Below are 126,016 nucleotides of genomic sequence, written 5' to 3' on the forward strand. Positions count from 1 at the left end.
TTTGGAAACACTAATTTACTTATCTTGATGAACATGAACAACATTTGACAGTAGTAGGAAGTACCTGGAGGAAGCTCGCACCCACATGAAAAAGATGATTAAAAGACATATTTACATTTTTTTTTTTTTTTAATTTGTATTGAATGTTTTTCCTGCAGTGGAACAAAGCAGTGGAACTTGCCAGGACACACAATATGAAGGAGATTAAATCTCTCCTTTCAAAATATGCGTCACATCTTTTGGAGAAAAATAAAACTTTGGAGGCAGTGGAGCTGTATCGAAAAGCTCACCATTTTCTTGATGCAGCCAAACTCATGTTTAAGGTAAGTCAACATTCTTATTCATGTAAACCAGCTTTATAGATTAATTTTAAACACATATATAATTTTTATTTTGCTGTATGTTTTCATTAACAAGTTAGGTCCTACATTTAATATGGACTTAAATTAGAAAGTCCTTAAAAAGTTAAATGTACCATGCCTTTACTCACACTTTGCCTCAAGTTTGCCAAAGTGTATTAACTCTTTACGCCTTGAAAGCCTACTAGGAGCATCCCTTAACGATATTTCCTGAATGGTTCCTGTCATATTTCAGGCTTTTTTCTAAAACAAAATGACTGGGTTTGCATGAGATGTCAGTGAGGGTGGTCTCTGTTTGTGCTGCTACGTTTGGGGAAAAAAAAGAGAAACTAAAGGTTGTCAGATCACGTTTTTATTGAGGTCATCAAATATGATCTTTTTGGGAAAAGAGTTAACAAATAAAGATTCTGGTTCGTTCCATGAAAGATCAGTCAGTGCTTTGCAAATTATGTTGACACAGAACAAATCACATCTGGAAGATAAGCCTTGTATAAACTTGAAATAAAGCAAATAAATAATACTTGTTGATGTAATACATTTGCAAAAGTTCTGAAAACATGTTTTCACTTTGTCACTTTACGTAACTGAGTGTAGGTTGCTGAGAAAGAAAAATACATTTGTGAAAGTGTAGCTTATGTTTGCAGATAGCAGATGAGGAGGCAAAGAAAAGGACACGACCTCTGAGGGTGAAGAAGCTCTACGTGCTGGCAGCACATCTAGTGGAAAATTACCACAAGCAGGTGAAGACGTCACAGCAGAGCAAAGGCAAAGGAAAGAAGACGGAGGTAAACCATGTACACACGTACTATTCCAAATCTTTCCAGTGCATTAGACATTTTTCTGCAGTAACTGTTTGAATAAATTATTTGTGATGTGTTTCAGAGAAAAGAGTCATTCTTGTGCTTATGTGGAAAGACGTCATCTGTTTATGTACAGAGGTTTGTGTTCATATCATTGTGTGTATCTTTGTCTGTAATTAGGCGACGCATGCACTTGCTAGCCTGCTGGAGGAAGATGCAACATCTGCAGACAATCGCATTGTGGACAATGCCTGGCGAGGAGCGGAGGCATATCACTTCTTCCTGCTCGCTCAGAGGCAGCTGTACGATGGCTACTTGGAGAATGCCATGCGCACAGGTGCCAAATCACTCCTGTAGTACTTATTATATTACTTATATTATATAATCATACTTTATATTCTAATATATACACATTGATTTACCTTTTTTTGTTTTTCTCTCTAAAATGTGAGAATTTTTTGCTTCTCTGTTTAAAAAACTGATGCAAAAAACTTGGTTTTGTACTTTAAGTTGAATACAAAAAACCAACAAGAAACCTTTCTGCTGTTCTGTTTCTGCTGCTTTAATCTGCTGAATTCTTAAACTGTACAAAATTGAGAGACAGTGAAAATATTTTTTTCTTGACTACACAAGCATTTTTGCACGTTTTGTACTGTTCTTTGTGTCCACCAGTGTGGCCCAAAATTATTAAGCAAAATTATTTGCTTATTTAATAATGGTCATAATTGAGAAACTCTCATTTAGTGTAACATATTTCAGAACTGCTTATTAGGCTAAAATGTTGCCCTGTTAATCTAAATCTCATTATAGCCAATGGGGTGTTGCCAGGAGATTCCCAGTTGGCATGAGGAACAGCCATCAAAAGCAGCAATATTATAAAAAACAGGAATGAGTTTACAGAACTCACCTTCTCTCTGTCACCCTTACCCATAGACCTTTATGCTCTCGCCACAGTGTCCCTAAAGATGCACAAAGGCTTGCCCTTCTCTCTCTAAGCAAGACATGAAGTGTCTACCGTACATGCTTCTCTACACACAATGCAATGGACTGTCAAAGGAAAGGTGTAAGCAACAGGGAGAAAGTAAGGAAAGAGATGCAGCTGAAAAATAAGTGCCACCTAACAATGGATTTTTCACAAACGTGCATAGCAAAGGGCAGATGGTGGAGAGACTAAGGGGAGAACTCTTCAGTCATAAGCACAAGTTAAAAATGGGTTGTTGTTTTTTGGGTTTTTTTATATTGCTGTGGCATATGTTCAATTTCATGCGTTTATGTCGTTTTTTGATTCTTTTTTGAAACACTGTCTTTTGTGAGAAGCAAATAATTTTCCTGGTCACGTGTGCTGGCCTTTCATAGATCTTGACATGGAGCTGAATGGTCGTATGTCTACAGTGTAAACATTCTTTGCATAGATAAGCATATTTTTACCAGATATGCAAAAAGTTCTTTTGGTTAACCGTAATCCTTCTTCTAAATTTAACATTAATCATCAGCTGCAGTGAAGCCACTTAGCCTCGATTTATGAAGGAACGATCGCAGATCAGTGCCTTGGGAAATGATCAATTTTGTTTTTTCATTTACATATCTTTTGGTCTTTGGCAGTTTTGTAATTTCACTTGTCCTATACTCAGCATAAGCCTGACTTTTCACTATTTATTATTAATTGATTTTGTTGTTTTTTTTGTTGTTTTTTTTTTTTAAGCTCTTCACCTGCGTGAGTATGAGGACGTGATCCCTCCTGTGGACATCTATTCTCTGCTTGCTGTCTGCTCTGCAGCCAACCGCGCCTTTGGCACCTGCTCACAGGCCTTCATTAAGCTGGAATCCCTGGAGAGTCTTGATCCTGAACAGCGGCAGGCCTATGAGGATCTGGCCTTGGAGATCTTTACGAAGCACAGCCCAAAGGACAGTCGCATGATCGAGTGGAACGCATCATCAGAGGGGTGAGATTTATCGCTAATTAACTTCAAACTCTATCATCAAACTGAGAGCAGCGTCATCTCCCAAAGTTGTAAAAATTATGTCTAGATGTAAACTTTTTATTTTATTTTACTGTTATGTTGATTTTGGCGATGATAGTTGAAAGACATGGTGGAGTATAAAGTTTGTAGCTGGTTAGTTGATTAGCAAGCTTCATCTCTAAGCAGTGCAGTGCAATGAACAGATACAGTTACCTTGTAATTACTGCAAAGTAACCAACAAGGGAAGTCTGTGAGGACTAGTGGTCATTAGAGGAACTGCAGCTATTAGCCCCAAATGTTGTGTTGTGATTCATCTCCTTAGGTTTATGAAATAAACTAAATCTAGAACTACAAAACGAGAAAACAGCCACGACTCAAAACCAGAACCGAAGTTAAACACATTTAAAATGGAGCACCGAATGCAGGAATCAGTGGCCTCTGCAAAACTTCTGGTCTTTCCTTTGTAGCCCTTTTACTGGTGCATTGTTTTGATGACAGTATGACCTGAAGCAGCTTTCTGTCTTTTGTTTTTTTTCTCCTTATTTTGTCAGGATGGAGGAAAGATTTCGCACTTGCATCGTAACTGGTCTGCCTGTCCAGGAGTACAGTTGTTGGATTTGCAGTGTATGCAAACACTGCGCTCATGATCAAGAAATCAGCAAATATAACTGCTGCCCGCTGTGCCACACTCCTATACTGTAAAAGGAGAACAAAAGATGAGAAAATATAAGTTATTTTCATAGAAAACAGAGAAATGTTAAATCATTTTAACTACTTTCAGGCTTAAAGTTTAAAGTTAAAGTTCCTGAACAGGCAGCTACAGAGGAGCTACCAAAACAAGATTCACCCTAATCTTTGACTTTTACTATAAGCAGTGTAAAATACTTAGGTTCTTTGTATCTATTTTCACGTAAATAAATAATTCTGTTAATAAAACAGCTTAAAATGTTTCTGTGTTCAACCTGGAGGAGACGCCAATGCTGAACCATGTTGAAGAGATTATCTCTTGGCTGGGCCGGTGTCCTCACAGAAGAGCAGGAGAAGGTGGCCGGGGAATGGGAAGTGTGGGCATCTCCTGTGTTAAACTGCTGACTTCATGACCTGGACGAGCTGGAAAAGAGAGAGACAAGGTTAGCACTAAGACCTTTTACAGAAGACATTTCTAACATAAATTGGAGCAGAAAACGTACAAAGTGGTGCAAAAAAAAAAAAAAAAAAAAGTCACTAGAATGCAAGAAATGAAGTGTCTCAGTACTCCTCAGGACTAAGTGCATCCAGCCACATGAAATCTCTCTTTGTGTGGTCGCCAGTGCACAGCTTCTGTTATCCATTTTATTTTTAGTACATGGAAGAAGGAAGACATTTTTGAGGTCTGTAATTTCACATAAAAAGAAAAACTACAGATCAAGAGGAGAGGGATAAATTTTTAAGAAATAAAACTCAAAATGTGTGAGTTTAGGCTCAGATGTTAAAATAAAAATATACAAGAATAAACGATGAAATTTTGGGGTTTCATTTTGCAAGGCTGATTGAATCTCCTCAGCCTGCACATGTCTGTGGATGTATATTGAATATATGGAGGTTATAATTTCCTTCATATAGCCTTCTTTAATTTGATTACATTTCTTTCTGATTTCTTGAATATGTATGACTTCATAATAGTAGAAAATTTTATGTTTTTCTCTTATTATCGTTTTTACTAATTTTGACTTTAAACTCATAAGCTTTGAGGGGTTTTTTGTCATAATTTTACGGCTTTGTCATGAATATTACTCCTTCTCAAGATGTCATTATATCATTATTTATTTCTGTATTTTATTAATAATGTTTGTAATGCAGCATTAGAAAATTGAGAAGCTTTTGAACTTTAAAAAAAAAAAATCATCCACATTAATGATGTGAAATGCCTCCATCACTGTTGACTGTACGCAGACTAGTTCTTTTGTTTCATATCTTATTCTGCCCCCTGCTGGTAGGAAACTGCATCAGTGAGCTGTGTAGGTAATTACACTATATTGCCACAAGTATTTGTTCATCTGGCTTCACGTGCATATGAACTTGAGTGACATGTCATTCTTAATCCATATTATTGACTATGATGTCGGCCGGCCCACCCACCCTTTGCAGCTAAAACACCATCAGCTCTACTGGGTATTTTGGGATACACAATACTGATGGGTTCACTTGCAGAAGTTAAGACATTTTATTACACTGCGAAATATAAAGGTGCTAACTAGTGCAAAAAATAGTGATGCTATAAAAGAATGATTTTCATTTCAATATAAATAAAATAGCCGTGACAGACTGGCGGCCTGACCAGGCTGTACCCTGCCTCTCGCTCTATTGCAGCTGGGAAGACTCCAGTAAGTAAAGCTGCCTTTTGTCTGTTTTGGGAATGTTTTCTTTGTAGCACATGCCTAAGCCAAGCTGTATTTTACCCATGTGTGGGCACCGGACCAACACAAAGGAAAAACAACCATCCTCACTTTCATCTTCTTGCTTGCTTCTTTAGTTAGGTTAAAATTATTACCTAAAATGTTGCAGCCACAGTACTAATAGTGAGATATTATTTCTCCCTTATTAGTTTGTCTTCGCCCTTTTAACCTAGAACTGAATTTAAAATCCTTCTTCTCAGATATAAAATCCTGAATGGCCAGGCTTTATAGTAAAGACCTCATAGAATCATATTATCCCAACAGAGCACCTCACTGGGATACAGGCTTATTCGTGGATCACAGAGTTTCTAAAAGTAGAATCAGAGGCAGATCCTTCAGCTTTCAGGCCCGTCTTTTGCATGCAGGAGACAGACGCTCTCAACTTTAAAGATCAGATTTCAAACTTTCCTTTTTGGTTACGGCTGGATCAGATGATGCTGATCACCAGGTGTCAATTCATTTCTCATTAAAAAGGAGTTTTTCCTCTTCACCAGCACCAATTGCTACTCACAGCGGATTATCCAATTGTTGGGGTTCTCGTGGTGCACTTGGATCAAAGCACAGGGAGCTGATTTATACGCTGGGTTAAATGCTGAGAAGGAGTTTCCCTCCAAGGATCATTAAAGATATCCTTGTTCATTTTCCACATGTCATCAAGGCTTCTGTTCACTATTTACTCATTTTCAAGCTGCCCTATCATTAGATGCTACAAACATTGAATTAAAATTTTATGCAGGAATCATTCTTTAATGACTGCATTTGTGTTTGTATCTTACCTATACTGATAACTTTGTATGTGACAAATATTCTAAAATCTAATATAATTATGGTTTTCAGTCATTCCAACAGATTGTTTCTTGGCTTTTGTTTTAGTAGTGATGTATTATCTGAAACCGCACCCACTTCTGAAATGTACCAACTGTCCATCCATACAGAGATCAGTTCAATGGAGTATTTGGGCTTCAAATAGACCAGGGAGCACAAGTTTTGTCCATTGTCTGCCCTGCTTGCTCAGTTATAACACTATATGCCCTTCAGGATATCTCTAGATCTTGCTCCTGATAGTAAATGGTATATGGACTGGTTTGCTTTCCTACTTTACTTGAGCACTCAAAGCACTTTGAGTGTTCTGGCCATGGATTACTGCAAAACTGGAGATTGCATAAAATTATACTCACATTACAGCCTATAAAGCTTAAAACATACACATATTGCATATACAGTATATACAAAAATGTTCCTTTATTTTTTCCATACCTGGACCAATTCGTGTAAAAACAGGGGTGTCTACTCCACCTCTCTTCTTACTGTTAGTGTGTTAGTTTTATCCACTTTTATTTTTATTTCACGTCATTTGCTACATTTATTTTCTGTTCAGTATCCCATCATCTTTTTCAGCACTAATGTAATCGCAGAAAAATTGTACACAGCACGGCGAAGACTGATTACAAAGCTCAGTCTTTACAGAGTGATAAAATATTTACGCGGATCGATTTGACACACCTTAAAGGACCTGGTGCGACCTGGACGCAGTTTACACATCAAAGTGCCAGCCATCCTGTGTGAAGTTGCGTCTCCACCTTTCTCACCGCAGAGCGCCTTGAACGGCACACTCCCCACTGAACAAAGTCAGAACAGCCGCAGGGCACACCGACACATCGGCACATGAGCAGGTAAGCTGCTGGGCTTATTTCTCGCAGATTTGGGGGTCAACGAGATGTCTGAACAGGAAATATGATCTTACTGGGTGTTTAATGATCTTTTTTAGGGTTTTGGAGTTGAGTTCAAGCGGTGTTAATGCAGAATATTTACTTATAAAAACAGTACTTTGTTGTTTCGCTGTCATCTTTTCAGTCTAAAATAGTTTGATTCACCGCGTGCGTAACACAAGTCCGCACACACGGACTTGTGTTATGCACAAGAGCTGCACTCCTCCATGAAAGCCGGTATTGATTACCGCTTGGATGAAAAACGCTGCCCACTGACATGGGTGTGTAAAAGTACATAAGTGGTTGGAAACACAAGTACTACAATTTGAGAAAAAGTGTTACATTTCATTATTTTATGCGGCGTATCCTATACATGCTTATAGTGCGCGCGTATGGTCTTTACACGGAACGTATAAATGTCTAATGTATAAACGTATAAATGCTATGAAATTACCAGCCTGTTCTCACTTCTGGCGTATCATACCGACGGAAATTACACCAAAAGGTCACACAAAAATAAGGACGGAGGATGTATTTGCATAAGGATGGGTTTGGGTGATTTGTTTTTAAATTTTTGAATTAAAAATTCATCATTAAAATTAAATTCCTTTTTTCGTGTAATTATAATAAATTTAAAAGGATGTGCACTTTCAAAGAGTAGTATGTGACGTGACAATTTCTCGAGTGAAGTTCTGAAAACGAAAACGAAAAACACTGAATAATCATGAATATGCGTAAATGTATAATTCTGACAAATGATAGTCACAATCAGCTCAAGTTCTTGCCGTTTATTTATTTTTTCATATGCTGCTAAAAAATGTTTTAATTTATGTGCTGTTTTCCTTTCACAACACATCTCTTTTAGAGCAGAGTGAACGCATTTATTTTACTAGCCTACACTTTTGTTGGGCAGTTATTACATATGGAATTAAAATTATACATCAACTACAGTAAAACATAAGGTTTCTGAAAACTCACAATTCTAAAGAAATGTTATTAATCTAGATATTAAACAAGAACGTTTCGTGACGATACGCCACTTATTAGTATTAAAGTGCAATGCAAATACTGGCCAGCAGGGGGAAACAATCAAATACTTGTGGCTGTAAAGAAGTCAATGAGAACCTGAGTTCCCTCATTCCAACATTTTCGAGATGACCTTACTTCCCATTTCAGATAATACTAAATCACACATGAAGTTCATTATGTAAATTAAGGTCATTGTTTAAATCAGGCAGGAGAATAAACCACTGTATCCTCATTGGTTAATCACTCACATGTCAATAGATAATGAACATGCCATACCTCTCACTTTCTCAGATTTACTCCTCAGTTGTGGCTACTAAAAACCCATATATACAAAAATAAGTTCTTTATTAAATAATTTAAATATCTGGATAAAAACAAGTGGTAAAAACTGTGAGTGACATAATGATTTAAACAGATGACTTCGTGTTTAGAATAGATTAAAAACAAAAAACAAAAAATTAATATATCATGTGTGCACATGCTAATTTCACTACAACACTGCAGGACTTTCAAAATTTTTAAAAGTCCTGCAGTGTTGTAGTGAAAATTCTCCAAAGTCCACCATTGTTAGGTCCATCATATTATATCCAAACGCAGCATTTTCACTGTCTGGAACCAAAAGGAAACAAGTTTACACCACCTTTAACAAGAAGAAAAAAACATCTAGTTGATCTCTATGGTCTCAATCTTCGATGCTTCTATATCACTAGTAAAGTCTTCATATCTGGGTTGACAGATTAATAAAACCCATTTGAAGTGGGTTAAAGCCACAGCAGGTGTGTAATAACCTAGGTCTTGCAGCCTGGTATCCACACTGGCCTGAAAATCTTTAGATTGTAGAAAGAAAAAAAGCACGACGAGCAAACATAACACCTCGGAGGGGACAGGGGACCCCACCTTCTTTACCAAACTCAATTTTAGATTATGTGTTTTAACATTAGGTTTCCACTCTCACAGGTATCACAGGAAGACGTGACTGGGTCATTTAAGAGCTTCTGACCGGAATTAAAACATAGAGCCTTTTCCTAACGGTTAAACACAATCTTTAACACAAAGCGCTCCATGGACTCAATCAAATCATGGACTCATTATTTTCCTATGACCTACCTCTTTAGCAGGGGGCTATAAAACCCAATCTGTCGTTGTAAACATCACCCACAGGGAAACAAGCCAACCCTGCCTACAAGGGGGGATACTTAGACCTAGTTTCCACCGATTACACCAATCAGTGTCTCCATAAAACTTTTTTAAAAGGTCCTCAACCCTTTTTAAATCCCCCTCGTTTGTTCTTTAATATATTTCTTTTTCTTATTCTCTGTTCATTTTAACTTCTTGTGCATTCTTCTGGGATCCAGTCAAAATAGCTTTGGTTCTGTTGGAGTTTTATTTGGAATAATGTTCTCACATATAACACTGACTTATTCTCAAAACATTGCAAGGGAATTAGTTACTTAAGGCTTAAAATTTAATTAAACTCCTCCGCAGCAGGCAGCTCTGATGATTTCAGGTCCTTCTGCACATTATTGCATAAAAAATAAGTGTATTTTAACTTTTTAAATCGAACTCTATCCTGACTATGAAAGCTAACATTAGAAAAATATTTAAAACTATTGATCTTGATTAAGGGTTCCACACATATATGTGTACAGTTGACGTGGTTCGACCGTGTGAACAGGATGCCTCCTGGGCACCTATGACACCTGCAGAACTGTGAAGGGGGAGCTTTTGGCATTGAGATCCTGGGATCGATGGATGGATTTAAAATTGATTTAAAAGCCAGTAATGAAATATAAAGTACAATGGCAGTCAGGGCGTTCATAAAGAGCAGGACACTGTAATTCAATAAAGATAAAAAGAACTAAAAAAGACTAAAGCAAGCGTTAGTACGAGGTGTTCTCATTTCTGTGTTTGTTTGCAGGCACTGACTCCTTTGCAGGCACTGACTCCAGGGACTGTGAGGAGCTTCATCATGACATATGGCAAGATCCTTCACCAGCCTGAGGGTTGCTTCATTAATGTCAACGTTGGAGGTTTCAAGCAGCGAATGGACCTCACCGTCCTGAAACGATTCCCGCAGACACGGCTGGCTCGTCTTCTGTGCTGCAGATCCAAAGAAGCTATCCTGGAGCTCTGTGATGATTTCAGTCCCTCTGAAATGGAATACTACTTTGACCGCAACCCAAGTTTTTTCTGTTACGTTCTCAACTTTTATCTTACAGGGAAAATCCACCTGGTCGACGGGCTATGTGTGGTCTCATTCTTCCAAGAAATTGAATATTGGGGAATCAAGGAGCGTCACCTGGACTTCTGCTGCAGCACCAAGTTCCACGACCTGATGGATCTTGCTGAGGATGGAATCTGGGATCAGAGGAGCGACGAGGTGCAGCTCAACAGCTCTGGCTCTTCTATTACTGATCTGTCTGTTTTGGAGGATGATGAACAAATGTTTGAAGGCTCCTGGTGTGCAAATGTCCGCCGGAGTGTTTGGATTCGACTTGAGAATCCAGGTTTCTCCACATCAGCCAAAGTTATGGCTGTAGCATCCCTCGCTGTAGTCATCACCTCCATCGTGGCCATGTGTGTTCACAGCATGCCGGATTTCCATCAGGTGGATCCTGCTGAAAAAAAAATAGAAAATCCAGTGCTGACGTTTTTTGAGAGCCTGTGCGTCGTGTTTTTCTCTGCAGAGTTTATTCTTCGCTTGGTTGTTTCACCATCAGCCAGGAAGTTCATGTGCAGCCCTCTCAACATTATCGATCTATTGTCAGTCATGCCCTTCTATATCACTATCCTGTGTGACCTAATGAACGAGGGTGAGAGCACAGACCTGGAGAACGTTGGCAAAGTTGTGCAGATCTTGAGGCTGATGAGAGTGTTTCGTGTTTTAAAACTGGCTCGTCACTCAGCTGGCCTTCGCTCTCTTGGTGCCACCTTACGGCACAGCTCCCGTGAAGTGGGGCTGCTGGTGCTTTTCCTGTCTGTGGGCATTTCCGTGTTTTCCTCCCTCATTTACTGTGTGGAGAAAGACTCTCAAGAGTCTGAGTTGCAGACTATCCCTATTGGCTGGTGGTGGGCCACCATTAGCATGACGACAGTCGGCTATGGAGACACTTTACCTGTTACTTTGGCTGGGAAGCTCATAGGAACTCTGTGCATCATCTGCGGGCTGCTGATCGTGGCTCTGCCCATTACTAACATCTTTAACAAGTTCTCCAAGTTCTATCAGAAGCAAAGACACTTAGAGCTCAAGCCAAGCAATAACTGCACCAGCATGCACAACTAAAGAACAGCATCTAAAGAAGTCTTACCCCTACAGTCTCATTCATGATTTAACTTTACAAGAGATTACATCGGCAGGTTTAAGATTTCTTCATCGTCTTCCATGAGCAAGATAAAAGGGTTAAATAAATAGACTGCATGAAAGTTCTGAGTCATGGTCTTGTTTTTTGTAGTTTTGAATTATTTAAATGTTTCTGTGCTCTGTAAAAGGTCACGGGATAGCTAAATATTAAACACAAAACACAGGAGGACGTTAGTGTAAATTTCAAAGATACGCAGTTTAGCATTACTGAGGACAAAGAAGACACTGTAGTTTTTACAAATGGCAGTTAGTGGGCTTTTTTACAGAGAACTGACACAGTGTTGCATACTAAAATTACCAACCCCAGTCTTTGAACACAGCTGCCACTTTGTCACAGCTTCAGGATTACCAGCAATTAGCCAGATAGAAGATAACAAATACCAGCTTTAAGGTTTCCAGTTCCATGTGACAGTAGTGTATGAATGAAAAGCTAAAATAAATGTAGATTGTCATCAGATCCTCGCCAACTGTTTTGAGACTGTATTGGAAAAATTAATGTCGTGTCCTATTAGAAATTAATTAAAACAGGAAATGGGTTAATGTCTGCATAAGTGGGAACAAACATGTAGACGGAAACAAAGCCATCAAAACAAAAACAAAAAAAACTGAGTTAATGCAAATATTGAGTAATGTTGAGTAAATCTCCTTCTTCATAACAACTAATCCTTTTAAATTGCATTAAGGTTTAAAGTTTGCAGGGTTAGCTGTAGCTGCTAGCAGTGATCTCAGCTTTTTTTAGTCTATAGACTGGAACTCTTGACTGTGTTTGTGCTATTGGTACATTTTGGAATAATAACATGACCTGCTGAGCAGTTGATTGTCTAAAAGGTCTATGTTCTAGCTTTGATGAATGCAGCTGTAGTATTTATTTAGTCTGTTACTTAGCATTTAATAGCAAATATCTCAGTGTGGGCAATGAACTACTACAGTCTACAGATGCAACTTGGAAACCAAATCTAGTTTAGTACACTTCTCTTTTGACCAGATATGGTCACCTCTTCTGGCTCTTCTTCTTCATTTTTTAAGGGGTCACTACAGCAGATCATCAGCCCTATCCCTCCTCTGAACATGTCCAAACCATTTTAGCCTTGCCTCTCTAACTTTGCGTCCAAACTTAACATCTTTCGCTCTGCAACCTCCAGCTCAGCCTCCCATCTTTTTGTCAGTTCAACTGTCTCCAAAGCATACATTACAACAGGTCTCTCTACAACCTTGTATACCCATCTTTTCACTCTTGCTTTTATCGTTCAAAATTACTTGTTATCATCACTACTGTCTCTAAAAAAACAAAACAAAAAAACAACAACAACAAGATGGCGACGGCCACCAAGCCAAAGTTGAGGCTTCAAAATAGAGTCTACAAACAAGTGAATGACATTTCAGAGGCTGTGTTCATTGTTCAGACCCAATCTGTGATTTTTACCAACAAGTGTGAAATATAGCACAGAATTCTAGTAATGTCCTTTGTCTTTACCCATTGCTATCATGCTGCCGCAGACCTGTTATTGATCTGTGCCTCATTTCCCCTTGTCTTGCTTGTATCTTGCTTTCAAATGCAGTTAATTGCTTAATCCAGTGAGATGCCTCTTGTTGTTTGCTGGGTTATCAGTGTAATGAGCTCTTAATCAATGTCCCTGGGCTAAGAGTCAATAAAAAGAACTTGGAGGGTGCTGAATTAACAGTACATGCTATGATGAGTATTGATAGCCTGTAAACGGAGACAGTATAATGACTGTGCCGAGGTTTATTATCATTAGCAGGATTTATATTACGTCCACACAGCTCAAAGTTGACTGTGTGTGAGAGCAAACATTGAATCGTGTTGCAATTTAATGCTCCTCCTCTCGCCGCAGTCACCTTCATCATCAGTATGTATGTGTGTCCTAATCTTCCACAGATAAGATCAATGAAAACAGGCCAAACGTCCTAGCTGCCCTCCAAATGCTGCCAATACTATACAGATGACTGATTTAAATACAAATCACTGAGTGCCTGTGGTGAAGTGGTGCTCTGTAGTCAGATTAGTCTCACAGACTGCTGAAAACAGTCATACTGCAGCCGTCAGCTGTCAGAGAATTGCTCAGCAGCCTGTGACTTCAGCACTTAAATAAATGTTTGCATCAGCACTCAGGAGCACGGTCACCTTTTCTGCTTGATTTCTTTCTCCTGCGCCTTTCCTTTCCGCTAAAAGTCACGCAGTATTGCAATCTAATTCACTTCACTGCGTAGGTTGTTCTAACTGGAAACCACCGTCAGCAATATCTGTGGTTACCTCAGTAATAAAGGTCAGCTGGGAACAGGAACAGAGGGGTGCTTTTGTCCTGTCATGCTATTCAAACTCTGAAAGTCAATACATGCTGGGAGACTGATCACACAATGATGCAAAGATGCAAAGACAGACAAAGCCAACACTTAATACGCATGAATACAAATACAGTTTGTATTTGTTTAACTGTTTTGAGTAATTACAGTGAATTTACACAAAGTGTTCAGTAAGCACAGCTTTGAAATAGCTGCAGAAAGGTGCAGAAAAAGGGCAGAAAGGACAAAGATGCAAGCAAGAGAAGACAAAGTTTATGGCATGCAGCCCGAGCCTAGAGCACCAATAACTATAAGCTTTATTAATAGGAAAGCTTTATGCCTTCTTCTACCTATTCTGTAGTGCTGTGCAAAAATCTTGAGTCACCCCTCATTTTGTTAAAACTTTGCTGGAAAAATTGAAAATGGGTGCAGTGATCTGTTGGAAAATGTACAAACATATATGGAAATACAGCTTATAAGGCAAAAACAGAGTTTAAATGGTTCTAATGAGCTTGAGAAGACAGTATTTGACTACTTCCAAAAGAAGATGAAGGCTTTTCACTACTTTGGCAAAATATAATTCCTATAGATAGAGGAACAAACAAAGTACTAAAGGTCTTAATTTCTTTTTTCAGCATCACTTAAACAGATTATTTCTAGTTTGAAAATATTTTAGTGTAATGAGCTCTTTAAAGTCTGAAAAGAGGCAGTCATATAAACATGTTTTATTTAAAAATTAAAGGGGAAAGGTGACTCCAAAGTTCCCTTAAAATAGACTGCCTTTCCACAGAAATCTAAAAAGCATGAAAACATTTCTGTCTATAAATTTCTGAACTGACAGTGTTTAGATGTCTAAAAGTAGTCACAACATTTCAGTATCTCCATATCTATGTTTATTATCTCTGTTGTTAGGTTTTTAGATCTTTGCTACTTTCTAATTTACCTTCACAAGATTTAAATCCATCCCATTTAATCTCCCTCTTAATCACTGCTAACTCAGCACATTCACGCCAAAGAAGGATGTGCTGTACTCTTGAAATGAAAGAGCAGAGGATAAAAGGACACACTTTCTTTGGCTGAAGATACTGTTTTGAATTTGCTGTGAGCTGTAATCCAATCTTGGCGTGGGACTTGATTTAATCCAAATACATATGATAGCAGCAGGAAAGACAGAAACCAGATAAAATGGGCTGCCACATGTTCAAAAAATATGCATCAGAACGACGAGTCTTTTTCAGACACATCTGACTTGCACAATTGAGTCTGTCACAAATTAAGTTGTAGCTTTCTTTGCAGACAAAACAAATTAATTTGCAATGATTAAATTACACAGTGTCTCTGCCAACTCCCTGACTCAGCCCAAACTCAGTGTTTGATTTCAACAAAAGTGCCCGTGCTTGGATTTCAGCTATTGATATTTGAAGGGTCCACAAATACAATCATGTGCACTCTGACGTATGAGCACTGCGAGGATTAAGCAACAATCTGATGCTGCCGGATGTGAAGTACTGCGAAAAATTCCATTGTCTCAGAAACTAGGATCAGATTTTCTTTACCACATGAAAATTGATTTTTAGTTTTTTTTTAGCTCTGCCTGGAAAGATGAAAAAGAAGCAGAATGACATTGAAATATAGACAATATATAAAGTAATGAGAAAAGGAGCTAAAAAAAAAAGTGACACACAACAACAATTGGCTTGTATTTAGGAGAGCAGAGACTGGTGAAAGAGGGGACGGTCACATCTATTTCTGGACTATTTATTTATTTAAATATTCCGATCCAATTAATATATTTTTTCCTCAAATATTTACAATGCAAATAAAATGCATTTTGCATATTATTCAAATACAGTTGGTAAAAATATCCCTTTTATAAAAAGGGAACTGAATCAGGCAGGTGATCTCTGACACTTGGCCTCTATCTATGTCACCACTGGAGAGATGAACATGGTTATTTCTTAAAGCATATAGTTAGGGCTGGACCAGGTGAGCCTGAATCCTCCCTTAGTTATGCGGCAATAGGCATAGGCTCCTGGGGGAATCCCATGATGCATTGAGTTTTTCCTTTTCAGTCACCTTTTTCACTCACTATATGTTAATAGACCTGTCTGCACTGAATCATATTTGTTATTAATCTCTGTCTCTCTTCCACAGCATGTCTTTTATCCCGTCTTCCTTCTCTCACCTCAACCAGTCGCAGCAGATGGCCCCGCCCCTCCCTGGGCCTGGTTCTGCCGGAGGTTTCTTCCTGTTAAAAGGGAGTTTTTCCTTCCCACTGTTGCCAAAGTGCTTGCTCGGGGCTTGGGTCCTGGTTGGTGTGTTGCCGGGGTTGTGGGCGGGTGGGTGTAAGGGGGCCCAGTCCTGGCGCAGGGTGCCGCCGGTGCATCGAGCCACCTGGGGGGGCTCTTCAACTGGTGGGGGAGATTGTTACATCTTGCAGGAGCTCTCCTCTCTTCAGGAGCTCACTCTGCAGGAGGGGGAGATACAGGAGAGGTGGAGGAAGATCTCAGCCTGGGTGTCTATTGTCTTGTGTAGTCTGGAAGATGAGTGGATGACGGGGTCGGTGCAGTTTTCTCTGAGGTGGGGTCAGGTGGGCTGTCCCGGGCTCCGTGGAGCTGGGCGGCGCTGCTGTACTGGGCCCCGGTCCGGATGGGTCTGGGCCCCCTTTCCCTGGCGGGTTGCAGAGTATGAGGGTGCCTACTGGGATCAGCGAGGGAGCTGGCCCCAGGGAAGGGTCACTTGCCCCTCCCTTCCTTCCCTCCCCATCACGTAGACATTGAGGGCTATCAGGAGGGGCTATGCGCTTACCTGCTGCTCTCTGGCAGGTAGCTCCATGCCCTCCTGGGTTTTAAAGGCACCTTAGAACACACATGCATCAACACTACATATGAGCAGGCAGAGGGAGGTTTGGAGTCTTCACACACACCCGTTCTCTGCGGCCTGCTGGAGCAGGGGGGCTAGGAGGAGAAGTTGGCCGTCCGACTGGGGTCTGGAATGTGGGGCCTCCCTGCTGCTGCAGAGTCGGGGCGGTCTGCTTCTCCCCACCCCAGAGAAAAGGGTAACACCACCTGGGTCTGGGTGCAGTTTCCCCCTCCAGGGGCAAGGGTACCTAGATCTGTGTGTGCCTGTATGTCTGTGTCCATATGTCAGGTTGGGTATCAGACGCCACCTCTCTGGGGACATCTCAGGTCCTCCAAGGTATGGAGGCCTATCTCCCCCACCACTTCCCCTGCCAGTGGCAGACGCCCTCAGACATCGGTGCGTTGGTGGTTCTTTGTGTCCGGGGATGGGCGTCCAGGTACACACCGGCTCACTCCTTGGTGGCTGCTTATCGGGGCCTGGAGCCTGGGGTTCGCTTGGGCCACTTCGGGGGTGGGGTGCCCTTGGCCTCTCGGCCTGGGGCTCGGTCACTCTGGCGCAGCTGGCTGCCGGCAGAGCTCACGGGCACGTCACTGCAACCCCCCCTGGCTCCTGCTCCGCGGCTGCTGAGTGACCCCTCATCTGGGACTCTCCTCAGCTCTTTCTGGGGTAGTGGTGCAGCTGCCCCTCTGTTGGTCTTCCTTGGTCTCTTGTGTTCTGAGGGCCTCTGGATGTCTGGAGTTTTGATCTCCTCCATACCTGCTTCATGCCCTGGAGGACGGGGCTGTGGCTCCCCACACCCTCTAGCAGATCATTACATGAAGGAACCTTTTAAAAACAAGCGCGTTCATGCTCACAGGTGTACACACGGGTGCTCACACACACAAACTACACCCTTTTTGGCTCCTACCTCAAAGCACACTGTGCGCTGTTGACCTTACATGCTGCACAATAATGTTTAATATTTAGTATTTACTGTTATATTCAGATAGATCATCATGATGTTGTTTATTCTATTGCTCTCATTTTCTTCTGCTTGTTTTCTTTTTTTCATTCTCAACAGGTGATCCAGGTGATTGATATATGTATTTTTTGTCTGCTTATTTTGTTGGTTTTTGTTTTTTGCCCATTATCCCCGTCCCTCTTCTCCGCTGTTTTTCTTTCCCTCTTTCTTTCTCCCTTTTCTTTTCCTCATTCAAGTCTGTCCCGTATCTAGCAAGTGAAAATAAAAAATAAAATAAACAATAAAAGGTGAATCAAATAGACCATTACGGCAAGGCTGGGAGGGTCCATTTGGCAAAGTAAATCCGTTGGGCATCTTTCTTTGCCTTTAGACAATAATTCTGATGGCAAAAGAACCAAACAGGACAGGCAAAAAAACCCCAAAAAAACCCCAAAAACAAAGTGCTTGCTCGTAGGGGGTCATTTGATTGTTGGGTTTTTCTCTGTATGGATTATTGTAGGGCCTACCGTACAATATAAAGCACTTTGAGGTGACTGTTGTTCTGATTTGGCGCTATATAAATTGAATTTCATTAAATATATTCAATAATTTGGTGTTTTGATTGGGATTCTAATTGTGGTCACTTTACGTATGTTTATACATACATTGTGACTTTGGAGAACTGTTACTTCGTTAACAGCAAATGCCAACTATAGGTGTTGTTGGGTTATAAGAACACAGTTTATGGTACAGCTGTGCCAAACATCGTATTGAACTGACAACACTTAGAAATGAAGCTACAAAGCAAAGATGCCTCATTTTGTTAAATGCCTGTTTCCTCAAGTCCTCTTGTAGGATATCTTCCTCACCTCCTCTGCTTCCATCTCTGCAGGAGGCTCTGAAATGCAAGGAGAGGGGTCAAAAAGAGGTATCAAGGATGTGCAATCTGTAAAATAAAAAAAGGCAATGTGCGTGTGTCATTCAGTCACAGCATGCTGAGCTTGCATGAAAGGGAGAAGGTATAGCAGGTGTCCTTGTTACTTAACTTTGCACTAGTCCCCGAACTCAGTGAATGAACCATTCATGGACATTGTAAACACCGTGCCCTGTGAATCGAGACATTGTCACCCTGGACCACTCCCTAGATGGAAATTAATTCCTGGATGGAAATGCATGATTAAAGTGGAACAAATACCCAGAAGTACTTTTCAATGTTTTGCATGAACTCTTTCTGTAAGGGACAAAATGCTAAAGAAGAAAAAGGCCTCGGACAAAATACCATTTTTTTTCTTTTATCAGCTTAATGACATAGATAGATGCTTTTTTAAAATCAGGGAAAAAAACAACTAAAACCAAGTGTTCTCATTTACAACCATTTAAGCACATTATAAATGTTATAAAATAAATGTACAATATGCTCTCTGAGTACAGCTTGCTAATACTGGTTGGACCTCTTTTGCTTTCAGAACTGCCTCAATACAGCAAAAAATATTTACAATGCAAATAAAATGCATTTTGCATATTATTCAAATACAGTTGGTAAAAATATCCCTTTATAAAAAGGGAACTGAATCAGCCAGGTGATCTCTGACACTTGGCCTCTATCTATGTCACCACTGGAGAGATGAACATGGTTATTTCTTAAAGCATATAGTTAGGGCTGGACCAGGTGAGCCTGAATCCTCCCTTACTACCTCAATACTTAATTGCACAAATTCACCAAGGAAATATTCCCCAGAGAACTTGGCAGCATCATGTAACTTTTGCAGATGTGTCAACATGATGTGAATTTCCTGTTCAACAATATCCCAAAGATGTCCTATTGTATTTATATGTGGTGACTGCGGAGGTGACTTAAACTCTTTTTTTTGTTGCTGTTCTTGTCATGTTCGAGTTTACTTTCCAAAACCATAAATATACCATTCATTTAAATGCACATGATTTATTTTATTAAATGCTAATTGCTGTTTCTTCCTTTAGTTTTTTAAACCAGTTCTTTGCGTTCATAATATTTGACTGATTAATGATTATTATTGAATGATTTTTTGATTTGATTTGATATACCTTTATTAGTCCCACAAGGGGAAATTTCATGTTAAGGCGCCATTTTACCCTCCGACCATACATACATTACACAAAAACATCACATGGGGAAGACAGGTCAGAGAGGTATAACAATGTTGTCAACTGAAAACAATCCTTGTTTATTGGGCTTTTTGTACTGGGTATTAGACATTGCCTGTAACATTTTCTTGTCCCAGACACTATTACAGGTAGTGACGGTGTCTGATGAGATCTTAATTTTTTCTTCAGAAAGTCATTTAATGTTTTGTTGTTTTTTTGTTTTGTTTTTTTAATTTATTTAAGAATTAAGGGATATAAGAAAAGGCTAGATTATCTCTCACTGAGTGTGATTTTTGACTGAGTATGGTTGTTTTTTTTGATAATTATTGTCCCTGGTGGTGATAGTTATTTCATTGCTGAGAGTTTAAATGAAGTGCAGTTATTGTTTATGGAGAACAGTTTGTCACTTACCTCAGTGAAACAGTTTGAGGATTCTGTATGGGTTAGTGGGTGGGTGAGGTGGTCCATGAATAAAGTACTTACTAATGTTAGCTTTTCAGAACAACTTTTAAATTTAACCTCCTTATTCTAACTGGTGCTTTCATTGCAAAACTGGTTTTCTGTAAGAATTGAATTGAATTGAATTGATATACCTTTATTAGTCCCACAAGGGGAAATTTCATAAGGCTGCCGACCTATTGCACACAATGGCAGCGCCATCTTACCCTCCGACCATACATACATTACACAAAACATCACATGGGGAAGACAGGTCAGAGAGGTATAACAATGGAAAATGCACCACATGAGGAAAGATAAGGAGAAAAAAAAATAACTCCCCCCAGACTGAGCTCCAACAGGGAGATCAGTTTGAGAACAGAAAAAAACACCTCTGCACATAGCACATGAAAAAAACTCTTAATACACCAAAGAAACACATGACAAGCAACAGGGGTGGGTAAAGGGTGAGAGACAGCCGAATTAGACAGTACATCCGGGCCTGCGTACGCTGGTCTCCTTGATCCACCGTCAACATCGAAAGGGAATAAGCGTCAAAGGCGTTTGGAAAGGGAGGGGGGATGAGTGTGTGCATATCAGTGTATATGTATGTGTGTGCGTGTCCATAGTTCAGCTGAGACAGTGTCCTTCGCCCTGCTAGGCTAAGTAAACAGTCTTCCAGCCAACCCAGGTGGCCTTGCATGGAATGGGAAGGAACAGTCTAAACACAGTCGTTATCAGGGTGTTGTTGTTCAGCTCCAGCCTTGAGACCGCAGCTGGCGCCGAAGGGGTCTCCGCATAAAGTGATGGTGGTTTTTACTTTAGTGCGAACAGCTCATATGAATTTCAAAGCAGTTCTACAGTCCAACACTGGTCTCTCAATCTCCCGTTGGAGAGCCACGAGCTTCGCCATACTTGCGTTCTGTGATGTTGTCATTTCTTGTGCTCAAGGAGCCAATTCTGAGAACTCACGGCAGTGTGCCTCCCCGAGATGTCATCCAATTTGCGCCGAGAGATGTTATTCCGAGCTAGCCCTTCGAGATGTATCCAGTCTGCAGTCAGAGATCTTATTCTGAGTATTCACAGCAGCCATAGCCTCTCCAAGATCTTATCCGTGCTGCACTCAATGAGCCCATTTTGAGAAACTCACGCCTCTCCCATCGTTCCAATCCCAGCGGGCAGCCTTGTGGGGGTTTGAACAGCCGGTTCCGCTTTCTTAATTCTTCGATAAGTCAGGGCCAAGCCAGCTCCGATCAGCCAGAACCCTGTTACCATGGTTCCAAATAGGTAGATATCTTCAGCACTCAGGCTCACCCTCTTTTTGCAGGTATTTTTCTTTTTGCAGCATTTTTCTTTTTGCAGCGTTTTTTTTTTTGCAAGTGTTTTTCTTTTTGCAGGTATTTTTCTTTTTGCAGCATTTTTCTTTTTGCAGCGTTTTTCTTTTTGCAAGTGTTTTCTGAAGTTGCAGTCCGTTTGGCCTCTCAGGGCCACCGTATTTATGCCTATTTCTACTCCTGTTTGAATATGTTATGTATTATCATTTAGAAAAACTTGGAAAAAATGTTTTTAATTTATTTTAACATGTTGAAACTAAAACCTAGACATCATTGTCTGTGACAAATTCAAATCATCTTGGTCTTTTCGTGTTTGGAAGATTAAAGAGGAACTCATTTGGATTGCGTTACAAAGACAATCTGATGATGCAAATGATAAACGAGTAGAAGTTTTTTATATAGCTGCTGTACAGGAACCTGGTCATACTGAAAAGAGAAGATAGACACATGTAAATGTTCTACCTGTGCGTATCCATGATGTTTTTAATGTGGTTATTTGTCATGAGTGTGTTTCACTCCTCTTTAGGACAGAATAGTTTTCTCCGTGCATACTCTCCTGGGAATATCATCATTGGTGGACTTTTCCCCATTCATTTAAAAACTAATAGGACTAACACTTCTGCACCTCTCTCCTGTAGTGAGTAAGTACAGGCTGAGTTCATCAACTCATTAGTGTCAAATAGATGGTTTGTGAATTTAATCTGTCTTCTGTCAATCTTGCAGCTATGGTTTAAAAACATTCCTGCACAGTCAAGTGATGATATACGCCATCAGCAAAATCAACCTACCTAACATCACGATAGGATACGACATCTATGACACTTGTGGAGATGTCAGCCTCGCCTTGAGAGCGACTCTCCAGCTGCTGAAGAATCAGTCAGACCCAGAAAGCTGTTTAGTGCCAGCAGATGCTCAGTCCAAGTTACCTGAACCCGAAACCAAGGTGGTGATCGGGGAAAGGTACTCAGAAGTATCGATAGCTGTTGCACGACTTGTTGCTCTGTCTTCAGTTGCCCAGGTTTGTTTTCTCTTTTTCTGTCCTACAAAGCTCAGTTAGAAATATAAGAATCTAAATTTGATGAAAATCAATAATATCAGCAAATACATAATCTGTCTTTAGATTTCCATGCTTATGTGTTGAAAAATCTTTAATGAACTGTTTTCATATATGCTCTATGTCTGTTTAACAGATTAGTTATGCATCCACAAGTGAGCTGCTGAGCAGCAAGTTCAAGTTTCCCACTTTTCTGCGAACCGTGCCTAGTGACAAATATCAGACAAGAGGTATTATTGAGCTGGTGAAGCTATTCCATTGGAAAACAGTGATTATTGTGGGAAGTGATGATGAGTATGGGAAATATGGCAGTGATAGCCTTCAAGACAACTTCAACAACAAGAGGATCTGCATTGAATTTGTTCACATCTTGTCCGCTCATTTTACGACAAACAATAATAGCATTGAGCTGAATGAACTACTGAAAAAAATTCAAAACTCTTCTGCTGAGGCCATCATCATCTTCACAAAGGTGAGTAATGCAGAAATCATCCTGGAAGCAGCTATTAAACACAAAGTCAACAGAACGTGGATTGCAAGTGATGCATGGTCCAGCTCTTCAAAGATCTCTGCAATGTCAGGCATCGAACTGGCAGGAGAAGTTTTTGGGTTCATATTTAAGCAGAAAGAGGTGCCTGGCTTTAAAGACCATGTCATGTCGATGTTTAATGGAACTAATAACACAATTCTTAGAGATTACCAGATGCAGCATCTACTTTCTATAAATCAGTCTGAAGAAGAAAGAAAGCAATATCTGGCTTCTTACATCGACCAGGATGAATCTTATGGTGTCTATATAGCAGTTCGAGTCATTGCTGAAGGGCTCAGACGCTTGCTGAAGTGTAACGACCATCGGTGTGAACGAAGATCCAGTTTCACAGCCTTAGAGGTACAATAAAAATAACTTGCCAATTATTAATTATTTGTCTTTAACAAATATTTTCAGTTACATAAGAAGTTTGCGAAATTTTGTCTGTCTTTAAAATATGAAACTTAAGCCAGAAATTGATATTCTTGGGGAAAAATCAACCATAATATTGCCAGGAAATCATTTATGCTGAATGGTACAAACAACATACGTTTTCTTTCAGCGAAACTGCACATATTTCAGCAGCATGGCACTTTACTAAAAACACCCAGGTGCTAAGCTGTCTTGCCTGCAGTCCAAATGTTCAATCATTTAAACCAGGGGTGTCAAACATACGGCCCGCGAGCCAGATACAATTATATCCGGCCTGCGAGATAACTTCATTATCATTATTATTCATTATTATTCTGTTACTTAAATATAGACATGTGTGGTCCCTACAAAAATGTCAAAATCTCAGCTGAAAGTCCAAACAAACCATTTCAATAACCTCCAAACAGCTAACAGTTTAAAAACAACAACAACAATTATTAATATTAACTTCTTAAATTTTACATGATTTGCAAATTTTCCAATTTTTTCTTTTACACAATGTTGCCCTTTTTCTGGGCAGAGAGGATGTTACACATTCCATAGCACCCACTGCTAAACTATCGACATTTGTCTTGTTTATTGGTAAATATGTAAGTTTTTCTTAGAAAAGGTTAAACATTAAAATTTCAAATATATTGCAGTTTGTGATGATTTTATTTCATAAAAATGTCTTTCTTCCTTTATGATGTTTTGGTTTTTTCACAGCTTCTATCGGAAATCCAGAAAGTAAACTTTACTGAGAACAACACACAAATATACTTCAATAGTGATGGAGATCCCAGTTTGGGATATGATATCGTATACTGGAACAGGTCTGATTGCAAAAAGGGTATGATAATACAAACTATTGGAGAATACAGTCCAGATGGAAAAATTACAGTCCCAACAGACCTTTTCAGACACCTCATAAATGACATGGTGAGATGAGTTTTTAACATTCATTTATGTCCCATTAAGGTTTATGAATCATGTACTCATGCTACTGTTTCTTTTGCAGGTCTCTGTTTACAATTGCTCAAAAAAATGTAAAGCAGGACAAGGATTTACATTAAAAGGAAAGTGTTGCGGAGTTTGTGCTCCGTGTGCAAGTGGAGAGATTTCTGATGGAAATCGTAAGTCTTTTATTCCAAATCTAAATTACACTGCTCAAAAAAATAAAGGTAACGCAGATCTGAATGAATGAAATATTCAAAAACTTTGTTCTTTACATAGTTGAATGCGCGTACAACAAAATCACACAAAAATTATCAATAGAAATCAAATGTAGCAACCCATGGAGGTCTGGATTTGGAGTCACACACAGGGTCCTGGGTCTCCTGACCTAGTGTTTTCAGTTCTTTGGGATTTTTGTGTTATGTCTGGTTCATTTGTGATTTATTTTATGCTTCCTGGGTTTTGATCCCCTCTTGCTTCTCTGTGCCCTCCAGCATTTGGTGAATGTAACGATTACTTTAGTGTTCTGTGTTTAAGTCTTCTCTGTCTGTTTGTTCCCCCCTGTGTTGTTGCCTTCTGTGTCTCCCTCTGTGTGACTGTCTATATCATGATGTGCGTTATTGTGCTTTGCTCCCACCCCTTGTGTTCTGTGTTTTCGTCTATCGTATATTTCTTCATTCTCTCTCTCTCTCTCTGTACTTCCTGTGTTACGTTTAAGGTCCATGTCTTGGTGTCAGCGTTTTCAGTTTTGTGTCCTCCCCGTCCTGTCAAGTGTAATTGTCCTCAGCTGTGTTCCTTGTGTGCTTCCACTTCCCTCATTACCCTCTGTGTATTTATGTCAGAGTCCCCCTCTGTTCCGTGTTGCGTCGTCCCTCATGCTATGTGATCCTTTGTGTGCCACTCTGTGGAACATTAGATTATATTTTCCCAGTCTAGTTTAGTTCATCATTAGTTGTATCATTTTCCTGCGTCTGCAATAAACTGCCCTTTTGAGTTGATTCCCGTGTTGCGAGTCCTGCATTTCGAGTCCTGAGTCCAGATGTAATTTTATTGCCTATCTTGTGTTCCTAAATGTGCAAAGTGCATTATGCATTCATTATACTTGCCTGTTTAATATTAATTTATGATTGCAGCTTTTTTTTCTTTCCAAATGATTATAGGATAGGAAAATATTGTCTTCTTTACTTGTGCTACTTGTGTTTTTGTTTCCTTCTGCAGATTCAACATGCAAGCATTGTGAAGACGGGGCATATTCTCGTCCTGAAGAGAATACATGTTTGAAAAAAAGTGATGACTATCTCGATTGGGTAGATCCCTTCTCAATCATTCTCAGCTCCCTTGCAGCCGTTGGGATCATTGCTACCGTTGTGTTTGCTGTTCTGTTTGCAGTATATCTTAAAACTCCCATTGTGAAAGCAGTTGGAGGTTATTTGTGTTTTCTGGAGCTTTTTGCATTGCTGGCTGGCTTCTGTCTTACATTCACCTTCATAGGCAAGCCTACTGAGAAGATTCACTGTGTAGGTGTTCCTCTCTTCGGCATAGCCTTTACTCTCTGCATCTCTTGCATTCTGGCAAACTTGCTTCAGATCTTCTTGGGCTTCAAGTTTGACCTTAAGGCAGAGTCTTGGATAAAGAAGCTGAATAAGCCATTGGTGGTGGTGACCATCATCTCTGGGATTCAGTTAGGCCTATCTGTCTCATGGCTGACCAAAGAACCACCACATCCTGTCAATCAATCTTTAGATTACACTATCCTATACAACTGTAAGATTGAGCCCCATAGATACTTTATAGCCATGTTAGTCTACAACGCTTTCTTGGGCCTTATTTGTTTCGTGTTTGCATTCAAAGGTAGACAGCTGCCAGATTTGTACAAAAATGCTTCTTTGATCACCATCAGTATGCTGCTGTTTGTAGTCATCTGGATCATCTTCCTCCCCATTTATTTGACCTTGACAGGGAAATACCAACCAGCAGTACAAAGTGCAGCTATCCTCACTTCCTGCTTCAGCATCCTTGGTTGTCATTTGGCCCCAAAATGTTATATTATGTTGTTCAGGAAAGAGCTTAATCATGAGCGCGCCATTGCTGAATACATTAGGAAGTTTTATGAGCAAAAGGGTATTTCTGTGGTCCACTCGCAGTGTCACACTTAAATTGTTCTGCAAAGGAATGACTCTTCCTGTGACGACGTTTTAATCAATATGTCTTTCTAGCAATTTAATATGTGATTTTGCCATAGGCTGTATATAAAGGATGAATGCAGCCACTGCAACATTACCTATTGGTTAGTGAATTCCTGTTGTGAAGCCTCCAGCTGAGTTAGGGACCACGTTGGGAAGGCAGTGTCTCTTTGGCTCATTGGCACCCTTCTGATTAATCCCTTTTTTAAATGTAATTTACAAAATGAGCTATTATTGTGTTCAGCAAGTCTAATTTAACCCTAACCCCCTAACTCAGGGGTCGGCAACCCGCGGCTCCGGAGCCGCATGCGGCTCTTTAGTCTTTATTTTGCAGCTCCGGGTGGTTTGGGAAATTAAATTAGAAGTATTTAGCTGAAGTGTATTTTATTTGTGTTTAGTTCTTTTTTTAACTTGTAGTTCTTAATTGGAAGATTATTGTGATTTTGAAATATAAAAATAAAATTACATCTTATTATTTTTTTCATCGCTCAAAATAAGCGTCACACTCGCGGAAGCCGGAACGCCTGCAATCAAACCTGCAACTCCTATTCCAATACAGACACTACAGGTGGGAATCAAACTTGCGATCCTCTGCTCCAAAGACGTGTAGTCTAACCACTACTCTAGTCTCTACACTACAACACTCTCTTGTCTGTGTGTTTTTGTCAATTTTGCCTTCCCTCTTTCTCAGCTGTTTGGAGGCAGGCTAGGCGTACCTTTATCACACATCTTTTCTAATTTTAATGTAACATATGCCATTTTATTTAGGCAGATCTTATTTCATACACTCTCCCTGTTACAATATATATATATATGTATATATGAATAAACAGAAATAAAAGCAGGAACAAAAGCAGCTGGACAGTGTAGTGGTAAGACTACATGCCTTTGAAATAGGAGTTGCAGGTTTGATTCTCACTGGCAGTGTTTCTATCCAGTAAAGGTCCTCGCTAACCAAGCTTAATGCAGAGAGAGAACTCTAACAAGGTCCACGTCAGGTGTTGCGGAACCAGAGACGAAAATACCGAGCTGCTACGTGAATAGGATGATGGAATTTTCATCCATAAGTGTGTGTGTATGCAATGAGGACTCCAGATGCCTCTGTGATGACTTTATGTTTCTGTGAGTCTTGGTAACACACGCCCTTTCTTTAGCATTAAATAACTCGTCAAAAACAACCATATCAGAATGATTAATATAAGAGCAAACCTCACACTTTGCCCCCCAAAATTTGTACCTGTCATCTGTTTCAGTGAGAGGTGATCATCAGTCTTTCTGGCCGTCATTTTATACAACACATTCTGCTCTGCTCTGAAATAACTCAAGAAATGGGTTGAATATTGGTTCAAACACGCAGTTTATGCAGAATGTTTTTACAATTTAAATCCAGCACCAGTAACCAAAGCTGAAACTAAGAACGAAGATCAATCAGGGTAAAAACCAAACATTCATCAGCATCAGCGGTTAAACATGGACCATTTGTTACCTTGAATAATTTCACTTTTTCATAATGAGAGGCACAAACTGGGGTTTGCAGAGTGCTTTGGAAAATGTTTTGGTTGTAGTTTAGTTGCAGTCCAATAGGCTCTCGTAATCTGGCTCCAGTTAAGGAAGATTTAGGCAGGCTGTGACCTGTGCATAAATAAAGTAACATACAAATAACCATTTCCTGGATGGAGCCACTTTATTTCTTCATCACTGGAGCCAAATACTTTCCTCAGGATGATGTAGATGCACAGAGAGTATTCATAAAGCTCACAATTTAGACTCATAAGAACAATGTTTATTCAGATTTTGAATTAAAGGAAACATGAACTATTTTCACTCAACGGAAAAATAAAGGTGGTACTTTCACAATTGCTTCACCTTTCAAACTAAAAAATAAAATAAAATTATGTGTATTTTGTGCAATTCCCCCAGGAAAAGATACCTTTGATGTCAATTAAATCCAGCCTGGGAAAGCTTTCAAATAAAAAGTTCAATATTTGCTGAGCTAAACAACAGCTGTATCTTACCTTCATTGGAAAGTCAATACATCTTTATCTGAGCATCATCTTCCTCTTGAGTCATTTAAAACAGAAATTCTCTCAGCAAAGTGGGGCACAGACTTTTTCAGCCATGTATTTGTACAATCAGCTGCACAGCCACTCATATTATTTGTCAGATAATTGGGTTAAATGCTTCAGAGGGCACAAACAGCAAAAACATGGCCTGGAGGTCTAATGAAGTGAAGGCCAGCAGATAGAGCAACCTGAGCTAGCCCCCACCTGTCTCAGTTGAGGCCACATCCCTGAAAAGGGAAAAATTGGCCTGTGCTAGGCTGCTAGGCTAGCAGTAAATTAATGTTATCCCATCAGAGCAAGCAATGCAGCAGGGCTTGTCAAGTAAACAAGAAAATCAACTAAAACCTACCAAAGTGAAAATTATCTCTCTAGCCTGTTGTAAGCTTCTTGCCTGTTTGCATCCATCTTTTCGAATACTGCCATCTTGTGGCCTCTGTGGATAACAAAGCACATGTGCTCTCAGAACATTGAAAGCAGAGTAAGCTGCCGCCTCTCAACTCTCACATGAACTCCAGACCTGCATTCACCTCTTCCCTCTGAAACCCCTCACACCCCCGACATACAAAAATCTGAACATCGCCCTTTCACTGACTGCTCCACCCCATTTGCACACCACAAACTCTCCAAGGACTCTGACTCTGTTGGACACTGTTGTTTATGTAAGATTGTATTGTCTTGTATTGTGTTGTAGGGGAGACCGGGGACAGTTGTAATTATTTTTGACATTTCTGTCTGTAGCTTGGAGCTCTTTTAAGGTAGTGGATTCATAATGTAATGGATAGTATTTACATGTCTCTGCATGGTATGGTCTCAAAAACAAAGAGTGAAATATTACAATTAACTCATAGTCTGGGTTAGTTGTAACATATCCTGGGGTGAAATGTAACAATGAAATAAGGGTACTGACAAAATCTTAAAATGTAATCTTTTTTATTCAACACCTGAATGCACCTAGAACTATTTACGTAGCTATGTGTGTGTGTGTGTTACGACCCCCTCTGCTAGGCGACAGTTGGGGGGGGAACATACACAAGCCCTCTCACGAAATCAGAGTAAATAAGGGGCAAATAATTAATACACAAAGAAAAGAACAGGCAAGAATAAAAGCTAAAGGTTAACTAAGGTGAGCCAGCAAACACAAGACTCTAATAAAACTAAGGTCAGCTATATATAAGAGCTTACAGAGCTCAAATGCTAGGCAGCCGAGGAGGACACCACATGTTCACATCAGAGCAGCAGTTCCCCATAGTGCGAAGGATCTTCAGCCATTTATACTCCCAGGTGCAGACAATCAGCCAGTCAGTTGGTCTGGGAGTGTCATGGGATCTCCAGGCAGCCAATTGTCCGTGTGGTCTGACACACTTCATTCTGCATAAAAGAAGGCTGGCACGATCTCCCAGTAACTAATCACTCACGAGTCATAGCACACTTGGATTTGCATGAGAAGAAGAAAAAGCAGTCTCACTCCCTCCAAGGCCCAGGGCCGTAACAGTGTGTGAGAGAGAAAGCAGAAATCTAGCTTTTGAACCCCCCAAAAAAGGCAAATTATGGAATTTCCAACTGAATATTTCATTAATTTTGGTTGGTCTTCCTTGAGCTTGGCCTCATTGGCTCAGTGGGCATTGTAACCTACAACTCTTGCACCAACTTTTGAACATAACAATGAAGCTGAAAAAATGTGATTGATTACATTGAGAAGAATTACTTTTTTTCATGGCTTACCTTGGTGTGGTTTGCAAAGTGCTTCAGAAAGATCAGGAAATTGGTTTCTTGCACCCATCCTGATTTATTTCCACTACCAATACTTCCTACTGGCCCATCTCTGACAAAGTGGTCTGACAAAGGAGAATTTTTTTTGAGCAAAGAAAATCTTAATTTGAGCAAACAAAATTAATTGCCGCGTGCAAGAAATGTATTTCAGTGTTTGCGATTATCCATATACACACACACACAATAGCAGCCCCTCTCGCTCAGTTGTTGGCATTTGCTCTTGCTCAGATCTCTGCTCTGTGTGCTGACAGACATCTGCGAACCTGCTCTCAGTGTGTCGCTCTCGCTCTAAACATCTCTGCTCCCTGCAAGCTCAACTCTTATTATACACCATTAAAAATGTGCCACAAAAAACAACCAAGCAGACTTGGATGCAAAAATTCTGATTGGTTGTTTTGGTCTAGCTACTACTGCATTCCAGAAACACTGTCCAAAATGTAGCTAAATCCAGTGGAGTGGTTTGGTTTAAACCTGATTGAAACCCATTTTACATCATCTTTCAAGTTTACATAGTTTGCAAGTTAGCTAGTGTCAGTTATCAGGCTAATATTAATGTACAAATTTATTTTATGTTACTTACATGTGATATCCTTAAACTAAGTAACCACAGAGGGAACTGGGGCCTGCGCCATACAAACTGGCACTACTCTCAAACAGCTTTGGCCCCCTGGTGCATAAATCCCTGCTACATTTCATTCATAATGTTGCCAATCCAAGCCCATTATGTACTAATTATTTTGTTCTTGTTTGTTTGTTTGTTTTTTGCTAATACAACCTTCATCTCCGTAATCAACCACAATTGCTGAATATTGCCACAAGGGGGTGTCTAGTTCTAGTCACCAGGGTCTGGAGCCCACGTTTAAACATTTAATCAACAATACCCCATGTTATAAACTGTGAATCCTTACCTGATTGTTCATTTATCACATATTAAACACATTATCTAAACAAAGCGCCCCTTCCCATTGTGACTAAACCAAAACATCATGACATGTAACCTTAAACCTTAATTTGGTTTCTTTAATATAGGGAAAGATGCAACAACCACCACTTTTTAAAAAATAATTTCTGAAAAGTCAGTCATTTATTTTATGTAGAAAATTTTTATTTTTATTATTATTATTTCTTTTTGCATTTCAAAATTACCTTTCGGTTCACCTTCCATCTGATCATCTTTTTGATTTGTAGCTGGATTTTGGTGAAATTCTGTTGCTTCAAAATCATCTCTGCGTATCTCAGCAGCACTGACGAGGCTTATAAAAAAACAAAATGCAAGTCAGGATGTCTTTCAAATATACCTGAAAACTGTCAAGTCATTTTATTTATAAGTACATTTAAAAACAATCAATGTCAATATCATGGTGTGAATTTACCTGATTCAAAAACTGAATTTTAACTACAAATGTGTTAACGTTGATAACTTTATAGTCCAGAACTGTTTTTTTTGTTCTTTCTGTTATTATTAATATTACTATTCACAAAAACAAACAAAACACAACTTTTATGTTTTCATTGTTCGATGTGTTTTGTTTTGTCTTAAACCAAATTGCCTATGTTTTGTGAGCTTCTATTTATTTTGTCTATTGATTGTGCTTTTCTCCAATTAAATGAATTACTAGATTAGCTTTGTGTGAAGTTGTAATTTGCAATCTTTCTTTTTGTTCTGTTTTATTTTGTTTCATTTTTTGGTGTGTTTTTCAATGTAAGGTATTGTTCTATTGCCATTTGTTATATAAATGTTCAATTGAATTGCCTCAAAAAAAAAGGTATTATATTTGCTACATTTTGTTACATTAATAAATTTTACTATCAAGTTGAAAGCGATCACAGTTAAGGAAGAGGAAAAATTTGCAACAAGTTAGAAAGACTGTCTGACAATGGTGAGAATGGTGGTGGTCATAACCTTTTATAACAGCTGTTGCCCATTAACCAAGAAAAACAATGAATGCACACATATTGTATCTCCAATGATCTGCAAGGACATTGGTGTGGTTATTTGTCATGAATGTGTTTCATTCATGTGGCTCTAAAAACAGGAAACCTCCAAAATTTCTGCTTTTGTATTTTATTTCTGCTTCTATTTTGCTAAACTTTTTATATAGCAACACCTGGCTTCTACTTAATCTGTTAATTGAAGCGGAAGCAGTAAAAGTGTATTTACATTTTCTTTTTCTTTTTTTTGAGCTCTATTATAAAGCTTTTTTTCAAAGGACTACAATCCTTACTGACCAGGATTTCTACAGAGCAGCATAACTCATTCAGAGACAGATAACCGTACATAACCCCTCAAATTGAAAGAAAGAAAGAAAAAAACAACCCATAACTTTTATATTTAAGAAGTTTAGATATTAAAGTCACTGTCCACAGCAGCCCAGCAGTGGTTGATTGTGATAAGCACACGTTAAGCAGGATCCACCCATCCATGAATGAACCAATCTACAGTAGCTGTCATAGGGAGAGAGGCGGGGTACATCCTGGATAGGTCGCCAGTCACTGGCTTCCTGCATCTTGAGTTAATAAATAATTAAATCAGATAGGCAGTTTAATAATCATATCAATCAAGTGGATTTTACTTGCCCTGCAGTCTGGCATTCCTTCCAGCTTCCATGATGACACGAACTCAGGAAATCAGAAAGTAATATCACCTGATTCTCTCACCTGCACTCTACATGCTTCCCTATTTTCTTTTCATTCGTTTTTGTCACAGTACTTTTCTTTAGCATTTAGCAATAATGTTAAAACTATAGAATGGGAAGCGAGCATCAATTTAGTTAAGTTTTTACATGACAGGAAATCTCAAAGGGAAAATGACTGAAAATATGCACAGACTGATTCTCCTGGAACACAATCTGTTATTCACTTAAAATACAACATCTGTACTTGAGGGGAAAAAAGAGCTTTGCGATAACTTGAAAAGGGAGTAAGATGAAAGTGAGAACAAATAATTTAAAAGGTATTAATTGCTTCACAAGTAATGTTTGACAAAATGGAAATTTAGCTATTCTTTTCAACATTTTCAACAGTTGATCTTTATATGATGTGTTCTCAAAGTTATCTGGTTATTTCATATTTCATGCCTTTGAAAAGAAACTGAATGCTAATTTTGTGATATAATGCTGCATGAGAATATATTTAAAGCTGTAAAAAATGCTAGTTTAGATTAATAGAGCACCTATGCCTGTAGCAGGAAAGCCTGTGGCATTCGTGCTCACTCATAGGTCAACTTTTTTCTATTTTTTTGCAATGCATTCTATTGACTTTCCATGCAAGTTTAATCTTTTTTTTTACTGTACTTAAATCTTTTGAAGCATTTTGAATTGCCTTGTGTCTCAAAGGTGCCAAAACCTTGCAATGCCTAGTTTAACTCCACTGACTTTACACATCAGACTCTTGTGAATTGTTATTACCAATGTGAAAAAAGCTTTTTGCAGTTCCAGTGCAGCTGTGCTAAATCTCATATCCAAGGACCATGCCTTTTCCCTAGAACTTTTAGTAAAACGGCTATCAAGGCTATCTTTTTCACTCTCTTTATTTTTTATCTTTATATGTCTTTAACTTCTAGTCAATGACAGCATTAATTTAAGCAAAAGCTTTTTTAAAAAATATTAAAAAAAATACGACATAAGAAAGACAACTTTGTGCACCACTAAAAACAAGACAGACAATCTTAGACTTTAGTTTTAAATCAATGGGTTGTTTTCATTTGGTCAAGATCACATTTTTGTGTCAGAGAAATCAGAGAAAAGATGCTGCAGTGAGCTCTAGCAGTTCTGCTGAATGGATTTTATTTGGACAGCTGGCGTCCCATTTCTTCCTGTTTCTAGCTAAGCTTTAATAGCTTCTTGTACGTAGTCTTCATAAAGAGAACTCTTGACAAGACATCCAAATTTAAATGAATATATTCACTTTTAAATGACACTGTGCTAAAATTCCTTTTCAGGATACAATGATTGGAGGGAATTCTGTGGATTGCAGCGCATTAAGACATTGGATGATTTGTCACTGGCCGTGGGAGACTCCAGGGTTACTAAGAGAATACTTGACATATACAAACATCCTGACAACATCGATGTATATCCAGGAGGACTTGTTGAAAGGCTTTTGCCTGGCTCAAGAACTGGTCCTCTCTTTGCTTGCCTGATTGGAAGGCAGATGAAAGTGCTCCGTGATGGTGACAGGTACATAAGATTTGTCTAGGTTGAACAGTCAAATGAAATCAAGGCTTCAGTGAAACTTGTGTATTTTTCATTTTCAGGTTTTGGTGGGAAGCTGATGGTGTGTTTACCCAGCAACAGAAGGAGGAACTTTTAAAATTTTCTCTATCCCATCTGATCTGTGATAATAGCGACATAGGAGAAGTTCCTCTTGATCCTTTCAGATTGGGGAAGTATCCATCTCATTATGTCTCCTGTGATCAGATACCCTCAATGAATTTGGAAGCTTGGAAAGAAGAAATGGGCGAAGGTCAGCCTGTGAAATTTTTGGCAAATCTTTCGCCTATTATTTAAAAAATCATTGCCTTAAATTGGTTTCCTTTTTTCTGCCACATATTAACGAGAAAATTTTACCCAATTCCAGACTTAAAACGGTGTGGCCTTCCTAAACAGATCAACAATGGAGATTATATCTTGTCCTCTACATCTCGAAAACATTAAAGGGTGCCGCTGTCATAGTTTGCATGGGCAATCGATGGTGTAATCAACCTCCACAATGTAACAGGTATGTAAACTATTCATGAACTATCTACTTGATGTTTACCTGCAGTACTTTGTAGGGATTCACATTGAAATATACTTTATAATGAAGATCCACCTTTGTAGGATTTGGTTGAGCACCACAGACATTCCCCATTTTGCAGGGTGTATATGCTTGTGCAGAACTACTGTCTGAGTGGAGCTTTACTGCCATCTGCTGGTACTAAAGGAGAGTGAAGTGTTTTAGCAGGGTTTCTTCATAATTTGAGCCATTTGCTAAAGATCACTGACTCAATACGCTTGTAAGCCTATACACACTTATTATTATGTTAAAAGTATAATCAGGTAATTACAAATAACAGGTGTTTAAAAATGACCTTGCGAACACTGCCTCTTTCAGGCTGTCACAGTAAACAAAATGTTTTCTCATTTTTTGTGAATCCGGTCATTGTTTTGTTTTTTTGTCTGTTTTTAAAAAAAGAAACAAACAAAAAAACGTTCCTTCATGTTTTCAGGTATTTGTGGGAACACTATAAGAGAATTCCTCACCACTAATCAAAACTTGACAAGCACGTTGCACTCACTAAAGAATTTTTCTGTTCTGAAATCTTGTCTGTGCAGTTCGTAATTCTAGGAAGACAATTAAAATATTTGTATGTTTTTTCTATGAACACATTCGTTTAATGCTGGGAAAATGTTTGTTTGTCAGAAGATGTTCTTACTATAAAATATGCAATAAGATACCATTACGAGAACTCCGTCAACATTAAACCTCAATGATCAAAAGGATTAATTTGATTGGAGGTTTACACTGAAGAAACAAAGCTGTGAAAAGTTTTATTATTCTTTCTGTAACTCTCTTCATCGTGACCTCATCCAACACGCACAGAAAAGAAATAAAAAAATCTGTCTTCTACATTTATAGAAAGTAACCAATATTGAAATTTTGACTGATATCTGGTTAAAATGTAGTAAGTTCAACTAAATATGTTGCACCAGAAAAACACCCACAGTCTAAGCAAAAGACAAAGACGTCCTGTATAATATAAACATTTACTATATATTTTATTTTTTTCTTTTATGTATCAAAAAGCCTGTTGAGGGGAGATTGATGAACATTTAAGAATTTAGCTTTAGTTTATCCTTCACATGATCAAGAATTATTAACTATGACTTCAGGCATATGTATTTAAGTTTTGTTTTGTTTTAATCAAGTATTTCTTACAGTTATTTTTTAAAAAGAGTTGGCCCATTCACATGGCAAGAACAAGGGCGCTGATGTTTTTGTTTTTTCTAATATTACTAGTATTAAACTACATTTAAGTCCCCAACGATAAGGATTGTATGAATGAATGTTATTTTGTCTGGTTATTTTTTATGGTATGATTTGTGTTTCTAACTTCTTTTTGATACAAATAATTTTAGATTATGTGTCATGAATCAACAAAACAGCACAGGCATGAGTAACAACAATAGAATGTCCATGTATAAAATATATTGGACATTTTAGTAATTGCAATAGGAAGAAAGAGGGGAAGTAGCTGCCATGTGCTACTAATCCATTGATTTTTGATCATCAGCAAGTGTGACCACTTCTGCAAAACCTGAAGCTGTGGCAGTTTGGAGTTCAGGCGGGTGTTAATGTCTCTCCGGAGTGGACGTTCCAGCAAATTCACCCAAAGATCAGACAATTCGCACAGAAACTGCAAAAAAACAAAACAAAAGACAGCGCTATATCTCAGACTCTACAGGTCTCTGAATGTCAAATGTTAAAATGGCAGCACAAGAAGGAAAAACACTGAACAAGCACAGCTCGTTTGGGAGGGTTGTTATGTGATAAACATGGCAGCACTGCTTAGGTTTGTAAAGCAACATTTGATAAAACCACAAGACTTGTAGAGTAATCTTTTTTTTACAGATGAGACCAAATTGAAGATGTTTGGTCATAATACACAGCACCACATTTGGAGAAAGCCAAACACCATGCCAACTGTCAGCACAGTGGTGGAGAAGTAATGATTTGGACCTGGGCATCACCTCGCAGTCATTGAGTTCACCAAAATCCCTCTGCATATAAAAGTAGCACAAGGTGACACTTTTTTGTTGTGCCATTCGCTTAGCTAGTTTCACCAATGTATAATTCACAGCAATTTTCTTGGCACTTAACACCAACATCTCTTCCATGGCTGCTGTGTCTGTTGGGATGGTGTTAGTTCTGTGTGGCAATGTCCTGATAACACAATGAGCTTGCATCAAGACGTTAGGTTAACTGCCCTTTCTAAATTGCCCATATGTGCAGATTCGAGTGTGCGTCTCTGTCTCTCTATTATGGCCTTGTGACTAACTGGCAACCTGCCCAGTGCGTACTCCACCTATCACATTGCGTTACATGTGATGCCTTTCAGACTCTCCCACAACTTCAAGAATAAGTGGTCACGAAAGTGGGAATAAAATAATTGGCACATAATTTGCCCTTTTCAGGTAATGAAGTTACAGGCAAGTCTTACTGATAACAATACAGGAGCTTTCTATATTCAGTTACCTTGCAGCCTCTATGAAATATTCTTAGCTTCGTCTACACCTCACACCTGATATCTGAGGGATCTCATGGTCAGTGAACAGTTATATAATTTCAATATTTGTTGCTGTTATAACCATTGTATCCTTCTTGGAGCTCTATTTTATTATTCTGTAAACAACTTTGTAACTATATTTTGAAAAACTTTACACAAAGCTTTTTAGTATATTAAGTTGTAGATCTCAAAGCCCACTAGTACGGAAGAGGATTAGGGCCACTGGGAAAAAAAAAAGAATTCTGACTTTTTTCTCAGAATTCTGACTTTAATCTCAGAATTCTGAGATTAAAGTCAGAATTCTGACTTTAATCTCAGAATTCTGACTTTTTTCTCAGAATTCTGAGATTAAAGTCAAAATTCTTTAATCTCAGAATTTTGAGGTGGGCACCTGCAGACTTCCAGCTTCAGTGACAGCGATGTGTCCAGTTTGGCAGGTGGAGAACTAATTCACTACATTTCTACGAACAGTGCCTAGTGATGAATATCAGACGAGGGGATTATGGTTGAGCTGGTGAAGACATTTGGTGAAGTGAAGTGATGATGAGTACGGGAAGTATGGTAGTGATAGCCTTGTGAAAACTTTCAGCAAAACCAATATCTGCATTGAATTTGTTCACATCTTGTCTGCTGATTTTAATATAAATGGTGCTAAGACCCAAACTGAGCTGACTGAACTACTGGAAAAAATTGAAAACTCCTCCGCTGAAGCCATCATCCTCTTCACAAAGGAGATTAATGTTGAAATCATCCTGAAAGGAGCGATTAAACATAAATTCAACAGAACTTGGATTGCAAGTGATACATGGTCTAGCTCTCCAAAGATCTTTGCAATTCCAGACATCCAACTTGCTGGACAAGTTTTTGGGTTCATATTTAAGCAGAATGAGGTGCCTGGCTTTAAAGACTACGTCATGTCGATTTTTAATGGAACTCAAAAAAACGCCTTTGACGCAGCATCCACTTTGTTCAAATCAGTCTGAAGAAGTAAAAGTAAATAATTGCTCGCTAAACTATCAGCTGGAATCTAATCAATGTCTGGGAACAAGCTTCTTGGCTAATTGCATTGACAAGGAAGAATCTTACAATATCTATTTAGCTGTTCAAGTCATTGGTGAGGGGCTCAGACACTTGCTTAAGTGTGACGACCATCATTGTGAACGTAGCTCCAAATTCACAGCATCAGAGGTACAGGAAAGATGTTTTTTAATTGTTTTGTTGTTGTTGTTGTTGTTGTTTTGCTGTTGATTAATTTAAGACATTTACCAAGTTTTTTATGTCAAAGTATAATACTTGGACCAGGAGTTGATGACCTTGGCTTAAAATATAATATAACTGTGGAAATGCCAACAGTTTACAAAAGTGACAGCTTGCCCTGTTTTTGTGTGTAATGTTTTAATAATTTCTCATTTTATGGGTAATGTCTTCATGGTGTAGGATTGCGCAAGTCATCACTTCCAACACGGAAACAGTCCAACACATACCCCCTTAAAAGTTCTCTTTATTCTTTGTATTTTGTACAGTTTAAACAAGTGTCTTGGTTGATTTATGTTCGTATTGTTTCCACAGCTTCTCTCAGAAATCCAGAAAGTAAACTTTACTGTGGGAACCACACGTATCTTTTTTAATAGTGATGGAGATCCCAGTTTGGGATACGATATTGTATACTGGAATATGTCTGAATTCAACAAGGGTGTACAAATACAAACTATTGGAGAATACCTTCCGAATGGAAAAATTACAAAAGTCCCAGAGTCTCTTGTACACTTGATAAATCAGACGGTGAGATGAAATTTCAACATTCATTTATTACCCATAATAATTTATGAGCATCATGTATGTGTACTGTTTCCTCCATAGGGCTCAGCATATAACTGTGCGAAAACATGTGATCCAGGACAAGAACTAACGAAGAGAAAAATCTGTTGTAAAGTTTGCGTTTCATGTGCTGATGGCACGTTTTCCCCTGGAAACGGTAAGTCTTTTATTACAAATATTGATAAAGTTCAATTATACAGGCAAAAATTGATTGTATGCACTTCAGCAGCTCATTCTGATAGTAATGTAGCAAATAAATATTATTTAGTGACAGCTGAAGAGTTTATTTCCATATTAAGTTTTAGATAAGAAAGTTTTTGCTGAAAAAATTCAAATATGAAAGCTAATTCAAACAGAAAATTAGTATTTCAACTTAATGTGGGCAAGTTATACGAAATAGTTTATTCTGGCAATGGCAACTTTATTTAGATTTAACACTTCTTTACATCTAAACTTAATGCATTTAACAGAAGACAAAAATATAAAAAAAAAAACATGTAAGTTTACAATCCCTTAAGGTGGCAAAAACAACAAAATATAATTAAAAAAACAAACAAAACAAAACATACCAAAATAAAAAACACTTAATAAGTGTGGATAAAAAGGTCTGTTTTCAAATCTATTGACAGATGATCAAAAGGCAGCTTGTTCCAAAGAAAGGATAACAATAACTTAAAACAACTTTAGCATACTTAGATGTATTTCTGCGAACACTTAAATCTCATAAAATAAATGACAAAGATTAAATAATACATATTAAACTAAAAAATTTGACATCATGTTAAGGTAGATACACTTTACAAAATCTGACTGAAAACCTTGTAATGCACCTGTTTTACACTTACAGTCATGTGAAAAAGAGATGCTTCTTGTTTGATTTTCTGGAGTTGTTTTTTGACTGTCACTGACATGGAGCTCGGGAATTTAAAAAGTTTATATACTAAAAATGTAATAACTGTTGTACTTATTAGATGAACACATATTAGATGCATATACTCTTGTCTGTCTTCTCTCCCAAAATATCCAAAGCCAGTTTTGCATTAATTTGCAAATATCCTCTGATCTCTCATGCTGCTGCTCTGTGATAATGTAGTTTGGCCCTTCCACACGTAAAAGCACATTTTTCGTAATGCAGGGGTTTTCCCCCTCGCTCCTTATTAAATGATTTTAATCTTTACATTGAGTCATAAAATATTTTCCTCTTCCCTTATGCTATTTATGTTTGTATTTCCTCTGCAGGTTCAGCATGCAAGAGCTGCACTGACAACCAATATTCAATTGCTGAACAGAGGGATCAGTGTTTCAACAAAACGGATGAATTTCTCCTCTGGACCGATCCCTTCTCAGTCATTCTCAGCTCCCTTGCAGTCGTCGGGATCATTACTACCGTTGTGTTTGCTGTTGTTTGCAGTATATCTTAAAACTCCCATTGTAAAGGCAGTTGGAGGTTATTTGTGTTTTCTGGAGCTTTTTTCCTTGGTGGCTGGCTTCTGTCTTACATTCACCTTCATAGGCAAACCTACTGAGAAGATTCACTGTGTAGGTGTGCCTCTCTTTGGTGTATCCTTCACCCTTTGTATCTCTTGCATTCTAGCTATCTTGCTTCAGATCTTGGTAGCTTTCAACTTTAACCTTAACGTAGGGTCTTGGATAAAGAAGCTGAATAAGCCGCTGTTGGTAGTTACTATTGTCTCTGGGATCCAGCTGGCCCTGTCTGTCTCATGGCTGATCGTAAATCCACCAATTCCTAAAGAGATGCCAGGGAAAGAGACCATTCTGCAGCAGTGTGAGACACAATCCCTTGAATACTTTATAGCAATGTTAGCCTACAACGCTTTCTTGGGCTTTATTTGTTTGGTGTTCGCATTCAAAGGTAAACAGTTGCCGGATTTGTACAAAAATGCATCTTTAATCACCATCAGTATGCTGCTGTTTGTGGTCATCTGGATTATCTTCCTCCCAATTTATCTGACCTTAACAGGGAAGTACAAACCTGCCGTACAAAGTGCAGCCATCCTCACTTCATGCTTCAGCGTTCTCGGCTGTCACTTGGCTCCCAAGTGTTATATTATGTTGTTCAGGAAAGAGCTTAATCATGAGAGCGCCATCACTGAGTACATTAGGAAGCATTATGAACGGAAGGGCATATCTGTGGTGCAGTCATAGACTCACACTTTCATGTAGGAGTTATAAATAATACTGATCTGCAAAAGAATCTGTCCTCCTATGATGAAATCATGGCTTTCTTGGTTGGATGGAAATAAAGTATTTCATCTCATTCACATACACAGGGGAGTTTTCACTGTGTAGGCCAATAAAATGCTGCAGAACTAAAGAAAAAACTCAAACAGTTGTTTTTTTATACTTGTTGTTAGATATATAGTCATATACATCTAGTAGAAAAACTTTAGGTTTGGTAACTTTGGGTGAAGAAATCATAGCTCTTAAAATCTGCTAACATGGATGAGTTTTTATAGTTGCCATTTTATAGGCTAAATGTATAGTTTTCCTATTTTCCTTAAAAATCCAAAATAAATTCAAAATTTGTGCACTTAATTCTTGTTTTCTACAATCATTAAAGATGTATGCTGTGCAATCGCAAGGAACTGTTTAAAGAAATAATGAAAAGTACATTGCCATGATGTTCAAATATTTATATAAACACACGTGTGTTTATGTAAATATATATTTGTTAGACCACCACCCAATGTAAGTTCTCTAGCATATTGAGACTATCTCTCCACACGGTTACATATTCCATATGTACAGGTACGATCCCCATTGGTCATGGCGTGTGCATATTTCTCTAAGACACTCCGCACGCCCCACAGCTCACGCATAAAACAGCTGCGCAACACGTAAAAATGGCCAACTTCCTGAAAAAGACAATGTTGACTCATACTGTTAAACTGGTGGGTGGGTGGGGGCAGTGGAGTTTCAGGGGATCATCCTCTATCACTACTCCTATTAACTGCATGCGAAGTTAAAGTAAAACTCTTCCTCCCCCTCAGCCACTAAATGGTTTTTCATTTATATTTGTGCAAAAGGAGAAGAAAACGACAAACACACACTAAGGTGGTCATTTATTTATTTAAAAAAATACAAAACTTCAGTTTCCATAGGAAAGCGTTATGAATATGCATTCCCATCTCTGTCATATCCATTTCAAATGTATAGTTAAAACACTGCTTCTGCTCATTAATACGATAACTGGAAAACAAATTCAATTTAACAAAAAAAAAAAAAAAAAAGAAAAAAAAAGGAGAGGAGAGGGGCAGTCTGCTTTGAGTCCCTGTGCTCAAGTGTTAATCTTTAAGATTGATGTTGACTTTTGGGTAGTCTCTGAAATCTGTTGTGTATATACATTATATATGCTGTTTCAACATGCAGAGTATGATTCATGCATATATCATGCAATGTGAGACACATTCAAAATTTATACAGGAAATACAGGTTATAGTCAAAATCTACAGAGAAGCTTTGATAGAACAAGCACTAAATAACTGCTGACAAATAAATAAGCTTTGTCATCTTGAGGATTAACACTCTTGGGGGGGGGGGGGGGGGGGGGGGTTATGTTCTTTACAGAAGTCGAGATCATGGAAAACTTAAATAATATAGCAGCCACTTTTGAGGAATTTAAAACCACACACCATTGCCTCTGTGCAAGTTACCAGCTGAGGATGTTACTTCAGCTGTAGACAGAACAGCAGTTTAACAAAAGGGTGCACATTCCCTGACTTCTTATAAATATAATAAATAAATGAGAACTTGATATTGAATACTAAAAATCCAGATTGCATTTGAGTACTACAGAAAGAAGGGCTACCAGAGGGCTCACTTAAGATAAAGGAGACAGTAATTCATTTCCCCCCAGTTAACCCACAAAAAGATATATTTAATAAAACATAATTACCACACAAAACAGTGCACCAAATCGAAGCCTCTGGATCTTTAATAAACCTGCCTTCTTACACTGTGCTGTCAAGTCTGCTCAAAAATTTGTTTCCAAATCAGGTTCCAGTGCTGCAAGTCCATACAAATTCCCTCCCTATACTATTCCAGTTTAAATAGGTTCATTGTGAACTACAGTACTCAAGCGCTTACAGACTCTGCTGGGAAACCTACAGCAGAAAATTCAAGTACAGAGCTTTGCACTGTACCTGGAACCAACAGAGACACAGAGTGTGATTCAGCCTCATTTCATTCAGGGTTGATCTCGAGCTTCCATAAAGAACTGAAATGTCTGCGACACATCCCTCTCATTCTGTCAAGTAACTGGCCTGGAAAAGTTCACATACAGTGCTTAAAAAGTTTAGAGCACCATCCAGTGGAAGGTTTATGCCACAGCTGCCCTAATTAACACTAGTGCAAGTGCCACAGATCATTTGTTTCTATAATGTTTCATATACCAGTATGTGTAATCTGTTTAATCAAAATATTTAATGCCAAGAGGTAATTATTGCCATCATGAAGCAGAAGGAAGAAAAAAAAAAAAAAAAAAAAAGCTATATTGTTAAAATGACAAATGTCAGTCATTCACTTGAATTCCTGAACGGAAAGGTTTCAGTGGTTAAATATTAGGTTTGATTACCTCGGACTCAGACGGGCACAGTGGAATCTGCCTGATAAATGTGACAGAGTTAAGATCTGTACTTGGTTTTTATGACTAGTGGTGTGATAAATTTGTTAAGCACTGTACATTTTAGGTAACAGGGAAGAAAAAAAAAAAAAAAAAAAAAAAAGAAAATAAAAATCCTTATACACAGAACCCTTGTCCATAAACTGACGCTAAATGTGACAAACATACTGCATATTTAAATCACATGGGCCTGGCAAGGCTCAGCAGGCAGATCCAAGCTGCTCTCTCTGCCACAACAGGCAGGCACTTCAAACAGGTATGACTCTTCTGCAGGTGCTGGGATGCCCTGTGAACAGATCTGCTGCACAAGTTGCCTGAAAGACAATAATAAATGTTACATTAAAGCTGCAAAATTTCCTCTTATGAATCATTTAGCCACACTTTGAGTCCCTGTGATACCGACTCACCAGGTAGGACGTGACATGACATAGTGAATGTCGGGTCTCTGGAAGCCGTTGAAGGTGGAGGAGGCTGCCACTGTGTAGGCGCCCATGTTCTCAAACACCAACCAGTCGCCCACCTGCATGTCAGGCAGGCTACACTGCTCGACAATGCGGTCCAGACCGTCACATGTTGGGCCCCAGATGCTGCAGGGGTACATCACTTCATCTGGCTTTGGCTTCTAAAACAGGAATATACATGTGTTACACAGGTTTCACCTTTTTTATATTTAAAGATTAACTAATGCCTTTTTATATACCTTATGCAGGGTTGGCAGACAGTGAGCGTGGTCATAAAGAATGCAATTGAAAGATCCATACACTCCATCGTTGACATAGTACATCAGAGTCCTGTCACTGGTCCCTTCATCTTCCTCTGTGGAGGCAAAATTCATTTCATCACATCAGTATAACCAGTAAGAAACTGATTTAAAAAAAAAAAAAAAAAAAGGATGATGCTAGTAGAAAGCATAATCTTTACCATCAGAGGCAAACTCCTCATCCATGATGACTTTCTTGGCAATGATGTTCACAACCAGTGTGTAAGCAGAGGCCACATAGAAGCGCCCAGGCTCGGCAATTATGTTAACACCACAGTCAACAGGAAAATACTTATCCAGGGCTGGGTTGATTACTCCTGTTATCTAAGAGAAGTATCCACATCTACATGTTAAACTTTTGCATTTTCTGAATATGACATTTAAAACAGTTCAAATGCATAAATGTGACCCATACCATTTATTATAATAAAGCAGTTACCTCTTCAAATTTAAGCTCTGTATTGTCTGACCCAGGAAAACCACCTCCAATGTCCAGGAGATCCATGTTGAAGCCCAACTCAGCCTAGAGTTCACAACAGACAGGGTTAAGTTGGCTTTATAAAAATCCACATAATTGCAGCTGTGTGTGCATTTCAGTCAAAACCTACCCCTGTATCAAACACACAGCGTGCATCTGCAATAGCCTGAGTATAGGTTTCCGGGTCGGTGCAGCCACTGCCAACATGGAAGCTGACACCAATCACGTCAAGCCCCAGCTCTTTGGCACGCTCCAAGAGACCTCGACAAGCTTTGAGAGGGGCCCCAAACTTTACGCTCAGACGGCAAACTGCCTTCGAGTCATCTGTGGCAATACGGAGAACCAACCTGAACACAAAGAGTTAAGAGGTGAGAAATAAATAAACAAAGACAAAGACTCTTTGTTGGAGACAGAAAAAGTCTTACTTGGCATTGTCATGGCAGCGCGCCACCTTCATGAGTTCCACCTCACTATCAAAGGTCATCATCTGGACCCCGTGGGCAGATGCATATTTTATCTGAGAAACCTGCTTGCAGGGGTTAGCATAGATTATTCTGCTTGGATCCACTCCCAGAGACTGAACCAGCTGAATCTCCGTCTAGAGGGCAGCAAAGTCAACAATGAGACAGTGCCAACTTAAAAATACAAGCTGCCAATGCAATTTCAGCTAATCTTCAGGAGTGCTTTGTACTGCATTGTTGTGAGATCATCTAATGCTATGAAAGCAGTTTCAAAGCCTACCTTGCTTGCACAGTCAAAGCCTGTTCCGAGGGTCGCCAGTGTCATCACCACAGCCCGGCTGTCGTTGCATTTGACAGCATAGAAAGGTCTAACACGAGGCAAAGCCCGAGCCCAGCGTAGGTGTTTCTTTACCACGTCCCCCAAGTCGCAGACATAAAAGGCATCCCTGTCATCCTGTAACAGGTGGGGAAAAAAAAAAAAAAAAAAAAAAATTCAATACATGATGAATTACACAATAAACTAGACTGTACTTTTAATATTAGTGTATCAGTGCCAGCACAGGATGCTTACCGTCATGGACGACTCATTGATCTTCTGCTCAACAATGTCACGAGCAGAGAAACCCTCATCGAGGAAAGACAAGTCAAAGTCAGTGGGCGTGGCAGTGTTCATGGTTGCAAGAAGTCCTTTAGAATGGTCACTGGTGAACTGGAAAAAAGAAACTATACTCAGATTACATGCCACTTTGAGAACATCCTGTCCTCTATGTTTTCAGTTACTAAAGTCCCCTTCATATTCCACAGATGAGTAATAAGATAAGATAACCTTTATTAGTCCAACGCGTGGGAAATTTGTTTTGTTACAGCAGTGGACAGTGCAAAGTTACATAAAAAAAAATTAGATTAGAAAAAAAAAAATTTCAAAGCACCAAGTGAACAGGTGTTTTTGATACAATATTATCTGAAAGTCATGCCCAGATGACAATGCAGTGTTAAATCAAGTTTCAAACAACCAGATGCAGAACACTTACTTGGATATGAAAGAAATGGAATTTGGTGTTGTTGTCACTCAGCTGCAGAGAAGCCAAGGTGGCTCACCAGTGAAGTTAAACCCTTTCAAATAAGACTCAAGGCCAGGGCCTGCTGAGTAGCCAGTGTGTGATTTCCTTGAGTGAAGATTCTGCAAACAGGAGCAGTTGACAGTTTAACAAAAAGCCCATTAATGAAATGATGACACTTCGGTTTAACACATGATTACCAGTTATTCTATTAAAACTAGCATTTCTGAGACTTCAGGCATGTTTAAAATACACGCACTTAACTTTAGTCTCTAATGGCACTGGGTTTCATAACTCAGGATATTGCACAGGAAAAAGTCATTCAAAGAAAAGAGTGTTCCGCCTACTCAAGAATTTACCCAATTACAAAAACGTCCCTGCTCCAAGTTACATGAAGAGCACGAAAAGTAGCCAATCAGCGACTAACATTTAACGCCGACGTCACTATACCGGTTCCGCTTAGCCACATTCGTGCCATGAGGCAATTTTTGGTTACCATTAACTAACGCGCTTTGTTACACGAATAACAGGCAAGACAGTTTAACTTTACTCACCTAAAGTCTCGCAACCAAACAAAGGACCCAAAAAAAGACATCCATCACAAGCAAACCTCTCGGAGGGTACTTTTATTGTTCAGGCACACACACAAAAAGGATAATGCTAACAAGCTAACCACCCCATCTGTTTCGCCGGCCACGTAGTGCTTATTTGTTAACACTCTACGATCCACAGCAACACAGTTTGGAATTAAACCAACATTTCAATTACTAATTATTAACATAGGAATACATAACATGTCAAAACTGTTCATGTGTTCGCGACAACTAAAAAAACCCTGCCATTTAATCTAAGCTAAAGAGTATTTAGTCAAAGAAAAAAAAAGACTTCCATTGAAGGATAATTCACCAAAAGACCCTTACTTACCTTAAAAAGCATTTACAAAGAGTTTGTCCATTAGACCCAAAAGCTGGGATAAGAAAAGAAATAAAGCAGTTCCCCTTTACGACGAAGATCGTTGCCAGAAGCGCAACCTCTCAAACGCAGATGGAACTGAGTGTAAGCCGGTACGAGAGCCCGGCAGTATTTATAGAGCGCGCGTTACCGCGGCAACGCAGCCAGCTGGAACCGGCCTCGCATCCACATAGGAACCGGTTTAGTCTTGTCCCCTTCATCCACATGGTGGGAAAGACAAACTTGGTTTATGACACACACATCATTAACAAAGGTAACTAAAGCTTTTGTAATAGTGTGCATATATACTATATATTAAATAACCTCTCCATGAGACATTAAAAACAAAACACCCAACCATGGAAAACTATAGATGTAAATGAATTCTTACATAGATTTAGACACAAGACACAATAGATTTGAATTAAACCTCAAATTTAAATTTACTGGCTTGTTCCATATAAAATATGTCAAATCTGGGGAAAAACTGATCAAACACACACATTTCAACTAATCAAACACACACATCCACACATGTGCAATAACACTAAGTGCAATACTCTTTTCTGGCATCGTTGTATTTTTTACTCAGTTGTATACAGCATTTGTATTCTATTTTTATCCTATTGTATATTTTATTCTATTTTATTCTACTGTATATAGTATTTTATTTATTCTATTCTGTACAGTTGTGTATTGTATTTATTCTTATTATATTCTAATTTTTCCTTCATAACTTTTGCACTGTCCACTTCCTGCTGTGACAAAACAAATTTCCCACATGTGGAACTAATAAAGGTTATCTTATCTTATCTTATCTTAAAAAAACCTCATCAGAAGCAGCTGTTTTGTTTGTTTTTTGTACAATAATTTAGTAATTTCCTTTATGAAGCCGTTCAAAATTTTAATATTTTACAAGTTTAACAACCTTAGAGGATATTGCAGTGTGTCAAAACATGGCACATTGTAACCCTCCATTTATTTTATTTATATGTTATTGTTTACAGCACTTTCAGTCCCACATAACTTATGAGGTGCAGTGCTTGAAATCTTCAGGGTTAAAATCTATATTTAAGCTCTGTTAGAAAGTGCAACCAAATCAATTTTTACAACCAGTCCAAAGGCAAATTCAAATTTTTTGTTCAGCATGATTTTTCCTTAACTCTGAGCATCAATTGCATGGCATACATCACAGTTGAAGCAGCAAATTGATTGTTCTACAGTAACAGAAACACACACAAGTAACCTGTGTGTTTTAATGATTCCCATAATGATTTACTGGAGAAAAAAAGAGTAAACTCTCAAGTCTCATATCACTCTCATATCACTACACGAGATAAGTGGCTGGTCAAAACAATTATAGCATTTAAAAGGTCTCCTTTTTGCCTGCTTTGTTATAACAGGTTTATATTTAACCATGATTCATTATGTGCCAAAGGAATTTTCTAATAAAGTGGAAAGGACTTTGGCATCATCATCACATGTAAATGTTTTAGAAGACGGTTTGGAAGAGTCCATACTAGATGAAAGCCTTGTATCACCTTCAGGGCCCAGAGAGCATAGGCCAAAGACAGGATACAACTCACGGACGTAGATTTGAGGTCTTAAAAGTGACGCCTTAAACCTGTATTCATTTTACTGGTTAGCAGTGGGCGAATCATCTTGTTCCAAAAAGACTTTCAGTTGTATAAAAAAACAATCTACCGCTCTCTTCATCTTTGAGCTAGGTAAACAATTTTCTGGTGACGTTTGGGCTCAATCACTAATATTGGGTCATGTTGACTAAAACCTGCTTTTAATTTTGTAAATTATAGTCCGTCAGTGCAGGATAAACCTGGGTGTACTCACTGGTTGACAATTGTAAGCTTGTTAGCCATTAGGTTTAAAGTGCTAACATAGCAAGCTGGGGTCTTCTTTTAAATAAATTTATGTTATCTTTGTTTTTATGATTCAAAATGGGGAATGAATAACAATAAAAGCAAATAAACAAATCCACTAGCATTATACCTTAACTGTTAATGTTATTATTAGTTATAAGGTAAGCTAGGCTGATGAGTTACTGATCTGTGTCTAATATACTAATAAACTGATACTCGGAGATACTAATATATTCTTGTCATATATCGTACACTTGATTTTGTGTTAATCACAGAGATGCTCATTTATGCTGCCAGACTGCAGCAGTGTGTTGTGTCTCATTGGCAGAACAATCTCAGACTGTGATCTGACGGCAGTCTGCTTAGACGCACTCTGACGTCCTGACCTGTATAATGAGATTAAAGGAGATCACAGGATGACTCAGAAGTGTCAACACAAGCACAGATGCCAGAGCAGTTCTGTGAAGTCAGGTGTTGTGTATATATATATATGCAATTGGGTGAATAAGTATTTAGACAGTGAGACAATATTTGTGTAATTTTCCCTTTGTACAGCACCACAGTGGTAATTGTAACAGTGTAATTACAGCTGCTGTTTACGTAATCCCCCATTTTCACAGAATGATGGCACATTTTTATGTCCAGCTTAGTTCAGAAAAAAACTTTCTGTGAATAGAAAAATACACATCCCACTAAAAATAGTGTTCAGGATTGAAAAGAATACTTTCATGAAGCTTCTACTTCAAGGCAGTAAAATGCTTTTTAGCCAGACTCCAGACATTTTCCCCTCATTGCACAGTCTAATCAGTCCAAAGGTTGCTTTCATAGACATTTGGTTTGCAAGCAGACATTACTAAATGGAGGAAAACGAAGGATTTGGTTAGTGTGACCCAATAGTACATGTGGAAATGTTGCACAGGCATTTTGCAGGAAACTTTAGGACTTCGTGAGGACCACATACTGTTTCTGTGGGCTTAAGTTAATATCTTTTCCAGGTCTTGAGGCTGTAATCAGGACAGTATTTTACTCTTTGCACTACAGAGTTTCCTTTCAAATCTTCTACAGGGCTGGTGAATGATGTAAGTTATTCCAAAAACCTACAAAGTGAAGCCCTTTGTGGATTGGTCAGAAAGTTAAAGTGAGGTTTAGCAGCAACCTTGCATGATGACATAATCTCCAGTTATTTTCATACATTGCAGTTTTCCTTATAGTCGTGCCCTGAATCTGAACTTCCAGTAGGCATGCAGGGAGGCCTCACGTCCTTTGCAGCCCCATGCCTGTCAGGCAGGAAGTGGGCACACATGGGGACAAATTAATTTTCAGCAGATGTTTATCAGCTTGTTCAAAATCACAAGATCAAAAACAAAAAAACATTAAAGTAACATTTATAGCAAACTACTTCCATGCACTCCAGCTATTCATTTCTTGTAATTTTGTTTTCCACAAATTGCCCATGATTCTCCCCTCTCCTTCTCCTCTTCCTGTAATGTCTGTATCTCGCTTTGTCTGGACTTTCCGTTAGCACGTCTGTGTACCAGTGTGGCCTCTCCCCCACATTTCCAAGGCCTTACCAAAAACAAGGAGCATAATTGTTACTGGCCACCCACAAGATACAGCACTGTTAAGGGCCTTGGTGCCTGCGTGGATCGCTGTATCTGGCTTTGTTATTTCTCTTCATTTCTTTTGCTTTTCGTTGTGCACAGATCAGCTGACAGACTGACAGTTTTAGAGTTTCTGTGTATGTTTCTGCAGCAGTTGAGAATAAGAAAAGAATTTTCAGTTTTCTCAGAAGAATGGACTGCACTCTGGTTTGAACTAGTGTAACAGTTTGAGAGCATTTCTATTAAAAAGGCCAAGATAAAATACATTTATTTGGATCCTTTACAGGGAGCCAAATCATTTTTGTATGGGTGCCATAAGGATAAATCCAAACATATTTTTTTTTATATAAATTATAAAAACAAAATAATATAAAAAATGTAAAGGAAATATTTTTAGTTCTAATATCTGTCAGTTTGGTAAAAAAAAAATGTTATTACAACTTGCCTGATGAGTCATTGATAGAGACTGGATGTCTACTGTCTACTGGAAAGTCCACTGCTCTCAAAACATTATGTGTTTTGAGAGCAGCTATAGTAACACCTATAGTAATTTACCTACATCTTGCCTCTGACACATGCCCTCCATACAGTAATAATTAAAAAAACTAAAACTAATAGTGAAACTAATAAAAGCTGAACTGAAATAAAAAAATCTACTCTGAAAACTAAATGAAGCTAGACTGAATTAAAAACAAAAAGTAAAAATAAATAAATCAAATACTGCTGTCAAAATTAACGCGTTAACGCAAATTAATCCGCCATCACGGTCAATGTGATAAAATTTTTTAACGCAATTAACACATCTGAAGTGCAGAATGACTCAAAATACCTGAAATGTTTCTGTCAACGCATTTAGAGCAGTTTGTCCAAGTAGAGTTACCGTCGCACATGCGCAAATGGGCAGTTGATCTTGTAGTGACGGGCAGCTGAACCAGTCAACTCAATAGGGAAGATGATAAACGCATACTGGCCCTCTCAATAGGAAATTTGAGTTAAAAAAAAATAACAAGACGGAACAATCGACCGACATAAAGTATTATGCACATTGTGCAAGGAGGAATTTTATTTTCATTGAAGCACTTCCAGCTTCAAATATCACATTGACACGAAGTGTACGTTAGTCTGCGATGCTGCTAGGACTTTGGCTAATGCGTCAGCCTGCTTGTGACAAACCACTAATGGAGAATCGGGGACTCAGTAAGTCTGCCTCAGACATATTGACTGACACAGTGCCAAGTGAATTGCAACAAACGGCAGACCTATTAATACACCTCTTATTAGTTTCACTATTAGTTTTAGTTTTTCGCCTCTGTCAGTGCGTCCCAGGGCAGCTGTGGCTACAGTGTAGCTTGCCATCACCAGTGTGTGAATGTGTGTGTGAATGGGTGGATGACTGAATGTGTAAAGGGCTTTGGGGTCCTTAGGGACTAGTAAAGCGCTATACAAATACAGGCCATTTTAATATTGTTGAGAACATGCACTTTACATAGCTTTGGTTCCTCGTTTCAAGGACTTGAAGTGCCTCCCCAAGAGTGACAGAGAGAGAGCGGATAAATGTTTACAGAGTTTTTTGTTTAGATAAATGTTCATGATGTTCATTAAACATGTTAAGAGCATATATTTTCCCTTTTTTCTTGAGTCTGCAAAAAGCAAAAATAAATATAGAATAGTATAGAATAAAAATGAATGATATTTAATCGTGATTAATCAAAATTAATCCACAGTAACGCTGTGATGAATCTGATTAAACATTTTAATTTTTTGACAGCAATATATTCAATTCAATTCAATTCAATTCAATTTTATTTATATAGCGCCAAATCACAACAAAAGTCGCCTCAAGGCGCTTCATAGATACAGAGAAAAACCCAACAATCATATGACCCCCTATGAGCAAGCACTTTGGCGACAGTGGGAAGGAAAAACTCCCTTTTAACAGGAAGAAACCTCCGGCAGAACCAGGCTCAGGGAGGGGCGACCGGTTGGGGTGAGAGAAGGAAGACAGGATAAAAGACATGCTGTGGAAGAGAGACAGAGGTTAATAACAGATATGATTCAATGCAGAGAGGTCTATTAATACATAGTGAGTGAGAAAGGTGACTGGAAAGGAAAAACTCAATGCATCATGGGAATCCCCCGGCAGCCTACGTCTATTGCAGCATAACTAAGGGAGGATTCAGGGTCACCTGGTCCAGCCCTAACTATATGCTTTAGCAAAAAGGAAAGTTTTAAGCCTAATCTTAAAAGTAGAGATAGTGTCTGTCTCCCGAATCCAAACTGGAAGCTGGTTCCACAGAAGAGGGGCCTGAAAACTGAAGGCTCTGCCTCCCATTCTACTTTTAAATACTCTAGGAACAACAAGTAGGCCTGCAGAGCGAGAGCGAAGTGCTCTAATAGGGTGATATGGTACTACAAGGTCATTAAGATAAGATGGGGCCTGATTATTTAAGACCTTGTATGTGAGGAGCAGGATTTTGAATTCAATTCTGGACTTAACAGGAAGCCAATGAAGGGAAGCCAAAACAGGAGCTCTCTCTTTCTAGTCCCTGTCAGTACTCTTGCTGCAGCATTTTGGATTAGCTGAAGGCTTTTCAGTGAGTTTTTTGGACATCCTGATAATAATGAATTACAGTAGTCCAGCCTGGAAGTAATAAATGCATGAACTAGTTTTTCAGCGTCACTCTGAGACAGGATATTTCTAATTTTAGAGATGTTGCGCAAATGGAAGAAAGCAGTCTTACATATTTGTTTAATATGTGCGTTGAAGGACATGTCCTGGTCAAAAATGACTCCAAGGTTCCTCACAGCGTTACTGGAGGCCAAGGTAATCTCATCCAGAGTATGAATCTGGTTAGATACCATATTTCTAAGATTTTCAGGGCCGAGTACAATAACCTCAGTTTTATCTGAATTAAGAAGCAGAAAGTTAGCGGCCATCCAGGTCTTTATGTCCTTAAGACATTCCTGCAGTTTAACTAATTGGTGTGTGTTATCTGGCTTCATGGACAGATAGAGCTGGGTGTCATCGGCATAGCAGTGAAAATGTATGCTATGTCTTCTAATGATGCTGCCTAAGGGAAGCATGTATAATGTAAACAGAATTGGTCCTAGCACTGAACCCTGTGGAACTCCATAATTAACCTCAGTGTGTGAAGAGGACTCTCCATTTACATGCACAAATTGGAGTCTATTAGATAGATATGATACAAACCACTGCAGTGCAGTACCTGTAATACCTACAGCATGTTCTAATCGCTCTAATAGGATATTATGGTCGACAGTATCGAACGCTGCACTGAGGTCTAGCAGGACAAGCACAGAGATGAGTCCACTGTCAGAGGCCATAAGAAGATCATTTGTAACCTTCACTAAAGCTGTTTCTGTGCTGTGATGAGCTCTGAAACCTGACTGAAACTCTTCAAATAAACCATTCCTCTGCAGATGATCTGTTAGCTGTTTGACAACTACTCTTTCAAGGATTTTTGATATGAAAGGAAGGTTGGAGATTGGCCTATAATTAGCTAAGACTGCTGGGTCTAGAGATGGCTTTTTGAGTAAAGGTTTAACTACAGCCAGCTTGAAGGCCTGTGGTACATAGCCGATTATTAGAGATAGGTTGATCATATTTAAGATCGAAGAATTAATCAATGGCAGGACTTCTTTGAGCAGTTTTGTAGGAATGGGGTCTAAAAGACACGTTGATGGTTTGGAGGAAGTAATTATTGAAGTTAACTCAGAAAGATCAATTGGAGAAAAAGAGTCTAACTTAACATCAATGGTACTAAGAGTAGCTGTAGATAATATTACATCTGTGGGATGATTACTGGTAATTTTTTCTCTAATGATAAAAATTTTATTTGTGAAGAAGTTCATGAAGTCATTACTAGTTAACGTTAAAGGGATGGTTGGCTCAACAGAGCTCTGACTGTTTGTCAGCCTGGCTACAGTGCTGAAGAGAAACCTGGGGTTGTTCTTATTCTCTTCAATCAGTGATGAATAGTAAGATGTTCTGGCTTTGCGGAGGGCTTTCTTATAAAGCAGCAAACTATTTCTCCAGGCTAAATGATGATCCTCTAAATTTGTGACACGCCATTTCCTCTCCAGATTACGAGTCATCTGCTTTAGGGTACGTGTTTGAGAATTATACCACGGAGTCAGGTACTTCTGATTAGAGACCTTAGTTTTCACTGGAGCTACAGTATCCAGAGTCGTACGTAGTGAGGAGGTGAAATTATTAACAAGATAATCGACCTCTGTTGGAGTCTATTATCTAGTCTATACACTAATATATATATATATTATATATTAGTGTATACTTACCTATTAGTATATAGGTTGTTTTTAAAGTTGTACTTCACAGGAGAGACCCTGTGTTAAAAGATTTAAGAAAACTATTCAAATTCTTTTTGAATTAGAGCATACATTCTTTGTATTTATTCTGCATTTACTTCAAATGTCAGTTACAAGCTTAAATATAAAATCTAAATGCAACAAAGCTATTAATCAAGTAATTGCAATTCATCGCGATTATATTACAGAAAATTGTGCGATTAATTAGTTGGTTTTTTTTTTTATCTATTGACAGCACTAAAATAAAAAACTAATTAGAAAATACAGAACTTTATTAACTCTTCAATTTTAATTGTTGATAAAGCTTTAAAGATAACTTAATATTTAAATAAAATAAAAACGTAAAACACTGCGATGAACTGGAGACCTGTCCTGGGTGTAACCTTCCCCTTGCCCAAGGTTTAAGAGAAACAGGTTTAAGAGGAAGTATTTCTGTCACCAAGGTTCCAAAGTTCCACTTGAATTAAGTTGTTACTAGATGTAACACTGGTTCTATGAATATTACTGATGCGTGACAGCTGAAGGGGCCACCCCTTGTCTCCTTGCCAGCAAGCATTCTCAGTAGTTCTTGATAGTCGAGAATTTGAGCTAGTAATTGCTCTCATGGTTCTGGAATATTTTGTTTTTGATTCCATCCATCTATCACTTTGCCTTCTGTGCTCTTGCCTAAGTACTTTTTTAAGGTTCTGAAGCAAAATATATAACTTTGTTTTTTCACAAGAAAAAGAAAGCGACTCGTGAATTTACAATCTCCTGTCAGGGTGTCATCCCCTATTTGGGGATGATATTTTACTTGTGGGAATAACAAATTATTCTTCTTTCAGGTCATGCTTGAACTGCTTCTGTCTTTTGAGCTTTGACCAGAGTTGCAACTGCAGTTATTAATTATGACTTGACAAAAATAAAAAAAATAAAGAACAGGATAACAAGCGAATGTACATTCACTTTGTATAAATCTGTTGTCTAAAGCAACAGCTAATTCACTCATCCATTTAAATGTACTCGACCTTCCCGGCTCAGACTGAGGATCAGACCGGGAATCTTAGTGTTTCCCTGCATACCATTTGGTGTAGTGGATGGTACCTGCGGTGTTTGTTTACATTGCTTCATTTCAGATTAGACAGTGTGACTTGCAACAAAACATGCAGATAATTTAATTAACTTAAAGCTCAGGTGAGACCACAGAATCCAACCTGACCGCTGCCTAGAGCTAAAACGATTGCAACACAACTAGGCACCTTTTACAGGAGGAGTGAGGTTACACACCCTACTGTCAGAACTAGTTTTATTACATTATTGCATACTGAAATAAAGCAAGATAAAACAAGAATGGGACTAAATGGTAAATGGCCTGTATTTGTATAGCGCTTTACTAGTCCCTAAGGACCCCAAAGCGCTTTACACAACCAGTCATCCACCCATTCACGCACACATTCACACACTGGTGATGGCAAGCTACATTGTAGCCACAGCCACCCTGGGGCGCACTGACAGAGGTGAGGCTGCCGGACACTGGCGCCACCGGGCCCTCTGACCACCACCAGTAGGCAACGGGTGAAGTGTCTTGCCCAAGGACACAACGACCGAGACTGTCCAAGCTGGGGCTCGAACCGGCAACCTTCCGATTACAAGGCGAACTCCAAACTCTTGAGCCACGATCGCCCTACTACTGACTACTGAGTATGACTAAGAAATTCCAGTGAAAGAATGGAGCTAAATGTTCAGATCTGCACTTCCATTAAATCCACAGGCATGGAGAGGCTTGTAATTTAGGTTTGACTTTAAAGTGAGGCGTGTTACCACAATACATAAAAAAAAAAGTCAATTAAAGGTTTGTTCTTGTGAGTGCTTGCTGACTGGCTGTTCATTGACAAGAATCACTGATGTGATCCTACTCCTGCATTCCAGGCAAGCTGTGTCAACTCGTAGATGAATGTACTCAAGATTAAATCTTAATCGTTTTTAGTGGACACCACTCAGTCAATTTGTAGCTGCAGGTTGATTTTGGAATTATTCAAATGGAGGAGAAGTAAAAAAGTATCATGAAAAAAGTGATCTGAAAGAGGAAGACTGTTGTCTTTCCAGAGCTGCTGGTTCCATGAAGTTCTAGCTCATAGGAATCCAGTAAGGACAGGTGGATCTCTAACCTCGAAGTATGTGAGAAAGACACACAAGGGGGGAAGATGGTTTTGCAGAGTCCCCATAAAATAATGTCTGCCACCTAGGACATATCGAGGTGTCACATTGGCACATCACAGCCAAAGACTGTATATAAAAGATGACAGTGTCCACTGTATTTGAAGTCTCACAAAATAAGCATTTTTGTCTCCATCATGTTGAATTTTTGGAGCCAAAAATTACCATGTTTGGATAAAGTACTGGTCCATATATGATATGGACCAATACTTTGGAGCCCATGGGCTCCGCCAGGGCTGCCCTTTGTCACCGATTCTGTTCAGAATTTTTATGGACAGAATTTCTAGGCGTAGCCAAGTGGTGGAAGGCTTTCACTTGGGTGGTCTCAGGATCTCATCCCTGCTTTTTGCAGATGATGTGGTTCTGTTGGCTTCATCGGGTAATGGCCTCCAGCTTGCCTTGCAGCCAAGTGTGAAACGGTGGGAATGAGAATCAGCACCTCCAAATCTGAGGCCATGGTCCTCAGCTGGAAAAGGGTGGAGTGCCCACTCCGGGTCAGGGACTAGTTCCTGCCCCAAGTGGAGGAGTGTAAGTATCTTGGGGTCTTGTTCACGAGTGACTGGAGAAGGGAGCCGGAGATCGACAGACGGATTGGTGCTGCCGGTGCAATGATGCGGATGCTATACCGGTCTGTTGTGGTGAAGAGAGAGCTGAGTGTAAAAGCGAAGCTCTCAATTTACCAGTCGATCTATATCCCTACCCTCACCTATGGCCACGAGCTGTGGGTAGTGACCGAAAGAACGAGATCACGGAGACAAGGATGGAAATTGGCTTCCCCCAAAGGGTGGCTGCTTTCTCCCTTAGAGATAGGGCGAGAATTTCAGCCATTCGGGAGGGGCTCAGAGAGCCGCTGCACCTTCACATCGAAAGGAGCCAGTTGAGGTGGTTCAGGCATCAGACAAGGATGCCTCCTGGGCACCTGTATGCTGGAGAGATTATATCTCTTGGCTGGCCTGGGAACGCCCCGGACAAGCTAGAGGAGGTGGCTGGGGAGAGGAAGGTCTGGGCTTCTCTGCTTGAGCTGCTGCACCTGCGACCTGGCCTCGGATAAGTGTAAGAAAATGGATGGATGGATGGATGGATGGACCATTATGCAGAAGGTGCGACATGTTTTTGTTTTATGTATTAATACAAGACTATGCACGAAGACAACACAGTCAGCCTAAGGAAATGCAATGTCAAAATATTTGGAGGGTTACACTTTTACTCACTGATTAACTTCGGACAACCAGCAAGACTGTGGTTTGGGGTAAAACATGTCCTTATAACAGTAAGCTTCATTGTTGAGACAAGTCGGCAGTTATAGCGATGTGTCATTATTGGCATAGCTGAGTGAATCATGCGCAGCAGCCCAATAACTTGTGCCTAACTTAGTCTCACTGTCAGCTTTGACATAACATTGTTATTTGGACCAGGAATGTGAACAGTCTGGTAAAATCTGAGAGCTGTTCTTGATTTCCAGAATACAAAAAGTTGCAATAAAAGGATGTTTCTTATCTTAAACATGTCAAATTTACAAAATTACCACAACCAATTAAGAAATAATTTCAAATCTAATTTCAAAATCCAGTATAATAAAAACATTATTATCATGCCTTTGGCTTTGAACATATTTATGCTCTACTTGCCCACTTGTCAGTGGGTTGTTTCAGCTTGTTCTCTGCTGACTCATCATTTTTTCTTCTTTCAGGGTTGAGTTGCTTGGCGTTTGTTCGCATGGTGGTGTGAGGACTGAGACCTCGAAAAAGAAAAAAAGAAAAAAAGAGTGTAGGTATTGTCACTGCAAGATTTTTTTTTATGCGTCCTGGGTTGGCCTGAAGCTCTGCGGACAGGCTGCTGCATCAGCACATTTCACTCCTTTGATCCTTTTGCAGAAAAAGTCCCAGACTGAAGAGAAGGCTTAAAGCTTTACACTTCATGCATCACAGTTTTACTATTTAGTCTATGAAACTTAGGATGAAAGTACAAAACGTTGCATAAATAATAAGCCACCTACTGAGGCCTGCAGAATCACACCGAGCTGGCATGTAATAAATTGAAAGAAAAATGGCACTATTGTACATCTAATTGATTTTCACATCTCCACTGACCCTGTAAGAGTTGCAGTTGGTGCTGTGAAGCCTTGGTTGTTTGGTGAAGATGGACAACTGGCAGGTCAAATTACTGAGATGCCTGGCTGGATGAGAGCAGAAGGTTTTGCATGTAATCTAGTAACATTGTGTAAATTTATGACCACTGTCACAGCCAGTTCATTTCAATAATGACCAACACAGTTCACACAAAGAGGAATGCAAATTATTGAGTTAAGAAGACCCAACAAGAACGCAAGCAATATAGAACAAAAACACTGCAGTGCAAGTGCAGGTTTTATACATGCATGTCACTCCAGAAACAGTGTGTCGGTTGAGATCAATGTGAGGTTGTCGAAGGAGAACCTGTATATTTTAATATATGGGCAAAATCCTGTGTTAATAAACCACTAATCTGTGTCCAACAGCGGACACGTGGGATTTATAGAACAGCACAAAGCATTATTTATCATCAAATCCTAATAATCATAAAATGAATGAAGTTAATGCTATTTTGTCACATGTACCGCATGTCTAAATGCACACATTTGTACTGCATACCATGAAGGTGCAGGTACCTGAAGGAAAAATTCTGACTCACATTTCCCTGTGCAACAATGATTTCTTCAAAATCCTGAATTACACATTGGTAAAATTTACGCATTATTCCAACATGAATCACATTATTACACATTTCTATAGGCAGGTCAATGTGATATGTAAAAGAATAATAGAGTATTAAAAAAATTATACATAAAAGTGCTTGTATGAATGCACAGGTAGAGTAGAAGACTACAATATGAGAACCAGGACATTTACCATTTGTAAAAATGTAATTAAAAACCTGAAACACTACAAACCCCTCTGTTGAGCGTGAAAGGTAAGTTTATGGTATGTAATGCATCCATGGCTACTACGAATCTTGTTTTGGGCAAATAACCCTTTTTCCCTTTCATCCATCGCTCTATGTTACTTTCTACATTGTAGAAAAGTGCTGTAAAAAGTAGTACTGAGACCAGAAACATGTTGGGGCTCTGCTCTAAACATGGTGGTGAGGATACAGAGAGCTATAGTCTTTGGTAAAGAACTCACAGCTTTGAGCAGTCCCGCATCCTAGTACTAATAAATTCAACGATCATAATACAGTTCTGTCAGGAGAAAAATATAACATGGTTTTCTTTGTTGTGAGTTCAACTTTCCCCACAAAATGTTTTGCAATCTGAGAGGGAAAATCCTACAAATACATATTCAGTATTGACAGCTGTAGAAATGCCCGTTCACACCATTTAATAGCTAAACTGCCAGGTTCTTAACTTGAGTTGTCCACCAATACAGACTGTAAATCTGGCTTTTAGCATGAACACACACTTTTCTTAATAGCTGTCCTCAATTCCTCTTTAGTAATCCTGATCCACCCTCCTTTCTTATTTTCTTCATGAACTCCTTCCGTCTTCTCAACACTCTCTTCACTCATTAGTACCTTTCCATTGCTGTCCTTAACCACTGGATGCACAAATATTTATCAGAAAGGTAAAACATAAAATTAAATCTGAAACAAACAAGGGGCCACTATTCTACAACCAATCTGAGATTTTCATTGATCATTACATGGAAAAACCAGAGAAGTCTGAGGCTTTTAAGTCCAGCATGCATAAAGTCCCCAGATTAGTTTATGATATTTTCTATATCTTCTATACAGTGAAACAAAAAAATTAACCACACACATAACTTTTCTAGCAGATGTAAAAATACCTTCCATAACCCAAAATAAAATTCACACCTCATGATGACCTGCATGATGTTTCATCTTACATTCAGGTTCTTTTTTCTCTCTGCTGGCACTGGCTGACCCAGTTCTTGTGGCCTAATTGCCAGTAGTCATTGTGAAGCCAAAGCATTGTGAACAAAAAGGAGGCCAATCTGGCTGGTACTACACCAGATGACATTTAAAAAAAAATGTTTATTTGTTCAACAAGAAACGTTAGCAGTGTCCCCAAACAAAGGGGTCTCATCACCAAGCCTTTATTGCACACTTACACAAGCCTAAAGCTTCCCGTTCACCCTGGAAAAGTTTTAAAAGTATATTACACCTAGATCTATTTACAAATTGAGAGGATTAAAGGAGCGCGTCCTCATTTCGAGCAAAGGGAAAACTTAAGTTTAAAATGTCTGTGAAGGTTCTCAGTCATCCAGGTCATCGTAGTCAAAGGAGCTTGCAAAGAAAAAGCGTCTGGACTTCTTTAAGTTACTTGAAGACGTTTCACCTCTCATCCGAGAAGCTTCTTCAGTTCTAAGGTCAAATGGTGGAGAGTCCCAGATATAAACCTAGTGGGAGTATCCCCCCACAAAAGGACCCCCTGATGATCCTCTAATCGCCTGAGCCAAGGTGTGAAACTGGGTGTGGGTCCCAATCAGCCAGAGTTTCGGGTGTGTTCATTGTGAAACCTGGCCCCACCTTATCATGCGAATTCCTGAGGTCAGATGGCCCAGGATGTGAGTGGGCGTTAAGGCGTCTGGGAAGGGATCTCAAAACTGGATTATAGATGGCAGAGAGTTGGTGTCGTAAACCCCCGCCTCTGTTCAAAGATGGTCGCTCACAGTGACACACTGTCACACTGTGACCAAACAGCCACTTCACAAGCGCATGGCACAACACAGAAGAGCCACCTCCACAGGACAAGACTCAGTAGTCCATCTGCATCTTAAGGATAAAGGACACTCTTTCGAGGATGCCAATGTTCACATTTTGGACAGAGAGGACAGATGGTTTGAAAGAGGAGTGAAAGAAGCCATCTATGTCCACTATGCCTACAGTGCTGTGAAAAAGTATTTATCACCTTCCTTATTTCTAATTTCTTTTATATTTGTCATACCTAAACAAATTTTAATATTAGACAAATATCATTCGTGAATATAATTATTTTATTTATTAAGGGGAAACCGCTATCCAAACCTACCTGGCCTTGTGTGAAAAAGTAAAGGCTCCACCTTGTTAAATCACAAAAAAAGATCTGAAAAGGGTTTCCAAGACATTTCTACGGTTTTGCGACTCAAGTGAACGACAGTGAGAACCATGATCCACAAATGGAGAAAACTTTCAAGCTTGGTGGACCTGTCCAGGGGTGGCCGTCCAACCGAAATCACTCAAAGACCACAATGATGATTCATTCAGGAGGTCACAAAAGAACCCAGACCAACATCTAAAGCACGGCAGGCCTCGCTTGCTTCAGTTAAGGTCAGTGTTCACGATTCAACAAGAAAAGAGAGACTGGTCGAAAATGGCACCCATGGGAAAGTTCCAAGGAGAAAACCACTGCTGACCACAAAGAACACAAAAGTTTCTGTCATATTTGCCAAAAACATCTTGATGATCCCTGAGAACTCGTACCCTAAAGTTCAAGTGCACTTGAGTTATGCAGGAGCAGTGATTGAGGTGCTTTGGTTTGACCTTAAAAAGGATGTTTAAGGTCATGCAACAGTGAGCCAAAACTCCTCCACAGCCATGTGAAAGACTCAGTGCCAGTTTATCGCAAACGCTTGATTGCAGTTCTTGCTGCCAATGGTGAAACAACCAGTTATTAGGTTTAGAGGACAGTTACTTTTTTCACACAGGGCCAGGTAGGTTTGGATGGTTTTTTTTCCCTTAGAAAATGAAAACTTCATTTAAAAACTGCACTTTGTGCAGTTGTGTTTTTAGAAATCAATCCTGTTTCTCCCTCCAAGTAAGAAAACATTTGATTCATGCAACTTTTTTACCTTTATTAGATTATGGTGACCTGCTTTTAATGAATGCATCTGCCCACTACCTATAGAGGTTGAATACTGTGCACCATTGTGCTGTACGTTTTATTACTGGTTATGGAAATCGTGTACATCATTGTTCTTTGTATGCTGCTGCTAAATGTCCATCTTTGCATATTCGAAGATTCTCCCATTGGTTGATCTTTATCTATAGATCTCTCCTTGGGCTGGTTCCATCTTATTTATGTGTTTATATGTGTAAAAACCACAACCAATACAGCCTTCGTTCTCACAATATCGTACAACTGATTGTCCCAAAAATCAGAACAGAATCGGGGAAAAAGGCTTTTAAATACGCTGCCCCTGCTTCCTGGAATAATCTGCAGAAGGAACTGAAATGATCAGAATTGGTTACCTTGAGGGAGTTTAAGTCCATTAAAGGAACAAGAAAATAACTCTCTTACTCAGTGTGATTGTTCTTAAAGTCACTCTTAATTTGATCTATTTTTCACATTTGTACATAATATTGTATTTGTTTTAAATGTTATATACTTATGTGGTATTTGTATTTTGACTTTTGTTGCCATGATGCCAGGTCTCTCTTGGAAATGAGATTTTTAATCTCAATGAGATTTTTTTTACCTGGATAAATAAAGGACTGAGATAACTCAGGTTTATCTTTGTTTAATAATAAAATCCCCATGTTATGTTTAATCATGTAAATACAGTATTAATGTTTAGGTGTATTTTTTCTCACTTACATTTTGTTCATTTTAAACTATTCTTCTATACAGAGAGTACAGATTATGAGGCTTCTGCAGCAACTTTTCAGGGTGAAGTATGTGTCTGAAATGGATTTCTCCTGCATGAGATACTCTCCACGCTGTCACAAACCTGATGGATTGTGGTGCAGAGGCGTGGTAACATCAAATGGTTGGGGTTACCACGCCAAGTGCAGAAAACGGCCCCCTTTCACATTTGAAAAGAGCCACTGCTGGAACAGAGGGGGTTCACACCATCAGCAGGTTGGGGGATGGGAAGGACTGATGGGAAGGCCTCCAGTTTCCAAGAACTGCAGTTGTATTTGGGGAAGGGGAAGAAGGTCTCCTCATTCATTCGTTCTCCTCTTCTCTCACACAAGTAGGGAGTGATCTGCTGCAAAGGAGGGAGGCTCCAATATTCTGGCAGATTATTTTATATTTTGATTTTCAACAGTAAAAACAATGGATACAGGCAAATGTACCAAATATAATATAATATAGTACAAATGTTTCTAATTCAGTGTTGGCTTAACAATGTTTCTGCATTAATAAAAAAACAATTACATTTTCATTCCACACATTCCATTCTTCTTTAGCTGAAACAGGCTCCACCACGGAGCCACTTTAAGAAACTAGACGCCACAGAAAGCAGCTACATGCCAAGTCCTCTCAGCTCTCTGTGTTTAATTTCTCCTGGGCCCTCCTGCTAAAATATATGCAGTCAGGGTACTTATGGATAATGGCCTGGCATTATATTCATACAGACAGCGACATGGGTAATCTCTCTTTTTTTAATATGCTCTGAATTAACAGAGAGCAGGTAAACACATGACCCAGACCACCCAGGAGAGGGACGGGCTCGTCTGTGCAGCAGTACCAGTCTCTGCAGCACGTCTCCAGCCTTCCCACCACTGATTAAAAGCTTAAAGTCAGTACAATACTTCTACTCTTGAAGACGACTGCCAGAGCTGAGTTAATGGAACAAACTATTCAACTCTGACTTCAGGGCAAGGTTTCTGCCAGTTAGGCGTCAGTCAATGGCGGCCTCGTCCTCTGCCGCCCCAGCCTCTCCCGCGGCCCCTGCTGCTGCTCAAGTGTCCGGCGGAGCGCCTCAGCTTCTTCCTCTCTTCGTGGTGCTCCCGCTCCGCTTGCTGCTGCTTCTTCTGCTGCTCCGACTGCAGAGGAGGACAGGAGGACGGATGTTAAACAAATGCAAGTGCTGCGATTCTACCTGCAGATTGATGATGTATTTACTGACTTGTTTAAGGTGAAGAACCAATCATATACCAACAACCCTCTCTGCATTTTCTCTAAAAGCGCTTTAGCTTGCTTTGTCTGACAATGAGATGACTTCAGACCAGCGAAATGTCATCCAGACATGGGCGAATTTGACATTAAGTAATGCTCAATTGAGGAGAGGGATTGTTTATGTAAAGATGCAAAGTGATGCAGTTATTCTTAAGGATTATCCAAGTAACCTTACATTTATACATCTATCTCACTGGGAGATAAATGTATAGAGTCAGTGGTTAAATCTCATTTTTTTTTAAAAAAACCTTCATTGCTCTTATGAACATTTTCCAGATTTAAGTTCTGGATCCTGGAGACATCATAAGTGTCTCCATTATTTGCTGCTTTGTGAGTGATTGTGATGATTTAAAGAAAAGACTAGAGGCAAAGCATCAAGTAAGCAGTGTACCTTTTTGAGAGTGAAGGTCAGCTGTTTGCTGCCCACGGCGGTGTCAGCCATGCCACTGGTTTCGGAGTGCTCCTCTAACTTTAGCCGCTCCTCCAGAGAAGTCCTAGAAGAAGAAACGCATGATCGTCAGGCAGAATATACAAAACAGTACAGACAGAGCGTTGTCATAAAGTGTTAGGACACAGACTATTAATACTTTACAGGTGGGGTGATTCTCTGCCTTTAACAGCTGCAAACCCTGAAGCAATTTGGGTTTCAAAGAGTGTCTCAAACAATAAGTCATCTAACACAGAGTACATTTCCAAAGACATACTTCTGTAGTTTCTGCTTGCGGGCCATGTCATTAAAACTTCTGAACTCCTCGCCAGCTTTGATCTGATAAAACTGCGGCTGACTCGTCTTCTTGCTCTCAGCCACATTTGAGGATTCCTCTCCTCCGTTCTGCTCCCTCTCCACAAGGACAGTGTTGCGGTCTGCGTCCTTCCTCTCCTGCCGCCGGCGGTCTCTGTCCTCCTGCCACAGCAACCTCCGCTGCTCCCTCACCTCCTCCACCCAGCTTTTGTCATCGTCAGAGCTCTCCTCCTCGGAGCTGGCTTGCCCCTCTGGCTCCTCGTCGTTATCTTCAGGCACCTGCAGGGAGATGAAGCAGAGCAAAAAACAAAATCACTGATGTGAGCTGCTTCCTGGGCCCTCATCTTCCAATATATCAAGAAAACACAGCACGTGTATACACAGCTGGCTTGTAAACAACATAAAAACATGTGATCATGTCCAGAGGGATTAATAATGCGCTGGTTCCAATAATGGAAATAAATCTGAAAAGCCACTGTTTAGTTACACCCCCCCCTTTTCTTTTGTGCAAAAGTTTCAGCACATACTTGCTTTCTAAAAGGCCTGAACACTGCACATACACCAGTCTGCTGGTGACTGGGATCAGCTGGTTTTTCAGCTGATCGTCCATTGTTGCACACCAAATTAGCCATAGCTGTATCTGATTTTGTGCCCATCTGATTAGCCCATCCTTTCGGCTCTCAAGCACTTCTAAGAGTTTGAACCACATTTCTGTGGTGCAGATTGAAACAAACGAGACATGGCAACCACCTAAACCTGTGTAAACATGGCATATGACCAGTGAGTAGTTGAAATTGATATCAGTCCCATTGCTGCTCTAAAAGCTCTAATTATGCATGCAGGTCTATGTTGTGTCTTTACATTGCCTCATGTCATCAGTATGAGAGCCAACATGGCATTGAGGAAGCTAACAGTAAAGGTTCAGGGCTTTTCAGGTATTTTACACCTACAACAAACAACTGTTCTTCTTTGGATGCTTGGGGGGTTTAAATGTAACTGCAATCGGTGGTCAAACTAACTGACACAGCTGAAAGGCAAAGCTTTCCCTGTGGACCAACTCTCCCTCACTTTTGTGTTTTCTGTTACATATGTGTGTATATGTGTTATCCTCCAATCAATGAACTCTTTAGCTGTTCTTGTCTTATTTCTCTCCATGAGTACTAAGATGTAATCATAACGAGACTGAGAGCAGGGCAGGGAGAAACCAGTTGATCATAAATAAAAGAGCCTTTTCATATATTTTATTTTAACAAATTAGGACACCGTTTTTTAAGTTGAGCCAAATGCTGACATCCTTAAAGTGAGGAATATATTTAACACAGTTATAGATCAATACTTGGTAACTGTGCAAAAAAGCCCTTTAACCTATTTTAGAAATAATGTTGTAAAATAGTTAAACTTTTATTGTGAACATAAATAATTGGTAAGTCAGAGTTAGAAGTGGTACCCTCAGCCTCCTAGTAAATGTACCTAAGTTATTAATTTTAAAATCCTTCATCACCTTGTTCTCGAGTTATCATTTTCACAAAATTTGCAAAAAACCTGCCCGCTAACCTTAAGGTCAAGGTCACCGAGATTCAGACTTGTTTCAAATTTTTAGTAGATGCACCTGTGGTGCTTGAAACTCCTAGGTTGCTTCATTCTCAAGTTATCACATCCACAAATTTGGGTGTCAGTGTTGCACACCCACCTGACTGATGGGCTATTGCCAGCCTTTTATGGCTGAGGGGTAAAAACTAAAATAAGAACTGGTCAAAAAAATTTGAATTCCGTGGCCTCCACACACAACAGGCCATCTCAGTAAAACGATGCAGTGTTACCTGCTCGTGCAGTAAAACACTGTGTCGTTTACCTGCTTGGAAACCATTTTACCTGCTCGGAAACAGCAGCCTGCTGAGCTAGCAGCCGCAGCTTCTTCTTCCTTTTCTGGCCGACTTTGGAGACGATGGGGTTGAGCAGGCGGAACTCCTCGCTCTGCTCATCCACCTGGTAGTCTGAGTTTTCGAACATCACCTTGAAGCGGTCGTCTCCCAGGATGCTGGGGAGAGCCTGCGGTTTGGAAAAAGTCAACAAAGAGGAACATTACGTCATGAATTCTACGAAGCTGCCTGGCATAACATTATGATCTCTGAATACACCGTGTACATTCACAATTAATCAAAAACACTGATGTTGTAATCTTGTTTTTCTACCTTGCCCTTCTTTTTCCTGGAAACCACCTCTGCTTCGTCATCACCCTCCTCCATCAGTTTAAGAGCTAACTCCTTGTTCACCTTCGGCAGTTTCTGTTTCAGAGAGAACAAATTGCACTTAGCACACACGAGAACGGAGAGAAAATGATCCAATCAGTTTGAAGAGTGAATCACGCATTCCTCAAATTAACCTACCATTTATTAGCTTTTGCACTTAGTGTGACAGGATGTGAGTAAAGTTTTGAACTTCAATCCAGTACAATCCAGTTTAATGGGTATTTTAACTCTGTGGAATTCTGTTTATGTAGCTGATTCAACAGGTTATCGGGATTTTTAGCTCTGAATCTTATTTATTCAGGTCATATTTTCAAAAACAGATTGATCATAATAAATACTACACAGAAAAGTGTTGTATGAGGGCATGGAGGTAAAAGATAAACACAGACTGTCACAGGAGTCACATGCTGACATTGTAAGAAGCAGATGAATTATGTTTATTCTGCTACAGCTGTTGCACCAAACCAGTCAAATATGGACTAAATGGACTTAAATCTGAATGTTTGCTCGACCATAATGAAATTCAGAGGCTATAGCTGTTTCTTAGACAGCAAATGCTGATTGTTGATTCATCTTCTAACTATGATGTTTCAGTACTGAACATGAAAAAGCCAGTAAAATGAGACCTGACATTTCCATAGCAACTAGCAGAAAAACTAAACTCTCACCGTAACCTGAACTCTCTGTGTTCGGGCCTCCTCGATCTTCTGGCGAATCTTATCCTTGCGATATTCCTCGTACGCAAAAGGATTGACCATACTTTTAACCTACGGCCAAGCAAATAAACATTTGCAGTTTAGGTTTAGTGTGTCACGTTAGGATCAGTTTGAATTGAACAAGTCCTGACAAAAGTCTGAGATGTACACAAAAAGGATGATACCTTATGATAAAGTCTTATGTCCATGAAGAAACCGTGCATGTAAGCTCTCAGGAGGGATGATCCGATCAGGTGAGTCAAACCTGGCCATGAAATAAAAGAAATAAAATAAACACACACATATTTTGCAAATACAATCTGCTGTAGTTATACATCTACTAAATGTAACGCTAAAAAATACGACCACCGATATTCCATATACTGATTGCCACATAATGCAACTGAGACATTGACAGTAACAAGAGAATGAATTCTAATGACGTGTGTCACTGACTGACTTCCTGTGTCACCATCAAGAGGAGAAACTTTGTGGTTTAGTATGAAATCTTTCAGTAAATACACGTTCATGGTGCCCAGAAGTTGAACCCAAATGATTTTATTGAACGTGAGAAGAAAAGAAAAAAGAAAAACAAACCAGAAAATTTAAATTTGTTTACAACAACAACACCTGTTTACCCAAACACTGGTTAAGATATACATCTATTCCTCCCGTCCCCATCCGTCTTAAGATTTGTAACACTGACTGGCTCTAAATGTAGTAAGATGAGGGCTTTTGTGCTTTCCCCTTCTCCTAACGAGAGGCGACTGTTTGTGGATCAGTGAAATGTCTCAGGTACTGGATCGAATTTCACACATTCATCTTCCCTTCAGGATGAACTGCAAAAATCTTTGTGACCTACCTCTATATTATTCTGTATTATGATTACAACAGATCTGCATTTTAGTCCTTTTTTAAACATTAACATCTTTCTTTCATTCGTTCATAAAATTATATATCTAAAAACTTTGGTTTTGTCACATTTCAAGACTTTTCAATAAATATTTCAGACCCCAGTGAACGTGTGAGTAACTGACGCTTGAATATGGAAATAGTCAATATTGATCTTCTTTCCACGCCTGACTTCACCTTAAAAGTTGCACAAATACTCCCATACATCACAGGAAGTGTGTAATAGCGTGCGTAGACAAGGACATGCTCTTACAAGCTGAATGATGAGGAACTTGCTCTTCTCAGAAACTTTCACAAGTGTGCTGTACTCAATATGGACGTGTTACATAACAGGGCCGCATTACATGGCTCCTGTATACCAACAGTGCTGTTCCCCTGCCTACTCCCTCCTCTTCTTTTATCACACATCAGCCAATCATCTTTCTACTTCTTGTCATTTGATCTCTTTCCTGCTGAGCCTGCATTCCAGTGTTCATTCAACCCATCCAATATCCACTCCTTTGACCCTTCGTGCTCCCCCTCTCTTACCCCTACACCCTACTTCTCTTACCTAAAGCATTTCAATCATTCCCGTGGCCTCTACTTAGACAGTCTAGCCACTCAAACTAACCCCCCTAGGCGGCGAAGTGGCTCACACTGATTCATAGTTTTGGATATAACTATCAGGGCTGGTATTAAAGTCACTCTTTGTGTAAAGATCTCTTGAGCTCTTTTTGCTTTCTAACCAAAAGAGCCAAAACAAAAATTGCACACTTAGATTGAGGATTTTTTTTTTGCTTTAAAAGTGCTCAAATTTGGGCTGATTTACTCCAAGTGCTCTGCAGTTTCATGAGGTACAATTAAGGTAATGAGGTCTCACCCAGATTTTCCAGGTCCTTCCGGGTGACAAACTTGTAGTCATCATACACCGTGCTCTCCGGGCTCTCCTCCAGCTCCTCTGTTAGGTTGTCTAGGAAGGAGCACCATCGAGGTGCTGGGCCCAGAGCCTAAACACACACACAAAAACACATCCACCCGCTTGGTTCAGATTTAGACTGTTGAGTACTGTTTGTTGTTAGAAAAAAATAGCCCAACTCAGTCAGGTCATGTTTCCATTACAGCGGAAAATAAATGTCCTTAAGGGTTTTCAGGGAACTGTAATGACTTGCAATGCAACACTGGTGATATAGGAAAATCAGAGTAGCAAAAGGTCGAGAAATCGCTTTTTGAGTGTGTAGTTTTAAAAACAATCCCTTTGTGTGTTCACAAAGTAAAGAAAGAAGAAAGAAGAAGAAGAAGAAGAAGAAGAAGAAGAAGGAAGAAGGAAGAAGAAAGAAGAAAGAAGAAAGAAGGAAGAAGGAAGAAGAAATCACCCAAGAAACCCAAATTGGTCATCAGAATACGAACTTGTTTAAATGTTAGACAGAAAGGACTTGGGTATAGGAAAAAAAGTGTATGAATCGGTGCTCCACTAGAATAGAAAAGCACTAAGAACCAGCTGCTTCCTTCTTACCCCGAGGGGTTGCCACAGCGTGTGGACACGCACATTGATTTGGCACCAATTTTACATTGGATGCCTTTACGGAGACAGCTTTGTCAATTATTTGAGTTTGGGACCAGCAGTAGAAGTAGACTAGCTTGTGACTCCCATGAAGATGGATTTATGTGTCTCCACCACAGAACCTCTGTTCCAAGAATTTCTCAGTACAGTTTTCATAAACATTGATCTCGAAGACAATCAGTTAGAGCTGATGTTAATTAAAGCATACCAGGCAGCCCCCCCTTTTTTTTTTTTTTTTTTTTACAATTTCCTGGTATCCAAAAAGTGGAAATTGGCAGTACTGTCACTAACTTGCAGAACTCTTACCATAAACCAGCTCATAAGCCATAACATAAAATAGAAAGTGTGACACCAGAGTTGAGAAAAACGAGGTTTTCTTGAAGATATTATATAACTTAAGGTTAAATTTGCTTCCAGCCAGGACAGCATGATGGTGACCAGCAAACACATGTGACCACTCGAAAATTCACTGGGCATTATTCTGTACTTTTCTCAAATGTAGACAACTAACATTACGAACAACCTAAAGAGCTTCAGGTCAGCAGGAATTACAAATAAGACCCGATCATTCCTTGCAGTTATTTTTAGGCAAACATGCAAAACACCCAACAGGAACCAGCTTTTAAAGTATACAGCAGGGACAGCTGCAGATACCGCAGATGCACAGTCCTGCTTTTTTTGTGATCCGCTTAAAGTTTGCCTAAAGGGTACACGCATAGTGATGCACTGTATTGTAGCACTTTTGAGGAAAAATCCACACATCACAAAAAAATATTTGCAGGCGCACATATCTGCCCAGAGCCCCACGCTCGCCATCTAATGCAGACACTTAAATCTGTCAGACTCTGACATTCACTACTGTGCAAAAAAATTGAGCCACACTTCATTTCTTTACATTTTGCTTCCAGGGAGCCAGACTTTTCTTTTTAATTTAGGCTTTTTTCCCACCGATTTTCAGTGCAGTCCTTGTGACTTATCATATTCAGAGGAGTGTTTTGTTGATTTATAAGCTACTTAACACTGACCTATGAATCATTCAAGCATAAAAAAGGCATGTAACTCAAATGATGATTCAGTGGTGTGTCTATACATAACAGACAAAGAACCAAAGTAAACTCTGTCTTTGTGTACTTTGGTTTTTATCAGCCTGTTGTAAAAACACATAGTTTGTTTCCATGTCTTTAGTAGAATCTACAAAAAATGTAAAAAGATAACAGTTTTTGTAATTTTCTTAAAAGGAATGATGAAACCAGACAAGTTGAGGACAAAACAAGTAACAAATCTAAAAGAAAAAAGAAAGAAAGAAAGTTGTCAACATCTATGGAGGCGGTTAGGTGGGAGTTGCAACCGTGATTGTCTTTGGTGATTGTGGTTTGGGGCTTTTTTAATCAGCCAGCAGTGTTAGAAATCTGATCAAAATTTATGGAATTATGAACACAATGAAGTACCATCAGATTTTAATCCACCATGCAACCATCTGAGAAGTGTCTGACTGGCAACAGCTTCAATCTTCATCATGACAACTATCCCAAACACACTGCCAGTGCAGTAAAACAACACCAGGATAGGAAAATACACAAGGGAAAGCTATCAGTCACCGCAGAGCCCAGAACTCGAAATTATTAAAGAAGTGTGAGATCATCTTGACAGAGAGCAGAACAAAAGACAGCCAACATCCAAAGAAGAGCTTTGAATATCCTTCAAGAAGTCTGGAGAACTCCTCCTGAAAACTACTTAAAGAATTTACAAGAAAGAACTCAAGAAAGCTGAGTGTGCAGGCTGTGTAGAATTACAAGGATGATCATACCAAATGCTTACTTTAATTTTCTGCTTTTGTCACGTGTACATTTCAAACTCAGTCATCTGTTTATATCATGACTTGCTTCAATAAACTGAAGGCACGTCTTCTTCACTTTGTAGTGACCGAGTTCTCAAAGTTCAAATATTTCGACTGGAGAATGCTGATCGAAACGCTGAGTAAGGAGTAACCGATTCGAAGTCCGATGATGTCACACCACTGAGGTCAAAGTCCAGTGTCCCTGTCATTGTTTAGTCACATCACTCCTGAGCTAACAAAGCTAACAGAGATCATCAGGGGTCACATGGAGACAAGAACCCTTTTTGGTTCAGATAATGTGGCAGAAAATGTCAGTTTGGTTGAAAATGCCCTGAAGTCACACCAACAGCATTCTACTGTTAAATCTTGGGAAATAGGAAAAGTGATGAAATGAGCTTTTAAAGAAAACAACCATTTGTTTCAGATCCACTTATCCAGACAGGGTAGCAAATATAACTTATTACCACTTTTACTACCACCTGTAACATTTTTATTTATCTGATAATTCTTGTCTTAATTAACTGAGAGATAAAACACTGAAACGTTCAAATATTTCTTTGTGTGCCCTTCAAAAATCCTAAAATCTGAAGCTACTGTGCATCCATGGTGGATAGATACATTTATTTTATTATCAGGAAATGATGCACATGTTGCACATCAGTTCTTTTGCTAACATTTAAATTGTAATACAGTTTTAGGTTGTAACAGTTTCTGTCAACATGAAATGACCTGCTTGACGCTGCAGGCAGTATCCCAAATTCATTTTAACTGTTTTGATTTTATATACTCTTTTGTTTGTTTGTTTGTTTGTTAATTAGTTTGTTTGCTTGTTTTAATCAATTTTAAATCATGCTTTTTATTTGTTTTTGTTTCTAATGTCTCTGTAAAGCACTTTGAATCACCTTGTTGTTGAATTGTGCTATACAAATAAACTTGCTTTGCCTTGCCTTGCCTTTTCAATTATGTCTGTGAAGGTTCTCAGTCATCCAGGTCATCGTAGTCAAAGGAGCTTGCAAAGAAAAGCGTCTGGACTTCTTTAAGTTGCTTGAAGACGTTTCACCTCTCATCCGAGAAGCTTCTTCAGTTCTAAGGTCAATTGGTGGGGAGTCCCAGGTTTTTCAATTATGTTTTAGTCTACTTTAAGATTTTCTTCCAAATCAGCTACAGGTCCAACTTTTCTGCAATACCACCTCTTTAAGAAATCAAGTGATTTCAGCATCACTTCCCTGGCCTGAGCAGCTGACAGGTGTGATCACAAGTAGCCTCTCGCATGTCTGCATTTATGTACATATTATATCTCCTCTGTTGACTTCCATGAGGTGGATTATGATATTGAGGGGGCAAAATTGTTAGGTGGTGAGCAAAGATTGTGTTGGTGTGGGCAAAAAAACAAAACAAACTGATCGCTTCCAATGAGTGCTCTCTTTCTACTGCAGAGTTGCAGTAGAAAGACTCTTCCTTGACTAGAGAGCTAGCTCTCATTACCAAGGATGATATTTGATATGAACTTTGGGCCAGTTTGAAACCGACATTGATCTTTGCTCTCTGCCCAAGTTTGGGATTCGTGGTGAAATCACCGAGTGCTCAGCGTAGGAGGTCAAAACAGGACTTCCATGGTGCTGTCTAAAAACAGCGGCTGTCCTGGAAAATGTCAGGAGATGTCTTAGAAGATGATACTGAATGGGAGGTCGGCTAATTTTAAATCAGGTAAGGTTTTCGGCTTGTATGTTCAAACAATGACAGACTCACCTTTTCCCATAGGACAAAAGGACCAAAGTTTACCACATGCATGAAAATCAGGGCTGGAAAGAACCCATTTACACAAAGCAAACCCTAGTTGACTGAACACATATGCACACACACGCATGCACAGATGCACGTGCATGCACTGACAATATCACATGAGGTAAGATCATATCAGTACAGAACAGACTGTTGATAGGAACAATTACTCATTAAGCAGGGGCCTCGTGAGAAGTCTGATCCCATGCTTTCAGGCATGCTTCACTATTGAAGCTGGGAAAAAGTTAACAGGCCTCACATCAGGATTTTTATAAACCAGCAAAAACACCATCAACAAACTCGTGTTTGCTTCTTCTTATTTTTCACATCATTGTGTGTCACACCTGCAGTTCATTCCCGCCCCACAGGGTTGGCAATGACTCGCTCGGTGACAGAAAACAAATGGCACGTGCGCACTCTTTGGCCAGCTCCTAAAGGTGACCTTGCATTGCAAAGCTGTGTGAAAAGCTGCAACATGAATCATTCTTTGTTGTACTGTAAATATAAATGTGACTGGTGTATGAGAATATAAATGTCTCTGTACTCACTGGGATGTAGAATGTGTTCATCTTGGGATCTTCATTGGCAGTGAAGAGCATACCTGCTCATGAACCAGAGAGCAGAGGAACAGTTAAAACCTCATCTAGTAATTTATAGGTCAAGTTCCTTCAGCACTGGTATATGAAAGACTGTCTGGGATCTGAATTTTCATATCATAATGGCAAAACCCATTTCTGCTCTAATGATGAAGAGTTAAAAAAACATTCAGGCAGCCAAAATGAACAAAAACAGAAGAAACTCAAGAAGCTGGTGCTGCTTTTTAACAGCTTTAGAGAACATCACTATAAGTTATAGAAAAATCTGAGGTTTTATTCCCCTTGTACACACTGCCTATCACACAGTAAAAGTGTGGGAGCTCTACAATAAGATGGCGCCATCCAGAGGTGGCGCTGCACAAAAAATTCTTGTTTTAAATACCAGCTTAACTTACAGGAATCATTACTGTTTCATTTATAGGCCTATTTAGTCATGCATAAAAGCTGCTGGTTGCGCTACAACACACTGCAGAGTTTCCACAATGTTTTTGCTTCAGTGGGTTTCTAGATGGGTTTAAGCTTTGGCTGTATTTTAATATACCTGCAGGCATATTAAAAGACAGCCAAAGCTTAAGTGGGGGCCCAACACAGCAGCCACCCACCCACCACCTGTGAATTTTCTACATTTGTATTAATTTAATGAAAAGCACAGGATCTTAAACCCGACTCCCAATAACAATCGATCAGGAGTTCAAGAACGTATCACTGCTGCATATTTATGTGCAGTTATCTGATATTGTAATATTAAGAATGCAAGGAGTGGAGTTAGGGAGGATAACTTCAAATTAAAGTAAATATAGCTGGGGCGATGAGGTTGATCTGTATACAGCTGCTAGTTAAAAATCAACAGGTCATGCAAGTGGATAATGATAAAAGTAATTTTTTTCAGATGCCGAACGCTTGATCAAACCAGAAAAAAACTTTAAGAGATCAAAGAGGGAACAGAAATGGAGACATGGAGGACAGCAAGTACACCGCTATATGAAAGCAGCACACGCATATAATTAATCATTATATCAAATTAAATATAAAAATAATCGCATCATTCTTGCTTAACTGGAAATCCTGAAGCTTAATAAAGCACCCTGAACTGAACTGACATTGACCACCCTCCACAGCTCACAGCTGCAGCCACAGTTAGACTCTAACTACGTGGGAAACATCCTATTGAATATTTCTGCAGTGCTACATCTGCAGTGTTGGTTCATGTAGAGGTCAAGCAGATGCATTCTTGATGTTCTGCGGCTGCTCTCCTCAAACTTTCTTTCCAGCTTCCACAACTTAATTCTCACCTGAATTTGGGTAGACGCAAACACCGTTGATGTTGGTCTGAGGCTGTATGGAGGAGAACAACTTTCCCTGTGGAAAAGATATAAGATGGATGAAAGATGAGAGTGAGCATGAGTTTCTTGTGATCCACATAGTGAAAGCACAATGATCTGTAACTGATGGCTGTTACTTACAGTGTCTTTGTTCCAGATTTTTATGATCTTGGAGTCAGAAGACACAACCAAGTCCAGCTGATTGTGGAAGTTGAGGGAGTTGATTGGCAGGTTGTATAGGTGATCTTTGACTAGAAGCGGCTGACTGGAGCGCAGGTCATACAGCAGCACCTGCAAGAGATCAGAAAGGTAAAGAGAGCTGTCAGAATCCTGGATGAAGCTGTCTGCCAAATGTAAAAACCAAAACAAAGAGAAGTGCAATTAAAGACATGAGAAAGCATCTACACGATTAACCAAAAGCTCATCCCTTGACCTTTTACTGAAAACTGAACTTGCGTTAACTTGTTAGCAAACTGCATGACATCAGCCACCTAATTGTGAGCTGATTAGTCACAGTAACTTCGCACCCTGTGGGGAGCTGACAGCTCACAACAACAAACAAACACAAAAGAAGCAGAGAAGAATGCAGCCACAGAACTGTAAGGTGTTTTTTGACTGCTGTTCAACAGATAATGTCAAAATGCTGTTTTGAGATTAGCAATAACATAGATAAAGAAAAAGAAGCTATCCTTCTGGTAACATGAATGTTTAGGCTCACCTGACCAGTGGTGGTGCCGACCGCCATGGTGAGGGAGCTGTTAAACTTCAGCGCACTGATGGACGGCAGAGCTTGAACTCTGTCGACAGTTCCAGAGAACACCATTTAAAGATGGGGTAAAACACACAGAAACAGGATAAGAAGCTGGATATTTGTGTTTTATGCCATAATGACACACAGCTTGCAGCTTGTTTTTCATGCAGGCTGTGGTGAAAAGTGCCATGTGGCTGCATATGCGTCGTCAGGCTGAGATCAGCTTTCTGAACGTGACAGTTTGCTCCTTACTCTGTTCCTTCGGCGAGGCTACTCAGGGCGCAGTCCAGCTTGCCCACACAGTTACGGACTCTGGGGTCCCAGCACTCGACCCGTCCCTGGTGAGTCGGCAGAAGAAAAGTCAGAGAGTCGCACAAGTGAAAATTTGAGCTTTTCTAATTAACTAAACAACTTTAAAACTATTGAAAAGCTATAATAAGCAAGTTCTTCCGTGGGCAGCTCTAAATTTTATGTGAGAGGCAACGATTTGAACTTTAACACCCAGAAATCATGTGAAACACTTATTTTTGTCAGCCCAGCTGGTGTGTGATTCTTTTTAACAAACAATACCGAGCAGAGGCGAGAAGAGAAAGATCTACCGCTGAGAAATTCAAAAGGGAAAAAATAAATACATTATTCAGTATGGAGCTAATTTTTCTACTGTAGCTAGTGACCTCTTGAAAAGAGAAACACATAATGTAAGTAAGCCCAAGCACTGGTGGCACAATGAGAACAGATTATGTAAAGTGCAAAAACAATATAAACAACTAAATAATAACCTTGTATTAGCATTAAAAGGAGACACAGTCACCGTTTCACACTTACCTCAGAGGATCCTGTGGCAAACAAATGGTGGATGGGGTTGATATCGCACACGTTGTTCTCCCTGTTTGAGAAGTCCAGGGAAAAAACAAAGATTGGCTGAGGAGTTAATATCGTTAGTACCGACACACATAAAACCTTTTCACTGAAGCAGAAAACACTTACACAGCATCAGTCTGAAGAGAGTTAAGGAAACGTCCCTGCTCCAAGTTCAGTCTGAAAACCTCTGAACTGAAAGTGAAAACAATCACACTAATTAATTGCACACTACTCTTTAAAATATTAATGCTTGCTTGACTAATTTGCCTCGCTCTGTCATAGGTCTCTTTCTCCCTGCTGTCACCATGCTCCTCACGGTCCAGTTTTTACCTTACAATATAAATGTATCTTCAGATGACTTACTGTGAGCTGATGCTTTAGAAATTAAAGTGAACTGAGTAAAATGAACCTTGTGTTCTTTTTATTCTGGCAGTAATATAATAAGTCACTATAAAGCCACAGAGAGACAGAAATAAATAAAAATACCCTAAAACTGCCAGATTTATATTTTGATATACATTTTTACCACTAAATCTTTTATCATCACTGTAAAGCAAAAAGCTCTGGTGTAACAGGGAAGACAAACATTGCACTCGGCACTTTAAACTCACAAGTAACATGCGTACCTTCACCCCCTTCTAGGTGCTTTTGTCCGCTCTCCTGCACAAACTAACTCGGGGATTCTTGGCATGTCTGAGGACTTCCTGCCTTCTATTATATGTCAAATTGTTCTTTTACAGACAAAATAGTGGATTTTTGCAAATGCTGAACCCTATTAATGCTTTAACTTTGCTAGCTGACTGCTAAATCATGCACCCGAGGACTCTTAATCCGACTGTATTCTCACCTCGCCCCCACAAAGTAGAGATCACAGGAGGGATAGTGGTAGGAAAAGTCCCGACCAAACTTGGGAATACGAGTCTTGTAGTAGTGTCCATGTTGAGAGTGAAATTCTACATGGCGGTCACAGTGCAGAAACACCAACTGCACAGAGAAGAATGACAAAAACAAACAAAAAAGCAGAGTGAGTTTTGAACTATCAGAATTTAAAAATGCTGAAAAAACTCAACATTTCAAAATAAAAGGGCCGCCCGCACCTTGGAGTAGTCGTCAGACAGGATGTCAAAGGCCACGACTTTCAGAGGAAGAAAAGACAATAATGAAATTTAGTCACTGTCCAGTAATCGGAGCTGAGCAAAGCCGGAGTCTAAAAACTTACCATCTGAATCTAGACAGCGCTCAAACTTCAGGGACAGCTGGTAGGTGTCATAGCAGCGAATCCTTGGTTTGTAAGTGCCTAGAACAACAACAAAAAAAAGATTTGATCCTGTAGGCATCCCTGGACTCGGGCAGTATTACTTTAAGATGACACTAAGTGATGGTTCTGCTGCGTGAACTTGGGAGATGTAATGATCCTCTCGCACCTTTGGCTGTGACAATAGTTATAAGGATACTAAAAAGACAAGATGATCACTTTAACTTTTTAACTTTCAACCTGCCTTTCAGCTTTGTTTTAGCCTCATGGTAAATAGGCTTTTTTAAAAATTAACATTGTTAAATTTCAAATTAAGACTCACACATACAGTTTCCACAAAGTCCCATGTTTTCTAACAAATGCAACATCTCCCCCTGCAAAACGTATGAATCTCTGACCATCTGTACTGATGTATTATTAAAATGGTAGTAAAAACTGACACAATCGTACACTCACGACGCTGCCAGCTTTCGCAGCAATGTCACAACACACCAGGTTATAAAATCGAGAGGTGCACAACATGCAGAAATGGCAGGTGTGATGTCAATTTGACTTGACAGCTTTGTCATCCTTATTTGTGCAAGTGGTTTAGGCTCCTTGCTCAGTTTCTGCAGGATGTGTGCCTCTGCTACAGGAGCATGTCTGTCAGTTAGCAACAAAAAATGCTTTATTCAGGGATTTCAGTGTGATGCAGAAACTGCTCGTTACTATCGTGGCACTGCAACTTGAGCAGAGCACTGTCACGTTTATTGCAATATCAGAGAAATCTGCTACCTACAGTGCGCTAGCTCAGCGGAGCTTTTTCAGAATGTGATAGTTAATGCTCTCTGCTCCGACAGCTCTGAAATCAAGACACAGCTTTAGACAAGGATGACTAGTAAAGATCAAAGATTTTGATTGACTCTGATAAATTCATTGACTTCTAGAGTTATTCCAGAGTTTTGAGAATAAAAGACTTTTAGGTGGAAATATAGCTTTATAAATCTTTTACCTGCTGCCAGGATGAACTGACCATCCCGGGACACTTTGATGGAGGTGCACACTGTGGGCATCTCAAAGTCCTGGATGAGTTCAATCCTGCGCTGAATTTCTGAGTAATGCAAAGAACAGAAGCGTGAGTAAAGACAAACATTTAGAAGGAAATCAATACGTGTGTGAAACTGTAATTATAGCTGTCAACTCACCGACATCTTTCTTTTGCAACTGTCTCTTCTTCCTGTCCGACAGCCACTGTGTTAACAACACAAAGGTGATCAGGATTTAGCATAAAGAATAACATTCAACAACACAACTGCTTCCTCTTCTCTTAGTTTGATGGCAGGTCACAAAAATAAAGCTACATAGAAGGTAAAAAAGGTAACCTAAATAGTTAACAGGGTCAACAGTAGGAAAGCTCTCAAATGGAGCCGCAACTGTCAGGTGACATCAATGGTAACCCATTAATAGAGAATCTGCCTCAGCGAGCAGACTGTCAGAAATTGAAAAAAGAAAACACAAGGACGCGGCTGTTTTGAATATGGAAAGAAGCATATGTATGGATTTAACTAACTGCTCTTTTTTTAAGGTGATTATCTCAAAATTCTGTTTTTCTCAGAATGAGCTTGACATCACCACTTAGACAACACCAACATCTCAGTTGTATTCCTTGTCTTTTACTGATTCCTGGTTGAGGTGGTCCGGCTGTATTTTGTTCTCAACATGTCGAAGAAAACTTAAAAGGAGACTAAAGGTGGACTTTATTCATTGTATCCAGAAAGCATCCTAATCAGATACATTAACCGTTTCAACAGGCTCCCTTAATTAATGAGCATTTTATTTTATATTATAATCTTTTGTCTTTTTAATTTATCATTTGTTCAGTTTTACCACATTTTACTGTGTCTGTGGAGCACATTGACCTGCACTAACCTGCCTGAAAGATGCCTATAAATAAAGTTTGTAACTGCTAAATAGACATTTTAAAGTTTTACCCAATTCTCATGTAGTATCAGAAATGTTAGACCTTTGGTCCGTGATAATACCCAAATAATAACAACTATCGCTGGTGTAAATACAGATAAACTTTGATTAAATTTTCTGAGTATGACCTCATCTACGTCAGTGAACCTCTTCCAAGCAGCGGCAGATTTTTTCCATTTATTTATATGAATAATTTCCTTAAATGGCGGTGTTAGTATGGATTCAGCTATGACATTTCAATAATACAGTGTTAAGAACACTCATCTTACGGCTAGCTTGGTTAGCCGGCTAAGGTGAAGGTAAGCAGTAACTTCACAGGTATGACATGAAGGAAATCAGGAGCAGGAAGTGTGCTTCTTACCTCTGGAAGAGACTTCCCGTAGCTTAAATTGTAAATTTTGACATCATTCACGCTGGAAACCTGCATTGTAGAACGAGAGCATAACACTAATGCTGCTGCTACACACCGGTGAGCTGTGCTGAACCCACGTTGCTACTACAGGAGCAAAAACAGGAAGTGGAGGTGAGTTTAGAGAAACTGGGTCCGAGTAGAAACTGCACAGACTACACAAAGTTCCGAGATGTTGAAAAACGACCAGTTAGCTACGTTGTTTTTCACTATTTAATACACATATATAGTTATTTTTTTGTATTTATCATATACCTGTTTTAACTAGCTGTGTTTAATTTAAAATGTAGTTTAACTTTAGTTAAAAATAGACAACAAAACAAAACAAAAACAGAGCATTATAAATAATTGTATAATGTATGTATTGTGATTGTAAGCCCAACAAGGGACAATGGTTGAAAATTAGCAATAGCTATAAACTTATGTGCGTTACATCAGTTTTGTGTTTTGTAATTGGACTATGTTAAACTTCACTGTCCCTTTTAAATAAATAAAACAATAGTGTATGGCGAAAGGGTTCTTCCTGTTTGTTGTTGGTAAATAACAAACTGCTGGATTCAAAAGAAAGAGAAAGCCCAGTCACATTCTCCTGTATTTTGCTGCCCTGTTATGAATAATGTATTCAGTAAAGTATTCAAAGGAGGATGTCTGTGTAGGTTCTCAGTCATCCAGGCCATGGTAATCTAAGGAGCTTGGAAAGAAAACACTTAAGGAAGTCCAGTCGTTTTTCTTTCCAAGCTCCTTAGATTATTCAAAGGAAGGATGTCCAGAAGATGAAGAAAGAAGACATGTGTACTACGAACCTAGGTACAACAAATAGAGAGGTGGTGAAGCCAAAGGAAATGGCTTATAGTGAGGTTAGGTTGGACACTAAAGAAGGAGACAATTTATAATGATTGGCTAAAGGCAGCAAGACCAATTTGAAAAAAATGTGCAACAGGTTGGAGTGATTAAGGACAGAGATGGAAATGTACTACATGTACAAAAATGTACTACACAGGGATAAAGCTGATGAACCATACCACAGATATATGGGAAAGAGTTGCTGAAACAAGCTAAAGAAGAGAGGTGATGATCAATGAGCAGCAGAATGGCTTCCTGCTGAATAAAATCACTACAGATTTAATGTTTGCTTTGAGAGTGTTGAAGGAAAAGTATAGAAAAGGCCATAAGGAGTTGCATTGTTTCTATGTCGATCTACATAAATAATATGATAGGATGCTAAGAGTAGAACTGTGGTACTGCATGAGGAAGCCAGAAGTGTCAGAGAAGCATGTGAGGGTGATGCAGGACATGTATGAGGACAGTGACACTGTGGTTAGGTGTGCGGGGTGACAGATGGGTTCAAGGTGGAGGTGGGATTACATCAGGGATTGGCTCTGAGCCCATTCTTGTTTGCGGTGGTGATGGACAGGCTGACAGATGAGGTCAGGCAAGGGTCTCCATGGACTATGATGTTAGAAGACAACATTGTGATCTGTAGTGAGAGCAGGTGGGAAAGAGTCTGGAGATTTGCAGTTATCCTCTGATTGGAAGAGGAATGAAAGTCAGTAAAAGCAAGACAGAATATATGTGTGAATGAGAGGGAGACAGGTAAGAAGGAGAAGCTGCTGTAAGTAGAGGTAGAGAAGGTGTACAAGTGAAATACCTGGGGTCAATTCAAAGCAATGGACAGTACAAGAGAGAGGTAAAGAAGAGAGACAGGCAGGGGTGAGTGGGTGGAGATGAGTGTCAGGGGTAATTTGTGACAGAAGAATAGCAGCAAGAGTGAAAGAAAAAGTTTCCAAGATGGTAGTGAGACCTGCTGTGATGTAAGGTTTGGAGATGGTGGTACTAACAAAAAGACAGGAGGTGGCAGATCTGTTTTCATTGAGAGTGATCAGAATGAAAAAGATTGGAAATGAGTACATCAGCGGAACAGCTTAGGTCGACTATTTTGGAGATAAAGTTAGAGAGTCGAGATGAGGGGAAAAAAGCTATAAATAGATATAAATTATGTTAAGTTTAATCCAATGTCTTCAAATCCGAGTCTTGATAATAGTTTATTGTTTTATACTCCTTCTTATACATCCCAGTTTCTCCTTTCCTTCCATTTCTGTGAAACCGTCATCCTTTTCTTACCTATTTCCCTTTGCTATATCGCCATGTTTCCTTCAATTTCTACTTGATTATATTGTTGACTTCTGTCTGAAGCTGAAAACTAAATCAATGAAAATGCTTTTTATGGCTCCTTAGCTGGAGTTTCATTTCCTTTAATGCCAAAATGTACAATCTCATAAAAATCTAGCTGTAGAGCAAAGAGTCCAGCATGTGGACTCTTTGTTTTTGTAAGAGTTTAAGCACTATACATTTCACATTTCAGTTGAATATTGTAGACTATTTTATTCTTATTCTTCTTATAGTTTTCATTTATAATTGTACATATCTAAATTATCATTTTTGCTAAATGAAATGTGATATGTTCATTGAACAGAAATGGTCGGGTCATTTATTTAACAGCGCTCCAGTGTTCAGGCTAAGGGGCTATTTCACATATACAATTGGACCGTATCATTTAAATGTTTTTAATAACATTGGCATTTTGTCCAAATTAAAAATGAGCTTGAAGAGGTTTATTTATGAGTTTATTGTCTGAGGCTCTTGAATACTTGCCTTTATATCCTCTTCCTTATATTTTTCCTCTTTTATCTTATCATGGGTGGAACTTTGAATGTTGCTTCAGTGTTTTGGGGTTTATTGTAATGCAGTAAATAACGGTTGGCTTCATTTTGGAGGATGTTGTTTATGTTTCTGGTAAGTACTTCAGCTTTTTACCTCCACTGTATATATAAGCCAAACTTCTGTTGTGAAATTAGAAATATGTAGAAGAGATTATACAGAGATTATTTGTTGGCATCAAAAAGATCATACCATTCTTGAACCGTCCGATTCATTGTAATCAGAGCTTTATGTTTATCTTTACGAATTGGACTTATGTTCTTCACGCTCATCGATCTAGTAGTCGGCCCATCCACACAAACACACACAAAAATGGCGACTATTTTGTTTTGTGCTCAGATCACCTGGAGTGATGTAACTGCTTCTGGTGACAGACAGCAGAGGACAGTGGGCTGGCTGTCAGCCAGTCTCAGGTGGAGCTGCTGCTCAGACTCTCCAACACTCACACGGGGACAGGCACAGCACGGTCATGAAGATAACCTGAAGGTAAGCCTCTGCTCTGAAAAGAGGTTCCTCTTTCCTTTATTGCATTATCAAGGCAAGAGCTGAAAGAACAAAATCCTGAGCACAGGTGAATCATGCCATTTTACAAATCGGCCTTAGAATAAGACTCTACATATTTCAGTGGTAGAGTTCATGTTATTATAAGTTTGTTTGCTCGGGATCACAGTTTGGTGCCAAAGGCAGTACCTGTGGGAAGTCATGACGGACTTTTGGCTGATTTCTGTTCCACTGGACAAAACAAGTTTAACCAGTGTAGAGAAACTAAAACGCACCATTGCCAAAACCAGCCTGGCCTCCTCCTGCTGCAAGTTCTCCATTCCAGATCTTAAGGTGAGGATGTGCATCATCTGAATGATAAAAAAAAATGATATTGTGTCTCAGCGCTAACAAAAACAAAGAGTAAGTGGCATGAGTGTGTGTTAGCTCTGTGTTTGTAGCAGTACAGGAGAGTGATGGTGTTTGGTGTCTTTCTCTGATGAAGAGGTAAAGGCTCAGGTTGCTCTCTACAGTTTGAGGCAAAATTTCCATCTGAATCGTTTCACTCAACGTGATCAATGAGCATCTTGTCTTCCAGGAAACGCATTTCCGTATCATCAAGAGTTCAGACATTAAGCAGTTTTAGATGTAGTGATTGTAAATGCAGGGTCTTATGAAGTCAGATTTATTAAACGCAGGTTGCAGTAACATTAACTGTGCTGTGTGTGCCGTGACCTCAGGTGGGAGTACTGGACAGTCTGCTCAGCGTGTCAGATGATCTTTCCAAACTCGACACGCTGACTGAAAGGTAAAAAAGCTGAATGTGCTGCTCTCAATCTGTTCCTGCTGATTAATGAATACGTTTGTCTCATTAATCATTGCATGCTGGCATTTTCATGTGCAGCTTTGTTCCTCATTAAGACCCAATGATTCTGAGCTCCTGTGCAGTCTGTGCCATGATTAATTGATGGTCAGGGGCAGCTATCGGTTAGTTTTCCCTCCTGCTTTTAAATTCACTGCTGGTGCATTTGAGCTGACACAGTGCAGACTTTAAAGAGACAGTTCACCCTAAAGTAAAATGAGTATTAAAGGTAAGAACTTAAGATACTGCGGGGAAAAATAAAACAAACAAACACAAAGAACCCCATAAATCCAACTAAAGTTAAAAATTTACTTATGCAACTGAAAAACATAAGGAAACAAACTGGGAAAAGCAGGACATGGACCAGAAGAACAGATTTAAATGCTAGGAAAAGTGAAAATCATAACAAAACTTTAATTATGACAGCAGACACTTTAGACTAGTTGCATTCATTAAAGATATGAAACCTATAATTCACTACTAAGTAATTTCTTACTAGGGAAAACAGTAAGAATTTAATTATTAGTTTTTGTCTATTGAAAAGTGAAATCTCAAATATAAGAAATGCAGTTTGAGTTACATGGAAAACATAGAACATGGAAAAAACAAAACAAAAAAACACAAAGAGGTGTGAATGTCAGTATTTTCAGGTGTTGAAATGTTGAATTGCACAATGAAAATGTAAGAAAGAACTTCATTAAGTAAAAAAGTAAGCATAACTTATGTTGCTGGTAAATGCAGCCATCTGCAACCCTGAAAACCCTGAGGATGGATGGATGGATGGGCCCTGGTGATGTCATCCACTGAAGTCTTAATATGAAGCGTGGAGCTCAGACTTTTTTGATATCATAATTTTGCCATTTAATTAAACAGTTGCACAAGCACTGGAATAATCTGGATGTGATTGTATGTGTATTACTGCTTGCAGTGAATTCATAACATAAATAACCCTCCTATCTGATTCAAATAATTACAGTTATGTACCAAATAAAGACTTTAAACTAGCCATTAAGCCCATCGAGTGATCAGGAAAGTGTTTAGATGAGAGTTGTGGACTGTTTCCCCATAGACGTTTATAGAAGCCTTTTGGCAGCCAGTGGACTCAGGCCCTGCTGGCCATTTGAAAGAATGCAGGTGCGAGGCACTTCCGTTTTGGCTTAATTTTCCAGTCCTGGAAACTACGGCCATTTATAATAGAATCTAACAGGAACACTTCTCTGTGACGGTCAGTTTCTGACTTACTGAAGAATAGAAATATGACGTATAGGCAAGCAAGCGGGTGTCCTTGAAATGCCTCAGGAAAATTTATGAAAAACTAAACTAAGTGAGCAAAATCATTGCTAAAACCGAGCTCACTCGAGCAACTGGTATAACTGCGAAGCTATATAAGAGGCTTGAAAACAGGCAACAGGCGAACCAAGGACAGAAAACAGTTACGTCACACTTGAGGAGCTCTGGACAGTGTAGAAATCTGCACAGAGACAAGTTAGGCAAACAAGCAGAGCATCAGGGGAAGTCTTTAATGCAAAAAGATTTCTTTAGTTTTATTCCTTACTTTTTCTTCAGTCTGAGATGTTTCTACATCAGCAGTTCATTGTGTGTAGCAGGACCTTTATGCAAAACATATAAACACTGTGTAATGATGGTGTTTCTCCTGTCGCCTGGTCAGTGTGATCAAAAAAACATGCCAGTGTATGAAGGAGGTGCTGGAGTCTAGTGACAAAGTGCTGGAAAATGCTTTGGCCAATGGAGGTGAGTCACACACAAACACACACGCTGAGAGTGTTAATTATCTCATAGAGAAACTGGATACAGGCCACATACACACTGCTATTAAGACTAACAGCTACTGAAAAACTCCATTAAAGGCCTGATGCTTTTACTGTAGACTAATGCTTGCAGGCGGTAGGAGAGAACAACAGCAGACCAGGCTAACCAGCATGTCTGATTACTCTCCCCCCATCAGACCACAGCAAGAACCAGAGAGCAGCCCTGTCACCCCTGAAAGCTTACCTCAAGTCTCTGAGGGGTATTTTATCTGCTCTTTGAGCTGGAGTGCAGTTCTGTGTGACTCCTATTATAAACCACATCTGTAGTATCTGCTTGATTTTTTTTTTTTTAAGACATACCAAACCCTCGGTGTGTTTAAAGTTGTGTCATTTGGATACACAACTTGTGTTTTTTCCTCTCTCTCTTAGTTGACTTGATGAACTTCATGATCAAGTTTCAGTGGGACAAAGCAAAATATCCTACATCTCTAACTCTCTCCAGTCTGGCAGAAATCATCAACAAGGTACAACCTCATAAAAAAGTGGGGATGATAATTAATGACATAAATATGACAGCAATTTATAACTAAACTCTGGTCAAGTTGATAGACACAAAAAACACAGCAAAGTCACAGTTCACATGCTAACATATTTACCTGTTAGCATACCTTCATATGCAGTTTTATATGACTGGGCGATGTTATAAAATGTTTACATTAAAAGTTACTTACATATTTTATTCATAATCTTAATGAACTGACTCACTTTTCTGATATTTGAAGCATAAAAGCAATCATTAGAAGTAAAATGCCAACATGAGGCTATAAATAAACCACAGCTAAAGATCATCACGACAAACTCTTACATTTTCATATTTTCAGGCCAGAGTTACACTAGATATTGAACAACTCTTTACACAGTGTGTCACAGAAATCCTACTAATGGCAGAGTAAACTTCACTAGATTGTAATTTCACTAAATTCAGTTACATTTAAAATGAATAAAGTAGTGCTGTCAGCTAACACGTTAATGAGCTAACCACACTAATGCGTTGACGCCATGCAGCCCCACGCACGGGGCGATATGCGCTAACTCGCTAACGGAGATTTGCCATGTTAATGCAGTTATGGCGTTAACGTCATTTTAACGAGATTAACGCTGACATCAGTAGAATAAAGATAAACTTGCAGGTTACATTGGCTTAAAATTGTTTCTGTATTTAATACATGCATTACATATTTGATGTGTGTGTGCTGTTAAAGCTAAATACTACGAGGGAGAAAAAATACTCCTAAAATTGAAAGTGAGCACTACTTTTACAGCTTCTCCTGTTTAAGCTCTGTCCACCAGAACAAGTCACTGCTGATTTTTGACATCACACTTAATTCAGACTTTGCTCCTCCACTTCAAAGTCCTCTGCTTTATTCTAATTATAAACTCTGAAAAGGCAAAAACCTCGCATTTCAGGCTAGCTTTTCCAAAGGCTGAAAACAAATTCTGAAGTAGCTACATGATTCTAGTTCCCTCTCAGAAACATGTTGCCTACCCAAGTTTTAACACCTGCATGTGTTTCAGGAAGTTTCGCAGGTGGAGGCAGAGTTAAAATCTCGTTCTGCAGCGTACAACAGTGTGAAAGCGAGCTTGCAAAACCTCGAGCACAAACTAGAGTGAGAAACATTAGTTATATTAAATAGAAATAAATCCCTACATTATCTATAGATATGCATGTATACATATCTACATACTAAAGTGGAATTTCTGTCTTTGCAGTGGCAATTTACAAACTTGCAGTCTGAATGATGTCGTGAGGAAAGAAGACCTGGTGGTCTCAGAGTACCTCACCACTCTGCTGGTAGTGGTGGCCCGGTCAGTGACACAACATGACTATGTTTTTCTGGGATAGTCTTAATATTAAAATGTTTGTTTCTGCATATTTTCTGGTCACAGAGGAAGCTACTCGCAATGGGAGAGGAGTTACGAGTCGTTGTCAAAATTTGTGGTTCCGCGGTCGAGCAGGTGAGCTGTCTTTATGCACTCTTGGCCACGAGACAAACAATTCCACTCGATCCAAGTACAAGTGCACCGGTAGCTGCTTTCAGCATCCAAAAGGTCAGGCTAAGTAACCGCAGGTGTTTCATTACCGGCAGAAAGTAAGAGTCTTTCGGCCTGGATCTGCAGCAGCGAAAAGAAAATGTCTTTTTTGACAAGTAAAATGTTAAAGTTGACATGAAAAAAAATAACTTTGTCAGAGCTGATGTGCAGGAAATAATCCAATTTCTATAAAAAATAATTTCATCCAAAACAGGAAGGGGAAATCGTGAGGGACATACCAAGTGACACAATACCAATGACAAAAATTGTATATGCATAAATAAATAGCAACTTAATGTTTCAACTCAATGTAGGGTGTCTTCCAATCACTTGTGCTCATGTTTGTTAAAATTGTTACCAACATAGGACAATCTTGCCAGGAAGAGCCACTGGGGGGGCCAGCAAATTTTGGGAGGTGGCCAGTGCCCCCTTTGCCCCCCTTGGAGGCACCCCTGATCCAAGAAATCTACTTATCACTTGTAAGACACTCTTTTGTCAGTATAAGGCCTAGACAGCTAAATTGATAATTGTTTAACTTCTAGAAAATAATACTCCACATTCCATCTTAGTTTTTGTAACATTCATACACTTACTGGCCACTATATTAGGTACAACTTGTTGTACTGGTGTAGATTCAGCAAAATGCTGGAAACATTTCTCAGAGATTTTGGTCCATATTATGGTCCATCAGCAGATGGGTACACTGTGGTCATAAAGCAATGGACGTGGTCAGCAACAGGTGTTCAGATGATACTCAGTTAGTTTGCCAAGATAATATCCCCCACACCATTACACTACCACCACAAGCCTGATGACAATGCAAGATGGATCCATGCTTTCATGTTGTTTATGCCAAATTCTGACCCTACTACTTGGATTACCTAACAAAGTGGCCGATGAGTGTTTTTCTTACAGTGAACCTGATTTTGCCCATGTAAATCCTATCAACCTGCTATTACATTGTGATCAGTCTGTTAAGGACTCATGACAAATTCCATATAATTCAATTCAGCGTTATTTATATAGCGCCAAATCACAATAACAGTTGCTTCAAGGCGCTTTATATTGGCTCAATAAACACAGACTTGAAATGAACCTGCAGCAATAAGTTCAAATGCAAGTAACAAACACTACTTGACTTACTCCTTGTTGTCTTTTACCTTGTTGCTACATCTTTTCTATTGTTGTCTTATGTGACTGTCAGGAAGCTGTATGAGAACGGAGAGGGGGGAGTCTTCTCAGTGACACTTTTCAAAAGAGCTGTGTGTGAATTCAAAGCCAAAGCCCAGGAAAGCAAGTAAGCAGGACGGTGTGACAGAAAACACCCAATATAGTCAAATCTGTGTTGTCTGTTTGAATTATCAAAGTGTAGCCTCTGGTCCACACAGGTTCTTCGTGCGGGACTACAGCTTTGATCTGGAGGAGCAGAAGCAGCGGGAGATTATGCAGCTTAGTTTTCACAAAAAGGAGCAATATGTGAGTCAAACATTACACACGCTCTCTGAAGTTTTTTTATCTTTTGGCGTTTTATTAATGCGCTTCTCTCTTTCACAGGGAATCTTTGTACGCTGGCTGAAGGTGAATTTCAGTGAAGTGTTTGTTGCCTGGATTCACTTGAAAGCATTGCGGGTGTTTGTGGAATCAGTCCTGAGGTCGGCACCTGATGACAGTGGTGATTTTTTTTTTTCGTGAAGAAGGCTCGCGATTGATTTTCATGTGATGATATTTCCTTTCAGGTATGGGTTACCTGTGAATTATCAGGCTCTTCTACTGCAGACTGACAGGAAGCACTCGAAGAAACTCAAAGAAGAACTCGCTTCACTGTTTGTGCATCTGGACCCCACCGCCAGCATTACTGATGTAAGGAGCCATAGTGTTATAATGTTGTCATTATATTAATGTAAAGCACAGACATACAGAAGATGGATGCACCAACATTAGTTGGAAAAGCCACAAATTGAGGGATTTAACTGACGACATCTTGTTTGTTGAAGCTGGGAGGGACCATATATGGATGAAAGTATGAAGTTGTCATCTAATGCTGGCCTCGTCAGTTGTGTGCTACATAGGTTTATCACACAGACACAGATATCTGAAAATTAGTGGAAGGAATGACCTGGGCCATTTTGTACAGTATTCATTGTGCTGTCTTTTGCAAACATACCCATGATACTTTCCTTAGTAAAAGATGAAATGTCCACCTTAATGTTGTTCTTTAAAAAAACTGTTAACACTAATGGGAAACATTATGGTGTATCCAAGTGAAGCTTTTGTGTGACTCAGTAAATCAAACAGAGCCTCAAAAGGATGAGTTTGGGTAGAGTTAGGCTGCAAGGTGGCTCAACAACTGTGGCCAGGTTAAATCAGCTTATCAAATAGATATGTAGGAGAATCTGATCTGCACTGTGTCACAGATGAGCTCATTTGCTGGGAGTGCTCGACTTGATGGCCTGCCTGAACTAATCCTGATAAACTAAAAATGAGCTTTTTGCAGGTAGACATTATTTAAAAATTTCAAACCTTATTTTTTTCAACAATATGCAATCTCATAACTATTTAATTTGATTGGAAACTTGCTGTAGGTTACTTTTTAAATAAGAGTGTTTCTACAAAAGTAGCACAGACAGAAGTATGAGATTTCATTTTTGAACAGTGGAACATTGGTAGTGTACTCTTGGACCCCTTTTAACTGTTGTAGCAGCTTTTACTTCTCTGGGTTTGACTGTAAGCACTTTCCTCAATGTGCAGTTATTTTGCTGCTTGGTGATGTAAAATGTTAATTTTTACCTGTTTTTCATGTAGCCTGTTTATTTTTTAGGTTAAAAATATTAAACATTTTGAAATCAAGACTCAAGCAACAACAAATAACTTAGAGCTAAATGTTTTCACAAATTAATTGTGCATGATGTGCATCTGCTGCAGGCAGGATTTGGATGCAAATGCAGAAACACAGGAGACAGGAATAAAGTCAAACACAGGTTTAATGCTGCACTTATACAAAATAGAAAATAAAAGCTGGACAGGAATGAGAAATCCAATAACTAGTGAAACAGAGCAGGGCCACACACAGAACCATGAGGGAGAACAAAACGAAGACCCCACACAAATTGAAGGAACATAGATACAAGGTGATTAATGCAAACAAGAGACACCTGGGAGGACAGCTGAACCCAACTGAGGCAACGAGACAAGGGATGTGAAACTTAATACAAAGCACAAGAGTAATAAAATAAAACAGGAAGTAACTAAACACTGGAACAAACTAAGAAATAAACTGAAGATATTTATCAACAGCAGAACCCAAATGACCAAAAAACAGCAACAGACCCAAGAACATGACAGAATTATTGCAAATAGTTTATTGGGTAAAAATGGCATCGTTATATAAGACCAGTGACAGACCAACAAGTGAAGTGCTTTCCCAGATTGCTGATGTCTGAGTGAGGAAGAACCTGTCAGCAGTCAGCAGGAAATAACATATCTCTCAGTCAAGTTCACTCGTGACCTTCGAGACAACAGAGAGAAAAAGGAAATAATAATAAAAACATACAAACTCAAGCTGAATTTAGTGAAATACTGCTGCTGGTTCAGTGTGTGTGTGACTGTTTTCTGTGTCTGATCTGCAAACAGGTGAGCTGTGACATCCCAGGACTCTGTCAGCAGGAGTACTTCTCCTACATCTGCTTTCATATCAGCAACAACGTGTTGGACATCAGCTAGCTGTCAACAGCAAGACTGAAAGAGCAAGCACCCACAAGCTGTGGTTTGTTCCCATTCAGTCACTCACAGCCAGAAACATAAAGACCCCGATCGCTAAAATAAAATCGGAGAATATAAATATATTGTTTTCAACATTTCCCTTAAAGGAGAAAGATGTAAGGTGTAAATACAGGAAGGTGTAAATAATCCTTGGGTTGTCTTCACCACAAAGCAAGCTGCACGTGTCCTGTGTTTGTCATGTGCTGCGCGTGGAATTGTGGAAAACCTTAAAACGTGTAATATCAGAGGGATTTTTTTTTCAGGGATTCATTTTAAAAGTATATGTACTGTAAATATTAATGTCGGCTTCAAACATTTTAGGTGAGCACATTATTTCTAGAAATCTTACAGCATGCACAAATAAAATGGATTTCTTCATTCACCATTGCCTGTTATTCTGCAAGACAGCCTAATACATTTAGAAATGCATTATCCAGAGAATGGATTCATGAATCTGTATAGAAACATCACTTGTGACCCAATTTAGATCAGAATGTTCATGTGTTACAAGTCTCAAAATCTTAAAGTGGGGCCGCTCTGCTCATTTTCAACTCCATAGTGTTTTTTCTGGATTCTATTGGAGGTTATGTATCAGAATTTCTGGAGCGGGACCACGCCTCCAAACACGCTCCTTCCGGTTGTCATCTATATAGGTTCCCCCCAGTTCTGCAAGCTGTTCATTGTCGTTTACGTGCAAACAGGGTCCATTCTCGGCGAATACCTTTAAAAACGGCTCATCTCTTAGGAGTAACGTAATTTTACTCCGGCGGCGCTTCCAAAAAACTGAATGCTGAGGACCTTCTAGCAGTTTTCTTGCCACCCGACATACGGTCTGCTACGTCCATCCATCCAGTCGGTTTATCTCCGCTAAGTCCAGTCATGAAGTAACTCCGGCCGCCCGCCACTTCAGCGAAAACCAGCGAGGTCGCCCGCCAGCAGAACTCACAGCTCCTCTCGTGTTGCTCCGAAACGGGTCACAGGCCGGGCGAGTTAGCCGTCAGCGCCGAACCCACGCTTCCAAACAAATCGCAGCTCCAACAGCTCCACCCACCCGCCAGCGCCAGGTAGCGCCGTCGTGATGTTTCCATCCCTCCTTTTGCTAAATGCTTATGCAAGTTGGCACTGGGTTGCCCAAACTCCGCAGCAAACGTGGGCAACGAGTTGCCAGGTTTGAAGCCACTCATCCCTCCTCTGCTAAACTTTGCAGCAAACCTTGGCACTGAGTTGCCAGGTTCCCAACCTCTCATCTGCTGAACTCTGCAGCAAATGTTGGCACAGAGTTGCCAGATTCTTGGCCACTCAACCCTCTTCTGCTAAACTCTGCAGCAAACATCTCACTGGGTTGCCAGCCTCTCAGCCACTTATCCCTCCTCCGCAAAATTCTGCAGCAAACCTGGCACCGAGTTGCCAGGTTCCCAACCTCTCATCTGCTAAACTCTGCAATAAACCTTTCGACACCGGGTTGCCAGGTTCTCAGCCACCCATCCATCCTTCGCAAATTTCTGCAGCTAACCTCGGCACGGGGTTGCCAAGTTCCTTTCTCCTTCGTTCGCAAAAGCAGCAGCAAGCTTTTCGACCATCGGGTTGCCAAGTTCCTTTCTCCTTCGTTCGCAAAAGCAGCAGCAAGCTTTTCGACCATCGGGTTGCCAGTTTCTCAGCATAGTTGAGGGGAAAAAAAGGGGGCACAGAGTTGCCAGTACTCCTTCCCTCCGTAGCAAATGCAGCATGCTTCGGCAGTTTCCAGGTTCACTGCCTCTTCCCTCCTCGGCTAAACTCCATAGCAAATGTTGGCACCGGGTTGCCAGGTTCCTTTATCCCTCATTCGTGAAAGCAGCAGCAGCTTTTCTGCCATCGGATTGGCAGTTGTCTGCATAGACAAATAAACAAAAAGGCACCAGGTTGCCAGGTTTTCCTTCATCCCCCATTTGCATGCAGCATCTAGCTTCCCTACTACCGAACTGCCAGTTTCTCCGCTTCTATCATTGCAAGAAGCAGCAAACCCTTCTAGCACAGTGGTGTCAGGTTCTTGCTATATCTGCCATGTGCAAACCGCAGTGACAAGCTTCTTACCCCTGAGTTGCCAGTTCCTGTCCATCCATCATGGCTAGAGAATCCTTCAAGCTGGTTCCTTCTATATCCATCATTCGTAATCACAGCAGCAATCTTCTTCCACCACGTTGCCAGTTTCTCTGCATCCGTTATTGCAAAGCAGTAGTAAACCCTTCTGGCACCGAGATGCCAGGTTCTCTCCTTATCCCTCATTCGCAAATGCAACAGCATGCTTTCTGCACCGCAATGCCAGTTTCGCTGCCATCTGTCCTGCCTTAGCAAAGGAAAGGTGAACCTTCATGGTACCGAGATGCCAGGTTCTGTCCTCTATCGCTCCTTTTAAGACATCTAAACTGCGTCGTGCGCATAATTCTTCATGGCGTCCCTTCACTTCTCATGTGCTTTCACTAGCATCATCAGGCATTCACCCTCGATACAATCATTCAAGACTGCTCTCTAAGTCGACTCATGGTTCTGACTGCATCTGAACGGCTTATCATCTCCCACGAAGTCCAGTGGACTCGCATTCTGCTCTCTCGATTTTGGGGGGTTATTATTTTCCTCTAATCAGTCTTTCAATTCATCAACTCTTCCCGAGGTGGTGCTGTCACTTCTGTTAATTCAGAAATCAGCTCAGTCGTTATTGCTACCATATCTGAAGCAATTAACCAGCTAAGCACCCCCTCTCCATCTTCTACTCAAAGACACGCTCACAAGCTTTTCGAGCCACCAAGCCCTACCTCAAATCTCAAATCCAGCATTCTTCTCTGTCAGAGGTTCAGCTCAAAGTCGAGCCACGTCGCTACCCGATCGAAGGTTCCCCTCATTCATCCATTAAGATTTCTGTTGTTTGCAACTTCCTTTGATCTCTTCTCCTGCCATTCCTTCCAAATTGTCCGAGCTCATCCACTCCACACCACGGAACGACGTTCGCTCTCCGTGTGCTCGTCTTTGTCCTCTTCTCCTTCTCTCTCCCCAACCGGTTGCGGCAGATGGCCACCCCTCCCTGAGCCTGGTTCTGCCGGAGGTTTCTTCCTGTTAAAAGAGTTTTTCCTTCCCACTGTCGCCAAAAGTGCTTGGTCACAGTGGGTCATATGATTGTTGGGTTTTCCTCTAGACATCATTGCAGGGTCTCGAGGTGTCTGTCACTGTGGCTCAGTGCTGTATAAATAAGTCGAATCGAAAAATCTAATTATTCCGCTGACGTCTTCGACCTTCGTATCGCACAGTTATTACTGCTTCTAGGGGATGCCTTCTTTGGGGATCTGCCAGGCCCGGGAGCCGTTGCCAGTCCCCTTCAAGGCCTTCCCCAAACCGCAGCTCAATTCATGTCCAAGCATTCACCTTTACCTACTAAAACGCTGTCAAACCTAAAATGACGACGTGGGCCCAGCTAGTGAAATAAAGTACTTTTGCATGATTCACAGTTCACACCTATGCTATATCAGGCCTTGGTGCAGCTTCTTAGATCCTCCCCCCTTTTACAACTCCCCCTTTTTTTTTTCTTTTTTTTTTTTTTTTTAAACCATCTTTTTTCTCACTCGTTGCCTTTCATAAATAGAAACTTTGATAGCAGGTGAGTGAGGCTGCTGTGTTCAGAGCCAGATCTGTGTGCCTGAAATGACCATATTTGGAATTTCCCCTCAGTGATATCACACAAATACAAGGGTGAGAAAAGAGCTCCTTTTGCCATTCACTATGAATATCCACTACTGGAACTGTACATGTATCTAAAAACAATAAAGAAAAGCAAAACAGGTTCACTTTGAAAGTAGTCACCATCTTGTAACAACCCACGGGCAGGGATAGCTCAGTAGGTAGAGTGGTCAATATTCAGTAATATTTCTAATCAGTATTTATTTATTTATTTTTTAATTAGCCAGTGTGTGTGTGTGTGTGTGTGTGTGTATGTATGTATATATATATATATATATATATATATATATATATATATATTTTTTTTTTTTTTTTTTTTTATAGTCTGTACAATCACCAGGTGGTGTTGCCAATTAAAGCAGTACTGACATTTTTGCAATAACAACATGCAGCGTGTGGAAAAACACTAATTAGATTTTCTTAGGCTTTAAGGTGGGCTGGGATCAAGTGCTTAACAGACATCTGCAGCCAACTCTGCTCAACAGCTGGAGACCAGTGGTGCATTTTCCAATACTATCATTCTGTTTAGTATGTTGACTGATTTTGTATGGTTTACTAAGATTTCATATGCCCCAGTAGCAAATATGTGAAATGCAATATGCCAGCAATTGCTAAGATGCCAAGATATCCTAATGCATCTGGTTGCATTTAGCAGTATGCACGCCCACAAGTTTTTCCTCTGATATAAATAATATCTGATCCATGTGTTGCCTAATACAAGATTACGTTTGGGGATTCAGTATCGTCTGTGATGCAGAAGGTAAATTTTGTGCTGCAACAGGTATGAGAAGGTAAACATTCAGTGTGGATTAAATATGAAGTTTGTCATAATTGTATGCATACTACAGCAGCGTGCACCTCTGCAGTAGTGATAATAAAGAGGATCTTTGCATGTATTTAATGTGTTAATAAGAAGAAAGATTAGATGACATCCTGACTGAAAGAGAACACACAGTCTATATGTATATGTACACGCCAGGAAGTGGGATAATAAGGTGTGGGTAAACTCAACTGAAACAATATCAAGGATGACAAAAGAACAGTGAAGAGAAGTAAAAATACAAAACACCACACAAGGAGCTAAAATTTGAAATAGAGAAGTCTCCTTCGTTTGGTTTACACCTGTAAAAGGAAAACACTCATGAGCACAGGGAAGGTAAAAACCTATACACATACAACAGAAACCAAGAATCACCTGCAGGCACCGCAATAATCTCAGCTCATGTTGGCACCTTGTAATCAGAGTAAGGACTTACCAGCTTCTGAAACTGAGATTTGGAGTTTACATGCACAGTGTAACTTATACTAAGGAAAAAACTCAACCGCAAAGTTACTCGAATGGATACGAGTCCACTAGCAGACCTCACCTATGGAAGATACTGTTTTTTGTTATTGATTAATTAATTGATCGGTTTTTGCAGTCAATCACAAAGACAAAAACATTAGGATCATGAAAAAATATAGCTAAAGTCCATATTGAGTAGATTTAAATACAAAGTGCTTCCTTAAAGTGGCATAAACTGTAAATAGTCAAGTGAAAGTGATACAAAAAAATAAAAATTGTGCTTAAATGAAATACTTGAGTAAATGTATTCAGTAACTTTCTACAGTTGAATTGTTATTCAGTACATGGTCACCAGAGAGTGCACTGTCTCTGCTGTGTGCATCAACCATTTTATCTGATGTCTGATATAAATCATATCTGATCCGCATGTTTCCTGCTGTAAGATTACCTTTGGAGACAGTACAGGAGCTGATTGGTGGATTAATTCCACTCTATGATGCACAGTGTGGAAATGTTAAATTTAGAAAAGTATCAAGTGAAGAATAAGGATATAAAGCCATTATGCACAGTTTGTGTGTTTAATAGTTAATTGTGTTGTTTAATTGTTTCTGAGCTTTCTTTAGGGCTAAAAGCTTTACTGAATTACTGCAGTGATAAAAGGGAGGCCTGCGATAGAGATGATAGGTGTTGAGGTTGTTCTCTCTTAGTCCGTGTGTGTGAAAGAGAGAGAGCGAGAGAGAGAGCGCGCGTTAGAAAAAGCTGGCTGCTCTAACTCTGCCATTCAGTGCACCAAACAGTCTGGAAGAGAAGCATTTTACGCGCAAGCCATCATGGGCATTAACTCCGGTTAGTGAGCTTCATTTTTGCATTTTAGGATCAACAAGTATCGATCAGTTGATAAGATGTGGACAGTTCCGAAGCCAAACTACAGAGCTGGTTTGTGCGCCGAAGGGGAGATTGCTGTGAACATCGGCGGAGTCAGAGTGGTGCTTTTCGGGGATGTTTTGAACCGCTACCCGGAGAGCAGACTGGCTGAGTTGGTGAACTGCTCAACTCAGAATTCCGAACTTATCTCGACACTTTGCGATGACTTCGATCCGGGCAGAAAGGAGTTTTACTTTGATCGAGATCCCGACGCGTTCAAGTGCATCATCGACGTTTATTACTTTGATGAAATCCACATCAAACGCGGCATTTGCCCCATCTGCTTCATCAAAGAGATGGAGTTTTGGAAAATAGACCAAAATGTTTTAGATGAATGCTGTAAAAGTTACTTAAGTGAGAAGGAGGAAGAGCTGAAAGAAATTGCAAACAAAGTTAAAGTCATTTTGGAGGATATGGAGGTGGATCAGTGCATCACGCGCACCCAGCGTTGCCAGAGGTTCCTTTGGAGGCTGATGGAGAAGCCGGATTCCTCTTTGCCGGCGCGCATCATTGCTATCGCATCCTTCCTTTTCATCTTGGTCTCGGCAGTGGTGATGTGTGTGGGGACCATCCCGGAGCTCCAGGTGATGGACGCTGAAGGGAAACTGGTGGAGCATCCGACTCTGGAGGCGATCGAGACGGTGTGCATGTTGTGGTTCACCACGGAATTCTTTCTGCGCCTCGCCTCGTCACCAAACAAGCTGCGCTTTGCGCTCTCCATCATGAACATCATAGACTTTATGGCCATCATGCCTTTCTACGTGGTCCTGGCCCTGACTTACCTCGGCACCACATCCATCATGGAGCTGGCAAACGTACAGCAAGCTGTCCAGGCCCTCCGCATCATGCGCATCGCGCGTATTTTCAAGTTGGCGCGCCACTCCTCTGGACTGCAAACTCTGACTTACGCGCTGAAGAACAGCCTCAAAGAGCTGGGGCTGCTGCTTATGTATATGGGCGTGGGCATCTTCGTGTTCTCAGCGCTGGCCTACACTATGGAGCAAAGCCACCCGGAGACTTTATTCCGGAGCATCCCGCAATCTTTTTGGTGGGCCATCATCACAATGACCACAGTGGGCTATGGCGATATCTACCCCAAAACCACTCTGGGCAAGTGCAACGCAGCCGTGAGCTTTCTGTGCGGGGTGATAGCCATCGCGCTGCCCATCCACCCCATCATTAACAACTTTGTCATCTTCTACAACAAGCAGAAAGTTCTGGAGACAGCGGCGAAGCATGAAGTGGAGCTGATGGAGCTAAAGTCCGGCAAGGAGACGCGCAGGAGAAATAGCTATTAGGAGAAAGGAAAACTCTGAGAAGAAAAAAGAAAGAAAGACTGAAACAGGAATTTATTAACTGAGGTGTGACCGAAACATAAGATTAAAGAAAAAAACAAAACAATTAATTCGTTATATTTAGTAAATATATCAAAGGCCCCCAGATAATTCTTTTTTTATGAACTCAACGCCTATACAGAGTAACATAATTGTCTTTAGTCCTCTGTCGCTTTGTTTGGGCCATTTTCAATGTGTTGCTTTCGCTTGTGGCCCGTTTATCTCCTTTTGTCATTGTGAAGATTGTTGTCACAGAATTAAAGCTTCTGCATGTGAAAAAATATTGTGCATGTCCTCAGAAAATCATTACATCAATATGAATGAGAATAAAGGCAAATCAGTTCGTTATACACTCAGTTTAGCTAAATACCAGCATGACAAACAATTAGATTTTTTTTTTTTCTCTGGGAGAATAATTAGATTTATAAAAGGACCATAGAAAATTTGTACCTATTTATCTTACAGTTTGGTACCTTGTACCTTTTTCCTGAGGGCATCGACTCATGTTCTTTACAAAGGATGTGATTTTTATCCTTAGAGATTTTCAGACTGCTTTATCACTGACCCTTCAAATATCTCCTGGAGGGAGCAGTTCAATTATCTTTCCAGCCCTTTTAATCCAATTTTGAATTTGGGATCTGAGCTTGGTATAAAGGTTACCAAAGCCTGTAGTAATGCTATAAAATACAATAGATTCAACAGTTGCCCTATAAAATAGTAACACAATGCATTTATCCATGCTATGGACCCTGAGTCTTCTCAATAAATGCAAGCGCTGACTAATTCATGCACACACATACAACCCACTGTAACTGACAATCAAAGTGTACAGCTAGATACTTAAATGCTGTCACCTGTTCAGCCTTTTCTTTGCTAATTAAAGTCAGACTGTGATCTCTAACAGATCTTGGAACAAAGATACCTTTCTCGGTTTTCTATTCATTTAAACATCAGGCTGTGCTTCTTACACCAATCCTTTCAATCTAATTTCTGTAAATAGCAATATTTGAATCTTTGGTTAACAGACTAAGAATGACCATATCACCAGAAAATATAATCACATTAGTATACTGATTTCTACAGCTGTTTGCAATTTGTGTAAATCAAAGTTAAAATGTGAACCTGTTCTTTAATAGAAGTCATTTTAGTTCATGGGCTGCATCCAGCACAGTGTAATTTCATTTTACAACCTCAAAAACCTCCAATTCTCCCCCTTTCTTTTACTGTAAAGCAGTACATTTTGAAAACATTCACATTTCAAGAGCCATCAAACACCTGATAAAGAGCGTGATAGGAAAAAAATAGGGAAGAAAGATAAAGCAATAAATCTGAGCTTTTCCACGTTTAGTCAGTTTACCGAGGCATGGCACAGCCCATTGGAGCGGTGATCTCACCTCAGTGCTGAATGGCAAGTAATGGTTAAAATCTTTGCCAGCGAGAAGGATCGAAAACTGACAATGACTCAGACCTCTGACTCAGATCAAAATTGGATGACCACTCTCATGATGGATCGATTTTTCAGGATCTGCAACACAATGCTCCTTGATGCAAAATAGAAGAAGTCCAAAATTGCTGCCTGGTTCTCTGCAATTTTTGCCATTTGCTAAACTATTCAGTGGCCTGAAATGATGGGCTATTTATGACTGTAGGTTTGACACCTGTTTTAAATGGACAGTTTATCACCAAAAGTCAAATTCACATATCTTCCTCTGGCCTGTGCTGCTAGATCATTTTAGTGTTCGTGTCACAGCTCTGGGGACATATGGTTTTAATATAGTGCTTTTCTACTTTACTTGAGAACTAAAAGCTTTTTATACAACATATGTTATTCATCCTTTCATACAAGCATTTGTTTTTCTACACCTAAGCACTTTCTATCTAATCTCACACACATATGGAAAACAGCTTGAGGTTCAGTCCCAAGGATACAACCAGGAATAGAACCACTCTACCTCCTGACCTCCAGCCACCCCAAAAGAACAAAAAAAAAAAAGAATGGAAAACACATTAAAAAATTATACATTACTTTACATTTGATACTGGTGCTCAGGTGACCTTTTAAATATATTTTTAAATAACTAGAATAAAAACAGAACTTGGTTTTCATGAGTCAGGTCATGATTTCTGAAAAGAGAAATTTCTGGGTTTTTCAAAACGTATTTCTTTGATGTCTCGAGCAGTAAAAGGGAAGTATTATTTAGTTCCATTATATTCCATTATATGTCAGTAGTAGCAAGACTGTGTGCTTGTGTGTGAATGACAGGGAGACACATGTAATAGTGAAGCTGGGAAGACCAGAGATAGTGAATGTGGATGAGTTTAAATAACTGGGGTCAACTGAGTAGTGAAGAAGAAAGGTGGAGAAGAGAGTGCAGACAGAGTGTAGTGGGTGGAGACGAGTGTCAGGGGTGATTTGTGACAGAAGGATAGCAGCAAGAGGGAAAGAGGAGGTTTACAATAGTGAGACTTTTAGTTAAGACTGGATCAGTTCTGTGTGTTGTGTTTGTCAATCTTACATGACTTTATTTATGTAGTCGATTAGATGTATAAAATTGCTTGTTTTACTCACTTCGCAGGGACATAAATCTCCTTTTCTGGATGAAAAATTGAATTCATAGTGCAAATAATTTTTAAGCCCTATACAATATTTTTTAAGGTTTCACCTGAAGCAAACGTTCCTACATTCTGTCACTAACAGCTCAACAACTTTGCTGCAAAACCAAACAACCGCAGGCTCCACAGATCAGAGATACTCGGGAGAATTTTGAAATAAAATTTCTCCCTCTGTTCGATCACCAGGCTAGAGTGAGACTTGAAAAGCTCCAGTAAATAACATCCCTTTAACAATGAGTCAGTAAAGACTGATGTTACAGAGCCTGTTCTAAAAATTCTCAACAGCAACTCGAAATGTCCAGATTTGATGCAACAGAAATGAAGCACAACAAATGCTGCATCCATTTCAATCGTAGTGGGCTGCCTCTTCACTCAATGAAGGCTGTGTTGTAATTACACATATGGCCTTGTCACGTTGCAGGGGCTGACAGGATGGAAAGGGAGGCTTTTAATTAATTTTCATGCAAACTAGGTCTGCCCAACTCACGGGTAAAATGAATCAGTTTTGCAGGAGAAACAGTCCTGGTTTAAAGATGGTCTGGTAGCATGCTTGCAGTGTTGGATAAAGTAATTGTAGATGAATAAATTCTTGTAGCTTGGCCCAGATACAAGAACTGGAAACAAGAGTATAAACAAAAGATGGTGTGTAAAGTACTGACAGATTGTATATGAAATATACAGACTCAGTTTTTGGGTGTGAAAAATGGCTTAAACTTAAATTCTTTTTCATGTCCAGTATGTCCAACTGTATTTATCTATCTATAGATAGATCCATCTATCCAACATAGAGTGCTACTGCCTGAGTGTGCAGTGCCCCTCAGTCCCTCAAACTTTCCCTAGATAGAGACTGTTAGAATCAAAATCAAGGAAAATCATGATGTGGGTGGTGACTATGTCCATCATTTATGTACAATCTTTATTTATGTGTTTAGTTCGTCTGTTTTGATTTTTAAGAGTGAGGACTGAAATGCAGGACACATGAGGCATACAAACACAATAAAAAGGATGTTTTGATAGCTGATGGAAGCTTACTACCTGGCACACAAAGTCCACTGGACTGAGTCAAGAAAAACAGAAATCCAAAAGTACACAAATACACAAAAGAGCAAAGGGAACACAAAGAGTGCACGTGCACAATTCAAAGAAGTCAGACCAAACAAATAATGTGTTGGAAAAACAGAGGAAAGGTTTAATCCTTAAAACGTCCACACAAAATATGTTTCAACATTCATACTGACATCTTTTGGTGACATGGCTCCAAGTGTATAAGCATTGAAAGCCTCCCAAGTGAAACATATTCAGTAAAAGTATATCACATAGTTTCTGTGCATTTGAACCACAACAGGGGTATCTCTGCAAACTGGCACATCCATTCACACAGATTACACACACAGAGTAGCAGAGATGCCAAAAATGATGAAGTAAGGAAAGTTTAACAGAACAAAATTGCAAAATTAAGGTTCTAAAAATGCACGCCTCTGAGACCTTGACAAATTTTTCTGCTGATTTCTAAACAATCCTACAGCTGCTGCTTTTAAGCTCCCATTGTTTGTTTCTTCCTGCAGGCATGCACAGGAAATATAACAATAACTGCTTGATTAGCCAGACCCGAAAAATGCTTTACCACTGAGAGTGGGTGCAGGATATGTGCAGGAACGGGTCAGTATTTTCTGTGATATAAATCAATGAAACTGTTGATCCTGTGTGTGTGTCTGTCTAGCTGTGTGTGCCTTTGTGTACATCTAGCTGCCTGTCTGGATCTTCATCTCCATGCTGGTCTTTAAGTTTTCCGTGCTTATCTCTCCTTGTGCATTGCATTTGACACGAAACAGTGCAGTGGTCTGTTAGAAACTGCCATCCCCGCTGGGAAAACACTTCAAAGTAAAGCTACATACACCCACACACACACACTGAGTGCTGAAAATCACCCCACCCCACCCGCTGTTCCTCTCCGTCTCCTTCTCACTCCACTGTCCTGCCTCCACCTCCTCATCCTCCGTCTCAGATGATGATCTGTCAGCTTCACTGGCTCAGAGAGCACTATGTAAAATGTTTGTGCTGTCGTGTTTTCAGGGCGTGTGACTCAAAAGTTTGCACCTTCAGATTTTTTCTAAATGTGTGCTGGAGGTAAATTTTTAACTGTTCATCACATAGTGTGTGTGTGTAAGGATGAAGGGAAATTGATATTACTTAGCTGACTTCAGCCAAATATAGCACTTAATATGTTATGCATCAGCAACCATTACAGATGACTCAGTCTCACTCCCACCGCATGGCAGGGACACATTCAGGTTTGATTTACAAGCTGCTGACCAGAGTCTGCAGCGACCTTCAAAGGTGGATCAGAAAATCTGCTCTAAACAGGAGGATATAATTCATCTATTTCCCCTCAGATATGTTTGATCATTGGCAACCTGTAAACAAACATCAGAGACTCAAGAGCCTCCTTATCGAACCTGGATTGCCCCAGGGAGCTTTGATGCTTCACACCAGATATCTCCCACAATCCCCAACCTCAGAGTCACCATGTGGATCTTGATGGTAAAGTTGCTATTTTTAATTAGCTCCATTGGTAACAGTAATCTAGTAATGCATGCATGTAGGAGTGGGTTTAGATAGCTGAATTCTCCCATGCTCATTTTTTTCAGATACTTTTAGAGTTAAAGAAATATAATGCAGCAAAATGAGGCTCATGTGGCAACTAGATCTTAGAGGAAAACAAAAGGGCCTGTATGTGTTTCTTTTTTTGTTCTTGCTAAACACATTATGGATAAATGGAGATGATCTAGACATCCCTGGTGTGCACTGGAGTTTCCTTTGCTTGAGTTCACAGCTGTGCACACGACTATCATCTGTTGATTTCTCTGAACACAATATATTGTTAGCCTAGAAAAAAAACTGAAGGAGTCCTTTCCAATCTTACACTAAACTCACCAGAACCTAAAAAAAAAATAATTCTACCTAATTTAATGCTTCTATGTGGTTGCCTCTTGAGCAGTTTTGATTTTAGGAAGAATCACATAAACGCAAACCCTATCAAAAACACAATGTTCTTTGTAAAGTAATAGCGCAAACTTTGTGTGTATATGAAGTCAGAAATACCCGCCCCTTAACAGGCTGTAAACATATTTATTATTGCTGCAAAGTCAGGATTTTAAGATAAAAGTCTGTGGTGACTGACTTCTGCCTCAAGTGGACATTAGAAGAACTGCAGTCTTTGTCACTTCAGCGTGGGCTTCATTTTTCAGCTATGGAGTTTGTTGTTTGGCTTTTTTAAAATTTAGTGAGTACACACCTATAAAAACTAGATCAATTTGGGTAGTATTTTATTTTTATTCTTATCATCTTATCCTATTCCAGTGTTTTTCTGACTATTCTATTCTATTCTATTCTGTATTCCAGACATTTTTCTTTCTTCCTACATTCTCTTAAAATCCAGATGATTGAGCCTTTCTTCTGTTAATCAAGCCTGAACTCTTGGAAGTATACCACTACTTAAAACAACTGCTATAACATCTGTATTACTACTTTGAACAGTTCATTTTTAGGGGTGTGTGGAAACTACCTGAAACTATAGTATTAAGAAAAGATGTGTATTTTCAACATCATCACACACTGATCCAACAAAAGAAATTATTCTCTTTTCCATTCTGTGTGTGGGAAAACAAAAACTGTGCAAGGAAAACAACCAATCCCAACTATGCAAATCTTAGATTTTCCTGTTAGGCTCTGCAGTGTGCATGTCTTTTTCTGGGTTTGACATTATAATAATAGAACATCAGCTCAACAAAGCCAACTCTTGCATCTTAGATCCTAGACCCTCTCACCAGTCTGCAGCAACACTTCTGCCTCGGGGTTTGTTCCTGCAAATATGACTCCGATGTGTCAGATTTAAAGGGTTGTTCGATTTAAACATGCAGCTCTTTGATTTTGCTGTCTAGTGAGACAAAACAGAGAAAAATAAGTGTTGGTGTCAGTCGAGTTCATTGTACTCAATTTAAAAGTAAACCTTATGTCCTTTAGTGAATATCATGCATAACATTAGAGCATCACGTACCCATCTGCTCTTAATTCACTCTCAAAAAAGGACAACTAATTTCCTTCGCCAGCAGTGGTCTTCTGTTGTCATGGCTCCAGTCTTTAAATAACAGTCTTGCTCTTATTATTCTGCCTCATCGAAGCTTTTTGCTTTCAGACTGGACTCCCACATTGAATGCACTCCGCAGTTTATTGTAATAGATTTAATAGAGCAACAAGGTGGGTTTTTTCCCCAATCTAATGCACGTCAGAGGAATGAATCATTACAGATATTTTTAAGGTGCTACTGAGCTGGAGATGAAAATAGGAAACAGGGTTGTATTACTTGAAATCTAAGCAAGTCTCTGTGTAATAAGATTCCTTCCACTTGATCAGATATCAGCACTGCACTGGGAGACAGGTTACCATCTGAAGAGCAATGCTTATTTCACACTTTTATTCAAATTCCCATCAGGATTTTTAAGTGCACAAGCAGTAAATGCATAGCATGATCTGGATCTGTGTTATCTATGTGTTAAACTAATGTCAAGGTTCCTGGCTGCTACACCTGTGCTCAGTGTTTGATACTTGATGGGGAAGAGAAACAGAGGTGTTTAAATGAGCACAGTTTGGCTAATAAGATTATTTATACTTTTGGGTGCAATTAGAACCTTTTTTAAATGCAAAAAAATTAAAGAAGCTTCCACTTGGGTTTAGGTTCATCTTAGAGGGTATTTGAAAAGGTAAAATCTGAAAACTAGGGGCTGAAAGCTAAAACACAGCTGCACCAGTGATTTGGTGAATGTTAAAAGATTAATTGCACTCGATAAAGGTTCCTTTTCTCACCTACACAGTATAAACAATGCACTATTCCTCACATTACAAACATTTTATACGTAATATATAAAACCAACAAACTGCAGTCTGAGCACTGTTGATTGTGTTGTGTTGATTTCAAAATTACTGCCAAAAATGCTGATTTTGACCAGGGTGGGGAACTGGTGTGCTATTCGTGATGCTATATGAGGTTTTGACTGCTTAAAAAATTAACACAATAATATTTAAATACTTGAAATATATGTTTTTTTTCACATCTTGAACAATTTTACCGAATCTGTTGCACTGTTACAACGTCTCTTCAATTCATTGAGATTTGTGGGCCATTGTTTATGAAAAGCTCTTCTAAGGTCCCAGCACAGCTGAGGTCTGGACTTTGGCTGGGCCGTTGCAACACCTTCAGTCTTTGCTATTGCAGAGTTCCTCATGAGCATGGGGTCGTTGTTCCATTGCATGACTCAATTCAGCTAACTCAATTCAATTCAGTTCAATTTTATTTATATAGCACTAAATCACAGCAAAAGTCGCCTCAAGGCGCTTCATAGGTAAAGATAAAAACCCAACAATCATATGACCCCCTATGAGCAAGCACTTTGGCGACAGTGGGAAGGAAAAACTCCCTTTTAACAGGAAGAAACCTCCGGCAGAACCAGGCTCAGGGAGGGGCGGCCATCTGCTGCGACCGGTTGGGGTGAGAGAAGGAAAACAGGATGAAAGACATGCTGTGGAAAGTTTTAGCTGAAGTTGAACAGATGGTCACACATGTGACTCAAGAATACAGATATACAGATCAAGGCTGGCTGGGAGTTTTAGTTTCTCTATTTCTCTCTCTCGCTCATTTTTCAAGTCCATTCTCAGTTTAATCTCTTTCAGATGTCCTTTTACGTCTGTTCCAAGCCTCTTCATCAGCTATGATCTTTACCACAGCTGATGATCTCTACCTGATCATTATGCTAACCATGGTGGTAATTATGCTCTGTCTTTGTTAACCTAATATTCCATTTACATACATTCATTAACATCATTTCTCCATCTGCCTCTTAGTTGCCTGTCCATGTCCTTCCTGCAGTTCTGGTTTCTCACTTGTTTGCATTTCAGAGGAGCTCTGCTGAAATCTCCAGTTAACTTCACCTGCCTGCCCTGTTGCGTCCAACTCACCTGTCTGGATGCCCGTGTACCAGCAGTCAGTTTTTACTCCTCTTACCTCCTCTCAAATAATTCTTGTTGCCTGTGTCGTGGTTCGATTTTTTTGAGGAAGAGACATACGACTGGAAGTCCATAGTGGGTCAACACAAATTATTTTATTAAAACACACAGTACAGTGTGAGAAGAAACTTGCAACAGCCACCCTACAATCTTCCAATCTTCTTCGAGCAGACCGCTCCCCATCCTTATATTACCCTGATGACATCACAGCCAGATCTTACTGGAAATGATAACAGTTCCAAAGTTCTCCTTATATAGACATCCGATACTACTTTCGAAACAAACAAGTTTGTGATATGTTGTGCAATTTTGTGAGACTGTGTGTCCAACCGAGAGATTGTCCTGAGACGACCTCCCTGTTCTTAGTACGTGCAGGAGTGAACGTGCGTACTTTCCATGACTCTCTATGTGCATGTTGGTGTGGGCCTGAATATGTGTGTAGGTGAATGTAGAAGGCCCTACTGGACCCACAGCTTCGAGAGGTGTGAATACAATGATATGGATACCATTTGCAACAGCTTAAGCAGATAGAAAGAATGATAGAGAACAACAATAGACTAATTAAAGTGATGATAATATGCATACATTAATATTTTGCTCAGATTACCATAGATATAATTCAGAGATTATTCTGTCAACTGGTTCGACAATGATGAATGATTGACCAATGATAGTTCTGATTATAAATTGTCACCATAAGAATACAAAATAAAATATCTCTTGTCCACACTCCTCCTCTTTGGCCATCGGCCAACCTTTACCCGAATTTTGTTTCACTCCTCCGTCCAGGCGGCTTCTCGCAACGGCATCATATACCCCAGACCAGCTGAACCAGCTGAACCAGAGTCTAGGGCCCTGCTTACCAGTTTTACCAACACTCGCCTTACCAGAGGAATGAGACAACATCCGATCATCAATATACCTAGAAAAACTATAAGAGAAAACATGGCAGACATAAACACACCCTTCCATTGCCCAAAGACAGACGTGATCCAGTCTCCCAGCCCCGTGTTCACGCCTGATTGCTCATGCATGGTTCTAGATAACGTTTTCAGATTCTCAAGCGCCCGAGTGACCGTTCCGTCCGGAGCAGTATTGTTGGGAATAAAGGTGCAGCACATGTCACCAAACATTGCACATACTCCACCTCTCTCAGCCAACAACATGTCCAGAGCCATTCGATTTTGGACTCCCATTAAAGACGTCGGACCTAATTGTTCCCACCTGAGCCAACCTCGCGCTTGAATTTTTCTCGACGACTCGATCGGTTTGGACTCTGGAGCGGATAGACCTCTGCGTCTGGGCAATTCACCTGTCTGCCAATAAACAAACAAACACATTATACCACTTATTAACCCCAACATCCCCATTATTTTCCAATTTTCCCACAATTTCATGATCACTGTTCCCAGGCTCGTTTTACTTTCACTTCATGATAAGAGTATAACGTTATGAGTATAAAAGTAAAAACCGTACAAAACTATTACGATTCCTTTAAACTATCAAATACTTTAGACTAGAGCCCTAGCCTATTAGGAGCCGGGAATGAATTAATGCTTGGTATGTCACGCTCCTCTTCTTTCTTCGTGTCCCCAGGTAGACTGCTGGGGAGAACCGCGGCACAGGGGGAGAGGATTATTCTGCCTCTATGTTCCCCCCCGTGTTACTTGGGGTGGAGCTTATCTCAAGTAAGCTCTCTTCCGGGGCCACCTCCTCTTGGGCCTTCCTGGCCTCCTCCCACATGTTGACTCCCTACTGAGGCCTGTACACGAACGTTACACATTTTCTCTAAAACAATCTCCTGCCAACCTGTAAGCTTGTGTAAAAACATCAGTCAGCAGTTACAGGTTAAGCTCATTTAACTCCCAGCTCCACCTGGAACCTGTATCCTGGAAAACAAATCTGCTAAATCAAACATCTTATTTATAACCAACTATAGATCACGAAAGTGATAAAGTATTCAGCACAACAGACAAGTATCACGTCCAGGATTTCCCAAATCATTACATCACTATTATTGCTGCAATTTATTTTATCCCCAATTTAATCAGTGACTTCCCTTAAGCAATGTCACTCCACTTGCTTTATCCCTACGAACCCCATATTAAACTGTTCCATAGAAACTGCATCCCTTATTTGTTTTCTCATGTCACTTGTCTGTTTTCTACTGAATCCTCCACCTGCCAAAACAAACATTAGCAAACCACATTTGACCATCTCAGGTTAGGCGTCAGCCATCCACATTCCAGAGGTCCTGTAAAACATTTCCTGTAAAAAGAATCACCCTGTTTCAAAAGAAGAAAATGCAAATGTTAACGCTGCGCAGGTGTGTACACACTTTCTCACAGTTATCTCTGTGAGCACAACACAAACCCCTGAACAACCACCCTGGTAGGTTCACGAACACCGAAAGTAGTATTTAACAGTTAAATCGTCATGCAACCTCAGATGTCGCTGTCATCTATCTGCTCCTGTAAAAAGAAACACACCTAAATTCATCCACCCTTTTTCCTATCTAGGTGGAGGTTAACCTTGAGTCGTGGTCAAGTCCTGTCAGCTTTTACCAGTCAGTCAGTTTGTTTTATTTCCAGTCATTCATTCATTCATTCATTCATTGCTGATAGTGGAAACCATCGCCGCATTTAGATTTCCGCCCTCAGCAAAATGACGTCATTTCAAAAAGAAAAACAAGAACTTTAGATCGGATTACCTCGCTGAATCCTTTTTAGGCAGGGACCCTTAATTTCTAATTGTCCCAATAAGTGGCTTTCTCCAGAGCCCATTTTAATGTGGAGAAACTCACTTGCAACAATTTTCTCGCCGACGTGTAATGCTTGTAATTTCCGATGTGCAGATCTGCTTAAAGAAAAGACTCTCAAACAAAAATCAGTGCACTGTTCAAAATATAAAACAAAAATCAACAGTAAAACTTTAAAAGAACCCCTACTAAGAGCTTAGTAAAAGAATGCAACTTAGTCTTTCTGAAAGACACACACTGTATAAATCTCCGAATGCAATATCTGTGCTGTAAATTATATTATTAATGCAATGGTGATGATGATTATTATTTAGCAATAGCAGTAAAATAATTTCCCTGCTCCACACTCCCTCTCTCGCCCTCTGGAACACCAGAGGTCGCAATACATTGTGTCCTCGCTCTGACCCTCTCTCGTGGTCCAGAGATCTTCTGCAAAGGAAACAAAACCCCATTTCCCCTCTAATCAATTGAGTTTAAGCATATAAGCAATTACTCCTGCATAACTTTGATCAGAGCTAAATGCTGGCTAGACACAACTCCTGTGTGTTGACACTAACTTCCCTTTAACCTCACATTTCCTATGTTATAACCTGTTTTGATATAACTCTTTTTATTTCATTTTGCTCCTTCTAATGTAAAAATACCTTCTAATTCTAGTTAATCAGCTGTAACCAAAATATATGCTTTCCTTCCTCTTTGGTCCGTCTTTAAGTTCAGTTAAAAGCTAAACGAATTTCAGGCCTTTTGCCTGGAATCAATACTCTCATGTGTGTTTCTGGACTCTGTGTCTGTAAGCGTGTGCAATCCCTCAATAACTCATATCCTCCTCACAGTAGATTGGCCAATCATAGCGCTAGCCAAAAGCTCGTGACCCTCAAGAGACGAATTGAGCCACAACTCCTTTAAAGGCACAGAATGCAATATGTATAAAAATCATTTCTACTTATAAGCTCTCCCCTTTATCCTAAAAATAAATCTATGTAATATCTGTATGTGTAAGCCTACATTATAACCACTACTTCCTAGAAATCAAAAAAGAAATCAAACCTGTTCTACTCCTACCACCCTCACTAATTTTCCCCAAAGCATATCTTTTTGTCAACGTGTCCCACAATTTCCCTCTAAAATTTGTACACAGCTTTAAAACACTGGCATTGTATCTTCTAAACAGGATTCAGTTCACTTTAATCCTTTAACCTTAACATAAAAATAACAGTTTCTGTTTACCATATCCAAATGACCAAAAAACCCAAAAGTCAGAGAATGATCCTAAATTCTTTAACAATTAAATTATTAAACCCTAAATTCCCCCTTTATTTTGACACACATTCACTGACCTGTAATCACACCATATTTTGCTAATAGTGGAGCCTCCCGCGTCAGATTCTCCACCCTCAGCAAAATTAGCTCATTCATTTTTTATTTTCGATAGGAAACTAATTCCTTATGTTTTGGACTGGATTGAATCGCTACAATCCTTTTCGACAGGGACTTACGACCTGATCAGATCCCCACAGGTAGCTTTCCCCTTGGCCAGTTGTAATCTGGAAAGCCCACCTTATATTTGCTCTTCCCGAGAATTTATCAGCGCTGTTATCCACTGTTACAGGCCTGCTTAGAACAAAAATGGGAAATAAAAAGAGAGCTGATTATTAGCTCATGAAAACACAAAACAAAATCACCTGACAGGTTTTCTCTAAGTGCACTGTTACAAAAATAATGGGCCCCTCTCAGACATGTCCATGTTTCCTAAAACTCCCTCTATTAAAAACAAAAACAACAACAACCCGAACCTCACTGACAGAATCAACCCATCACCACAACCTCAACAACCTTACACACACAAATATTGACCCCGCAGTCCTGACACTCCCGGGTCAACTCACATAATTACACCTCCTCAATACACCGAAAGTCTTGTTAAAACCACACAATTTGCACACAACAATCACCCCCTTACGACAACATATAATCACTAAACTATAAGTTTCCTATGCAAATCTGCACTCCTCTTCTGTCTGCTATGCTTAAAACTACTTTAATCACTTTTTCTTTGTTCATAACTCACTCCCTTTGTCATATAGCTTCTTTGAATTTCCTCTACTTCAAACTCAAATGTATTCTATTAAACATTCACACCATTCTATCACTCATAGAAACAGCAAGCTGTTCTTCATTGCGTATGTTTGTGTTCGTAGCCAGGTTTAATCAATGTCTATGCATTAATCATTATGAGCTTGTCCTTGTAAGGCTAATGCATTTTCTGCTTGTGTATGTGAATTTGCATATGTTGCCTTCGCAGTGTTTCAGACTCCTGCACATTTCTCCACTTAAGCCGTCAGTTTTCCTACCCAAATTTGCTAACCCAAATTTTAAGTTCCCACCTTATTAACAGCATTCCTGGTCCTCAGCCAGAAGTTAGGGCCCACTTGTCAGGTCTATGGAGACATGGCGCTGTGAACAATTCAACCAGAAACTTGCCTTATCATATCCAGTCAAGTTAACCTATAGGTTTCTTCCGACCGCTGCACGTGGAGAATTGATCCAGGTCTGTTTCGCCCCTGAAGAAACACAACTGAGACATTTTATTATTATCGTGAGTACTTAAACTACCCGTTTCCCTCTCTCTGGTCAGAAATACCAGCTTATGTCATGTGTATAAGTGTAAGCAGGTCTTCATTGCTTTTCCTATGTATTTTGTTAATGTTCAGTGAGTGTAAGCTGCTTTCTTCATTGCCTCTGTATGTTATAATCAGGTTTAATTCATACATCATTTCACTGATTTCTTAATCCAAAACTATCTCACTTCTGATTCTTTCCAGAAATAATTTCACATGTAACACTTTGTGTATGTGTGTTTTCCATTCATTCACGTAGTTGTCAGTTATTTTCTTTCTTCATTTTCCCTTTTTTCTGGTGGACATCTCTAAACACCATCATGAGTTCAGGGTTTCATTTCAATCCAATTATACCCTGTATTCTTGCAGTCGAACTCGTCCGGCTCCACCTCTCACTGGTCCCCGTCCTCTTTTCTCAGTGTCCTTTTGTTGTCTTGAAGTCTCCAGCAAACACAGTCCGTTTCTTCTCTGTTTCTCTTCAGTATTTTCCTTTTGGATTAAGTCCCAGCCTGAGTTTTTCTTTGAAAGAAGCCTCTAGTGTCCATTCTTATATTTCAGTACATAACTGAAACCAATTTAGTCGAGGAGGGTAAGAACAGCCTGCACTTTCGCCGTCCATGTTTCATCACGTGGTTTCTTCTTCTCTGTTGATCCTTTCAGTCGTCTCTTTCAAGATTACTCCAAGCATGGCAAATCTGACAATCAGTGTCCAGTGCTTTCCCACCGTTCAACTGTCCAGCCTGTCATTCACAGTGCACGTTTCCATCTCGTAGTTCCTTCCATGCTGCTGGTCCCATCAGTTTGGTTTCAGTGTTAACGGTTCAGTTGCACTATCTTTTGCCTGCTATTAATTCTTCCCAAATCCACGATGTTCTGTTGGTCTTCATCAGAAGATTAACTGTCCTTTGAGCTTCTTCTCAGGATGGGGACAAGTGGGAGGTCAAGCTGTAAAATTTTAAACCAAACTTTGGCTTGTTTTCTCCCAATTATGTTAATCTATGGTTTTGCTGCTATGCTCACAATTCTAGGTTGAGAAAAGTCCACCTTTATCTATTTGGGGCCTATATATATTGACACACTAAACCATAGCATTAATATCATTTTCATTTCTTTCCTTAAAGCCTCCATTGCTTCATGTGGCCAGAGTCTGCCTCTTCTGTTTTCCTCTCTGGGTGCTCACTCCTTATATGGGCATGCAAACTTCCTGTCACACACACACACACAGCCCCCACCTTTTCTTTCTTTCAGGAACACAGAGCCACGCGGCTCTCATGCACTTCACCAAGCCCCCCTCTCTGCAGCTTCTTGAGACAGAGAGAGAGAGACGCTTTTCCTTTTTTTCTCTACCACAAACAAAAGCAAGCCTGTACATGCAAGCTTTTAAACAATATAAGCGCTCTCAATGTAATTTACACTTTATTTACATACACGGGTAATTTACATGCACGGGTAATTTACATTCTATTTACATACACGGGCCCGTATAAACGTATGAAAACACCATATGCCAGAACAACTTATCTTCTTCATTTCTCTACCGGTGTTCCTAAGTTTTTCGACTAATTTAAAAGCATCTTTCAGCCCAGGGCCACGCCTTGCTAATCAATTAAACCCGCTTCGAGGACGCCCCCGCCGAGAGCGGTCAGATTCCTAAGCCCTACTTAATTTATAACTGCTTCCCGCCAGGCAACAAGGACCTCCACCAGCCACGTGAAATATCACAGTTCACGCTTTTGGCTTTACTTAAAGTTCACAAGTCCCCGACGTTGAATAGTCGCAGCCGGGTCGCACCCTGTCAATCAAACAGCGCAGTAAGGAAAGTGATCCCCTTGATCACTTTAGTTTTTAAGGGGGGCTCGAAATCCCCCGGGTACCACCCGAGCTTTTAACCTGACCGTGCGTCCACGATCAGGGGTCGCCGCCACACGCTGAGCAACTGCGCTCTTAGGGGCCGCGCCCCAGTCCTAAGACAATTTATTCAAGTGTATTATAAGCATCACTCCCGGGTCTTAGCCCGCGGTTATTTCGACGCCCGAACCGCGTTCTGCTGATCAATCAGACCGAATACCCTAAACTACTGGTTGGCTGGCTGGCCTCCCCAGTCAACCCTCATCACTTTAAACACACACCGTATTGACTTAAACACATAACCTCTTAACTCAAAATTCACCCCCAAAATAAACAGCAATAAATTTAGTCAGTCCAATATTCCCCAAACTTTTATCACTAATTACCCCAAAATCACCACGGACACAGACCAGAAGCTCTACTGAGTGAACATTTAATTTAGCTTAATTTCCAATTTAGCACCTTTGGATATTTCTTGAATCAACAGGTGGTGCTTACCTCCTATTTCGGGGCCCATCACTCAGTCGACCTCCTGACTGTCCGTCTGTTTGACACCACTATACCTCAGCCAAACTCCATTTTTCCCTCCTCAAACCGGGTTTTCGGCACCAAGACTGTCGTGGTTCGATTTTTTGAGGAAGAGACATACGACTGGAAGTCCATAGTGGGTCAACACAAATTATTTTATTAAAACACACAGTACAGTGTGAGAAGAAACTTGCAACAGCCACCCTACAATCTTCCAATCTTCTTCGAGCAGACCGCTCCCCATCCTTATATTACCCTGATGACATCACAGCTAGATCTTACTGGAAATGATAACAGTTCCAAAGTTCTCCTTATATAGACATCCGATACTACTTTCGAAACAAACAAGTTTGTGATATGTTGTGCAATTTTGTGAGACTGTGTGTCCAACCGAGAGATTGTCCTGAGACGACCTCCCTGTTCTTAGTACGTGCAGGAGTGAACGTGCGTACTTTCCATGACTCTCTATGTGCATGTTGGTGTGGGCCTGAATATGTGTGTAGGTGAATGTAGAAGGCCCTACTGGACCCACAGCTTCGAGAGGTGTGAATACAATGATATGGATACCATTTGCAACAGCTTAAGCAGATAGAAAGAATGATAGAGAACAACAATAGACTAATTAAAGTGATGATAATATGCATACATTAATATTTTGCTCAGATTACCATAGATATAATTCAGAGATTATTCTGTCAACTGGTTCGACAATGATGAATGATTGACCAATGATAGTTCTGATTATAAATTGTCACCATAAGAATACAAAATAAAATATCTCTTGTCCACACCTGTTCAATAAATCCTGGATGTTTTGAGTTTGTCTGTTGACTCCAAATCCCTTTCATTCAGTTTCAGGGTCTTGTGGCTAGAAACAAGCCCAAATCATCACCCCTCCATCACCGTGCTTGACAGCTGGTATGGAGTTTGTGCTGTGTCGAGTTCTCCAAACATGGCGCTGTGCATTGTGGTCAAACATCCTAACTGTACTGTTTTAAATTTTAACATTAAACATATTAACTGAGGCCTATAGAGTCTGAAACGTAGCTCTTGAATTTGTTTGCAAATTCTCTGTATGAGATGTCAGACTTTTTACTGCACAGTCTGACCTTGGAGTGAATTTACTGAAGATGACTGTAGTTACTTGCATACTGCTGAGTAGAGTTATTCATAATATCACAGTGTAATATCAAGGTCCTACTAGAAGCAAGTCTCACAACTCTGATTTTGAGACAGCTGCAGACACGTATCTAGGCAGCATTTTATTTTTATATTAAATTAAATTTCCATGGTCACAAAAAAGTTTAAAAACTTTCACTTTTACTCAAAACAGGATTTTTTTAAAGTTTTTTTTTTCCTATTAGGAAGTTATATTTTTAGGATTCTATGTGTGCCCTAATGTCTCTCTTAAATTCTTTCTGATAACATCAATATGATTATTAGTAGCTTTAAAAATATTAATACTTTTATATTAAAAAATATGCAAATATCTTAATATTTAAAAATTAAACAAATTGGCCTCAAAATAGCAGAGACGAAGCAGAAAGTAGCAGCTTAACATATAAATACTTAAATAAAAATAAATTATGAATAACGTACAATTGCACTCAGTCTGTTCTTCTGTAAAGTACCTTAATATATGTATTAAGTTATATTCTGCAAGTGGTCTTACTCATCCACTGGTGCTATAAGAATAATAGTATTACAGCCCAGTGGCATTTCATTTGATGAAAGATTTAAGGCGCCTGTTGTAGTTTTGATCATTTTAAAGATTTACACCAAGCACTTAGGTTTTAATTGTGTCAGTCAACCTTAACAAACAACAGGTGTCACTGGGGAGTACTGCTAGACATTAGATGTGCTTCGAGGCGACAGAGGGAGACTCACCAGTTTGGATTACTTGTGGAGTGACTCAAGCTGTTAATGTATTTCTGGCAGTGTCTTTCAGGGAAACACAAATTGTGCAAGTGTGTTATTTTTGTGAGTTTCATTTGAGTCTTTGCTGCTCTGTGTGTGTGTGTGTGCGTGCGTGCGTGCGTGCGTGCGTGCTTATTACCGGCATACTGAAACAGAATCGCATGTGTTCCTTTTATTCAGGTTCAGACTCTTTCAGGGTGAACTCGACTTTGGCGTTCTCAACAACCGCTTCAGTCTAAAGGGGAAAATGTGACTTTGAGGTGGAGACTGCTTTGATTCAAAACTCCTTCTGACAGCTAAATTATTGATCTTTAGTATTTTAATCGGCGAAAACGGCAGGATGGTGACCTTTCAGACAGATTGAGAGCACTCAGCCTTACCCACTCAATAACTGCTTTGTACTCTTTGTTGGACCCCACTTGCTCACAGCTGGTGACCCCGTCTACTTTTTAGGGCAGCTCGCCTCTTTCAGAGAATGTTTTCAAGTGCCGACGCTGGAGACTCTCTGTGCCTCTCTTTTTTAGTTTTGCAAAGCACTTCTTGGTCAATAATGCATGTTCTCTCTGGAAATGCCACTGCTGGCAGGGGTTGAGAGGTTGTCCGCTGTGCTGTGTGGCTGTGAACTGACACGTGTAATGTTCTAATATTCAGCACACCCTGGCAGAGCTCTGACAAACCCTTAAAACTACTTGTCCAACTTATTCTTACTGTCAACTTGTCACATGGGTCAGGGCCCCTTTGCATCACATTTTAATGCACCAAGGCTTTGTTGTCATTTTCTGACATAGAGGATTCTGCAAAATCCGTTTTTGCCAGGTGAGCAAGACGAGAAGTGTGCATAAAGTGGCAGCTGGTATAATCAAACAACCTCTCAAAACGCTTTCATGCCTAGGTGTTAAATGCTGCTATTCTGTCAGATACCGTGAGATAAGTATCCAATTTTAAAGAGCAATAAAACTCAAGGTTTCGGAAACCAAAGGGGTGTTTATGGGATGAATCCCTTTGGGACATATGTGGTTTGCTCTTTATTTTCCTTTGTGTTTGCTCTTTGCTCTCAGAAGATATTTTGTGTTTTTGCTTGTTACTTTTATTTTGAATCACTCCTTAGGTTATGCACTAAATACTACTTAATTAGGTTCAGCTTAAAGCAGGTTGTCTTGCCCACCCAAATCACAGTAAAGAAATGTCATTTTAGTGCAAAAAGCAGAACAAGTATCTCCAAATCCTCCCGCTGCTCACCCTCTCATCCTGATCAGACGTAACAACACACAGAGGTCAGGAGAAATAGACCGCTGTCACTGTCAGAGCGTGCAGGTGTTCAACTATAAACGCAGAGGCAACAAGCACGGCACAAAAAATTTACTCAAAAGTGTGTAACCTCCTCTATCTCACAGAGATGAGTCAATATTTTGTTTAAGGTATTTTTATTCTCATAGAGTCTAAATTTCTGTGCTGTTTCAGTTGACCAGTTTTAGCTGCTTTTGTGCTGGTTGTGTTGTGATTCTTTCTCTCTCACACCCTTAATACACATTTAATGTCATTCCTGGCATTAAAGAGAGACGAAGAAGAGAGATGGAGTGGGTGGAGACGAATGTTGGGGTGACTTGTGACAGAAGGTTAGCAGCAAGAGTTTACATTTATGGTTTGGAAACGGTGGGACTACCATAAAGACAGGAGGTGAGCTGGAGGTAGCAGAGCTGGAAAGGTTAAGGTTTTCAATGGCAGTGGCTGACAAAGACTAGATTAGAAATGAGAATATTAGAGGGATCGTGTTTTGAGACGCAAGGCTCAAGACTTTCAGAGAAGGATATAGTGAGGGAAAACATGCAGTGGATGTTCGGGAGGCAGATGATGCTGAGGTGACGCCTAAAATGAGAAGAAGAAGAGGAACTAGAAGAAACTACAAAAAATAATGTTCCTCCCATGAAGGAGATATAACATCATAAAGGTTCCCCCTGCCTTTTGTTCTCATACGATGACAATTTATTTTGGCTGGTGATCCTCAGTTAAGTAAAGTTGTTAAGGAGCTATCATCTGTTTGTGCATTTGTTAATCATCCTATAAGAAATTAGCACTCCCTCAGCCATGGCAAACACACAACTTTGTGATTCTTGAGAAAACCCAACTGAGGATAATGTGTTCTGAGCTCTACTGTTCTGGGCGCTGAGCTTTTCTAAATATCATTGGGGACAGGAGGGAGACTCAATCACATGGTTGAGCTCACTTCTTATTCACATCCGTTTCTTGCAAATTGCTCTTTAAAATGTCAAAGCTGCAGAGCTGCTGTGACCATGCAAAATGTTTCCTTGAGGGAAGGATGGGAATATTTTATTCCATGCTGTACTTTGGGCTGTATGTACATCGGTGCATTTCCAGCGCTCTGAACACCAGGGGACAAACAACTAAAAGGGGACGGTTTGAGATAGAGCTTGTTCTTTCCTTGAGGGCAGATGAAGCTTTCTCCTGCTGAGATACCACCTCTATATTCACATTTTACATTAACATATCCTCCTTCCAGCTTTGCTAAATCCTGAAACAGAAAAAAAGAGTGTGCAGAAAGTTCCCACATCCTTCTGGTTCGTTTATATATTCTCATATTTTATTATTGTGAAATGAGTACATTTCACATGAGGTGCAAAAGTTGCCCAGGCAACCTCAGAGCCGGAGCCTGCATGCTGCACATTTGTATAACATTTTCACATGCTATAGTAGAAAAAAGCACCAGTATAAACTAGAGGGGCATTCTCATTTGCAAAGATTTATTACTAGAAGCCACATTTCTTTAAGGAACGGCAAAGCGTAAAAACAAAGACACCGAACAACATGATGAGCAAACTATCAGAACACCTTCGTCACTGAATGATAAAATTAAACTGTTAAAAAGCTGAAAAAAATCTGTTTTTTAATCACCGGTAAAATACCAGTATTCTCTATGATAACTGGTCACCTCAAAGACATGTTTCCTTAAATGTGATTTGCCTCAGTGCCTTTTCTACACTTCATGGGTAACTGATGTAATGCACAGGGTTGGGGAGTTCCACCATGTTTGCAAATTTTTACATTTTAATCAAACCATTTCTAAATATCCACCTTAACTTCCACCTTGTTGGAGAATGGTAATGACAGAGTTCAATTTTTATCAAGATTTAGTGGCTATTCATCCATCATGGAAGAAGAAGTCTTGCAAGCAGGGGCTCAGAGCTGATTCTTGATGTAATTCCACCCCCAACGTGAACCCACCTTTTACTCCTGCTGCACACCACACTACTGTCACACAGTCCTCATACATCTCCTGCACCATCCTCAAGCAGTACCACAGTTCCTCTCTTGGCAGCCTATCATATTGTTTATTTAGATCTACAATGACACAGTGCAACTCCTTCTGACGTCTTCTATCTTTCTCCATCAACACTCTCAAAGATAAAAATTACATCTGTAGTGCTTTTCTCAGCAGGAAGCTATACTGCTGCTCACTGATCATTACCTCTCGTCTTAAGCTCGTTTTGCCCATATCTCTATGGTGTGGTTCATCAGCTTTATCCCTCTGTACTCAACAGCTCTGCACATCACCCCTATTTGTGAAGTGAAAATCATCCTTTCACACTCCAGGATAGCGTTAAATAATCTGGTTAAAATGTCCAGTGCCCTCTCTCCTACAGATGCCTACACAGGTATGTCATCTGGACCCACAGTCTTTCCGCTCTTCATCCTCTTCATAGCTGCCCTCATTTCCTCCTTTTCACTTCCTGATTCACTAACCTTCCTCTATCTGTTTTCCTTGCTCTCATTTTTTTAAATTCATGAGATCCTCAAAGAACTCCTTCCACCTTCTCAGTACACACTCCTCACTCGTTAGTACTCTTGTTCTTTTCTTTGTATAGCAAGTCAAAGTCTCTTCTCTAATCTACATTGCAGCTTTCCTGCTGTTCCCTGCACATTTTGCATCACGCACTGGGTTAAACACATCCACATTCTAATACACTACGTTTAAACACACACTTGCCCAATGCATTAAGTATTAATATCAAGCTGTAAGCTGATTTTTTGGCTTATTTGTGGGAAACAGCTGCTTGTTGTGTTTAGAAACAGGCTGTATAGGAGAAAATTCTGTGTGGGCTTCAAACACAGTTTGCACTCTTTCCATTACAATATCTTAATAGTGTTAAAGTCTGATTATAAGTAAATGTTAAATCTAAAAGAAAATGTTTCCTTTGACACCATGACCCCAAAAACATTTTCTTCACCCTTGGCTAAACATTTCCAGCCCACTTCAGTGGTGCTCACAGAGACAGAAAATTAGTCAACTCAGATGAATTGGCATCACATGTTGTATGTTATGCAACTTCATAAGAAGCGGATTTTTATCACAGCAGCATAATGTTCAGAGTTTGGCAATGAGCTTAACAGCCTGTAGCTGAAGGCTCAGAACATATATGCAGGTTACAAATTAATCTTTACATTTTAACCATCACATAAAAGATATTTTCAGCATTTGTTTGTGCAAATGGTGCGTTACTATGAATAATGGGGCAGCATTATCTTCTTCCAGAAGCATTCTCTGTTTACATGTGTAATAAAGGAAACACCTTTTCTTAGTATTTAAAGAGATAGAGCAGCTCATTATGGTTGCCAGTCATTTCCCTCATTTAGTATCCAAAAAACTGACTGGTTAGCCACAAATTTTTATTAAAAAAAAGCAAAACTACATTTCCTACTACGTTTCCTGTCACTTGAGATGATGTGTATATGCTTGCTCTAACTTTAAGAACTGGGAAAACTCTAGAAACTGATGGCTGTACACTAAAGTTTCTAATAGGTAAGACCCAAAGAATATTCTCTGTGCTGAAGTTAAAGCATGATGTTTGAACTGCTTGCAAATATTTCCATAATTGCATTCCAAGCATTTCTATAAATTATATTTAGTGATGTTTTGAAGCAGCTGTCAACTGTCAAATAATGATTTCCACTGCAGCTTTTAGCGGAGCTTAGCTGCTGAGGCTTGGCAGTTTTAAAGTTCAGTCATTCATAGAAATTACATTTCTCTCCGATTACCATATTTATCTGTTTTTACTCATAATTTATTCATTTGTTTACAGCTTCTGATTCTAAAATTGCGCACTAAAATTAAAATAAAATTCCTGTAGCGCTCTCAGATCAAAGGAGGAGAAACTCTGGGGTTAAATATGTCCAAAACTGAGTTCAGCAATGAATGAAGAGGGCAAACCTAAATTATTCACGTGCTGACTACCTTTTCATTAATCTCTGAGAACTAGAAAGTGCTTCACCTCTGCAGAAGTTAATAATAGCTCCTGTAAAGATGCAAAAAGATGGGAAAGGGACGAAGCAGCATGCTGAGGATCAGTGGGCCATAAGTCAGTGAGTATACCCTTAACCTTGAAGCTAGAGGCTAAGCAAAAGCCCACATTACTATTTTTTTCTACATATTTTATCACTCCACCCGAGTGATAACCTATAACATATAGACAATGGTCTGCAAAACTCTGCATGGTCACCCAAATGGACCGGCACAACCATGACAGTTTTTTAAAATGACCATATAGGTGATATCCCCTCACTTAGTTTCTGAAACACCTTCCTGATTGGCATTTCTTGTAGATAATCTGACCTCATTATGTGTTTAATATGAGTATTCACTACCAAAAGAATATATATGAATATATAGAACAAACTGTATATGAGCAAATAAGGAAAAGGATCATAGGTCTTGTTTAATGTTTCGCATTTGTCCACACATTTCAATCAATCAGTCAATCAATACAGTAAAAGCAGTACTAGCCATTTAACTATATTTCAAAAGAATATGTCTACAGTGTTGTACAAGACATTTTCTTATGCAGTATCTCGGGAAATTAAATTTACAA

General features: G+C 39.6%; 7 protein-coding genes, 1 long non-coding RNA gene and 1 pseudogene across 9 annotated transcripts in view; 7 read left to right on the forward strand and 2 right to left on the reverse strand.

Annotated features, from left to right (window-relative positions):
* wdr35 (WD repeat domain 35) overlaps positions 1-4,056 on the forward strand; it is a 20,481-nt gene extending 16,425 nt beyond the window's left edge. For both annotated transcript variants that reach the window (XM_084914636.1, XM_084914637.1), the window contains 5 exons: positions 159-323; positions 1,004-1,144; positions 1,340-1,496; positions 2,862-3,102; positions 3,672-4,056. In XM_084914636.1, the coding sequence (XP_084770762.1) occupies positions 159-323; positions 1,004-1,144; positions 1,340-1,496; positions 2,862-3,102; positions 3,672-3,822 (855 nt within the window). In that variant the 3' untranslated portion in view covers positions 3,823-4,056. The remainder of the gene's footprint in view (positions 1-158; positions 324-1,003; positions 1,145-1,339; positions 1,497-2,861; positions 3,103-3,671) is intronic.
* Positions 4,057-4,136: 80 nt separating this feature from the next.
* Positions 4,137-13,597, forward strand: kcns3a (potassium voltage-gated channel, delayed-rectifier, subfamily S, member 3a). Its single transcript, XM_084914638.1, has 3 exons — positions 4,137-4,250; positions 7,150-7,228; positions 10,212-13,597. Exon 3 carries the CDS (start codon positions 10,263-10,265, stop codon positions 11,574-11,576), a length of 1,314 nt encoding a protein of 437 aa, XP_084770764.1. The 5' UTR covers positions 4,137-4,250; positions 7,150-7,228; positions 10,212-10,262; the 3' UTR covers positions 11,577-13,597.
* A 6,854-nt stretch (positions 13,598-20,451) lies between these two features.
* Positions 20,452-32,044, forward strand: LOC146365626 (G-protein coupled receptor family C group 6 member A-like). Its single transcript, XM_084915339.1, has 6 exons — positions 20,452-22,294; positions 22,377-22,671; positions 22,844-23,596; positions 24,374-24,586; positions 24,666-24,780; positions 25,820-32,044. Exons 1-6 carry the CDS (start codon positions 22,107-22,109, stop codon positions 26,755-26,757), a joined length of 2,502 nt encoding a protein of 833 aa, XP_084771465.1. The 5' UTR covers positions 20,452-22,106; the 3' UTR covers positions 26,758-32,044.
* A 922-nt stretch (positions 32,045-32,966) lies between these two features.
* LOC146365627 (uncharacterized) lies at positions 32,967-35,314 on the forward strand. Its single transcript, XR_014798680.1, has 3 exons — positions 32,967-34,795; positions 34,873-35,081; positions 35,196-35,314. It is a non-coding gene; the product is annotated as an uncharacterized LOC146365627 (long non-coding RNA).
* Positions 35,315-37,153: 1,839 nt separating this feature from the next.
* Positions 37,154-42,039, forward strand: LOC146365628 (G-protein coupled receptor family C group 6 member A-like; annotated as a pseudogene).
* A 734-nt stretch (positions 42,040-42,773) lies between these two features.
* odc1 (ornithine decarboxylase 1) lies at positions 42,774-48,170 on the reverse strand. The gene is made up of 11 exons (XM_084915220.1): positions 48,026-48,170; positions 47,075-47,223; positions 46,615-46,752; positions 46,324-46,497; positions 46,008-46,180; positions 45,713-45,929; positions 45,544-45,627; positions 45,266-45,428; positions 45,045-45,160; positions 44,752-44,966; positions 42,774-44,658 (listed from the first exon to the last, which is right to left on the reverse strand). The coding sequence occupies exons 3-11, from the start codon at positions 46,714-46,716 to the stop codon at positions 44,520-44,522; spliced, it is 1,383 nt and encodes a 460-aa protein (XP_084771346.1). The 5' UTR covers positions 46,717-46,752; positions 47,075-47,223; positions 48,026-48,170; the 3' UTR covers positions 42,774-44,519.
* Positions 48,171-64,572: 16,402 nt separating this feature from the next.
* nol10 (nucleolar protein 10) lies at positions 64,573-82,983 on the reverse strand. The gene is made up of 21 exons (XM_084915145.1): positions 82,818-82,983; positions 81,682-81,727; positions 81,489-81,587; positions 80,462-80,539; positions 80,340-80,377; positions 80,090-80,226; positions 79,369-79,434; positions 79,207-79,267; positions 78,634-78,719; positions 78,349-78,427; positions 77,772-77,921; positions 77,601-77,667; positions 76,261-76,313; positions 71,413-71,539; positions 69,827-69,906; positions 69,615-69,713; positions 68,890-68,982; positions 68,570-68,746; positions 66,660-66,976; positions 66,347-66,449; positions 64,573-65,822 (listed from the first exon to the last, which is right to left on the reverse strand). The coding sequence occupies exons 1-21, from the start codon at positions 82,881-82,883 to the stop codon at positions 65,682-65,684; spliced, it is 2,163 nt and encodes a 720-aa protein (XP_084771271.1). The 5' UTR covers positions 82,884-82,983; the 3' UTR covers positions 64,573-65,681.
* Positions 82,984-86,285: 3,302 nt separating this feature from the next.
* On the forward strand, positions 86,286-94,798 carry atp6v1c2 (ATPase H+ transporting V1 subunit C2). Its single transcript, XM_084915673.1, has 13 exons — positions 86,286-86,417; positions 86,804-86,871; positions 88,595-88,677; positions 88,892-88,954; positions 89,124-89,218; positions 90,270-90,361; positions 90,465-90,560; positions 90,642-90,710; positions 91,990-92,082; positions 92,174-92,261; positions 92,340-92,437; positions 92,522-92,645; positions 94,416-94,798. Exons 1-13 carry the CDS (start codon positions 86,286-86,288, stop codon positions 94,503-94,505), a joined length of 1,191 nt encoding a protein of 396 aa, XP_084771799.1. The 3' UTR covers positions 94,506-94,798.
* A 5,457-nt stretch (positions 94,799-100,255) lies between these two features.
* kcnf1b (potassium voltage-gated channel, subfamily F, member 1b) lies at positions 100,256-102,075 on the forward strand. Its single transcript, XM_084915442.1, has one exon. The coding sequence runs from the start codon at positions 100,437-100,439 to the stop codon at positions 101,754-101,756; it is 1,320 nt and encodes a 439-aa protein (XP_084771568.1). The 5' UTR covers positions 100,256-100,436; the 3' UTR covers positions 101,757-102,075.
* Positions 102,076-126,016: the final 23,941 nt, after the last annotated feature.

Source organism: Perissodus microlepis, chromosome 19 (assembly GCF_051167445.1).
Source record: "Perissodus microlepis isolate ML-2025 ecotype Zambia chromosome 19, ASM5116744v1, whole genome shotgun sequence".
Lineage (NCBI taxonomy): Eukaryota > Metazoa > Chordata > Actinopteri > Cichliformes > Cichlidae > Perissodus > Perissodus microlepis.

Bases quoted from the DNA above. Each gene is read 5' to 3' on its own strand.
- kcns3a (XM_084914638.1), top strand. From the start codon at position 10,263: ATGACATATGGCAAGATCCTTCACCAGCCTGAGGGTTGCTTCATTAAT.
- LOC146365626 (XM_084915339.1), top strand. From the start codon at position 22,107: ATGTTCTACCTGTGCGTATCCATGATGTTTTTAATGTGGTTATTTGTC. The intron at 22,295-22,376 runs GTAAGTACAGGC...TCAATCTTGCAG, and splicing joins GCACCTCTCTCCTGTAGTGA to CTATGGTTTAAAAACATTCC. The intron at 24,587-24,665 runs GTGAGATGAGTT...TTTCTTTTGCAG, and splicing joins GACACCTCATAAATGACATG to GTCTCTGTTTACAATTGCTC.
- odc1 (XM_084915220.1), bottom strand. From the start codon at position 46,716: ATGAACACTGCCACGCCCACTGACTTTGACTTGTCTTTCCTCGATGAG. The intron at 45,930-46,007 runs GTAAGACTTTTT...CTTTGTGTTCAG, and splicing joins CGCTGCCATGACAATGCCAA to GTTGGTTCTCCGTATTGCCA. The intron at 45,161-45,265 runs GTAAAGATTATG...TTGCCTCCACAG, and splicing joins TGAGGAGTTTGCCTCTGATG to AGGAAGATGAAGGGACCAGT.
- nol10 (XM_084915145.1), bottom strand. From the start codon at position 82,883: ATGCAGGTTTCCAGCGTGAATGATGTCAAAATTTACAATTTAAGCTAC. The intron at 69,714-69,826 runs GTATCATCCTTT...GCTTGGCCGTAG, and splicing joins ACATAAGACTTTATCATAAG to GTTAAAAGTATGGTCAATCC. The intron at 68,983-69,614 runs GTGAGAGTTTAG...TCTCTGAAACAG, and splicing joins CACAGAGAGTTCAGGTTACG to AAACTGCCGAAGGTGAACAA.
- atp6v1c2 (XM_084915673.1), top strand. From the start codon at position 86,286: ATGACGGACTTTTGGCTGATTTCTGTTCCACTGGACAAAACAAGTTTA. The intron at 90,362-90,464 runs GTGAGAAACATT...CTGTCTTTGCAG, and splicing joins AACCTCGAGCACAAACTAGA to TGGCAATTTACAAACTTGCA. The intron at 92,262-92,339 runs GTGAGTCAAACA...TCTCTTTCACAG, and splicing joins TTCACAAAAAGGAGCAATAT to GGAATCTTTGTACGCTGGCT.
- kcnf1b (XM_084915442.1), top strand. From the start codon at position 100,437: ATGTGGACAGTTCCGAAGCCAAACTACAGAGCTGGTTTGTGCGCCGAA.